Here is a 144179-nt window from a genome sequence, read left to right as displayed (position 1 = left end):
ACAATCCAGGTAAAGCAGTCCAGAAACAAGAAAACATACACAACATCCGAGAACCTCGACAAACCAGGGTGACATTCAACAAGGACTCCGTGACAATGACAGAACAACCGGGGTATTTATACACAAGGAAATGACAATGCTAACGGGGAATTGGCTGAGTGCAATGATTGATAACCACGGACAGCTGAGTGCAATGAGCAGTGATGAAACAGACAAGACTATGGGAAATGCAGTTCTAAAGTGGAGTGACGATAAGGGGAAGTGAGACCTCTAGTGGCCACCCAGGGAGACACAGAACAGACACCGTGACACTGCCCCCCCTCTAAGGAGCAGCTTCCAGATGCTCCTCAGAACAAAATAACCAAAAAAACAAAGAGACCAGGAGGGAGGTGGACTGGTGGAGGCAGAACAGGGGGAGGGATGGCGGGCCAGGCCCGTGTAGGGGACCTGGGACCGGCAGTGATGGATGGCTCCCCTGGTAGCCCCAGGTGGCTCGGTCAGATCAGGGGGCCATGGTGGACCCGAAAGTTCAGGGGACCACGAGGGACCAGGCAGTTCAGGTGGCCACGGTGGACCCGAAAGTTCAGGGGACCATGAGGGGCCAGGCAGTTCAGGTGGCCACGGTGGATCAGTCCATTCTCGTTGTGCAGACGGCCAGGGAGGAATTCGCCATTTGAGTGGCCCGAACGGAACCTGCCAATCGGGGAGCCAGTAAGGAGCAGGCTGTGGCGATGGCCAGGTCACGGCATTGGGAACGGCATCGGGAACGGCCTCAGACAAGGGCACCGCCTCGGGAACGGCCTTGGACACGGGTATCGCCTCCGGAACCATCTCGGGCCCCGCATCGGCCTCCGGAACAGCATCGGGCACCGCCTCGGGAATGGCATCGGACAAGGACACCACCTCGGGAACGACCTCGGCATCGGGCACCGCCTCGGGAACGGTCTCAGGAACGGCCTCAGGAATGGCCTCAGGGACGGCATTGGACAAGGACCCCGCCTCGGGAACGGCCTCGGCATCGGGCACCGCCTCGGGAACGGTCTCAGGAACGGCCTCAGGAACGGCATTGGACCCAGGACACCGCCTCGGGAACGGCCTCGGGCACGACCTCGGGCTCCGCCTCGGGGAACAGCCTCGGGCTCGACATCGGACAAGGACACCGCCTCGGGAACGACCTCGGCATCGGGCACCGCCTCGGGAACGGTCTCAGGAACGGCCTCAGGAATGGCCTCAGGAACGGCATTGGGCATGGGGCTCGACTTCGGAATGGGCTCGGCATCGGGCACCGCCTCGGGAATGGCCTCAGGAACGGCATCGGACAAGGACACCGCCTCGGGAACGGTCTCAGGAACGGCCTCAGGAATGGCCTCAGGAACGGCGTTGGACAAGGACCCCGCCTCGGGAACGACCTCGGCATCGGGCACCGCCTCGGGAATGGGATCGGACAAGGACACTGCCTCGGAATGGCCTCAGGAACGGCATCGGACAAGGACACCGCCTCGGGAACGACCTCGGCATCGGGCACCGCCTCGGGAATGGTCTCGGCATCGGGCACCGCCTCGGGAACCTTGGACACCTCCATCTGGACGACCGCGGCCTGCTCGGGAACGTCCTCCTGGACGGCAGCGGCCTGCTCGGGAACGTCCTCCTGGACGGCAGCGGCCTGCTCGGGAACGTCCTCCTGGACGGCAGCGGCCTGCTCGGGAACGTCCTCCTGGACGGCAGCGGCCTGCTCGGGAACGTCCTCCTGGATGGCAGCGGCCTGCTCGGGAACGTCCTCCGGGCTTTGAGGAACGGCTGACGCCTGTCTCCTCCTCCTGCGGCCTCTATGATGACGTGCCGGTGGCTCCTTGACGGAAGACTCAGGCGTTGAGTCAACCATCTTGTCTGCCAACACAGGTGTAGATTCGACCCTCCTGTGCAGTGGTGCTGGGCTGGTGGTCATCTCGTGCTGTGGTGCTGGGCTGGCGGCCATCTTGTGCTGTGGCGCTGGGCTGGCGGCCATCTTGTGCTGTGGCGCTGGGCTGGCGGCCATCTTGTGCTGTGGTGCTGAACTGGCGGCCATCTTGTGCTGTGGCGCCGGGCTGGCGGCCATCTTGTGCTGTGGCGCTGGGTTGGTGGCCATCTTGTGCTGTGGCGCTGGGCTGGCGGCCCTCTTCTCTGGAGACACAGGTGTGGTCGAAGTATCCCATTGAGCACGATGGCACAGGTAATGGGTAAACCCCCAAAAGTCTAGGATCTCCAGCCCCTTCATCTCCCATTGAGGTAAAGGGTCATCCAGACAGTTGTTAAAAAAGTCCTTCAGTGCTGCATCGTTATAACCCATCCCGACCGCCATGGTCCAAAACAATTGCGCCAGGCCACCCACCTCACTCCCCCTTTGACGAAGGGTGGTTAAGTTCCGGAATCTCCCCCTCCGTTCCTCCATGGTGGCTGGGGACCCGATTCGAAATCCCACACCGCTCGATCTAGGCATGACGGAGTCCTTCTGTCACGACACGCACACACAAACAGGTAGATCCAATTGCAGTATGTTTTATTAGGATAATCCAAATCTCATGGTCAGCCAGGCAAAGGTCACAATCCAGGTAAGCAGTCCAGAAACAAGAAACATACACAACATCCGAGAACCACGACAAACCAGGGTGACATTCAACAAGGACTCCGTGACAATGACAGAACAACCGGGGTATTTATACACAAGGAAATGACAATGCTAACGGGGAATTGGCTGAGTGCAATGATTGATAACCACGGACAGCTGAGTGCAATGAGCAGTGGTGAAACAGACAAGACTATGGGAAATGCAGTTCTAAAGTGGAGTGACGATAAGGGGAAGTGAGACCTCTAGTGGCCACCCAGGGAGACACAGAACAGACACCGTGACACTTTGAAAAGGTGAGGAATATGGGGATTTGTGTTTTAAAGTGAAAAATGCATGTTGTGGATGAAGATGACGTTTTTTACTTTTTATGCTCACTTATTAATTCTTAAGCTATTTTTTAATCATTTAATAAATTACATCACATATTATCATTGCATTACATATAACTAATAAAATAAGACTATGTTAGAGTGGAATTAATGCACACTAAAACTAAAACTCTTACTGGCCTAATGTCCAAATGAAGGCTAACATGTATTCTTCCCTCCTCTTGAAAGATTAAATGTTCTATATTTACAAAATATTAAAGTTTATTAAGAACTGATGACGATATGATAGTTATGGAGGAGGATTAGCTGCAAATATGCAAACAAAAATAGCTAGAATACCGTGAATACTTAAATTAAGATCACAAAAACGTCCAATTTAAAGAAGATTGTTCTCCAAACTGTACGTTTTGCTAAGAGAGAAATCAAGGAAACATTCTTCAATGTGATTTGAACATTTTTTTGACAAATCCTTCATCCTTCAAAGAGCAAGCTTGGGTATAAATTTTTCACACTTTAAAAAAATTTAATAAAGACATGCACAAAATACAGAATGTATAAAACTATACTGCTCATGCTATACAGGTTTGATTATCTGTTGTTACCACGCTACAAGAGACATAAGAGATGGTGTTTCCCCGTGTCCTTAAATGTACTCTGTTCCGAGAAAGCACGTGACATCATGATGAAATCCTCAACATGAAGGGTTTCGAATACTAATGTCTGCTCGGAGCGCCACCTAGTGGACATCAATATCTACTAGAAAGACTAAAACACGAGTTTTTATGTATATTCTAAGAGGTTCAAAATATTATGCTAGGTTTAATCTGCGCCAAACGACGACCAAGTATTTTCAAACTTGGTTAGATAGAAATTATGAATGTTTTTCTAATTAAATAGCGGATAGTGCTATATCAAAGACCAAAGAAAACATCCTCCCTACATTATTGCGTACCTCTGTGTGGAAATTCAAGATAAAAGGCCGTGCATTTTCTGGAATGTGTGCACACCTGAGGAAAACAGCAAGTTGAGACACATACAGTATTATATGGTACTCAAAGTCATTTTTCACAAAATCTTTAAGATTTCTCTGAAACAAAGCAAAGTAAAAAGTCAATTTTCAAAGAAAAACACCTTTTGTTGGTTTCTGGTAAAAAAATATTTCAACTGCTCAAACTAAACACTGTTTGTTTTGTTCATAACCATAATTTAAGTACGCCTGACAAACTGTCATCTCCTGTGAATCGTGCTGAAGCTCCAGGAGTGTCCAGCTGGAGTTTGAGCTTTTAATGTAACTGCTTTCTAAGCCATCAGAAAAACATACATACACTGCAATTATTTTCTCTTCATAACGGTTGCATCAGATGATAATTTCTGATCAAATTTAAGTAATAAAACTTTTACTCTGATTGCGTGTGTCAATGAAGTTGCCTTAAAAACTAATGATTAAATTAGAAAATGTATTGACCCCAAAAAAGTATTTGGGGTCTCTTACTTTTACAGGCATTTATAACAGGATCTTCCTTACTGAAGTAAACACTGAAGGAAAGTTCTAGGGCTCCTATAGATCCTAATCATATAATCTCTACAGAGTGCTAGAGAATTAGAAATGATAATTCATCTGCAGATTATTATCAACAAAGTTAATTCAAAGGATGTAATAAAGTGATATACAGGTGCTGGTCATATAATTAGAATATCATCAAAGAGTTGATTTATTTCACTAATTCCATTCAAAAAGTGAAAATTGTATATTATATTTATTCATTACACACCGACTGATATATTTCAAATGTTTATTTCTTTTAATTTTGATGTTTATAACTGACAACTAAGGAAAATCCCAAATTCAGTATCTCAGAAAATTAGAATATTGTGAAAAGGTTTGATATTGAAGACACCTGGTGCCACACTCTAATCAGTTAATTAACTCAAAACACCTGCAAAGCATTCAAATGGTCTCTCAGTCTAGTTCTGTAGGCTACACAATCATGGGGAAGACTGCTGACTTGACAGTTGTCCAAAAGACGACCATCGACACCTTGCACAAGGAGGGCAAGACACAAAGGTCATTGCAAAAGAGGCTGGCTGTTCACAGAGCTCTGTGTCCAAGCACATTAATAAAGAGGCGAAGGGAAGGAAAAGATGTGATAGAGAAAAAGTGTACAAGCAATAGGGATAACCGCACCCTGGAGAGGATTGTGAAACAAAAACCCATTCAAAAATGTGGGGGGAGATTCACAAAGTGTGGACTGCAGCTGGAGTTAGTGCTTCAAGAAGCACTACACACAGATGTATTCAAGACATGGGTTTTCAGCTGTCACATTCCTTGTGTCAAGCCTCTCTTGAACAACAGACAGCGTCATAAGCATCTCGCTTCAAAAAGGACTGGACTGCTGCTGAGTGGTCCAAAGTTATGTGCTCTGATGAAAGTAAAATTTGCATTTCCTTTGGATATCAGGGTCCCAGAGTCTGGAGGAAGAGAGGAGAGGCACACAATCCAAGTTGCTTGAGGTCCAGTGTAAAGTTTCCACAGTCAGTGATGGTTTGGGGTGCCATGTCATCTGCTGTTGTTGGTCCACTGTGTTTTCTAAGGTCCAAGATCAACGCAGCCGTATACCAGGAAGTTTTAGAGCACTTCATGCTTCCTGCTGCTGACCAACTCTATGGAGATGCAGATTTTATTTTCCAACAGGACTTGGCACCTGCTCACAGTGCCAAAGCTACCATTACCTGGTTTAAGGACCATGGTATCCCTGTTCTTAATTGGCCAGCAAACTCGCCTGACCTTAACCCCATAGAAAATCTGTGGGGTATTGTGAAGAGGAAGATGTGATATGCCAGACCCAAGAATGCAGAAGAGCTGAAGGCCACTATCAGATCAACCTGGGCTCTCATAACATCTGAGCAGTGCCACAGACTGATCAATTTTTTTTTTTTTTTTTTAAGAAATATCCTTACAATTAATTTCTGAAAAAGTTAATATTGAGTGCTGTACATGCTCATACTTTTAATTTTTATACTTTTTAGTTGGCCAAGATTTCTGAATACTGAATTTGGGATTTTCCTTAGTTGCCAGTTATAAACATCAAAATTAAAAGAAATAAACATTTGAAATATATCGGTCTGTGTGTAATGAATAAATATAATATACAAGTTTCACTTTTTGAATGGAATTAGTGAAATAAATCAAACTTTTTGATGATATTCTAATTATATGATCAGCACCTGTATATCAGGGTTGCTGCAGGATTTTTTAGCTCAAATTTACGTCTTTTTAAGACCTTTTTTAAGGCCTGCACAAATAAATATATCACCATATGAGCAGGGTAGGGCAATGTCTATGGTAAACTATTAAACTGTAAAATGACTGTAAAAAGCATGATTTATGGTTCAGATACAAGTTTTCACAAAACCAAAAAGTTTTATAAAATGATACAGTTCACATTTCAGCGCTTTTCAGCCACTTTTAAGAAAATGGATGAGTCAAAAGTATTATTATATTAATTTAAACAATTATTAATATTATTTAAATAACAAATAAACATTTTACTGTTTAGATTTTTATAACAAATTATCTTCTTATCAACCAACCAGTTTGAGTTGATTTTCACATTAGTCTGAACAAAAAAACAACCCAATGTTTCTGCAATACCGGAGGTTTCTGCAGTTCTAGGACCGCATTTCTAGGACCTGATTCAAACATCAAACAAACAGATGCAAAGACTAGATCTATGGAAACTATTAATTTTTTATCTTTCCATCTTATTTTTAATGTAAGAGCTAGCGTGAAACTTGAGTGTTCGAGGGGGTGTCAGCAATCTCCATTTAGTCTATTTAGCTGTGCAAAACCGTTCATTGTGCTGCTAGATGTTGTACATTAGTATTTGTATTCAAATTATTTTACATTTATTAAAGTACTAATAATCACACTAATTTATACAACTATTGTTTTACCGTTTACTGCACTTTAAGTGGGTCACACATCTTACGTGAAGTGCTGTGCTGTGGCTAATGAACTGACGTCTTGCTCAGAGTCTTTCTTTCCAAGAAAACTGAATTTAAAACTAGAATATATGTAGACTATATTGACATAAATTAGGTTAAATATTTCAGGAAGGTTGCCAATGGGTATGTTTAGGGTTAGGAGTTGGTTAGGACAATAATGAAGTGTATAAAATTAAACAAATACATAATTCCTTAATAATAATAATATACAGAATTTAATAGCAAGTACTATTAAATGAACCGCTTATGCATACAGTGCCTATAGAAAGCCTTCATACACCTTCATTTTTTTCACATTTTGTTATGTTGGGTTATGTTAAACTGCTTTAAATATTTATTTTCACATCAATCTACACCCCACTTACCGTAATGACAAAGCAAAACCCGGATTTAGCACTACTTTGCAAATTTATTAAAAAGGAAACACTGAAAAAATTACATTGCACAAGTTTTCTTAACCTTTGCTTTGTCACTTGAAATTTAGATCAGGAGCATTCCAGTTTCACTGAGATCTTTGAGATGTTTCTATACTCAGACTGGAGTTAACCTGTGGCAAATTCAGTTGATTGGACATGATTTGGAAAGGCATACACATCTGTCTATATAAAGTTTAACAGCTGAAATGGATGTCAGAGCAAAAACTAAGACATGAGGTCAGAGGAATGGTCCTGCAGAGCTGAGAGACAGGATTGTGTTGAGACAGATCTGGGGAAGAATACAAATAAATTCTGCTGTGTTGAAGGTTCACAGGAGCATTTTGCCCTCCATAATCCTTAATGAATGAAGTTTGAAACAATCAGGACTCTTCCTAGATCTAGCCTCCTGGCCAGTCGAAGGAGAAGGGTGAAGGATCTTGGTTAGAGAGGTGACCAAGACAGTGATGGACACTCTGGTTGAGCTCCATGATCTTATATGGAGATGGGAGAAACTCACAGAAGGACAAACATCACTGTGACACTCCACCACTCTGGGCTTGATGGCAAAGTGACCAAACTCAAGCTTCTCCTCAGTAAAGATACATGTGATGTGATGTGATGTGATGTGACGTGACATACAGCCAAGTATGGTGACCCATACTCAGAATTCGTGCTTAACTCATCCAGAGTGCTGCGGCGCCCGGGGAGCAGTTGGGAGTTCGGTGCCTTGCTCAAAGATCGGTTTCCCCGGTAACAGCAGAACACAAAGCAGCGCAGCACCGGACTTTGAATATTTATTTAAGAAAATTATAGCCTTTTGAAGTTTAATCGTCACATTAAGCTGTATCGCAATTCTGGTCTGCCCGAATTTAAGACCTCCTGAAATCATAATTAAGACTTTCTTGTACAATTTAAAACTTTTTAAAATTTAAGACCTCCTGAAATCATAATTAAGACTTTCTTGTACAATTTAAAACTTTTTAAGACTTTTTAAGACCTCCATAAAAAATATATTTTTGACTTTAGGTTTTCTGATTTATTTATTGATTAAACTAATTGTCATTTTCACTTTCAATCCTATACCTGAATACTTTCATTTGCAAGCTGTGTTTAAGGTCGTCTTCCAGGAGCTTTGCCTCCGTTTCTAGACGCTGTCCCCTAAAATGTGTCTAAACTACAATGAATCGCTGCCTTAATCAGACTTTTGATGACTGCAGCACCACACAGCAAGTTAGATTAATGATTCTGTTAAGCAAAGTTCGTCTCCCAGGCGCTTTGTCTCTAAGCGCAATGTACAGATCCCTATTCAGACTTTGATGACATTTGAATCACTAGCAGTAGCAATGTGACCATATTTCTAAGACCTTTCCATTTTTTTCTTTTTCTCCCAAATACTGCTTTCTGCAATTTAACTTTGTTGCTAAGAGGTAAGAGTTATAATTTGGCCAGACATTGATCATCCAATGCATTAGGGTCCTATATGAGGTCCTGGAACGGCATCCTCTCTGGTACAACTACTCGCTCAAATGACTATTTATTTAGTCGCCATGTTTTTTAGTACAGAGATCAGAATTTTTAGTAACATTTTGTGGTGAAGTGTAAATTATGCAGATCTAACGAACTAAAACTAAAGCTAAATTACATAAATGATGTGGATATCAAGACCTCTTTCAAATGACTTGGTTTGTGAGACTGAAGAATTTTTTTTTTAATCTGCAAATGTTTGATGATGTAGCTCTTGTTGATTGACATTATTAATAATTGATTTTAACTACTTCTAACCTTTTTGTACAAATCCTTCAGCTTTTGTTAGATTAGGTTTTGCTGTACAGTATTTTTGTAGTTTGGTGATTTTAGTGTATGTTCTAAGAGGTTACAATACCTTTAAATAAAAACATGTAACACCGCAACAGAGTGTTGCATTCAAATGGCACAAAGACATGCTGCATCCCAATTTGCCTACTTACTGTATACTATGCCCTAAAAGTATGTACTCTTTTTGTGAAGAGTATGTAGAAGAATAGTAGGCAAGCTTTGGGACATACTACTTCGTCATAGCTGCTTCTTTAATGGATGCTCTGTTGCTTAGTTACGTGCATTATGTCACTGTTTAAACTGCCCTGTCAATCATCTTGTCACAGTTAACATCATCCACATTTTGTTTAATTTGATTTCCTACCGTATTGGAGAGAAATTAAGAGGTACGTTGATCTGCTATTCACTGGTCTTTCATGCCGAGAACTCTGCTAATGTGTTTACATAATGATACATTTAAAAGTTAATGACCAAACGTATCATTATAAAAGTTCACGGTGTTGCAGCAGATGAAATATTACGTGGATAACATTAAATTAATATTTTTTCATCAGGTTAGACTAGACCATGGCTCACTAGGCCTCCGGCCTCTGCTCACTCAAGCCGGCCACGGCGTGTGACGCTGTGTGTTTGGTAGTGAAAGCAAAACTACTTTGTTTGGCCTTCCAAAAGAGGACTTGACTAGAAAATCATGTTTATATCACGTTTATAATGGGTTTTATGTTTATGTCTCGTCGCTCCAGCCGGACAGGGCATCACAATATGTTTGTAACATTTCTGTCACATGCTTGAGGCATTCGGCCAATCACAACGCGCTGGATAACTGGCCAATCAGAGCACACCTTGCATTTCAGAGCGATGAGCCTTGTGAAAATCAATGCATTTCAGAAGGCGGTGCATAGAGGAGAAACAATAAAGTACAGTATGTGGAAAATAATGTTTTTTTTCTTTTTTACCTTAAACTGCAAAAACACATTTCATTACACCAAATTTCTTTTTATCAGCATCATATGACCCCTTTAACATTTCAACAATATGAAATTCTTTGTTCAGACAACTGTGTTTGACTAGTTGGGGGCAACATTTGGGGTAATTGTGTTGGTCTGACATGGATTTTTATGTAGTTTCAAGAAAATAGCATGTTTTAGTATTTGAGACTCAAAGGGTTTCGTAAACTGTAAATTGAGCAGTTGCATTTAGTTGGATCAGAAAAAGGGAGAAGAAAAGGTAGGGGAGAGGAGTAAGAATGTGTGCTGGACTGTGCATTTTTATGTTTGTTGGTTTTTTTTCCCCGTACATATGTGAAACCTATGAAAATTTATTTCTGCCATGGAATATAAAGGGTAAAGGGTAATTGTTATTTTTTTTACCTCACAGTTCAGACTTTTTTCTTGCGATTGTGAATTTATCTTAAGTCTAAATTGTAAAATCTAAACTCGCAATTCCAAGAACAGAAGTCCAAATTGTGAGATAAAAAGGTCACAAGTGCCATTTTTACTTTTTTATTATGTGACGGAAACAAGGTTTGCATAGTAACCAAAAGCTATGTATGCTGTAATTTTTGTTGATATCTGGCATCAGCTAGCATGGCGTCACCATCCACATCCAACCCCCACCCACTGGAGAGCAATTTCAAATTGAATTTCTGCATAGAGGACCCTATTTTTTTTCTATTGTAAATCCTATAAGATCATCGCTGGTCGAACTGTGCGACATGGATCTAATAAACTTGGGTACGACATGCATGCATACTGTACGATGATGATACCTATTGACTTATAAGCTATGACGCACGTTTCTATAGAAGAATAAAATGTCATTCCCATGCACTAGTGGTGAACAAAAAGAGCATAATGAATCACACTTTGACAGTGGTAGTTTTTATGTGTGCTGAAAAAAGTGGAAGCGTCGTCGAAAGAGGAAGGAATAAGAGCTTGAGGTAAGCAGTTTTATGTTTTTGCGCCATGTCACGTTTTTTATTGGTTGGTCAGTAAACATGGGTCTTAACTGCAAACACACTGTGCGATGATCATGCTCTTATTTACATGAACTAAGATTAATAAATGCTGTGCAAGTATTGTAAATGTTAACTAATACAGTTAACTAATAAATGTTAACAAGGTATAACACGAGTAAGGTATACAAATATATAATATAATTTCATTATTTTGGTATTTGACAGTTCGAAATAGAGACCAAACTTATTGCTGTAGGTAGAGGCACTTTTTAGGTATTAACAGTCTGAATGTGACAGTGATATGGATAGTGTCCTTAAAAGAGACTCAGATGTGTGATTTAGGTCCATGAACATACACAAAACCTAGACACCATTACAATTATGGAAGCTCAGTTACCTTGGAACAACATGAATATTATGTCCTTTTTAAGTTACATCCTTAAATCAAGCATTATTAAAAAGTTTACTCTTATCTACATTTTTGTTTCACTTTAACAAAAAAATATGAAAATTTGTAAATGTAGAATGTGCCATACTTGTCCAATATTACTGAAGGCCTTTAGTTGCTTTAGGTAGAACTGAGTGAATCAAATCATTTGCTGTATTTGGTAACTAGAGAAAAACAGCAGATGGAAACCGTCTCAGTGTGAGCAGGAATGTTTGGGGGATTATCAATGAATTAGTGGTTTTAATAAAAGTACTAAGAATTTGACAATGGCAAGTCAGTAAATACAGCTAGATAAATTTATATAAATTACTATACATTAATTTATTTAATCTACAACAGCAAACAGCTATGGGTTTTTGTTTTCAAGTAAAAATAAAACTTGCTGTAATTTAGCGTTGTTTATTTTTTTTAAAGGCCATATCAGGAAATGGAGATTGTCATCTATCATTTTCTTTGGAATATACTTTCACAAAAGAGTGACCCTTAAGTGCTCTTTAAAGTGTTAAATTATATTTTTCTGGTGTCACATATCTGAGCAACTCTTCCGTCCGTCTTGTGTTCATTGTGAATATACATTTCACCAACAAAATTTCTACAAATTCTGCTGCATGCCTGCAGTGGTGAATATAGTCATTTTGATTCCGAATAATATTTCATATCAACTTTGGGAAGGAATCATGCATTTTAACATCATAGATCCGTGATTATAGAATATTCTGTTGAATTCGAAGCAAAAGTTAATTAATAGATTCTGATGAAATATGGATACTGTTTTGACAACAGAATGATAGACATTCACCACTTGCCCCTTTTTGTAAAGTTTGTTTATTTTTAAAGAATCAAAATAAGATTACAATGTTTTAAAGGCAATCAATATACAAAAATATTTACATAATTTAGATTAAGTAACCTCAAATCAAGGAAAATATCTATTGTTTACTGTACTGTCCAGAAGTTATTTTAAGTTCGCAGGAGATAGTTTTCCATGACTTGTTAGCCTTCCCCTGATTTATTTAATATTTTATTTCCTACAGAAATAGTCTCGCTAGAAACATCTCATACACACAAGAGATGACTGCTATACTATACTATGACTGACTGTACACACATTCAAAAGTGTCTCTTTTTTCACAATCAATACTGATATCACAAATCCTACAAATTAATCAAACTTGCAAATCAAGTATTTGTATTCTTGGCTTTCTCTGGTTTTGTCACCAAAGAGAAATATATACATTTTACAGTTAAGTTCTGAGATCAACATGTCGTCCTAAAATGAACAAGTTCATCCAGTTAAAGAAAAACAAAAGATGAACATAAAGTGTGATGAAACAAAAACTTTTGCAGATGTGATTAATATGGAACCATGATATAAACCAATCCTGTCACTGAAATCTATGATCCTGTGTGTGTGTGTGATAGAGAGAAAGTGTGTGTTTGTGTGTTATAAACAAGATGGACAGCAGGATGAGCTCATTTTTACTTCATCTCTTGCACTCATCTGGTCAACATCTCCTAAAATGCCAAAAACATATTATATTTAATTGATTTCACATGACTGAAACAGTTGCAATAATGAATAATAATTATAATACACTTACATCTTTATGTTTTTGTATCTGAACGAGCTGAGCTGTTTGAACCATCATCAGAGGCTAGAACAGAAAACACAAATTACAATATCATGACAGTACAGCTACATCACACAGCTGCACAATTTCTTTTTTATTAGATATATCTAAAGAAAAATATTGTGGAACTATGCATATATTTCAACTTACTCTTTGATTTTATATTACCAAAAACTTGTGAAAAATAAAATAAACATTACTATTAACCATATCATGATTGACAGAGCCCATTTGTTAAACATATCAGATGGAGAACATGAAAAACTTACCATTGACAGGTTTAAAGCCTGAAAAACAGAAATCCCCAAAGATGAAATATTAGCACACAAATGTGTAAAACATACAGTGTAGTCAATAGTCTGAGTTTCTCTCACCTTTCTTTTTCTGATAGACCTTATATCCAGCAACAGCAGTGACAATCAACAGGAGGACACCAGCAACAGCACCAAGAATGATGCCGATGGGGACAGAAGCTGAAGAATCTGATCAAATGAAAACATCAGCTTATTAAAGACTCTGATAATCTTAGAAACTGGTAAAGGTTTCAGATTTCAGCAGATACAAAAACAGCATCTATGATTGTGATATCTGCAGTACATTAGTGCAGACTAATCAGAGACTGGCAATAGCAAATGATTTCCATTAACATTTTTTTAGGTTCAAGATCTACTCAAGACAATCACGCTTACAATAGTGAATCCGTGAATCTTACCATCTGTCAGAATGCTTCTGATGGTTTTGCCCTGATGCTCCACCACACAGCTGAACTTGTTGTTCTTCCACTCCTCAGGTGAAACTCTGATGGTGCTCGTCCTCTGAAAGGTCCCGTCCTCATTGGGAAGAAGCTCACCAAGATCAACATCCTCATGATGCTCTTGTCCATTTTTCTGCCAGGAGATTGTTACTCCACTGGGGAAAAAACCTGTGGCATGACATTTGACTGAAGACGAGGAAGACTACTGCAGCAGAGACACCTGAGGAGAGACTGAGAGAGAGAGAGAGAGAAGAGAGAGGGAGAGAGAGAGAGAGATCTAAGAGGAGAGAGAGAGAGAGAGAGAGAGAGAGAGAGGGAGAGAGAGAGAGAGAAAGAGAGAGAGTGTGTGTGTGTGTGTGAGAGAGAGAGAGACAGAGAGAGACAGAGAGAGAGAGTGTTATCAAGGCAAAATGACAATTATACTCCTGTAGCTCCAGTGACATTCTAGCAGTTCTTTCTCCAGTCCTGATGCACTGCGCATGAGCTGAGCTGACGTTTGTTTGGATACATAGATGAACATTTAAATGAAAATGTCAATTGGACTGCAATTACTATATGATAAAAAATCCCTCACAAATACCAGATATGCATGTTAATATACAACAACATGTAACAATATGTATAATTATATCTTAAATATCAAAATGTGATTCGAACACCCTCTTGACATCCTGCATGCATTTACATCATGTTTTAGTTTTTAAGCAAGGGAATGCAGACCTGTTTTATTTCCTGGGTGAAAAGGTAAATGCTGTAACGATGAGTGCTCACTATGCAGTGATTATCAAAGCAACTGATATTCTTACCTTTTCTCTCCAGAGTGTCCTTCCCATATCTCACATACTTCTGCAGCCACTCAATGCATGTGTTCTCCAGATATCCTTTCCAGTATTCTGCAAACTGTCTTTCTTTAGTCTCCCATTTGTTCTTGGTAATGACAGCTTGAGGATTAGCAGCAGTCCAGGTGAGGGTGCTCTTATCCAGACTGAGGAAGTCCTCTCCATCATAACCATACTGATAGTATCCTCGTTGGGTGCCATCATCATCCAACTCACAGCCGTACATCAGCTGCCACGAGTGAACACCTGAGAAGAGAGAAACAACATGATAAATCATACTCACCATTTTTAATTTCTTCTAATATAATCTTAAGACTTGATAACTGAGCAGAATTTACACCAAACCAAACATCCACATAAAGATTACAGCAATTATAGTTAGTACTAAAATATACTAGTATTCAAAAGAAGTGAATAGATGAACATGATTACATATAATGTGCATGTATGCAGAGTTCACAGCATTAAAATATTTGACAGCGTAAGGTTATTCAGTTGAAGGTGAAAGTAAGACTCAACATGGGCTGTTTTTTGCATAAACAGTGTTCAGTGCTGCTGCTGATTAAACATATGAGCATAAGAAACATGTTTGAGAGAACATGGTTACAGATGTTATACTAAAAGAACACAGATCAAAGTTTGTTTCTAAATGTGTGCTAGGGTCGCACTTAGGAATTATGTCTGATGTCTAATATCTTTACAGCAACACATGTCAATACAATGATCGTGGTATTCATTTAATTATTTTTGTTTATTTCTGTTGATCTGTAAATAACTCCAGTGTAGAGGAGAGAACGGAGACAGTATTGCTTTATCTGAGTAATATGGAACACCACACAGAGACAGAGTGACGACGTGAAACGCTTAATATCATGAAGATCCTGTGATTCATAGAAAATGATTCTTTGAGAAATCAGCAGGACGTCCCGTCAGATCAATTAATCTCATCTAAAGCAGCTCTGCTCACACATTTCACTTTTTCTCATCTGCTCCTAAACCAGAACCTGTTCATTTCTAACAAAAGAAGAACTAGATTAAAAAAAATTTTATGTTGCTTTGAGAAAGCAGTTTTAAAAAGTGTGAAGTTTGAAGTAGTTTTAAATTTTAATTGCTTTAAAAGTTTGAACACCTGAAATGTAACTTATTTCTATTTTCACTAAAATCAATGTAATTTATTTTTGTTCAATAATATTTTTTATTTTCTATTTTGAGATAATTTCATGGTACTAATTCATATTTATGCAATAATTATCTTTTTTTTTTAACCATTGAAACAAAAACTATTTTTTTCTAATATTTATCTCATCTAAAGTGTCTCTGTTCACACATTTCACTTTTCCCCCTCTGTTTGCAAAGCAGAACCAGTTAATTTCTTACAAAATAAGAACTAGATTAAAAAAATTGTCAAGACAAACTTTATGTTGCAAAAAGCATGAAGTTTGAAGTAGATTTAAATTTGAATCTCTTGCTTGAAGTTTGAGCACCTGAAATGTAACGATTTTTATTTTCACTAAAATCAATGTAATATATTTTTGTTCAATAATATTTTTTATTTTGTATTTTGAGATAATTTCACAGCACTAGTTAATATTTATGCTAGAATTGTGATATTTTTTTCCCCATTGAAACAAAAAAATATATAACATTTTTATATTTCTTTTTAATTAAGGCAATATTTTATGTTAAAATAGAGACAGTGCTTTTAAAATCCAATATTTGAAGGCAGATTAATATCATCCGATCATATTCAAAATAGAAAAAGCATCTGCAACTCCATGTTTAGCTACTAAATTCTCATTAAAGCTCTATATAAAAAGGCTTACCAATTATCTAGTTGTTTTTAGACATAAATACTTATTTTTATTAAGTTTCATTGAAGATTTTATTTCCATTGAAGGTTTATTATAGATTTAATAGTTGATAAATCTGGAGCAGCTGCAGCGAGAGACTGATGTGTGTGTGTGTGTTTGTGTGTGTGTGTGTGTGTGTGTGTGTGTGTGTGTGTGTGTGGTTTATGAGAACACAAATTTGTATAATGACATGGGTATGACATAGGTATAATCACAGATATGTATTCGTAGATGCCTCATTAGCAACTGTTTCTATGGACCACTATATGATCCATATTCAAAAGGTCAACTTGACGTCTTTCACCATAACAGTAACAAGTTACCAATGTATCAAAACTCATAATATTGAGTTAAAACATCTAAAAATACAAACCAACACATTCTCACCTGTGAAAGGTTGTCCCGTTTCTTCGGGAATTTAAATCCCTGCGGTTTTTACAACCATCGGCTTTGCAGGATTGTGGCATCTTCAGATATTCATTGCTTATTATTGTGAATGACGTCAAGTTGACCGTTAAAGATGGCGGACGCGTCGACGTGCTTGGCGCAGTCGAATGGGGCATCTACCTGTACATATTTATGGGTATATGAGCCCAGCCCACCATCTCCCCACGGTACGGAGCATAAGTCTGAGCCCACCAATGACTGAGAGCCAGGAGCGCAACCTGTCAGACCAGGTGCGAGAGAGCCGACGACGACAGTGCCCACCACGAGGGAGCAAAGCCGTGGATGGGTGTGAGTGTGGAGTGGGAGCTCCGCCCCCGCGCCATCGCCAAACTGGGGGTTAGCAAAAAATATGGAGTGCCAAAAGGGCCAAAATGAGGAAGTAGATTTTATAGACTGGGACTCTGAAGTGGAGGATGACCTGCCCCCCTCTCCTCTCTCCATCTTCGCTGGTCCCATCCAGCCCTCCTTCTTCACCAGTGGTTTCCTCGTCCAGCCCTGAGGATGTGTCCTCCTCTGGCCGCTCCTCCAAAATGCCCGCCCTCCCTCCCGCTCCTGCCTCCTCCACCGCTGTCGTCTGGCAGCCCCTCTGCTCGCCCTCAGCCCACCATCACTGCAGTGTGAGCTCCACGGGACTGCCATCCTCCAGCATCAGTATGGCCGGAGTCTCCCTCACCTCCACCTTCAGCCTCTGAGGCCCTCGACTTGGACTCCACCTTGGCCCGTTGACCTGTCGGCTCCACTATGGTTCCTAGCTCCCTCCTCTCCACTGTGGCCCAGCAGTCCACAAGCTCTGCTTTGGCTCCCTTCGTCCCTCCGGCTCCGCCTTGGTCTGGCGTCGACCATCCTATGCATCGGGACTCCACTCCTCCTGGCTTTCGCCTCGGTCCCTCCGTCCCACTGGCTCCGTCAGGCTCCTTCATCCCCTCATCTTCATCTCAGTACACAGGCTCTGTTCCCTCTGGCTCCAGCTCCATGCCCTTCGTGATTCTGGTTTTGTCGTGGGTTGCCAGAGCCATCAGTTCTGCCAAGGACCTCCGGATCCTCCCCGTCACCCTGGCTCTTCGGCTCTCCGTCTCTGCCTTGGGCTCCTCCTCCACCTGCTCCGCCGCCATTGCTCGGCCCCCTGGAGTCGGCGGCCATACCTCCTCCATGGCTCCTCCCACCGTCGGCTCCACCTTGGGCTGTTATGGCTGTGGCCTAGGTCCTGCTGGGCTCCTCCTGCTCCAGGTCCCTCCTGTCTCCTCCCTGGCTCCTCCCTCCGTCGTCTCTGTCTGCTGGACCCCTCCAGGGAGTCCGTCCTCCACCGGAACCTCCTCCCAAGATCCCACCCACGCCTCCCTCTGTTGTTTATACGGTGCAAGGATGCACCTTCCGGGAGGGGGGAGTAATGTCACATCCCTGGACTCATTTAGTGTGTTTTTGCCCCTGTGACCCAGTTTCTGTCTCCCATGTTAGGTTTGATTAGTTCCCAGGTTTCTAGTTTCTTCCCCATGTGTTCCATTGTCCTTGTTAATTAGTCATTATTCCACTCACCTGTTTCCCCAATTATCCTGTCTTTAAAAGGTACATAGTCTGGTCAGTCTGTGTTTGTCGGGTCTACAAGTTACATACGTGTGTCTTCTCCTGTTTCCATGTTGGATTACCCCTGTGTTGGATTAATAAAGTCTTTATTTCGCTTATCCTCTGCTAAATGAACAGGCTGCTGCATGCAGTTTTTATTTATTTATTTTTTTCCGAAGAATCAGTTACCATACTGGTTAAAATCCCCAGACTGTTTACTTAAGTATTAAATTAAGGAAATTAGTTAAATAAAAGTAATCACTTTGGTAGTCTAAAATACTTTTCGGATGTAACTGTAATCTGATTACCCCTTATTTAAAATGTAATTATAACGAAAAATACAGTTACCCATATTTTGTATTTTAAATACATAATGCTGTTAAATGTATTTTGTTACTCCCCAGCCCTGAGCAGATGTCATGTGATTTTCATCTCGTCCAGTCAAACTGAAGCATGAGCTGTTTCTGTGTTGTGTGTAATTCAGGTTTGTGTGACTCAGATCAGTAAAGTTTCTGACTGGCTGTTAAAGACACACATTATGAAGAACATCCTCTTTGGTAGAAATAGCGCTGAAATAGTGTTACGTAGTATTACCAAAGACTACAGAATACCCAAGACATGTCACTCCTATAGTTCTGAATGGGGAAAAAATGCAACGCTCAATCACAGGAAGCAGTCACTAATCGGTAAAGTCAGCACGTCACTGCAGTTGCCATTAGAAGCATCCCGGTTGCTATAGAAACAGTCAGCATTCTGAGACGTGCTCTTAGGACTGCACATGTGCACTGGCTGATCTAGCCTGAATAATAAGCTTTTTATAAAGCTATTTGAGCAAAATAAACAACATTTATGACACAGTTGTTATCAGATTTCTTTGGTGATTTCAATCGCAAGCCTATGAGCAGTTTTGTAGAATTTGATGTTCCTCATTCAAAGAGATAGGAGTGCACTTTGGATCCCGAGAGCCATTTCAAAGATGGCCGCCAAGTGACAAGACTTGTCTTAAAGAGACTTAGATATTACTAGGATGTGTGTGACAATACGTATGTTTGGGTATCTGTGTGTGTGGTCTGCTGTTTTACCACCTTTTTGCCAAAACTGAAACATACAATGTTTGAGTCACAAATACGATTAAATTATAAAAGTGTCTCAATGTGAAATACTACAAATATCCCTATACAATGAAAAAGACAAAACTGAACATTTCTGTCCTTAGTGGATATTAGTGTTTATTTAGCAAACACCTCTTTAATACAGATAAAATAAAATAAAAGTAAAAGGTATTGTAAATGGTAGCTGTAATATGTCATTAGTATGCAAAATATTCAAAACTAGGACCCCCCCCCCCACTGTCAAGTTAAACTAATGGCTTCTACTGTGTGTAGGTGTTTGTGACTAACTTACCTGCTGACTGGTTGAAGTGTACCCTTATGTTCTGGATGTTGATTTTGAAGATCTGATGTGCTTTAATATCAATCTGAGCCTCTTTGTCCCAGTAATCTTCTCCCACATTCTGTCTGATCCACTCTGTCTTTGGCACAGCCTTTCTTGTGTTGCTGTCAAAGTACATAAACCTGCCTTCATCGACCAGGACCAACTGCAGTGAAACTCTGGGAAGTCAATGATTCCAGAAGACACACCCAGTGTAGAAGTATCTCAGAGAGTGCGTTCCTGTGGACAGAGACACAAACAGAGAGAATTTAAATTCATCATCTCAAATTAAAAATCACCACATAAAACCTGTGTTCAAAATCCACACTTTAAGAGTTACAGCAACACTGAATTCACAATTAGGCTACATTAAAATAATTTTTTTTAAAAAGAAGATAAAAAAGAAAAATGACACCCTGATATAGCCTACAAAAGGACTGTTTAATAATTATGTTCATTTTCCAGATCTTCCTTCCTAAGTTCCCTAAATTTACATTTGAGACCTTGTCAGTTATTATCAGAGGTGTCAAGTAACGAAGTACAAATACTTCGTTACCTTACTTAAGTAGAAATTTTGGGTATCTATACTTTACTGGAGTTATTATTTTTCAGCCTACTTTTTACTTCTACTCCTTACATTTTCACGCAATTTATCTGTACTTTCTTACTCCTTACATTTTAAAAATAGGTTCGTTACTGCTATTTCATTCTGCCTTGTTTTCATTCCGGCTTGTCATCATTTAAAAAAAAAAACCCTATCCAGATAAATCGCACCATCCGGATGAAGTGAATTTGATGTGGTTGGATGAAAAAGTATAAACATATACTATTCCGACACCTATTGGTTTGTACGCGATCCATCGCACCTGCACATGGACACAACATCACATCACACTCCAGCAAGGACATAGCCAGTGTTGGGTTCATCAAAAAATATATTCTTAAAAGAAAGTGTAGTATTCTCTCACTACTGGTCCTGATTTATCAAAAGGCGGAATCCGACTCTTCTAGTCTTCTTCCTGCCACGAAAAATAAAGTCCTAATGTACGGTAGTGCACGGTAGCGAGCCGTTGAGAATAAATTAGAGTTTGTGGGATTGACCAATGTGGTGATAAAGTAGGCATTATACCAACTTTGTACTCGTTTACCCCCACCCCAACCACTGGACATAGCAGGAAGTATGCTAGCGAATGACAGGAAGCATCAATCAAGAAGGACATTAGGATTATGAGTAATTTTTAATGCAGTATTTGATTAACACTCGGATAATCATTCATGCTCGACAGCCACAATGTTTTGTGTCCATAGACACCATAGAAGGGTAATTGTTTACTAAGCCTGCCCCTCGGATACCAATTCATGCCATTGCCCTCGCAGATTCTGCAGCTATGTTTGGGAGTACATTTACATTCCATTTAAAAGTGTTAATGATGACATACTCATGACTAGGGATGCATGATTTGTGACTTTTGCACCATTACAATACTTATAGGAAACTGTATCATAGCATCTAGTCTTTAATAGTATTGCATTACATATCTAAACGTCAAGTCAAGGGTCAAGTCAAGTCAGCACTTATTTATATATTGCTTTAAACAAAAAAGATTGCGTCAAAGCAACTGAACAACATTAATTAGAAAAAAACAGCGTGTCAATAATGCACGATGGAAGTTAAAGGCACTAAAGTGCTGCCTTTTCAAGAATGGGCCATATATGCGGTCTGAAAAGGTAGAACTAGTGATCCCAAATTTTTCAAAATGAATATTTTAATATAACATTATAGTCATTATAGCCTAGGCCTTTAGAAAAAAATTTTTCTGAAGGAGGTGGGGTAGTGCAAATAGGGCCCCTGTGGCGCGGACCTAATTTGGTTCTTCATGGCATTTGCTTTCCTTACATTACTGTTACTTTTTACTTAAGTAGTTTGAACCAGTACTTTTACTTGAGTCAAAAAGCTTGAGTTGATACTTCAACCCTTCTACAAAAGTCTTGTTTAAACCCTAGTATCTATACTCTACGTTGAGTAATGAATGTGAATAACTTTTGACACCAGGTGGGTTCCCATACTACAAAATATAGCAAGATGTGCTGAATTTTTAATTAAAACACTATTTACTCATAATCAGTTATATTGTCAAGTGTGCTTAAACACTAGAAGTCATTTGGGTCCAATTACTTCAAAAAAAAAGGATCCTAACACGGAAGACAGATAAAAAAGATGTGTATCTAGAAACAGAAAGGTTGGATATGGGATATTTACAGATATGAGCTTCAAGATCTCACATTCCGGCATTCACAATGTAAGGAAACAGGCAAATGTGATTTCTGGACCACAAAACTCAGTAAATTCTTTTGAAAGTTTGAGATTATACAACTGACTAAATAAGCTTTCTATTGATATAATGTTTGTTAGGTTCGGTTAATGGAATCTGAGCCTGTACATAAAAATTCGTTCATCGTATGAAAAGACTCCTATATACGGCATTCTGAAAAGACAGTCATAACAGTGCATATTCTAATCAAATTTTAAATATTTGATTATTACAGTAGCTAAAATTTACAAAATCATCGTCATGGAGCATGAATCTTACTTAATATCTAATGATTTTTAGCCATAAAAGAGGAATATGTTGGCTAACAAATAAACCCCAGGAACTAAGACGCTTTTGTGCTCCAGGCACGTCACCTACGGCTTGATTGAATATATTACTTGAATATGTCCAACAATTGACCCCAAAGAAATTAAATGTACAATAATTATTTTGGATTACATGCACTAGATTACATGAATGTTTATCCTATTATTAGTATAAAATAAATATGTCGAACCGATGCCGAGCCATAAGAAAAGGACTGAATGTAATATTTCTTGGCATTTTAGGGACCAGATTAGTGTGGAAATATGCAAGTATTAGAAAAAAATGGTGCTTATCCTGCTTGTTCATCACTTCTCTATCACACACAGCATCATAGATTTCAGTGAAGAGATTGATATATGTCTGTGTCTGAATGGTTGTTTTCCTTTTATCTTCCTGTCCAACTTTTACTACTTTGAACAATGGACTGAAGCTGTATAACGGCACTTCTCGTGTTTATGGTCTTATGGCAGTGTTGGAAAGTGAATAGTAACATGTAACAGGAATACAGAATTTAATTTCAAAATAAATATTCATCGTAATCAGTTACAGTTACTGAGCAAAAAATTTGTAAGTATATAAATTACAGTTTCTTATGAAAACGTTACCGATTACAAAGGGGATTACATCTATTTTTTTTTTTTTTTCGATTGTAATTGATCTGCCCTGTTGAATTACCTGATATAAAATATGTGACCATGGAGCACAAAAACAGTCTTATATCTGACCTGATATAAATGTGAATAAACAGTTGAAACAATTAGAAAATATAGAAAAGTATAAAAAAGTAAGGCACATGCAGCCTAATTAGTTACAAACACTTCATACTTTAATAAATAGATAAATCGACACTGAATTGTTACATACTGTATAGCTTTAGATAGGGTACTGTAAATTGGAATCGATAACCTATTACATTTCCAAAAGTAAACTCTCAACCATTTGCGTTAAGATGAATCGCATTGATGTGTAGTCAATGTTAAGTCGCTTTGGATAAAACGCGCATGCCATAGGAATAATGTCAAGTAAATGTTTCGTGGAATTGTAGTGTCATCTAGTGGCAAAAACAATGCAGTTAAGATTTTCCCAACATCAGAACGCTAACTAGTTGTTTCTTTCCAGTTGGTTCTTTGGGTCTTCCATTTCCATTGAGTTTATTCTGCTGTACTGGACCTTTTCCACACATGGTAGACAAACAGAAAGCTATGAGGTTGCTTCCTAGTTACGTAGTTCGTCATCTCGTATCTAGGCAGAAAACTCTTCAGGTCAGAAATAAAATGATCTTTACCAGAAAAACTAGCCATGCTCAAGAATTATGTTTTACATTTTCCAAACTAAAACCCATACATACATTGTTGCTACAGAGGCTGGGCGTATTTATGTATTTTAGTTATTTTATTACGCGCAACATGTTTTGGAATACACCGCAGGTCCTATTCTCCCGTTTTCTTCTCCGCATAAATTATACTATTATTGAATATTGTTTATTATTAAGATATCCTTATTTGTTATCATTATGAGTAGTAGTATATGTAAGTCAGGTTTGTTGAGCAAAGAATAAGATAAACAAAATATAACGTGTAGACAAACCCGAATTGGATACGTTTAAAGTATGATCTTTAGGATATTAAAACATTAAAATCTATGAAAAAGTGTTAGTAACACGAATATTTGAATTTAAGTGGGGTGTGTTCATGTAGGTCTGTTTCAGCGTAACAGAATAACTTTTCTTAAAAACAATCATACAACAAATGTTAAAAATTATAGCGTGGTAAATAAACTAATCTACTCACCCAGCATAGGCCAGATGAGCTTCCAAGGAGCAAAAGCAGTACATGCCGGCATTATTTCTTTTGACTGACAAATAATTCCTTTCAGAAACTAAGTGTACCGGACTCCGCGGTTGTCGCCTGTGAGCTGGTGAGCTGTGACCACGGACTGTTGGCTAAACGTCTGATCATATAGGACACCAAAAGAGGAAACACTTCAGAAGTGTCGAAGTAGTCATCGGATTGGTTGAATTAATTAGGATTTGCGTGAGACGAGTGTTTCGCGTTCTTTAATGTTATGCCTAGAAACAAAAATGACTTTTTTTGGCATGCGCGTGTAATCATGCACTTACGGTACGGATGCTGAGAGCAGTCAAAATGCATGTAAAGAAGCTGTCATACACACGTTTCCTTTATACTTTTGCTTATTTTGCTTATTTTAACTCATTTTAGTTTTTCAATACTTTATTTTTGTACATAAACGTTTGTATTGTACATTAATTATTATAAATCGTTTATTAATGTTTATAAATGTTAATATTAATTAATTTTCATTCATTGTTTTTATTTCATGTTTGTGTGTGTATATGCGTGCATATATATAATATATATATATAAATATATATATAGATATATATATGATATATATATATATATATATATATATATATTATGTGTGTGTGTGTGTATAACAAAATGCGTCCTAGCAACTGCACTGTGTCCCATTTTCCAACACACATAAAAAGTGTTCCTTTATAGGTTAGTTCTTTCTTTCAATGGATATGTATTCAGAGTGACCCTAACTATCACTGTATTCATTTCAAGGCATTTTACTGTATAGTTTTGGAGAAACCTAAAAGCAAAATCACAAACCATCAAACTCCTTTGTTGCACTTGGTTTATTTCCGTATATTTAAACACTCATAAAAAAGTTCCTTTATAGGTTAGCTCAGTTTTTCAATGGATATGTATTCAGAGTGACCCTGACTATCACTGTATTCATTTTCAAGGCATTTTACTGTATAGTTTTGGAGAAAACTAAAAGCAAAATCACCCCAAATAACAAAATGCATCCTAGCATTTGTACTGTGTTCCATTTTCCAACACTCATAAAAAGTGTTCCTTTATATTGACCCTGACTATCACTGTATTCATTTTCAGGTCATTTTACTGTATAGTGTTGGAGAAAACTAAAAGCAAAAAATCACAAAACATCAAACTCCTTTGTTGCACGTGACGTTGAACGAAACGAACTGTGATTGTTGTTTGACATGTCGGTCAAACGGCCTCATAGGCGGGCCTTAGCCAATGAAAGCGGCAATAGATTCTATGGCAAGCCGTTTTATCATTTAAAACTTTGTTTTGACTATCCATAAATATAATTTTGGATGGTCACAATTGTAATTCCAGATATCTATATTGCAATTATGACTCGTCGTAATTGGAATTAAGATATCTACAATGTGATTATGACTAGTAGTAATATGCATTAAAGATATCTACAATGTCATTTTGACTAGTTATTTTCGTTTTACGACTAGTCGTAATTCCAATTCAAGATATCTTTAAATATGATTTGCCTAGTTAAAATTCTAATGAGAGATATCTCAAATTACAATTTGACTAGTGATAATTCAATTAGAGATATCTTCAAATGAGTTTTGACTAGTCATAATCCCATTCAAGATATCTTTAAATAGATTTGATAGTCAAAATACAATTTAAGATATCTTTAATTCCAAATTTTTAAAGATATCCAAAATACATTTGTAGATATCTGCAATTTATTTATGACTAATCAAATTACAGTTGTATATCGCAAGCCGTTTTAGCATTTAAAACTTGTTTTTGACTATCAATTTCGGATAGTCACAACTGTTATTTGTATAGTCATAATTATAATTTGACTAGTCATAATGACAATTAGAGATATCTGCAATTATAATTGCACTAGTAAGAAATCGGATTAGAGATATCTCTAAATACTTTATAACTAGTCAAAACTCCATTTAAGATATCTGTAATTACTTTATAGATATCTTCAATAGACGCGTCATACATCCGCAGATGTAATTAGAGATATCTCTAATTCAATTTCGGCTAGTCACAATTATAGTTTAAGATATCTGAATTGCAATTGCTCCTAGTCGAAATGCTGGTGTGTGACATCAGAATAAATTTACTCAGCTCCTCCCCGCCTACTCTGCTAACTGCTAACAACATAATAAAAGTCTGCTTTTGTTGTCATGGAGAGAAAAGCTACCGGAAGAAGTGCTGCTTCATGGATTATTAAATAAATCTGGATGCAGCCTTGTGTGGTAAAAGGTCTCCAGCATGCATGTATGTATAGCACTGTGTTTTAACTGAATCATGTTGCAAAATGGACCAAATGCAGTGTAATGTTCAATAAAGGTAGAAAATCACAAACTGCTCGTCTGAATTTATTTATTATATATTTAGACAATGAAAAACAATGTTTTTTATTTATTTATTTATTTAAAGAAAGGTAGTGTAATTTGCAGTTTTTATCTTACCATTCATTCTGATTTTTTTTCTCAGAATTGCTATATATAGACAATGCGAGATATAAATTTTATAACTGTGAGATAAAAAGTTACTATTTCTTTATTAATTAATTATTTCTTTATTTAGTGGCGGAAACGAGCTTCCATATATAGCCCACAAGGTGGGAGTATTGTATTGTATTAAAGCAAGAGATCCATGATGATGATATTCTGCTGTGTTCAGTGATGAGCGCCAATGTATTCTTTTAGGCAGTGGCTATTTGCACTAGGTGTAAATAGCATATTTTCTTAGCGATAGATGATATTTACACTAAGTGCAAATAGCAATGGATTCTCTTTACACTAAGTGAAAATAGCAGTATTTTTTTTAATGATGTGCTATTTACACTAAGTGCAAATAGCTATAGATTATATTTACACTATGTTAACATAGCAAGATTTTCTGCTATTTATACTACTTATTTCAAATAGTGGCAATTATCTGCACCTTAGTATTATAGTACATTATGAAACAGTATGCAATAATAACGTAGTGAGTGTAAATGATAATTTTAATCAAATTTTTAAATGGATGCCACCTTACTGGGACAATAAAGCCCTCCCTACCCAACCCTACCCAATATTTATTTTCAACTTTTTAATTATTTCCTTAAATTTTACTGAAAATAAATGCCTTTCCGATACCATATGAGACTTAAAAAAGGAGAAACAATGTTTGGCAAAAGGCGGATGTGAACTCCAGTCGGTCGTGTCAAAAAGCACACACTTTACCCGCTAATCCACTGCAAGTGACGCTGACTTATCGTCGTTTATCATTGTTAACTATCCCAATTACATGTTGGTGGGCGATAGTGTAAGCAGTCTCTGACAACAAGGCAAGATTGCACTTAATGTAAATAGACACTGATTCTTTTAACATCATATCAAATGTTGCAACGGCTGACATGAAGCTTAGACATGTGTTCGTTTGTAAATAAAGGCTAACAAAATTTAATCCACAGAAAGGCTACGTCTCAACATTACGATATAAAACAGGACAAAAGCATATTTAAGTCCTCTCTGTATAGCCTACCACTTTTACACATGCTCCAGCTACATTTTTATTTCCATACATTTGAATTACTTCTGTATAAAACAGTTTAAAATCACCCAAAGATGCGGGACCTTTATTATACAACTCTTAGACAAAACTGTGAATGACAACAGTTTCCCAAGCTAGGATTGGTTAAATAAAATGTTTAGGGGTGGGGCTCAACAAAGGTGTATTTGCATGCACATTGTAGATATCTACAAACGTATTTTGACTAGTCAAATTGTTAATTCCAGATATCTACATTGCAATTACGCCTAGTCACAAAGCTAAATGCAGATATCTCTAAATCTAGTTCTTCCAAGTCAAAAATCTGATTGGGATATCCATAATTAAATTGCAGTTATATTTAAATGTGTTTTGACTAGTCATAATTCCAATTCAAGATATCTTTAAATATGATTTGCCTAGTCAAAATTCCAATTCAAGATATCTACAATTGTAATTTGGATATCTTTTAAAAATTTGGAATTAAAGATATCTTAAATTGTATTTTGACTAGTCAAAACTCATTTGAAGAGAAATTTATGTTATTTAATTTTCACTAGTCAAACTGTACAAACCCCATTCCAAAAAAGTTGGGACACTGTACAAATTGGTGAATATAAACAAAAACAGAATGCAATGAGGTGGAAGTTTCAAATTTCAATATTTTATATTCAGAATACAAACAAGTGGGGGGGGGGGGGGGGGGGGGGGGGGGGGGGGGGGGGGGGGGGGGGGGGGGGGTGGGGGGGGGGGGGGGGGGGGGGGGGGGGGGGGGGGGGGGGGGGGGGGGGGGGGGGGGGGGTGGGGGGGGGGGGGGGGGGGGGGGGGGGGGGGGGGGGGGGGGGGGGGGGGGGGGTTTTGGGGGGGGGGGGGGGGGGGGGGGGGGGGGGGGGGGGGGGGGGGGGGGGGGGGGGGGGGGGGGGGGGGGGGGGGGGGGGGGGGGGGGGGGGGGGGGGGGGGGGGGGTGGGGGGGGTGGGGGGGGGGGGGGGGGGGGGGGGGGGGGGGGGGGGGGGGGGGGGGGGGGGGGGGGGGGGGGGGGGTGGGGGGGGGGGGGGGGGGGGGGGGGGTAGATGGATTACATATCAAATGTTTAAACTGAGAAAATGTATCATTTTAAGGGAAAAATAAGTTGATTTTAAATTTCATGGCATCAACACATCTCAAAAAAGTTGGGACAAGGCCATGTTTACCACTGTGTTGCATGCCCTCTTCTTTTTAATACAGTCTGCAAACGTCTGGGGACTGAGGAGACAAGTTGCTCAAGTTTACGGAATAGGAATGTTGTTCCATTCTTGTCCGATACAGGCTCTAGTTTGCTCAACTGTCTAGGTCTTCTTTGTCGCATCTTCCTCTTTATGATGTGCCAAATTTTTCTCATGGGTGAAAGATCTGGGACTCCAGGCTGGCCATTTCAGTAACCGTATCCTTCTTCGTACACAGCCATGATGTTGTAATTGATGCAGTATGTGGTCTGGCATTGTCATGTTTGGAAAATGCAAGGTCTTACTTCCCTAAAGAGACGATGTCTGGATGGGAGCATAGGTGTGTTCTAGAAACTTGGATATACCTTTCAGCATTGGTGGTGCCTTTCCAGATGTGTAAGCTGCCCTGCCACACGCACTCATGCAGCAACCCCATACCATCAGAGATGCAGTCTTCTGAACAGAAGCGCTGATAACAACTTGGGTTTGTCCTTGTCCTCTTAGTCCGGATGACATGGCGTCCAGTTTTCCATAAAGCACTTCAAATTTTGATTCGTCTGACCACAGAACAGTTTTTCCACTTTGCCACTGTCCAATTTTAAATGAGCCTTGGCCCAGAGAAAATGCCTGCGCTTCTGGATCATGTTTATATATGGCTTCTTTTTTGACCTATAGATTTTTTTCACCGACAATGTTTTCTGGAAGTATTCCTGAGCCCATGTTGTGATTTCCATTTCAGTAGCATTCCTGTGTGAAAATCACGGGCATCCAGTATGGTTTTCCGGCCTTGACCCTTACGCACAGAGATTGTTCCAGATTCTCTGAATCTTTTGGATGATATTATGCACTGTAGATGATGATAACTTCAAACTCTTTGGCAATTTTTCTCGCTGAGAAACTCTTCTGATAATTGCTCCACTATTTTTTCGGCGCAGCATGGGGGAATTGGTGATCCTCTGCCCATCTTGACTTCTGAGAGACTGCCACTCTGAGAGGCTCTTTTTATACCCAATCATGTTGCCCAAATGACCTAATAAGTTGCAAATTGGTCCTCCAGCTTGTTCCTTAATATGTACATTTAACTTTTTCCGGCCTCTTATTGCTACCTGTCCCAACTTTTTTTGGAATGTGTACTCTCATGAAATCCAAAGGAGCCAATATTTGCTCATGACATTTCAAAATATCTCACTTTCAACATTTGATATGTTATCTATATTCTATCTCGAATAAAAATATAAGTTTATGAGATTTGTAAATTATTCCATTCTTTTTTTAACTCACAATTTGTACATTGTCCAACTTTTTTGGAATCGGGTTTGTAATTTGAGATATCTCTAATTAGAATTTTGACTAGGCAAATCATATTTAAAGATATCTTGAATTGGATTTACGATTAGTCAAAACTCAGTTGAAGATATCCAAAAATATTTTTTAATGGAAGTCAATGGAAGATTATGACTAGTCGTAATAGCATTGTAGATATCTTAATTCCAATTACGACAAGTCATAATTGCAGTAGAATATCTGGAATTACAATTGGTGACTATCCGAAATTATATTATGATAGTCAAAAAAAAGTTTTAAATGTTAAAACGGCTTGCCATACTGCTCAAACGCCTAATAAATTGGGTTCTGAAATTCTAGCAAATAGATTTTCTCGACAAGTCTGACGTCACGAGTTACTATGCGGTATTTCCTTCACTGGGTTGATCATAGACTTGATTAGTCTAAAAAATCATAAAAATAGTAATTAAATGATTTGGAATCATGTGAGACATATGCCTGTGGTTTAGAACTGAAATATTTTCTCATTGGTATATTTTTTCAACTTATGCTAATGGAACGCACTGAATGCTTGTCTACAAACATACTGCAAATCAAAAGTCATCTTTATGTGATTTACTGTATGGTTATATTAATAATGTAATTCTTACACTGTAGTTGTTGACAAAATGTTTGTAATTTCTGAGGATGCCACTGAGGAAGTTTACTGTAAAATAAAGAAAATTAATAATCTTGCTTTAGGGAGAGCGGCGATGGTTGTATACAGGACGAGTTGAGTTGTAACCATCAGTTTAACCCTCTAAGAGTTAAGTACCGGGATGAAATCCACTATCATAGACATGATCACCATCCTCTTGACATGACAACAAAAGCTGGAAGTCTCTTTACAGAAAACATAAACGGACTTATAGGACAAAAAAACTAATTTGTGTTATAAAAATTCACATTTCACTTCTGGATTATAATTTCATTTGCAATAAATGACAAGACTGGTGTCATATAAATTAGAAGATTCTCATGCTTAAACTGATATATATATATTTACTCAAAATCTTGAACCAAACCTTAAGGCTGATCAGATGAGGAGGTTGTGACATGACCCTTCTTGACACACACCAAGTCTGAACAAACTGAAATGGTGTAAAATGACTAACATGCACATGCTGTGTTATGTTTTTGTTTGTTTGTTTGTTTAACAAACTCTTATCCCATGTTTTATCTATTTGTTAAATCATTTTTCCCAACTGTTTCGCTGCTTTAGAATGATGTTCTTCCCCTTTTGAATAAAGTTTCTTTCTTTTTTCTTCATGTACATTTTTAAACTGATGTCCCTATTTAATAACAGCATAACAAAACCAACTGTTATTATTTTTTATTATATAATGATATTATGTTCGCTGTCCAATATGATATTGTTGTTGTTGTTGTTAAATTATACACACAGACTTTTTACTAACTTATATTTCTTGAGAAACAGGCAGATCTGTGCGTTAACCTGAAAAATGCATGTTGTGGATGAAGATGACGTGTTTTTTTCTTTTTATGCTACACTTATTAATTCTTAAGCTATTTTTTAATCAGTTAATAAATTACATCACATATTAATCATCCTTGCATTACATATAACTAATAAAATAAAAAACTAATGTTAGAGTGGAATTAATGCACACTAAAACTAAAAAAACTCTTACTGGCCGAATGTCCAAATGAAGGCTAACATGTTTTCTTCCCTCCTCTTGAAAGATAAAATGTTCTTTTATTTACAAAATATTAAAGTGTAATTTAAGAGCTGATGACGATATGATAGCTATGGAGGAGGATATAGCAAAAAAAAAGCTGCAAATATGCAAACAAAAATAGCTAGAATACCATGAATACTTTATTAAGATCACACAAAAACGTCCATTTTAAAGACAGATTGTTCTCCAAACTGTACGTTTTGCTAAGAAGAGAAATCAAGGAAACATTCTTCAATGTGATTTGAATATTTTTTGACAAATCCTTCATCCTTCAAAGAGCAAGTTTAGGTATACATTTTTCACACTTTAAAAAAAAAATGAATAAAGACATGCACAAAATACAGAATAAATATAATACTATACTGCTCATGCTATACAGGTTTGATTATCTGTTGTTACCACGCTACAAGAGACATAAGAGATGGTGTTTCCCCGTGTCCTTAAATGCACTCTGTTCCGAGAAAGCACGTGACATCATGATGAAAATCCTCAACATGAAGGTTTCGAATACTAATGTCTGCTCGGAGCGCCACCTAGTGGACCATCAATATCTACTACCTAACAGGATCTCCAACCCTGCTCCTGGAGAGCTACCATCCGGCAGACTTCAGTTCCAACCCTGCTCCAACACACCTGTTTTGTAATTATCAAGTAGCCCTGAACACCTTGATTAGCTTGCTTTCAGTGTCTTTTGATTCCGTATCAGTTTACAAAAATATTATTACTTACTTATAAGGGCCTTAATGGTTTAGCTCCTGCGTACCTAACTAGTCTTCTACCACGCTACAACCCATCACGCTCCCTAAGGTCACAAAACTCTAGACTTTTGATAGTACCTAGGACTGCAAAGTCCACTAAAGGAGGTAGAGCTTTTTCACATTTGGCTCCCAAACTCTGGAATAGCCTTCCTGATAATGTTCGGAGTTCAGACTCACTTTCTCTGTTTAAATCTAGATTAAAAACACACCTCTTTGGCCATGCATTCAAATAATGCATCTCATAATTTTGCACTGCAGTTATATCTGATCAAATGCGCATTATTCTTCTTTAGCTTGGGTTAAACTAATTAATTTTACTTGGCTGGAACAGCAGCTACGCTAATTATGTCTCTATTTGCTTCTCTGTTTTGCAAGATCTAGTGTGTGTTTTTTTGTAATTTTTTGTTGTGGAGTGTATTTTGTAGATCTAACGAACTAAAACTAAAGCTAAATTACATAAATGAAGTGGATATCAAGTCCTCTTTCAAATGACTTGGTTTGTGAGATTGAAGGATTTTTTTCTTTTTTTTTAACCTGCAAATGTTTGATGATGTAGCTCTTGTTGACTGACATTATTAATAAATGATTTGATCTACTTCTAACCCTTTAGTACAAATCCTTCAACTTTTGTTAGGTTAAGTTTTGCTGTACAGTCTTCACCATTTGTAAAAAACGATATGCAAATAAACAATGCATAATACTACACTTGGCTACACAGTTTGGATAGGACCTCTGTTGATTTCATCTCTCTGTTGGCCTTAACTAACTGCACTCTGTTCCGACAAACCACGTGATATCACGGCTTAGACTAAAACACATGGTTGGTTCAGAGCGCCATCTAGAAGAGACTAATAGCAGAGAATTTCTTAATATGGCGAGAAGTTTCACTCTCACTCACTTCCGGCTTCTGAACTGGTTGCAGTTCACTCTGATTCCATAGAGGGCGCGAACAGGACGAGTGCAGAAATGAATGGAGGTCAAATGGCGGTATAACCCTTCAAAATCCACTTTTCTCAGGATTAATTTTTTGTCTAGTAATTTGAAAATGTTGTATTCGAAAGGAGATGCAAATCATTCCAATTAACACTGCTGGGTGTTGATTTTTTAGAGTCACTTGTTTGCCTTTAAAAAGTCTTTTAAAAATGTCAATGACGTCATACGTTATAGTTCATTAGCAGAATGCTAGCGTGTTTATGGGCAACAACACCTCAACCTGTAAGAAATCGAAAAGGACATAAGTACTCGTTCATTCACTTTCAACCTATAACCCATGTTGAACCTTGCAAAAGCCTACAATCAGATCTGAGATTTCTCAACGGCAATCAGGTGAAAGGGACAAATTTAAGCCGTCCTACTAGCCCCATAGACTCCCATTCATTTTGCACTCCTGGCGATCGCCCCCAGTGGAACTCTGGTGGAAACTGCAACCAAAATTCGGTACAATAGGAGACTTAATAGGGAGTGGGAAGGGCTCTCCGTAGACGGGCTCTGCTAATAGCTTAAAAGCTAACATTTTTATGATGGAGAGAAAGCATATTTTTTGGTGCTTTTACTGTATGTTCTGGAAGGTTACAATACCTTTAAATAAACAAACGGTCACACGGCGACGGCGTATTGCATTCAAATGGCACAAAGACGGTGTTGGATTATGCATTAGCCCAAAAACAAAGCGGTGCGCATGCGCGATGTAAACGAAAGTAAAACTGACTGAGAGCTGCACGAATGTTTCGGGGAAAACCGACAGATCTTTAATACGCCAAACAGGCAGTTAAACAGAGAGTTATCATTTTAACACGAACAGCAACGATGCCTGAGATTTCGACCATTTATAAGATATCGGTCATCGCATTTACATTGTTTTTTGGGTGGTACGTTGTGCTGCATTTTAGTACTCAAAGCTACATCTTGTGTGTGTGTGTGGTGTTTGTGTGTGTGTGTGACCAAAGAACATGATTCTCATAATCTCTCTTATTTTTCAGCTTCCGGTTCTGGATGTCCGGTTCTGGAGTGCTGGTTTGTTCCAGGAGACAACCGGGTCATGGAGGGGGTTTTCTCAGTACCCCCTGAGTCAAGAGAAATCTCTAATGTTCATCAGAACTGAAGCCTACAGTGAAGAGAGCTTGTCTGCTCTTCATCCTCCTGCAGACATCAGCCCATCCAGGATTTACTATATGACTGGTCAGTGACAAAACAGCATGTGCCTCCTTTTAAAAAGACATGTATAATCTGTAAATAACAAGTCGAAGAGGATTTGTGTAATGTTGTGCTTACTTGGTGATCTGTATCTATGTTAATGTTTATGGTATGGTAGTATAATACTGTATTTGAATTCCCTTTTTATATCAATAAGATCCAGCCACACTGTCACAAAATGACACAGTATACTGTGTCCTGTTGTAAACAACAAAACTATTTGATGATAACTAATATTTAATGCACTGTCCTCCTCCAGATCCAGCTGGGACGTTCTGCAGCGCCGCTCTGAATCCACCCAAAGGCTCTGTGAACAAACCCAAGTGTGAGATTAACCCTTTCATGCCTCACGCCTCCATGGTCAGATGGGCGTCTGCTCTCACTGACTCCGCCCAGAGTCCAGTCTACCTGCAAGCTGATTGGTTCTCAGTGGCAGCACAAGGGCTTGACGAGCAGCTGCCGCTGTCTAATACTCATGCGAGCACCTCAGCTTCGAAAGACCACAAGGTAAAGAGTCCAGGTTCATTTACATTTAGTCATTCAGCAGACGCTTCTATCCAAAGTGACTTACAAATGAAGACAATAGAAGCAATCAAACCAACAATAGGGCAATAATATGGAAGTGCTGTGACAAGTCTCGGTTAGGTTTAAAACAAGTAGATAGAATAGAAAAAGAGTAGGGAACGCTAGTGTTAGAGGATCTTTTTTTCACAAAGCAAACAAGTAGTAAGAATAGAAAAAGAATAGAGAGTGCTAGAGTTTAGAGGGCCGGCCAAATGAAGACGGAAGAGATGTTTTTAGGTTTTTTGTTGAATGTTTCTTCCTATATTGCAGAAAAAAAATTAATAGCCTATACATTACTGCATATAATAATATATAGTATATATATATGCATAATTATATTTATAATAATAATAAATTATGTTAATTGTGTATAACATAATTTCAGTTTCTAAAGAACCAAAAGATAGACCCCAGGTATCGCAAATATTGCATAACGAAATTTGTTAATATATTGGGTAACTGCATAAAATAATATATGGGCAGATTATATAAAAAATTATAATTAATGCATATTATGTATTTTATAAAAATTATTGGTAGCAGTAGTATTAAACATGGTTATACATAATAGGTGGTTTTATATATATATTTTTATATTATATATACTTTTTTATTTTGAGTTGCATTCCAATTACATTTTGCAATCTATATAAGTTATGGTGTGATTTTGTATTTTAATTTTAATCAATTAAAAAAACTGATTTACATTCTAATAAGATTTTGCAAGCCATGTATCTTGGAATTTGAGTCCATTAAAGTAAAGTCTTACTTTGTTCACTTAATCTCACTTGTTTCCTCTCTTTCCTGAAGTCCATCCTCATGTCCTCCAGTAAGACTTCTGTGGTCCGCTCTAGACTGGGAGAACCGGTTCTGTTAGACTTGGGGTTCTGGGTTGATGCGTCTCTTCTCCGGTCACGGGCTCTGGATTCTCTGTCGAGTGGCGCTATCAGTTCCGCGGTGAAGGACGGCTGGTCCTCGCTTACGACGCAAGAACGATCGGTTTGCAGAGACATCAGAGACCGGAGCCGATATCCAACATCACAGGCCTCTATGAGAAAGGAAACGCATCTCTGATTCTGGAAGAATCTCCAGTGAGACACTCAGGGAACTTACATCTGCACAGTGTATCTTCCACACCTGCTGGCTCAGGTAGCTGTGGACCTGGAGATAGTTGGTGAGATGATTGCATATGCCTGAATTATTATGCATATGGTGCTGTAACCAACTAGTTTATCAACTATTAGATTTATAGATAGAATAGTAACCATCACTGCCTGTTTTCTTTCCAGAGCCTCCGTCTCTGTCCATCTACCCGTCTCTCCTCTTCCTCTGCTGGTTCCTGGGCAGGTGCTGGTTGTCCAGTGTGAGGCGTTCTGTTTTGCTCCTCACACTCTGGATCTGAGCTGGGAGTCAGTGATGCAGACGGGACGTCCCGGTCTCTGGGTCAGGGCAGTGTAACGGGTCACAGACAGGCGTCTGATGGCACCTTCAGTCAGAGCAGCCGTCTGGGAGCTGGACTCGGGAAGCTGGGACTCGGTCGTGGTGGAGAAGTCACCTGTGTGGCCAAATCACGACGGAGGAACACGACGAGCCGCTGCGACTCTCAGTGTGATCGGTGAGATACACTGTCATAGGAAGATGTTAACCTTTCACTAAAGATTTAAAAGTTTCAAGAACACAGATAGTTCAGGAACGAAACACCACTGTTGTGTTCTTCTATATTGTTTTTAGACTTCAGATGCATCTTCTATTTGCATTTTCTGAAGAATATTCTGTCCGTCAGAATGCTCGGTAAGTGTTGTTTTGTTGATTTCAGGTGTCCGTGCTCCTTCTATTGAGGACCTCGATGGCCATGCATGGTCGCTGTTGGCGACTTGTCTTTTATCGGCCTGATAAAGTCTTTCTTTCCTGGACACTCAGCTCTTCTGCGTGAGTCAGTTCAGTTTTTTTTTAGATGTATACATCACTGCGCTGAAAGGCTGAATAAATAAGCTTTCCATTGATGTATGGTTTGTTAGGACAATATAGGACAATATTTGGCCGAGATACAACTATTTGAAAATCTGGAATCTGAGGATGCAAAAAAATCAAAATACTGAGAAAATCGAGTTGTCTAAATTAATTCTTAACAATGCATATTTATAATCAAAAATTAAGTTTTGATATATTTACAGTAGGAAAATTGACAAAATATCTTCATTGAACAATGATCTTTACATCAATATCCTAATGATTTGTTGCATCAAAAGAAAATCTATACTTGTTTTGTACCCATACAATGTTTATTTGGCTATTGCTACAAATATAACCCCAGAGACTTAAGACTGGTTTTGTGCCCAGGGTCCCATATAGCATTGTTATATGCAAAATTGCCATATTGTAGTTTATATAGACTAAATCTGGTGTGTGGATGAGATGAAATGCTTGGAATGTTTTATTTATGATTTTTTTTTCATATAGACTCCAGTGAGACTGAATCAAAGGATAAGGTAAACACAATGTCTAACTTTTTGTCCAACTTCTAAATTTCTCAAAAGTTTTACAATGTCATTCATGCCCAGTCCTTTAGTTCTCCATGTATAACTGTCTGTTTATTTGATATCTCTGTCTGTTCTGCAGAAGGAGAAGTAATCCTGGACCTGGAGGTGATTTTAAAGGCTGAATAGTGTGCAGAGAAACTGGTCTTGTGAAGAATCCTTTCAGAATAGTTGTATGTACTGAGTTTCATTCTTTCTTTAAGATTTTTTAGACTGCTGGTTGTGTTTGGGTTGGTTACTCTGTGTAAAGTTTTTCTTTTTTTATTCAAAAAATGTGATGCTGGTTATAGAAAAGTCAGTTAAACATATCTGTAAATTTTGTCATGTAAAATGTAAATTAATTGTATTTTAAATACTACAGGAATGTGGCCATTATTGTTTTTTTCTTTGTATTACGAACAGTGAAGTATAAAGTCACCTTATGAATGTGAAGGGAATGTTCTAATCACACATTTGATTTCCCTTTTAAACATACTGTTTTATTATTTTATCTGAAATAGAAAAAAAAATTCACACCTCTCAAACTAAAGAAAGACTATTATTGCAGCTTCTTTGTAAATATTTTGATTGTATTTTCTGTAACTAGCTCAAAACAAAAACAAAACAAAACAAAAAGAACTTTATGGGTTTTAATGTCTTTATTTTGCAGGTCAATATGACCCCTGTATTTGAAAATTGCTTTATTGTGCAACAGTGGTACAAACATGATGAATACAGTTTATAAAACTGTATGAATGTCAGAACAATTATTTCATAAAATTATTATATAAAATAATTAATACTTACATCTTCCTTAAATTTTTTATAATGGAGGAAATGTCCAAGGGTCTTGAACAGAAAGTGCAGAGTTACAAAGAAATGCAGATTTCATTTTTGGACAAAAAACAAGATTAAGGATGATATTTCAATAGTGGCAAAATATAGATTATTTTTTTTTTTAATTAAATTGCAGCAAGAGAAATCTATCAAATAATGATCTGTTAGTATATAATCTAAAGTTTGGGTGAATGAACTAGTGCTTTTATTAGAAATACTCAGACTATGGCGGTGGCATGTCCTAATCACTAACCACATACAGATCAATAAACTACATTATTGCATTATTTTTATCTACAACAGCAAACCTATAATAGCTTTTGGAAGGACAAAACATAATGTTTATTTACATCCAGATTACCATATGCATCTTTTAATTTTCTGAAATTAATTTGCCAAACCAAGCAACGTGCAATGAAGCAACATACCATAACATCTTCATGAGGTAACATCTAAACCAACTGGTATTTAATATGTCTGAATCAACCTGACTAGATACACTTGTCATATTTCCAATGGTTTTGGTACTGATACTGATATCAGTACTGACATCCAAAGCAAATAAAACTTCCACAAATCCTATAAATCTGTCATTTGCATTCTTGTTTTTTTTGTTGTTGTTGTTTTTGTTGTCACTGAAGAGAAATGTTTACATTTAATATATACACTTTGTTGTTGTTTTTGTTTTTGAAGAGAAATGTTGTCCATGAATGAATGATCAAAAAGTGAACAAAAAGAAACTAAAACTTGAATATTCAATGATCTGTCAAATAGTTACATCTAAAAATGTAAGTTTTTGTTTATTCACATTTCTGCTCCCATCGCAGAAATCTCAAGTCCTGTGTTTTATGTGCAGTTGTGTAAGATGGACAGCAGAAGAAGCTGTCATAGTTGTCCGTCCTCACGTCTCTTCTTCTGATACACAATATATCCAGTGACACCAACAACAACCAACAGAACGACAGCAAAAACTATGATGCCAGAGAGAACAGAGTCTCCTGTGTGATCAGAAGAAACTTCAGATTAGTGTTCTGATAATGTGTACTAATGCAGTACTGGTGAACAAATCTAAAATATATTTGTATAGTATATTTGTATAATTTAATAGCATATTTAAAATGTGCAACCACATATGAACAGAATATGAAAAAGGTCTAAAAATATAGTTTACATGAGTAAAACAAACAATGTAACAACCAGACAGGTGATAATTATTTTGTGTTTGTTTGTTTATTATTTGTTTTTGATTGTTCTCTCTCTGGAGGCCAACCAGGTTTGTTAAATAAAGGAAGATGGTAGAAATTACAGTATCCCTGCATGCCCTAAAATATATTTAAAAATTCTTATTAACTCAGGCAGTGTGGTGACCACACACACACACACACACACACACACACACACGCCTTAGTTCCTCTGTTTTAAAAATAATTCAATTTAACCCTTTTTACTTCTTAATTTTTCAATAAATATCCATGTTAATAAATCAAAGGACTGTTTTCAATGAAACATAATTTTTTTTGGTCTGTCAAAAAACACCAAAAACATTTCTATGTGAGTCATATAACCACGGGATTCATATAGTTCCCCTATTTAAGTTCTCTCAGCCCTGTTTGTCCTGATCTCTTTCTCTGTCAGGATCTTTCTGATGTTTCACCACACAGCTGAACTGGTTCTTCTTCAGCTCATCAGGTGTAACTCTGATGGTGCTCGCTCTCTGAATGGTTCCGTCCTCATTGGGAAGAGTTTCACCAAGATCTACATTCGCACAATGTTCTTGTCCATTTTTCATCCAGGAGATTGTTACTCCGCTGGGGTAAAAACCTGTAGCATGACACCAGACTGAAGATGAGGGAGACTTCTGCCAGCAGAGACACCTGAGGAGAGAACTGAACCCGAAGAAGAGAGAGAGAGAGAGCGATCAAAGGGAATATAAATCACCCCCCCCCCCCCCCCCCCCCCCCCCCCCCCCCCCCTCCTCCCAGCTTTCCGCTGCTACCTACCCCCCCACAGAAATCAGACATGCTTGGTGTTCATTAAACACAAGTGGCTCCCCCCCTACAGTAACTGATACTTTCATCCAACATCATAACAGGGGTTAAGCAACTTCAGCCTAAGTCCAAAAAATTGTGATAATTAATGGTTTGCTGTGACCAGCTCTGAGCTGTAACCACTACAGCAAAACACTTTCTAAATGCAGTTTCTGCATGAGCTCCCACTTTTTCTAGCCCCGAAAAAAATAATGGTATTGCGCACTTATTATTTACAGTTCCTTTAGGATGAATTGTTATGCTGTAGAATTTCTAATTTCTAAGTCACTTTGGGAAAAAGGTTCTACTAAAATAATACAAAGAATTAATGAGTTCTGTTTCGCTTTGAATTTTAATATTTAATAAATATAAATAAAAAAAATAAATAAAGCTGGGGTTGGGATGCAGGATGATTGGTGCTTTATTAAAAAGTTCCATTATTAATTCCCACTAAAACCATATGATTGATAACGCTTAAAAATAATCCTAAAGGCCTAAAGTAACAGAATGTTAAATTAAATTTTTTTTTAATTTTTTAATTTTTTATTTTAAGCATGACCTCCAGAGAACAAGATTGTTTTAGGAAAATATGCCATTGCTCACAACTTGATAAGAACTGATGTACCTGTTTTCTCCAGGATGCTCTTTCTGTTCTCCACATATTTCTTCAGCTCTCAATTCACTCAGTGCTGCAGTAATGTTCTCTTCCCTCAAGATAAGCTCTGTTATTATCTCACTTGTTCTGGGTGCTGAATCCTTGCTGCACTGGTGAAATCCATCTCATCTCCTTCAAATCCAGAAAACATAAAGTCATCTCCCATCATAACCTTCCTGATGAACCCATCTGTACTCACAGCCGTACAGCCTGAAATGTGTGCACACCTGAGGAAGAGACGCAATGTATGTAATATCAAATCATACAGTTTACTTAAAAAACAGTCAGCTTTAAACCATTTACTCATGAGCACAGGTGAGAGTAACTTCACTGAGCAGAAGAACTATAGCCCGCATGATTGGACTTTGACTGATAAATTGTTATCATATGAAAATGTATCTTGTCTCAAGGTTGTAAATTCAGTAGATTTTTAGGCCAAGTGCAACATCACCAATCACTGAGGTTTTCTTAGACTGGACTGATGAAAGTGAAAACAAAATGACTTTAGACATATGAATGGAAAATGTTTAAAAAAAAATCTACAAATTTGTGCATGAATAATAATTTGAATAATTAAATTAGTAAAGGAAGGAATACATTTTTTTTAATTTTATATTTTTCTTTAATTGTTAAGTTATTTATTTATTTATTTATTTTTTGCTAATGAGAGGATTTCATCAGTCCGCTGAATTTATGACACAATTAGCCGGTCATGTGGAAGAAAGTCTTCTCTTTTTCAGAAGAATCTCAAGACAAGAAGTTCTAGATGCCAAAATCAGACTTTACTGGTCAAAACAACAAAGCTGAGATACCTACAGATCATCTATAGATGCCAAAATCAGACTTTACTTTTCAACCTCTATAACCAATGAGCATACAGTTGGGTGTTTCCAAAATTTTATTAAAAATTATCGCCAATTCTGAGCCACAATTATTTCCCACACTCTCTGGCTTCTCTTTAATGTCGGCATGCTGCCAACTGCACTAATAAAAAATAAATAAATCTTTAATTAAGAAAACATATTAAAACATACGTAGATCAAGAGAGCATGTTTAATATAATTTGACTGGTGCAGGTTTGTGCTCTGATTGTTTTCCTCATATTATAAAGTTTCTGATTTGACAAAAAGTTGCTGAAATGAAACATATTCCAGATTCCTACAGCTTCCAGATCTCATTAATTCTGTTTCCAGGCTGTTCTATATAACAGCAGTGTACTATAGCACAGTCACGGCTCACTGAAGTGAGATATCAACTTTAGATGGTTTAGAAAGATATACTGTATACCCTTGACTCATGAACACATGCTGGGAACCTGATGAGCATCAGATTTGTTTCTGGAGAAACAAAACACAAGCTGCACATCTGACAATATGAAGCACAATTCTGTTTAATGCCGCATCATTTTAATGTGTAAACCATAGAAACTGTATAAAAACGGTGTGAACTGAAGAAGCGCACGCTGAGTTTCTGGAGGGTCTCCTGTTCCCTGCACGGGGCTCGCGAGCATCCAAATTCCCTGCGTCGAAAACATACCGCAGAAGAACCACGCAGCGCTCAGCCAATGAGCGATCGGATTACTAGCCGACATCGAATCAGCGCGCCTCATGTTGAGCTGCACAAAGAACCAGCGCTGAGAGTTTCAGGATAAGATCGCGTAAGTTCTTTCTAAATGTATTTTTATTAATTAACCACTAACGAGGTTTAATCATACTGAAAATATTTTAGCGATGCGTTTGTAAAGCTTGTGAGGAACCTGATATGTAACGAAGTTTTACTTCAAGGTCGATGTTTTGAGGCTTTTAACAAGTTAACGGAATGAAGCTGTACTGAATGAGCGAATTAAAGAGCTAACTGTAGTCTCTACATTAGCAGGCGAGCTAAACTATAAATTAACCATTAATAAAATATCATGAAATTATTAGTATTACAATGTAAAGATGTCTTTGGCTTTATTCATCTACTAAATCGGCTTGCTTCCGAAGTAAATAAAAAAGGTAACGTTACCATGGTAAATATTTACCGCCAAAATGCTATAGTTGCTAGATATTATCGTAAATATCATTACTCATTATATATCTTCTGTCTTTTTTTTTCTTTTTAATTACAGTGCTGACAAATACCATCCAAAAACTATTTTAAAGAGCATTTTATTTTTATTTATTTATTAATAACAAACACACGTTTATAAGAATATTGAAATTATTTTCCAGTAATACTACATTTATTAAACACACAGTTGTCTCCTGCACGCAGAAGTATTACATTGATGAATATGTTGTTGTTCTCTAGGTACATCTCCGTTTGGACTTGGACTGTCTCGGCCGGTTCAATGCTGAGTGCTCAAGTACGTACAGAAACACTGAACAAAATTCTTATTATGTGTGTTGAGATATTAAAATGCACTTGAATATGCATGGCGATGTTAAATATAACTGAAGTTAGAACATAGACGGTCTGTTTTCTTGGTTATGACAGAGTAACTGGTGTGTTTCCAGGTGTTGGTGTAGTTGAAATGCAGGCCTGACGCCTCCACATTCGTTACTCCCCAGCAAGTCCTCTCTCCTTCCTTCCGGATGGCTGGAGCAGTGATGGACAGCATTGTGATCCTTGACGATGACGATGAAGAAGCTTCCACATCTGCGTCCTCTTCTCATGCTACGAACGGCCAGCCAAAAACGCCTGTGAAGATCCAGCCGCCGCCTCCAACACACATCACACAGTCTCCGTTCGCCTCCGCGAAGAAGGACGTGCATGTCCTGCAGAAGGAGAACGAGAAACTGTTCGCAGAGGTACGTTTGTTAACTATATTGATATAATTACTATACAGAAAAAGAGAATTTGTGCAGAATACACTGAATACACCAAAAATACAGGACAGCACTTTAGAAATGTTGTTATGTGACAGGGTTTTCAGGGTTTCTGCATGTTTTAATTCACTCTTCCGTATAAGAAGGACTTAAAAGGGTCTTAAATTGGAGGATACATTCATATCACTGCAAAAATAAATATACCCTCCTCCTCAATATTTGTGTTTTGTTTTCCAAAACAAACATCCTTAAATATTAAGACATGAAGTCTTGTTTTCTGAGAACATAGTTAAATGAGTTTATACTTGAAACAAGAACACATTTTTGTTGTTTTCTGAATTAAGTAGATTTTTCTAAACCCGCTGGCAGATATTTGTTCTTATTTTAATCATTAACTCACTTCATTTTGATCAGTTTCTCAGAATACAAGAGTTCTTATCTGATGTCATTGTACTTTTCAAGTAAATGTGTCTTGATTGAAGAATCTTCAGACATTTGCGCTGAAAAACAAAACAAAAAAAAATCACTTTTTTTTTTCTTGTGTGTGTAAAACTAAATGAAATGTAGATCTTTTGGAAGCTGTATTTTCAAAATTTGAAGCATTACTAATACAAGACATTTACATTTAGAGACCATATTTCTGTATTGTGTTCCATTCAATTTATTCCTTACATTATCTTTACCTGGTCTTAAAGGGATACTCCACACCAAAATGAAAATTTTGTCATTAATCACTTACCTCCATGTCGTTCCAAACCCGTATATTTTGGATGAAAACCTGGAGGCCCATAGATTACCAAATAAATAACAGTCAAGGTCCATAAAAGGTATGAAAGTCATCGTCAGAATACTCCATCTTGTAAAAGTTCCTATCATCTTCAGAACACAATTTAAGATATTTTGGATGAAAACAACAATATGCAAAAATAATGACTTTATTCAACAATTCCTTTGTCAACAGTCTCCTCTGTGTCTCTGTGTCTCTCCATATCACCGTATGCTCTTCTGTATCATCCGCGCCACAAGGATGCACTGTTTCTACGTGTATTTAGCTTTGATTTGAAATAAAACAACGCATCCTTGTGGCACGGATGATACAGAAGAGCATACGGTGATATGGAGAGACACAGAGGAGACTGTTGACAAAGGAATTGTTTGAATAAAGTCGTTATTTTTGTTTTCTAGCTTACAAAAAGTGTTCCTGTCGCTTCATATAACCCAGATTGTACGTCTGATGGCAGATGGAGTATACCTTTTCATACCTTTTATGGACCTTGACTGTTATTTATTTGGCAGTCTATGGGACAGTCACAAGCCTCCGGTTTTTTCATCCAAAATATCTTAAAATTGTGTCCGAAGACGAACAGAGCTTATACGGGTTTGGAACGACATGGGGGTAAGTGATTAATGTTTGTCATGTCGTTTTGTGGTGGATTATGTGTTTAATGTTTTATTTTTATAAGACCAGCAGAAACCCTGTTTTTCTGTTATTCTATTATTTCAGAAACCCTGTTTTTCTGATTTTATTTTTCCTCCTTGTTTGTTCCTCCCAATCCAACCCAATGCCGTCCCTTCATCCTGCTGCTCCAGTTTGTGGATCATTGCTCCAAACACTCGCAAGATCATCCGGAGGTCATGACCTACCTGCAGACCAGATACTCCAAGGCGCTGCCGACCTTCCTGACATCGGTGGAGTTTCGTAACACTCTGGGCCGCTGCCTCACTCGAGCCCAGGCCAACGCTGGCAAAACCTTCGTCTTCATTAACGAACTCTGCACCGTTCTTAAACAGCACACAGCTCGGAAAAGGAGCTCCATACAGGCTGTGCCTTCCCAAACAAAACCTGAGCAAAAGAGCAATGGGACAAATGTAACGGAGGATGTGCAGGTTAAAGGAGAAGAGGAAAAGCAAGAGGGCGATGAGGAAACGAAGAAAACGAAAAGGGCTTCAAGGAGACAGGTATCAGAGCATAGCTGAGAGATGCACTTATTTTATATATTGAGAAGGTTGATTTTTGTGGACTGACTTGGGATTTGTATTAACAACACTATTGGTTTTTCCAAAGCATTGATTCCATTAATAGAGATTTAAAAATTCTTGTTGAGTCGTGTTTTTATTTGTTGTGCATTCTGTGTTTCATTTAAAGTGGGATTTGGCAGATTCCTATTTGAAAGCAACAACGTCTTGACCATAAAAGAGTTTTACTGTAAGAACTGTGAAGTTTGACTTTGTGTCGTTTTGCTGCACTTTTTAGTGGAATACAGAATTTTTTTATTTTATATATTATTTTATGAGGGAATGCACTATTCATATAATAAAGCATGCAACCAAATGACGGTATTTTAAGTTTATTGCATAATATTCCAATACATGCCATTATACATTATAAAAAAAAAAAAAAAAAAAAAAAAAAATCACACACACAAAATATACTGGTAATTTTCTGCCAGGATGTTATCCAGTAGTTTTATGGACATTTCCATTAACCATTAAACACAATGCAAAGAAGTGCAAAATACAGACAAAACACCTGTAAAAAAAAAAAAAAAAATTAATACAGTACATTGTGCCCTATTTTTACATATTTTTTTACAGTGTTTAAGTAGGCTTCTACAGAATATATCAATACCTGTTCATGCTAGATCTGTACCAAAATGTTTATTTGTTGATATTAAAGATATTTTTTTATGTATAAAATTAATGGAATTTACTTGAAACCCTTTATACTCGTGGACATTGAAATGAGCTGAGAGCTCTTTTGACTTACGATATATATTCATGTGCATTGTAATCTGCCATGTTCTGTTTCAGATAGCGTATCTGGAAAACCTGTTGAAGGTGTATAATGAGGAGATCCGACGGCTTCAGGAGCGGGAGCTGAGCGTGGAGGATCTGGAGAAGGAGGACTCCAGTTATATTCAGGAGCACAAGCTCAAACGCAAGGCAAGTCTCTTCATTCCTGCTTTATCCTTCCTGATTTGGTTCAGTTAAATTGAAAGTTCAGGAGAAGTTGTCTTTGCAAAGTTATCAAATCAAACCATTTTAATGCAGTCTAATGACTTTGAAGTAATGAGATTTTATCGGGTCTTGTTCTGATCTTTAATGTTCTTTTTGTGCTCTCAGATGATGAAGATCTATGAGAACTGTGTGAGCTGAAGGACTGCAACATGCTGACGGGTCGAGTGATCGAGCAGAAGATTGCCTACAGTGGAACACGTTACCCAGAGATCAACAAAAAGGTTCTTCTTTTGCTTGTGAAATCACTGTAGATTCTCATTGCTCAAAATAATGCTTCCTAATTAACTGCACAGTGAGGAATGAGGAGTGAGAAAGTTTACAGAAGTGCTATTAGCGGCGTGTTTGCTTTTGAAAAACTTGACACAAGTAGAATTTCTCCTCCCCCCTTTATATCTCTCACAATCTGTCAACAGTCTGGGCATCTTGCATTATTAATACGTCTTATGAATTTCTGATTAAGGGCACTTGAGCTCAGCTGATGATGCTTTGAGTGATCAAGAATATTCCAGTATACAAAGAAATCTTTTTCTTAGATTGCGGCGTCCTCATATTTTTTCCCTTGAATCTTATCATTGGACCAGAGATCGACTGATTTGATTTATCAGATTGTTTGATTTGTTTATTAGCAGTCAGTGATCACATGATTGAAACACATGTTTGGTTGAAGAACCATTCTGTAAAGCTTTGAGCAGAAATAGATTGTAAACCTAAAATTAAATATCAGAAATTACCAGGGCTTATTTTTGACATCTGATGATTTTCTTAAATTAAAAAAAAAAAAAATGTTAAATGAAAAATACACCCTCATAAAGGTAAACATTGCATTGCATGAAATCAAATCCAGGGGGCAGATATTAAGAAAATAATGAATAATTAATCATTTTCCTTTGCTTTCATTTTTTGTCTTTACTGTCTTCTTTTTTCTTTGGTTTGTAGATTGAACGCTATATTAACAGTCCAGAAGCTCTTTATAATCCGCCGGACTACACGGATATCCTGAAGGTGGTTCAACGCGCCAACGAACGCTACAGTCTCCAGCTCACCCGCAAACAGATACCACAAATCGCTCAAGAAGCCTTCAGAGAGACGGGCAACAAACTACAGGAGAGACGCCATCTTGACATGGTCTACAACTTCGGCTCCCACCTCACAGATTCCTACAAACCTAGTAATTCAATTCAGTTACTCTCAATTCAGCTAGAGATCATAATCAAGTCATTGTATTAGTCTGATGCTTTACACGCACTAATGATTTCTTCACATTTCTGGATTGATGTAAACATTTAGTGGTTGTATGTTCAGCATGTGTGGTGAATTTCTCTGTGTTTCCTTCAGCGTTAGACCCTGCACTCACTGATCTAGCACTGCACCGCAAGCTCCGCTCAAACAGAGACGTGGCTCTCAGCAACCTGGAGGAGGTGATCACCAAATACGCCAATAAACAGGAAGACATGCAGGTAGAGGAAGTGAGGAAGAAACAAGAGAGAGACAGACAGAAAAAGGAGGTAAAAGAACAAAATGTATTCATGTTTTGTCTTTAAATCATTCATGCAGTGATTCTTTTCATTGGTTTGCATCAGATTCATGTGCAGTATTTTCTTTTAAGCCAAAAATCATTATTATATTAAGTAAAGATCATGTTCCATGGAGATATTTTGTAAATTTCTTACCGTAAATGTATCAAAACTTAATTTTTGATTAGTAATATGCATTGCTAAGGACAACTTTAAAGGTGATTTTCTCAGTATTTAGATTTTTTTGCACCCTCAAATTGTATCTCAGCCAAATATTGTCCTGTCATAACAAACCATACATCAATGCAAAGCTTATTTATTCAGCTTTCAGATCATGTATAAATCTCAATTTAAAGAAATGTACCGTTATGACTGGTTTTGTGGTCCTGGGTTACATATAACCACGTGGTGAACCTATGAGACTAACTCATGTTTAAACACGGTCTCCATGCTGTGTACACTTATCTGTCCTTACAATTACAATTTTGCCTGTATTATTTGTGTCCCCTTCAAAAAATTTAGAGTTTATTGTCCCCCCCCAACCTGCTGTTAGATGAAATTTACACCCTTGCTTCCGTCACACTTTCAGGCACTTAATGGGCATCAGAATGACAGCAAAGAAAAAGAGAGGGAGGGACAGGAAGAAAAAGAGGAGGAGGAGGAGGAAGATGAAGAAGAGGATGATTCCTCTGATCCTGACATTGAAGAGGAGATCCAAGCCAGTCAAGAACAAGCTGGTCCAGGTAAGAAGTGCATAAATCATCTTCATCTCCTTCCTTCATGTTGCTTGTATGTAATAAGCCCATTTCCTGGCGGGAAACCCCATTTCTCATTTTCTGACACGTTTCAGATGATGATGAGGAGGACGTTGAAGAGGAGCAGTTGAACACCAGTGACAATGATCAGCCGATCGACGTGAACTCTCCTCTGTCAATCAAATCATCCGTGCAGGACACAGAGGAGGATCAGGGCGATGACGACCAGCCGTCTCCAGCCAGCAGCTCACATGACGAGGGACCTGTGGAAACGAGCACAAACGGCAGACCTCCGTCCACAGAGAGCGTCAGTCAGTCAGAGACCATGGACTGGTTGCCTAACAGCAAAACAGAACTGATTTCCACTAATCACGTTAAATCTGTTTCTGAAAGCACCGCTAACTGCACTGAGACTCTCTCCACCGATCAGGACTCACCGTCAACCCCCATGAGATCAGCCAACTGCAGTCCTCTACCTCCAACAAGCCCTTTACTGATCGACGAGATGGGCAACTACAAGAAGAGGAAACGACCCTCGACTGAAAACTACAACGGGAATGGCACACAGGACAGGTAAAACTGAACAAATCACACCAACGTACCATGAGAAGTTGTGTAATTAATAACTTACTATTAAATTATAGGGACGTAACGATGCGAGCCGGTTGAAAACAATGTAGTCAGACACCACTACGTCACGTAACAGCAACAAAAACATGAACAAACACTGAACGATTGTCTTTTTATGAACTAACATTAACAAAGATTAATAAACGTATCGTTCCATGTTCGTTTGTATCCCGTGCGCAAGGTTTACGTGCATAGTCCAAGTCTTCTTCTTCATTTTTAGTGTATCTCTGTGGCAGAATTACAGTGCCACATACTGGTCTGGCATGTATACTGCATCATTTTGTGTCTGTTTTGTGGTTTCGTGTAAACGCACATATTTCTTGAGATGAAGAAAAAAACAGGTCGGATAGGGTAAGCTCTGGCTTCGTGTGGATGTAGTATGAGAGCTGTCTGACCCTGCATAGACCGCAACGCAACTGAAATGTTCCCAAGTTCAGAAACGTAGCAAGGAGATCTGTAAAATAATCCATGTGACATCAGTGGTTCATCCGCAGTTATACAAAGCTACGAGAATACTTTTTGTGCGAAAAAAAAAAAAAAAAAAAAAAAGACTCAACAGTTTGTCTTCTCCGCATCACCCTGGTGGCATTTTGGAGAATATTTGCTGGACGTATGCTGTTGTGTGTCAGCTGCGTCACGAGGATATTCTCCAAAATGACACCAGGGTGATGCGGGAGGATAATTGCGAATAAACCACTGATGTCACATGGATTATTTTACAGATCTCCTTGCTACGTTTCTGGACTTGGGAACATTTCAGCTGTGTTGTTGTCTATGGAGGGTCAGACAGCTCTCAGATTCCATCAAAAATATCTTAATTTGTGTTCTGAAGATGAACAAAGGTCTTACAGGGTTGAAACGACATGAGGGTGAGTAATTAATGACAGAATTTTCATTTTTGGGTGAACTAACCCTTTAATATAGTGTTTATAAGCGCTGCTTTGGTATTTGAGAAAACATATTTCTGCTGTTCCACAAGCGCCACCTGCTGTCAGAGAGTGAATTTGCATCTCATTCAGCCCTTCTGCTATTATTGTTTCATGTATAGTTTCACAAAAAATATATTTTTCACCATTAATATTTTTATCATGATTATGAATCTTAATCTTTGAATATTTATCTATTTTCTATGATTTTTTTGACCAAGCTTTGGCTATGCTGATAAGTATAGTGAAAATGTTTTAAGATAAAATCAAGGATGGTTTTCCATGGGTTTTTACTAAACATTTGAATTATTTTTGATTTACCTCTAGTCAGTCAGTCACTGACAGTCTTCATCTTCAGTGAGCCGTTGAACAGTGAGACTGTTTTTGTGAACCAGATCATCTGATTTTATTTAAAAGAACCAACTTTAAAGAATGATTTTTTTTTTCATGAATCACTCATTGGCGGATGTCAAGATTTTCAGTGAATACTGATTTTCTTCTTTTGTGTTCCTCTGGAGGATGAAGTCCATTCGGGTTTGGACCGACATGAGTGACATGAGTGAGAGCTTTCTTCATGCAGTGCTGTTTTTCTCATTCTCTCTATCTCAGTGATATTCCTCTGGATATGGGTGTGATCTGCTGCGCTGGGGAAGTAGACTTGAGCTGGACGATGGTCAGAAGCTCACGAGCCACTCCACCGCCTAAGAAAAATAAGGTGACTGTGTCTGCTTGGTTTTAGCATTGAAACCGTGCAGTAAAAGCATCTGAATCTCTGCTGAATCATGTTATTATTACACCATTCCTGTAGCAAAGAGTCAGATTTTAAGGAATCAGAAATATTTTAGCATTACTGTAATCCATTGCAACTTTCTCAGTCATCGCAATAAATTCACTGCAGTGTTTTCATTTTCATTAACGTCGTACTATATTATTTATAAATATTTTGAACAAGTTTTTATTTTATCTATTTTATTAAATTTTTTTTTTTCATTTTAATTTTAGTTTGTTATAGGAGTTTTAAAAATATTTTTAAATATGTGTATTTAGTAATTTTCAGTTTTTCTTTTAGTACTTAAACTTGAAAAATGAAAATGAAAAATGTTGGCGCGGCAACTTACTAAAATATTTCCTGGAATGATGGAGGTAGAGAAAATAAAGAAAAACAAGAGAGACAGTCAGAAAAAAAAAGTATATTATTGTTTTTGTCCTAAAAACTAAAAAAAAAAAAAAAAAAAAATAGAAGAATATCGCTGTAATTCACTCTTTAGGGAACAAGATTCATTGTTGCAGAAATGCCAGGCATCAGTTTGTTGTTGTTTCTATATAAATACTAGATAATAAATTAAATAATCAGATTTTAAATATGCTAAATAATTTGAATAATTATATTTATTAGTACTTAAAACATTTTAGCATAACTGTATTCCATTACAATTTTCTCAACCATCTTAATAAAATGACTGCAGTGTTATTTTAGTATCATGACTACAGTATTGTAGTATTTATTTATAATAGTTTTTATTTTTATATTTTCATTTTAATTTAAAGATTAGTCATTTTGTTGGTTTTATTAGTTGTTGTTTAATTTAAATAAATAGTTATTTTCAGAAATAACTGGCTTTGCACCAACATTTTTTTTCTATTTGATTTCAGTTAAGTTATATGTTTACAGTAACGCTGCGACCGAGCATTGCATACAGCGTTATAGGCCGATTAAAGCTCTAACTCCTGTCACTCATGTGTTCACAGGTGAACGTGGCGACTCAGTGTGACCCAGAGGAAGTGATCGTTCTGTCTGATTCAGATTGAGTTCTGCCGTCACAGGGTACTGGCTGGCATCTCAGTCAGTGTCCTGCTCCAATAGTGCCTGCCAATGTGAACAGAGAACAAAAAATCGTTTTATTTTGGACTGGTTCAATCAGGTTTTGAACCTCCACCACTGAGACGCAATGCCACCGTTTACTTTTTATAGAAGGGAAAATGGCGTGCCGTTATTCATTCAGGCTTTTTAGAGGTATTTTGATCAATTGTAAATGGGTTTTGCCTCTAAACAGTCTTACTTCAAGGGTTTGTTTTGTATTATATTTATGGTTTTAGTTTGAGGGTGTAGATGCAATCCTCATTTGTGCCTGGAGTCACCTCAATAAATGTGCACATTTTGTGTAGTGTTTGACTGAAATGTTGATAACTTTGTACAATGCACTGTGTTTTTTTTAAGCACCTCTAGAAATAAAGTTATGAGCTACTTGACATGCTCCAATTTACAAATGCTGGAAGTGTTGTGTTCAGATTACATATTAAAGAAATAGTTCACACTATTTAATTTTTTTTTGTGGAATACAGAAAAATATCAGTATATGGATTCACAAGGACATAAAATATAGACTGTGTTTTTATTTTTGGGTGAACTGTCCCTTTAACTGCACTTAGGTGACAAAGCACAAAACACTTGACGTTTGGTATTGAGATGATTGATTTATTAAATTGATCAACATTGTCATTTAAAATGGTTTTTAATTACTCTGCTAAACTAATTGAGGATTAAATTGGCATGAAAATGGACAAGGTACATCAAAAGAATGGTAACCATATTAAATTTGTTGTAATAAGCTTTTATATTAATAACCAGGTTTGTATTATATGTGCAAAACTTGCTTTGAATGTGAAATTTTATTGTTCTAAGGCCATTCATTTTTTATTCCATCAGTCTGGTGGATAAATAGCACCTTATTTTATAATAGTAATAATAGTTTGTTTACGCTGAGATATTTCACCCAAAAATAAAAATTCTGTGATCATTAATGTCATTCATGTTGTTCTAAACCTGTTTGACTTTATGATGATTCTGCAGAACACAAAAGAAGATCATTTCAAGAATTTATTTTGTCTATCCAATAAAAGTCAAGTCAAGTCCTCCAACATTCTTCCAAATATCTTTTTTTGTGTTCCACTGAAGAAAGTAAGTCATAAAGGTCTGGAGCAATGTGAGGGTCGGCAGATAATAGCAGAATTTCAGTTTTTGAGCGAACTATCACTTTAAAACAATCAGGCTAAACAGAAATATTAAAAACGATAAAAAGTAAAACATTCAACTCCTCAGTTCGACCCTGCAAACATAAGAAAAGAATGAGTCATAATTTGTGCACAGGGTACTTTATTTCTCTTTCATTTGAAGATCTTGAATCTCGTGAAACCACTGTCCACGTCAGGAAAATGCTTCGTCTCCTATCGCATATTTAGTTCAGATTCACCACAACAGTTGTAGACAGAACAAATACTTTTTATTTATCAGTACAAAATACAGATCTCGAACCAGATTACTCATCAAGCGAGCACTGAATCATGCTTTTACCTACTGGTTATTTTTTTATATTTCAAATAATTGTTCACACTTTGTCTGTGCTCACTAATCTGAAATACACACCACACGGGTTTGATTTAAAAGGAATAAGTATGTGTGGATATGTGATTCCTTTCAGCTCACACTCTTCAGATCCCGGTTTATTTCTTGTAATGTACTGAATAGTTGCGCAAATGTTTGAGGTATATGGTTTTTGTGGTGCATGTGTGGTACAAGGCAACTACTGAGCACTGCATTTACATATCCAGACATCCACTCAGGTGATTAAAACTCAAGTCTTGATCGATCTCAGTCAGGATCTATTGAGTGATCTTCATGTCTTCATTACTGTTCTTGGCAGTTGCAGACGTTCACGTTAATTTGGTGTGTCATTTGCCTACTTCATTCAAGCTTTTCATCCATTTCGCAAATCAGGTCTCGGCCTTCATGGAAGGCAAACATAGAAACTATTACTACTGGTACACTATAAGCTACATCTAAAACGCCGCAGGAGTTCGGTAGTTGGATGCTAGGTGCTTGACTGTTGACCAATATTGAAGAGGATGTGTCGCCCTCGGTGTTTATGGTGGTTTTATGGGTAAAAGGACATACAGTAAAGCCAAAATGCACTGCAAGTTGATTAATTTAGAGATCCAACTACCTACAAACCCCTGCACTTTCCTGCCTTTCAAGCAGTTAAGGCCTGTTCACACCTATATATATATATATATATATATATATATATATATATATATATATTTTTTTTTTTTTTTTTTTTTTTTTTTTTTTTGACGTCTGCCACTTTAAATGCTTGAGCTCTTTCTGATAGGCTGTCCACTTTTTTGTTGTTGTTGTTGTTGTTGTTGTTCATCAGCTAGAAAAAAAATGTTCCTCTGTGCTGTTATCATTAAAGTTGTGATGTGGACTGCTGTATTCTCATAGAACTAGAATGATTATTAAAATTATTTGAAGTAAGACCAGGATAAATGACCTTTCATGCAGTGTGTAACACAGCTCTAAGTGAATGAAAACATCCTGCAAAGTTTTAAATGTGAAAGTGCACTGTGTATAAAGTTACTGTCTCAAAAGAAAGAGTCGACTCTAAATCATTGAAATGAGTCGTTTTTAAATCGAATCCCAAGCGTTTCTTGTTGATGTCACTTGTTGGTCTTTTTGTGTTGGTCTGAATGAAAATGTAAAATCATTCTTTGCCACTAGGTGCGCTTTTGGAGCGGTAAAAATAGCAGTTTCCCCGGTAACGCTGTACACAAAGCAGAACTGCGCTCACAAACACAGCTTTATCAGACATTATAGTCATGATGTAATGCAAATAGGACCAATCACTGCAGGTTAGCGTCACGCAAAGGCGGGGTTCGGAAAAATTAATTGTTGAACGAATTGTTTGGGAGTCGATGAGCAAGTAAGGTAAAAATAAATGCATATTATAAGACAATTAAAGTGTTTTTTGACCTTGTAGGCACGTCAGCCTGTTGTTGGGGACTCCCAAAACCAAAATATGAACCTTTCATTACCCATATTAGGGGCACTTTAAAGTTTTAAGGCCTGTTCACACCAAGAACGCTAATTATAATGATGACTATATTACTGTCCACAACAAAGCATGATAACGTTCAGTTTGCTATAAGTGCACTGCAGCTGAAACTTTAGTTATTTTTACAGTTATTGTCTTTTGTGTGAATGGGCCTTTATCATTATCATTTATAGTTATCGTTATAGTTTTTTTTTTTTTTTTTTTTGTGAACAAGCCTTTATTGTTATAGTTACTGTCCTTTGTGTGAATGTACCTTTATAGTTATCATTATAGTTATCATTCTTTTTTGTGAACAAGCCTTTATAGTTATTGTTATAGTTACTGTCCTTTGTGTGAATGTACCTTTATAGTTATCATTATAGTTATTCTTTTTTGTGAATAAGCCTTTATAGTTATCGTCCTTTTTGCGAACAAGCCTTTAGAGTTATCGTTATAGTTATTTTCCATTGTGTGAATGGACATTTATAGTTATCATTATATTTATCATCCCTTTTTGGAAACAAGCTTTTATGATTATCGCCATTTTTACGAATTATAGTTATTGTTGTGAATCAGCCTTAAGACACCAAAGTGTAGAGCAAGTTATATTCTTGTCTCCTATTTAAGAAATTAAAACCTTTGAGAGTGAATATACTGTATATAGTTGGGTGACAGTACAATAAAACTTCACATCAAGAATAGACCAAATGAGAACTCTAGAACATAATATCGTACAACATAATAACAGAATGGCACTTCAGAGCAACAGTGAACGAGTCTTCTGTGCTAGTGAGGCAGCTTGAACCTGATGGCGAATAATCCATATTCCTGGCCAGGATACGGTTTCGACAGTCACCATCGACGTGAGCTAGCAATGGGCATTTGGTCATTGGTATTATTTTCGAACACAAATGGGACATCTTGTATGGCACACTCACTGACATGAGGTAAAGAATCAGACAGCTGTGCACATATTCCCTTAAAACCGAAGACAAGTGTTCTGGTTTTGCGGGACGGTGGTCTCAGAGTTAAACTTCTTATGTGACGCTGCTTTCATCAACGTTTCCCTCACAGACTTCTTCCACACACCCGCTACGATTGCCACCAATGCCCAGAACGCCAGAACCAAGGCCATGCGGACTGCTTTGAGAACTGATTCCTAGAAGAGGCCCAGAGGCGGCCATATTGAGACAAGAGACGCCATTGCTGCTCATGGAATGTTTCGGAGACAAAACGGGAATCCCGCTTCTGGCACCAATGCTACCTTGATTGGTCTCGTTGGCTGACGGGAGATTCATGTGATGTTGCGGCGAGATGACCGACCTTTCGGATCCCGATCTTCCATTGGCCCTGCCGCGCCTCTCGCAATGCGAGCGATGCCTCATGAAGCTGTCGCGCCACATGAACTTCTTCCCGCAGCCGTGGCAGTCGTAGGGTTTCAGGCCGGTGTGGGTCTTCATGTGCTCGGTGAGGTGATGCTTCATTTTGAACTTCTTGGCGCAGACGGGGCAGTGGAAGGGCCGCAGGTCCAGGTGCATGTTGATGTGCCGGTCCCGCATGCTCTTGTGTGTAAACGTCTTCCCACAATGACACATGAAGACCTTGCCTGAATTTCCAGCCGCGCCGCCGTCTAATCCTTCCATCCCGCTACCCAATGCACTATGGCCAGGTAAATGTACCGCTCCGTGTTCGATGCTCCCTTTTAGAGACACCCCGGACATGCCTCCTGTGAGCCCTAAAGGAGAAGTTGACTCTAGGGCGGCTTGATTATACAGGAGAATCTGGTTTCCCTGCATGTCCAGAGGGAAGAGCTGAGCTCTGGTGGCTGTCGACTGAACCGAGCCGAGCAGGGTGGACACGGCCCTACTGGTGCATTGAGCGGGATTCTCAGGAGGGTGATGAGAGGACGTCTGGTCGATCAAACCCCTCTCAAACTTGAGGTAGTCTTCCGAGGAATGGCAATAGTCAGCCTATTAGAAAAAAGACATTTGAGTAATTGAGGATGATAAGTTGTTGTTGGTGCACCTCACAAGTATACTTCTTTCCATCTCTTATTATAATCCAGTTTTATCTATGGGTATAATCTGTCACTGATTTGATGAGGTGATCTTTCAATTGTCTGTAGACTGTACCACAAAAATCCAAATTTTTGACAATATTTGATATACAGAAATATTTAGACACATATGCCGCAATTTCAAATGCAATAATAAATTGAAAATAATCAATGTGCTTGAATAATATAACAAAATTACAAAACAAGTTGCATTTTTTTTTTAAATAGGTGGCACAAGCACATTTTTTATCAGAATACTTCAAAAATGAGGTTTGTTTTTGGAGTATTTGGTTTCAAAATATGAAGCGGTATATATATCTGTTTAACATAAAGACAATGAGTCCTGGAAACTTTGGTTGTCAAACCATGTGGAGCATGTTTACTTGTTAATGTGATGAATTACACCGGTGGTTATTCTGTTAGGACACCTGTGTGACCTTAAGATGAACTGACTTCATACATCCGTGAGAAATTACCTTGAGGCCAGTTGGTTAAACAATAATGTAGGGAGTGGCTCACAAAGTGTAGTTAGTTCTGAGAAAAACTCTAGAGTCCTTTGTTTGCAGATGCTACTTGGTTTGATATTTTGTATTTAATGCAATGAAATTCAGACTTTTTTGTGTCTAAGTGTCTAAAGGTGTCTGAATATTTTTAGGTCCACTGTACATGTGTATTGGTCTTTTTTTATTGAATGTTGCAAGCAGGGCTGAGTGATATAGCCAAAATAGGAAAATCATAACTTAGCCTAAACAAAAAAACTGCTATGTATTATGAATTGCATTTTTTTATTTATTTTTTTTACAACCATTTAGTACCCTATTACTCTCAGTCTCATAAGGCAAGAACTTAATTCACTGCAAAACTAAATGCTATTCAAGTCATTTTCAAATTAAAATATCAAAAAATCCTTGACACTTAATAAAAGTACTTGAAAAGCAACAGTGGATGAGATATGAAGACTTTTTTGAGAATATACTTGTTTTAAGTGGAAAAATCTACCGGTACAGTTGTATTTGAACTAAAAAATATTTCAAATTATAACTAATTAAAAAACGATTTTTTTTTTCCCAGGGTTCAAACTTAACTGGAAAATAAAAGCATATTAAATTAATTGCAACATCTTAAATAATTAATAATTTTATATTGCAGGTAAAATTGTATGATCATTTGTGACCCTGGACCACAAAACCAGTCATAAGGGTAAATTTTTTTAAAACTGAAATTTATACATCATCTGAAAGTTGAATAAATAAGCTTTCCATTGATGTATGATTTTTTAGGATAGGACATATTTGGCTGAGATACAACTATTTGAAAATTTGGAATCTGAGGGTGCAAAAAAAAATCAAAATACTGAGAAAATCGCCTTTACAGTTGTCCAAATTAAGTACTTAGCAATGCATATTACTTATCAAAAATTAAGTTTTGATATATTTATGGTAGGAAATGTACAAAAATATCTTCATGGAACATGATTTTTACTTAATATCCGAATTATTCTTGGCATAAAAGAAAAATAGATTATTTTGACCCATACTATTTTTTTTTTGGCTATTGCTAAAAATATGCCCCAGCGACTTAAGACTGGTTTTGTGCTCCAGGGTCATATTTATCATCCAGCCCTAAAAAAAGAAAGTTAAGTTGATGCAAAACTGCTGACCTGTGCCTCCATTTCAGCATCTTCTCTAAGTCCAGAGAGGGTCCTAACATTTGATATGTTAAATGTCCTGTCCCTCACTCTGACCATCTCCATCTCTCGTTCCTCTTCATCCTCCCCTCCTTCCTCTCCTCCGGACACCACGATCAGATCGTCATCTCTCGAGTTCTCTGTCTTTACCACCACCCACTGTTTTCTTGGCATGATGCTGGGCTGACTGTACGGCGGCCGCTTCTGCGGTGGTGAGGAATCTCCATCTTGATACGACGAAACTCCAAAACTGTCGCTCACCCCAACCCCCTGATCGGATGCAGAGGCTGCGCACTTCTGCTTGCCTCTTTGATCTCTCTTCCTGTGAAACAAGAGCTCGTCGTCATCTTCTTCGTCTTCTTCAATCATGAAACCTTCCTCTCCGCCGGAGGGCATGCAGTAGGTCGGGGTGGAGTGTACGGCACCCTCTCCTACTGCTCCGGTGGTCACCATCGCGCCGCCAAAGTTTGCATCTCTAGGACTGAAGTAATTGGTGCTGCTCGGGGACTGGCTCTCGCTGAAGGAAGGTCGGCTGGGAGGTTGAGGAGTCGAAGGTGTGTCTCCTCCGTCCTCTTGGGTGACCTTGTTAGCGCCGCCGCTCTGCCCTGCACTTGTCTCCTTGTCTCTGGATCCCTGAGGTCCACTGGAACCTCCCCTGCCCTCTTTGAGGAGCTCAGTGCATTTGTCCACAATGTGCCACATTTGAAGCACACTGCCAACGGTGAGGTAGTTAACGATGTCTTCGCGAAGCATGCGCAGCTGGCCGGTGTACGCGCAACTGAGGACGCTCTCAAAGGCCAGGGGGTCCATGACGGCTGGGATGGAGACAGTGGACATGTTCTTCAGCAGCACCTGGAATGCAGAAATAAAAACTGTGGCTAATAAACACTGCACAGATGAATCTGATAGAAACTATTATGCTTTTTTTTAATTACTTTTAAATGACTGTGAAAAATATTTTGTCTGGGAAATCTTACAGAACATATTGTCTAACAAGATTTTGCAATTATCTAATATTCCAAATAGAACTCATAATATGGATAGATAGATAGATATATTGATATGTATATAGATATATATGGGTAGATTTTTATTTTTATATATAGATTTGGGTTTTTATTGTTAAATATTTTGTTTTATTTAAATTATAAATTTATTTTACATTTACTGAAATATAATATTAAAAAACTATTTATTTCAGCTAGTTGCCAAGGCAACATCTCATTTATAATTAAGTAAAATAACTGAAACTGAAATAAAAATTATTACTAATTATTACTAAATTACTAAAATAATAGCAATTAATATTTACTAAAACTTTAAAAGTAAAAACTAAATATTAGAAGATGATTTAAAACATTATTAAAAATAAAAAATCATGTCAGTTACACTAAAACACTTAATAACTATATTATTTTATTCATATATATTTCAAATTTTTATGGTTTTATTTATTTCTTCCATATATGCTCCATAAAACACATTCTTGTGTTCAAAGATAATTTGAATTATTTTTATTTTTAGGCTTTTCTCAGTTAATACTTACATATGCAATTAATTTCATTAATCAGAATTTCATGTAATTAATTTGATAAAAATTCTATCTTATTGTATAATCCATGCAACAAACGTTCTTATAGATAATCTGAACGATCTTGATTTTTAGGTAGAGTAAATACTCACATATGCAAGGAATTGTATTAATCAGAATATCATATAATTAATGTGATTCAAATGTTATGTAAGCTCTAACATAAACATGTCTGTATGGACAATAGAGATATTATTTAAATAACTCCTGCAGCAATTCACTCAGTTGGATTGCTTCTCTTTCAGTGTTTGTCAGCAACTAAAGTTGGATTTCCCTAGTTGGAGATCGCTTGTCAGACCTAGCAACAGTAACCAAGGGGGTGTGGCCATGCAGAATTTGAATGAACGCCAATACATGTTTTAAGAAATCTTTTAAAGCATCTAGGCCTCAAGGTAAAGATGTACCTGGTCATGGAAGTAAGGTGACGATGCAGCCAGCACACACCGATGGGCCTTGAAGACCTGGCCCTGAACGTGGATGGAGAGGTCGCAGAGATGGCCTTCTTCACGCTGCCGATTCAGGCTGTCCAGCACTGAGGCCTGCACACTGGGGAAGCACACCTGCACCTCTGAACCAGCGGCTGAACCTGCGGAGTCACCATAGCCTTGGTCCGCCGTGGCCGACTGCATTCCTGCAAGGGGTGAGCATCACAAAACATTGAACGCAGTTTACTGTGCATCCCAATTTGTGTACTTATGCACTATATTCTATGCTGTTTTGTAGTATAAATAATGTGATTTGTGTGTTCACAACTAGTTCCAAAAAAAAAGTACACTTCAAATGCCCAGATGATGTGCTTAATTAACGGAAAACACAAAGTGTGGAATGTTGGACACTTAATGAATTTAACTATCGCAGCTTTAAACACGTACTTAAAGAGGATGAGCTATGAAACTCCTTTGTTGGATAAAAAAAATAACCTTATATTATTCATACTCAAGACGATTGAGTACAGTGCACAGAACAAGTGCATAGTGCATCATTTGGTACATTACTTTGTTTGCATTCACACAGCAGAAGACTATAGCTGCGTCCCAAATGATGCACTATACACTAATACACTATGTACTTACGCACTATGTACTCAATCATGCAGTGTATGAATTATATAAGGTTATTTTGTCATTAATAATCAGAGTCTGATAGTTATAGTAATTAAAGCTGCGACACTTGAGTGCATGAAGTGTCCAACATTACACACTTCCCTTTTTTTTTGGTTAAGTGCATCATCCGGGTATTTAAAGTGCACTTTTTCTTTTTGGAAATTTCAGTGTGAACACACTACTAGCACTATTTATACTACAATAGTGCATAAATACGCGATTTGGGCGCATCTTATTATGGTTGTTAGTCCTGTTTTAAATTTCTGAATAGTTACGTTCACAAACAGTTCACTTATAAAATAGTGTGAGAACCGCATTAAATAATCAAACTGACTCCCAAACATTCTGGACTCACGCTGAATTCTATTTGCATAGAATTTAAATTTACTTTGAAAATGAAGGACTTCCAGTCGCACTGAGATGAAAAAATGCTGTATTTAATAATTATAAGCTATATATTTAAACATTAATGTTACATAAACACACGTTTATGTAACAAACGGCTGCTAAAAATAGGTATTTTGATTTTCCTCTGACATAACACAACTAATTTCGATCAAATATGCTTTATTTCGCTTTGTAACGTTACACAGCAAATTGTATTGCAGGTCCAAAGAACAAGGGGCACTGACCAGGCGCTACATGAACACTTTATTTATTCACTTCATTGGCTTGTTTAGTAGCCTTTCCGATTTTTAATAAAGACAAATATCATGAATATAGCTTCCTCGGATTCTGTTATAATAATGCCTCAGATGACGAATATTTCGCTATCCGTTAAAGTTGCATCGGTGTGTGATAAACAATCACTCCGTGGCTTTCGCGCGCGCGCTCAGCTAGGATTAATATAAAATTCGCCACGTAACGTTATAAACTCAGAGCCCCGTTTAAAAGTGTTCGCGTCAGAAACGGGGTTTATTTACATTAGCCAGCCGCTGCGAAACCAGCCCGTGTGGCCTTAAGAAGCACGGAAGCGGATCGCCTCATAAATCAGACTCTTTTTATCGAGCAAGATATCTTACCGATTGAAGTATCTCCGTCAGGCTCTCAAAAGAGGGATTTCCATTCCGGTAAATCGACGTTTCCCAGCGTTCGGGAATTCCGAGCGCAATGGTGGACTGACATCGGGCTTGTCTGGAGTCTGGTTTTACCTTTAATGAAATCCCAGACAGCTGCTCTAGACTCGGCCGACTAAAAAGGGAAGCAAACACTGGAGCCTGTTCTCTATTGTCATGGCAACAAGTGCTATTTTCGAGTAACAAACCATAGAAACCGTAACCATGTGCTGTCTTACTAAAACTGTTCTTCAACAGCAGAGCAGTTTATAAGGCAGTAGCTATGCTTCATCTACAACAATTTTACCCAGAAGTGCATTAAGTTTCCTTATATATTTTATTCTGATGGGTTTTAATATATATTTATCTATACATATATATTTCTTTTCTAATTTTAAGATTTAAAGGTAAAAAAAAATACAACCAAAAATTATGGAATATCTTCAAAAATAAAAATCAATGGTTAAAATCATCGACCAAAATTAATATATATATTTAGTACCTTATAGGAGTTTAATGCGAACATTTACTGTAACAACGGATTATAACTTTAATTATATTATGTAATAAACAAAGGATATCTATCGAACACTGAAAGAAGCTTTCAGTTCGTGAAATTTTATTTCTTATGACAACAGTGGCAAAGTTCAAGTTATCTTAGTTTTATTACAGTATTTTGACAAACTATAATTACCAGGATCATTTATTTGTAAGAGAAACAAATCTCATTTGCATTTCCATAACTATATCCACAATAACAAAACTGTCCAAACTTTGTCCACTTGGCATCATAATGAGGCTCATCACTGCATTACATGCCAAAATGGAAAATTTATTGATCCCCTTACAAGTTTAAGTACAATAAGCATTTGGTGGCTGTAAAACATTAATAAAAATTGTCTGCCAGTAATATTGAACATTAAAAAATGCATCATAGAAATATAATAAAAATGCAGAAGACAGGAGAGATGAGGCTAAAGATGAAATAAGGGAAGTTCAGATAGTTAAAAACATTTAAAAATGACCACAGAGGATGTTGGGAAATGACAGCTGAACTACTTCCGATTAGCGGAGGCTGTTCCGATGACACAGTCGTTCACCTGCAACACAGTAAACGCGAGTTAGTGAAGATGCCGTGTTAAAAAACCTGCCGTGTGATCGCAGGAGATCGCTCACCTTGCTGGCGAAGCGCAGAGAATTCAGCGACTCACTGAAGCTCTCCTCCTCAGGCGATATATTCACAAACATCAAACTGAACAGAGGAAAAGAAAGAAGATATTCCTTTAAAATACAGTAAATACATTCTGCAAACCCCTAAAAGGAAATAATGCCATATAATGCACGTACTTGAGCATTATACTTACGTTTTGCTGTTGCCTCCGAGGCAGTTCTGGAGGAGATAGGTGAGCTTTGAGTTACGGTAGGGAACAAAGCTGTCCTGTAGAGGTCGAGAAGGAAAATGAGTGTGTGAAGTTATTTCTTTTATATGAAAACATCATCTATGGCTTACTATTTTGAAAATCAAGTATGAGGATGAGAGCATTACATTCTCCAATAACTCCACATTGCTTCCATATATTCAGGTGAAAACGTACCTTGTTGGCCAAAGCGGCGATCACGATTCCCAGGTTGGTGAGGGAAGAGTTGATGGCGGTCATTTCCTTGAATCGATCTCCTTGAGACTGACTCTTCTGCACTCTCTCACTACCGGCCAAATCCACCAGACACAGCGTGGCTGAGAATAATTGTGGACAAATTCAAGATTACTTTTGAAGACTTCCCAAACTGGGCCTCTTTAAGAAGAGCAGTTTATCTATTAAATCTAGTTACTGTTGATGCAGGCAGTATGTGATTCTTACACTTGCACTTGGTGCCTCGATCAGAGTTCTGCCCCTCTATGTCCAGCTGGAACACAGAGTGAGAACGTGAAGAGTGATCGTTCATGCCTGTGCGGGCTGTGGACCGGTTCTGGTTTGCCAACATGATCAAGTTGTGCACCTGAGATATGAAGAAATAGGCACATTAATAAACTCCACAAGCATGTATGAACCAAGCGGCAACCTCCCGCTCTCTCTCGTGAAGCCAACAAGGAAGTGAGTGGTACATACTGGTAAAAAATAAAATGTTTTGTGTGTTTGCACTGTGGTTCGCTTTGGATGAAAGCATCTGCTAAATGCATAAATGTGAAATGTAAACTGTGTAGCCTGAGTGCACTGTAAGTCGCTTTGGATGAAAGCATCTGCTAAAATCCCATAGTTGTTAAAATGCCCAACTTTACAGCAGAAAAAAAAAAACGTTTACATCCTGGTACAAAAAAAAAGTAATGGTTTATAAATATTTTGAATTACTTTTTAATTTTTAGTTTTATTTTAGGTTTAAAGTTTTAGTAATTTTGTTGTGCATTTGACATTTTTATTAGTTTTAGTTTTTTTTTTCTCAAATGTCTATATAGTTTTTATTCACTTGTTTCAGTTTGAGTAGGGTTTGTGGTTAAATCATGTATAATAAACACTTTATCATTTCATGATGACTTTAAATAATAATAACAATAATAATGTTGATGATAATAATAACAAATGTAATTATACAATAAACCACAAAAACACAGCCTCACATTTCAAATCTTCAGGTTTTAGCAAGCAAGTCCATTATAATAATTAGGGCTGTCATGATTATGAAATTTGCCTGACGGTTAATCGTCTAAAAAATAGTCACGGTTATTGTGGTTAATTGTTTGTTTTAGGGCTTTGCCGATTATGCTGATTATCATGATTAATTGTCTTTTTTTTTTTATGGTTTTCATTATATAAGTGTGATTAATTTAAATAATTATGATGCTTTTTTAAAATCTTTTTATTAGTTATTATTTTGCAGTGTAAGATTAATTAGAGTATTCCAAATTCTAAGAAACGGCTAATAGCGATCCAACGCCGGCGCTATTTTTTTTTCTACACCACTACAGAATATCAATACTGTGTTTGTGGAACTAATGGTCACGCTTTTTTAAACCCTTTGTTAAACACACTCCACTAAATACTCACTTCCTCATTACAGAGAAAAACTATATTTGAATAAAAATATATAAGCTATGAAATTAACAATGTAAATATAATTCTGTCCCTCACATTAAGATATGCAATAGCTTCTGATGATACAGTGCATGAAAAGCAAACTGGTGCTCCTCTGTTTCTTTTGTTGTATGACTCCCCCTTGTGCTGTATAAAGCACAATAATCGATTAGATCATATAATCGCGATTAGACAGTTATTTAAATAATCGCGACAGGCCTAATAATAATTATCAGAAAGAAAAAAGGCACAGAAAAACTTTAAATGAGCAGTACCTCATCCTCATTGTTGACTTTTTGGTAGGTCAGGTTGGTAACTGTGATCTCATTGCCGGAGATCTTCCTGATCTCATGCTCCGGTCTCTTATTTGGCTTTCCTGTGTAGAGAAGATCTCGAAGAGTCTCATTGTAGATCTCCACAAAGCTGGCAGTGAAGGTGTACTAAAAATACCAACACAGAAACGGTCTATTAATAAACAAATCCATGAGGAGGCCATGGAAGGAAAAACAAAAACAAAAAAACACAACGTATTTAACTTCATTTGAACAACATATTTCATACAAAACATACACGCAGCCCTTACCTGCCATCCTTGCTCTTGGAGTGCTTTGGCAGACTTGAAGATTTGCTGGACAGCACGTGGAATGACTCCCCACAATTCCTCCAGATCGCTACCTTCCATAGTAAAGGTCTTCCCGCTGCCAGTTTGGCCATAAGCAAAGCACAAACGTTGTACCCATCCAGAGCAGACTGCACCCAGCAGGGAGATCTCTTCGAAAACCTCACGCTGAGCGGCACGCGGCCCAAACACACGGTCGAAGCTGAAGTTATAGCTCTTCTGAGTGTCAGCCGTGCGACCGGTGTGTGACTGGGGAAGAGAAGAGGAAATTAGAGAGGCTCTTGATGAAACGCTTACCAAACTTAATCTCAGCTGTACTGGTTGCATGCCGCTCTGTTATTGTAGGGACATCGACTCTACATTTTAATGCACTAAACATGGTACTGAACAAAAACTGTGATTGGCAGGTTTATATGTCAGTCAGACGTTCTATATCAAAAACTATGGCTGCATCGGAAATCTTTTAAGTTTTTGAACAAGTAATTACTTCGCGACCACAAAAACAGTTTGTTCTATTTTGCCACTGTCATGTGACCTACCAGCATCAGTTGTGTCATGTCACTACCATTCATAAATCCTCTCCAGTGGTCACATACTGTTTTTTTGCCTACTATATAGTAGGGAAGTATTTGATTTTAGATGATGTTTTTTGCCTACTATATAGTAGTGAGGTATTTGATTTTGGTTGGAGATGTTTACTTCTTTTATTTTGGCAAGCGTAAGAGCCTTGTTGTCATGGGCCGGCAGCTGGATGTGCAGAATATCAGATTGTTTGCCGGTCAACAGTGGGCGGACCCTACAAAAGACTCGGATGTTGCCCTGAAAATGGAGTGAAGATTCATTAATGCATATTTGAACATACCTGACTGAATACATAAGTGGGATTTTGGACAGTCTCAATTTGAGCAAAGTTACACAACACAATGTGACAAACATTAGTCATGGCCTAATGGTTAGAGGGTTTGACTCCTAACCCTAAGGTTGTGGGTTCGAGTTTTGGGCTGGCAATACCACGACTGAGGTGCCCTTGAGCAAGGCACTGAACCCCCAACTGCTCCCCGGGCACCGCAGCATAAATGGCTGCCCACTGCTCCGGGTGTGTGTTCACTGCTGTGTGTGTGTGTTCATGGTGTGTGTTCATTTTGGATGGGTTAAATGCAGAGCACGAATTCAGAGTATGGGTCACCATACTTGGCTGTATGTCACGTCACTTTTTTCTTTCTTTCTTAAATATCATATATGTATTTTTGCTCATTTCAGTCATAAATTGCTTTGATTTATCGCTTTATAGTGTCACACATACCAAGTAAACAACATAGTTTTATATTGCTCTCCAAAAATAACAAAATTCATGCATCCTCACTTTGAGCTCCTGAATGGTGTTGTGGAGTTTCCTTCGCTCCATTTCTCCAAGGTGGAGCTCTTCTCTTTGATGGGCCACTGTCTCCTCAAGGTTCCTGGCCAGTTCTTGGCTCTCCTTCAAACTGTCCTGACACCGGCCCAGTGCAGAGGTCTGAATGGCGAGCTGAGTCTGAGAAAGACACAGGAAGAGTTTGACAGAATCAGATTACATAAAACAGATGTTAATATGAGCTGTAAATGAGTCTGTGTAAATGTTTACCTGTATATTGCGTAGCTCAGACTCCAGATGGTCCCTGAGTCCTTCCAAAACCTTATGCTCCTCGGTTAGCTTGTTGAGGTCTTTCTTAAGACCATCTCTCTCTTTAGAGGTCTGCTCCAGGTCATCTTTCACAGTAGCCAGCTTTACCAGCTCCTCTTCACAATTCCTACAAAATAATCAAGACTATTATCAGACAAATAAATAAAAGACCATCAGGTTCTGATTCATTATGGAGTTATTTTTAACATGCTTACCTGAGACGCTTTTTGAGACCGCTGTTCTCCTCTTCGATTTCAGCCTTATGCTTCTGGGCTTTGGTTATGGATTCTTTTAAATATTCATTTTCCTGATTTGCAGATTTTATTTTTCCCTGGTAGCTCTGGACTTTGGTCTCCATGTCACTCACTTTGCCCTTCAGGTCCCATCCTGGCCTCCGTGACATACCTGGACCAACGGCAGCTAAAAGCGGATAAATAAGCCATTAGTCATCTACTGTATTATACTGTATCATAATATTACAGTAAAAAAAAAAAGGGAGAATATTTGATCCACACATATGCATGTATGTTCTACCTTTAGGGACTGCTGCAACTGGTTTTCTCTGGTCACCTTGATGCAAAAACAATGTTGATGTTGAGTTGACATTCACGTCTGATATTACTGCGGCTATAATATTAATGGGGCTCATTGAAATATTCAGCAGACTGAATATTTACAGATGGATAAATAAGAAAATATTTTAACCCACATTCTGTGCTAAAGACCTGGTTTTATTAGTGTTAAGTGAGGTTTTTGGTGTTTATGATTAGCTAAAGCACATGTTTTTGCAAGCCTATGTTTTGGGGGCAACGGCAACTGTTGCGGCTCCAGTTGGACGAAGAGGTTTGGCTGAAAGAAGAGAGACAACATGAAGACCCCCATCAGATATTTTAATCAAATGGGCCCCTCAAAATGAAAACATGATGTTAAATTTAAATATAACTTACCAGGAGCTTTGACTGCCACTGGACGTCTCGGGGGCGCGACACTAGCCGCGGATCTGAACCTCTGAGGCGGCTCTATCTCTACCTTGCGCATTTTCTTCTGTAGAAAATTGAGGATGTTTTTCCATTTAATACATTCAAAATAATCCAAAGATGAAAATGTGTGATGAAAGCAGGAGGAAGGGCAATCTGAATGGACTAAAAGCACACCTGTGCAGGCTGCTGTTGCTCTCCATCTGTGCTGCTGGTGTGAGCACGTTTCCCAGACATAACAGGGAGACGGGAAGTTGTATTCTGCAAAAGAACCAAGAAAATACCATGACCAGACTCTGAAAAGGTGCATATGACAGCAGAGCTATTTCTGAGATGTGCAATACAAAACAAAGCAGCTGTAGTCTAAAAATAATGCATTCAGCACTCAAACGTAAACTGCTGATGAGATGCATAACATTTTGTACTGTACTGAACTGTAATGATAAATAGCTTTGGCTGCATGTGGATATTAACTTGCATGTTAACTTCTAAATGTTTATAATCTTACCTCTTTGTTCATGGATCTTGTTCAGATCTTCAAGTCAAGCCGAAAAAAAAACATAACATTTAAAAAAAGTTAGTTCGCGCTGTTTAGTCAAATTATTTTGACTATCAAGTGCACATTTAAGTTAATAAACTCCAAATTACCAATAAACACATTTAGTGTATTAATGAAAACAAACAGTTGCTGGAAACCGTCGCAGCTTAGCCGACGTCATTCACGCAATTTAGCAAAATAACCGTACAAATCCATACGATCTGATTTATCTTTAAAAATATATATATGTAAATCATAAATGATCATACTCACGGTTGATGTGTGTAATTAAACACAAAACAACAAACCTTTTATACACGGGACTGAGAATAGCAGAAAACACAGCCCAGTAATAATCTCTTGTAGCCGTTTGGATTTCAAATCGAAAAGTCTGCGAGTAGTCGCTTTTCCCGCTGATCTCTCATTGGTCGGCTCGGGACCAATCAATACAAAACATTAGATAACCCCGCCCCAAATGGGCGGAGACACAACCCTTCAGCATCAACTGTCAAATACAATATCGAAAAGAGAACAGAGAAGCGTATATCTATGTTTTGTTTTCCATAACGGGCTTTATTAAAGTTGTTTTTTTTATTTATTTACCAAAATCTGCAAAAAGACAGCAGTACAATTAAATGCAAAGGAAATTCAAAAATACATTATATAAAGAATAAGTACTTACATAAGTAAAATAAAAGGTTGTAACATAAATATAAAGCTGTAAAATAAAAACAACTATTACATGTACAGTACAAGCATTGAAAATGCACTCATGTATCATATGGATTTCCATATAAAGTTGATGGAGGTGGCAATGTGTTCACATTTCTTATTTCCCAATTATATTTATTAATATGCATAATATGCACATACATCGTGATCCTTATAAAAGTTAAATTAGAAGCACACGAACGCATAATTTAAATTAACTTTTTTTTGCGGAAAATATGTGACCTCACATGGCGGAAGTGATTTTGGCGGTATGCTTGCTGTCATTTTGACCTCATTCACAGGAAGTGTAGTCGAGCGGAGTCGGGCAGCCCTTCGCGAGAGAAAAAAATAGAAAAAAATTAGGGGAAAAAAAATCGGTGAATCCAAGGGGTTCGGGCGGATTTGGACGAAGTTTCCGAACTGTCCCGGCCCGGAGGAGCCCTGGGGGTTGAAAGGGAATCGCCAGCACCGGTAATTAACACAGAGTTATCAGTCAATTGTGCATTATTTCTCCAAATTTGAGCAACTCACACGGGCGCTTCTCCCCCTGTCTCGCCAGCCGGAAGTCTGCATGAAGCTGCGTCTCTCTCGCATTAGCGTCGACGTTTTTTTTTTCTCTGTTTTTTTTTTTTTTTTATCCTCCAGGTTTTTTTTCTTTTTTATTTTCTCAGCGAGACTAACCGAGAGAGGCATGGAGGCATAGGGACGTTATTGTTTGCAAGCGGAAGTTTACATGTTGCATAGCTTTTGGATAGCGCTTCTTTCTTTGCGTGCATAACAAAAGCTGACATTTTAATGGAGGCTGGTTGAGGAAGTCCTGATATATCATGAATGGCTGGTTTTGTGACTTCCCAGCTAACTTTCCTTGTGCTTATGCTATTAACATTGTCCCACTCGATAGCAACATGCAAAGTGAGCTGTCATTGCAGCAAAACACGCATGCAACCATTACAACACGAAAAAAACGCGACGTTGTTTGCCTCTCTTGATTGTATTTAGGCGTGGAGACGAAATGAACGACTGTGTCAGATGTGCACAGAACCTGAGTAAGGTCTACACATTTTTTGGTTTTCTTTTTATCAGCAATCGCAGACAGGTTTGGCGCAGGATCGCGAAGCTTTTGTTTTGATATCTATTTATAGCGAGAGCCAATCTTCATGCAAGTTCTGCATCTGTCTGCAGCTAAACACTGTGCGCTGCTGTTGCATCAGACAACAAATTGTGTGTGCAAAAGAAAATCAAATATATATAAAAATTAAAGTGTTATGGTTTTATTTTGCCTTTTTTTTTTTTACAACTTTTTTTTCTTTTTCCAAATTTTACTATTTTATTTTTTCTTTTTCCAAATTTTACTAAAATGAAAAAAAAAAGCCTAAATCAGTGTAAACTGGTCCGCTGGATCCTCAGTCTCGTCAGGATGGTCTATTGTCTTATTTAAAGTCTGCATATATTTCCTAAATGCATCAGTCAGTTTTTATAGTATGCTTTGTTTTTTTATCCAAAACATCATCAATGATTGCTGCAAATAGTTGTTATTTTTTTTTTGTTTTTTTTTTTTTTTTTTAGTTATTATTGGTTTGGTTATTTCTTCAATGTAGAGTTTATTTTTTTTGAATTAACACAAATATCAGCTAATAAAAATTATAGACAATGACAACAACAAAATAAAAAAGAAAAAGGGCGTTTAATACATTACACACTGAAGAAGAAAAATAAATAAATAAATGAGACTTACATGTCATTACAGAGTTACAAATAAGCCTTTTTGTTCTTAGACAATTGGATCAATGAAAGTTGTTCATGAAATTCTTTCATGAAAACAAAAGAGAGGTGTGTAGTTTGGATATTTGCATCTGTGAATGTGGAGTTTTGCAAGCAGCAAAATCAGATTCACTACATAAAACTATTTTATTAGACTGTTCATACTTTGTAAAACCCAGCACTACGTCCCTCCAAAACAGGACATATTCTTTATAAATTCTAAATCCTAATGAAGCGTAAAACATCTTGCCAAAATTTCTTTGTAAATGCACCGTTCCAAAATAGATGATCAGCAGTTTCAACAGAAAGAGCCACTCTCTGGAGGAAATATCACTTTTGAATTCCTTCATGTAGTGATTTGCAGGATAGAACTTTATTTTGTAAGAAATGTCCTTTATTTTGTATGTAGTGCTGAAATTGACTAAAGCTGCATGTCTGTAGGGATTTCCTGGAACGTTCTGTTACATCTGTGAGACGTATTTGGAGTTTCTGCACGAGAATGAATGAAACATACATTGCATGAGTGCACTCACTTTCTGCACGAGAATGAATGTCACTAACGCTCACACCACCCTATTTTGGGTAAAAATAGGAAAAATAATACTTCTATATTAAGCATAGCCAAAGCCATAAGTTTTTCTCCAGTGTTTTATCACCTCAAGTTGTTTCTATTAATGTAAAAATAAACCTCATTGTCTTCGTCATGTTCTAGCCTTGTTATATTTATCTTTCAATTAAAATCTAAAATGTCATGCTCTTAAATGTTTGCCCATGGTGTCGATATCGTATAGAAGTTATAAATTCCCCCGGGGGAAGTGAGAAGTACAAATAGAGTGTAAGTCTGTGGGAAACACTGATGCATGTGTTAAATTTTATTGTGAACAATTATCATTGCATGTGTTTTTATTTTTTCCTTTTTTTTTTTTGACTTTGTAATGTTTAATCCAAATATAAACTGGACCTTCAAGTGGAAATGATGGAGTTTTCTCTGGTGACATTTGCAGGACTTGCACTTCAAAGGTGACGCAGAAGCGCTTCTGACGTGGCATTTGAGTGTCTTTATACACTGTTTAATGCTGCTCAGAGGAGGCATAAAAGCATTTACACTGCATTCACAAGTGTTTACTATAAAACTATGGGCTTAGGTGGGTCAGGGCTGCCGTAATTTAGTCTAACTTTTATATGACGTTGCATCTTTAAACTGGATTTTAAGCAGGTGCAGCCTTAACTCAGATGTGTAGAGACATTCGAAAATCATGAAAAAATTCTTGAAATTAAATAAAGACCAACTGGAATAAAAATATATATATAAAAAAGTTTCTGAGGTTAACATTTCTTGTTTTGGTTTAGTTTAAGTACTAAAACAAATAAAAATTAATAAATAATATACAAATTTAAAATAACCAAAACAAGTAAAAAATACAAAAACACCACAAAAATGCAAAAATTTTAAAGGGGTGGTTGATTGCGATTTCACTTTTTTAACGTTAGTTAGTGTGTATTGTTGCTGTTTGAGCATGAACAATATCTGCAAAGTAATGACGCTGAAAGTTCAATGCAAACAGATATCGTCTTTTAAAATTCTGGCAGTTTAATGCCTACAAAAATGGCTTGTAGGGACTACGAGTTACTTCCTGGGTTTGTGACATCACAAACCCTGATAAACCCCGCCCCCGGGAACACCAACAAAGGGGGGCGAGGCCATGTTGCGCTGCTTTAGAGAAAAGGAAGAGTTGTTGCCATGCTGTTAAAACTAGGGGTTCACGAAAACATCTATTTATATCACTATTCTGTCTTCTAACGATTCTAATGGATTCACAAGTTTCAAAATCAATGTTCTAAAGCAGCAGTTCTTAATACTGTTCCTCGCGTCGCCCTGCTCTGCATCTCTCTCTCTCTCTCTCTCTCTCTCTCTCTCTCATTCAGCTCATCAGCTCGTCAGCTCCATTAAACTGGTCCAATTATGCACTTTATGTGTATAGACAGACAGATATTTTTCACATAGCTATGAGAAGCGTTATACATGGATGCGCATGCGGTTGCCGAACTGTATTAAAGCTTTAATCAGGATACAACCGTATGTTTGTTGTTGTCTGATTCAGTTTAATTTACAAATAACAGCGTATCTAAAAGAATGAGACAACAACACACAAAAAACGTATCATTAAGAGCCGTGCTTGCTCAGGTTCTTCACGATACTCTTCACCAGTATTCTCTGCGTCTCAATCAGGATCAAATTGATAAGCAATAAAGACGACAGCATTGTTTACAATACAATCGGAGCACATGCCGCTGAGCTGAGGGGTGGGACGTTTAGACACGTACTAGACACGAATCTAGCAAATCTCAACCAATCTCAACCCATCGTGTATTTATGAGGGAGGGGCTTCATGAAACCAGGAAATGATCGGAGCGGCCGTTCATAGGAGAAGAGACAGTGCGGTGTAGAATAAAGGTAAATTATGGGAAAAAGAATGCATTTTTTTTTTTTTAAACGAAACATTAACATGTTAGCCTGCACCCCATAAACCACAATAAAGCCTAGAGAAAAAAAAGCAGTCAACCACCCCTTTAACAAAAATTAAAGTGAAAACAGGAAATCTAAAATAAAATCGAATTCAAAATATGAACAAAAACTAACTTAGTATATCAGTGATACTAAAATAACACTTATTCCAATGTGTGTTACAATACAGAAGAAAAGATTGGTCACTAATTCTGTTTCATTGCAACTTTAATAGGGGTTTTGTTTGGTCATTCTGCTGGACTAGTTGGCAGACAAGTTAAACCAGCCGAGCACCATCTTGGCTAGACTGAGAGACCCGCAATCCATCTTAGGCTGGTTCAGTCTGTTTTTCCAGGAGGGAGGTGTTGTGCGGGCTGAGCTGGCATGCATGTATTTTTATTTTATTCATGTCAGGTATGTTTTAACACTGGGTCGTGCATGCATCAGGATTCCTAACCCAACACGCCTCTTTGCCCAGCATCCACCAGAAAATTGCTTCTAAGTCTTTCGCCTAAAGAGAAATAAAGTCCTTATTGTCAAAAGGATAAAGATGCATGACATTTGGCAGATGTTCCAAAGAGAAAATTAAAGCCTTTTTTTACGTTATGCAAGATACTTGACTGCCAAAATGAATACGGTCTTGACCAAGTGAGTGAATAAACCTTCCGGCCACACGAGAAACATAAAGGCGAGGTGTCATTTCACAAGTGTTGCCAAAGGCAGAGTGGGTGTTTTACAAGTTATGTTGCTTTTCAATTGCAGAAATAATGGAAGATTCCCATTTCAACTCATCATACTTTTGGTCTCCCGTACCAACAGTACAAGGACAGGTAGACACCTTATTATTGGACTCTCTTGTACAGTAAATCCTCGTGTCTTTTAACAGACACGCCATGCTTTTAGAACACACAATCTAGTAAACCAAAAAAAAAAAAAAATGAAACATGCATACCAGTCCGGGATGGCTAACACCAGCCTCGCACTGATCCATGTCAAAGTAACACACTGGAAGCCCTGCAAAAGCATCCAGAAAAAGTAACCCCTCGCTGCTCTCTCCTTCTTCCCCTTCATCCTTCATCTGCATTTATCTCTCAATCCATCCTCCTTTTCTCTTTCCTCCTTCCCTTCTTTCCCTTGTTTTTTTTCCCATTCATTCCCCCCTGCGAGTTTAGATTGAGAACGCCATGTTTCTGAATAAGATGAAAGAGCAGCTGGGGCCGGACAAGGGTACTGCTTTTCCTCACTCATCCGCGGCGCATTACCCTACGGCGGTGCTGACGGTGCCGGGCTCGGTCGCCATGGACACAGGAACCATCGGGAGGTTGCCGAAGCAGGAAGGTGGAGGAGGAGCAGGTGGGACATCAGGGGCACAAATAGCTGGATTGGGATCACACCTGCACCCACCTCACACATCCCAAAACATCACGGTGTTGCCCGTCCCGTCTACGGGCATCATGACGGCAGGTGGGTGTTCAAAGTTTTGAAAAATCTATGGCATATATGAAGAGTTCAAATGCAAAAGCCTCTAAAAGCCATCTTGGTCAAAAATGAGATAACGATACTGAGTGAATGCTCTCCATACATAGTACATGTTCATCAAGTACTTTCACTTCAAATGCGCTAAATCCCAGCCTCAACCCATTCAGAAGTACCACTACTTACATAAGGGCCTTTCGCACCACAGGAACCTTTTCATAGAACCAGAACTCATTGTGGAACTACCCCTTTTGGGTGTTTTCGCACTGCAGGAACTGGGTGCGATTTTAGTACTGGACTGCCTTTTTCGAGAACCAAATTAGCTCTTACTCCAGAGAAGGGTCTAACCAGCACAACTGGTACTACCCGTGACGTAAGTAGACATTCATTGGCCAAACATGTTTGAAAACGCCCTCACCCGCCATGATTTAAAATGCTGTGTAACATACTGTAAACATTGTGTCAACTTATTTCACAAATATGACGAACAGCGATAAATATACGGATTCTGAAGTACATGCACTTGTAGCAAATGTAGCACTGCCAGTTGTCGTTGGAGATTCTTAGTCCTCCTTACCGTTCTTTCAATCGCTTTATGTATACGTCGACATTCCATGTCCATTATTGTGAAACTCGTGAGTCACAACAAAAACACAGCTCCGATCACAGCGTCCTCCATCCTCCTGTTGTTAACGTTGTTCTTCTTTGTTAATGAACGTTGTTGAACGCCGCACACAAATGACATCGACCGGCTTATGCCACTTACTAGTACACACTGTCGGTGCGAATGCAACCCTTTAAATGGTACTGGGAAACTTTAGTACTACTTTTGTTATTTTAATTTTGTTTTTGGAATTAAGTTTTTGCGAAAGGTCCTATAGAAACCTATGCATAGTAGCCAGAAAGAAATGATCATTTTAAAGAAAAAAAAGACGGACTTAGATGCTTTTGCATCTGAACTCTTCATATATATATATATATATATATATATATATATATATATATATATATATATATACAGTAGGGATATGGCGGTATCAAATTTTCATGTTGCGATTAATTGCTAATGCTTTTATCACGGTATACTGTATTATCACGGTATTGAAATTTATTTCAAAAAAAGTGGTCATAATACAGTATAACAGGTTTAATAACTTTTTTTCTTATAACAAAAATAACTGAATATTTAAATACAATAAAGCAATACAGAAAATATATAAAGTTAAACATTTTACACAGATTAAAGTGCAAAAGAACTAGACAGACCAATAGGTATCACTTTACAATAAGACCTCATTAGTTAACCATTAACATTCACAATGAGCAATAGCTACATTTGCTACAGAAGTTTTAGTTCATGTTAGCTCATTAAATAACACAGTTGCAACTTTTGATTTTAACAACGTGTTATTAAATATTGGAATACCTAAGATGAATGAATGTTCAGAAGAATTTTTCATTGTAAGTTTGTTAACTAATGAATTAACTAATGTTAACTAATGAAGCCCTAATGTAAAGGGTGAATGAACAATAAAAAATCAAAACTTTTTTAAACAATATCTAGGGCATGTTGTAGGCCAGATTAAAATGTAAAAAAAAAAGTTTGAAAATGAATAGCCTATTAAGTCAAAATATTTAAGTATTTGGTGCTGTGATGAACACCATAGCAAATACACAAATCTGAATGGCTATTTAAATACCTTTTAGAAAGTAGGGCAGGTGCTATATTTATGGGGTTTCCAGGGTAACGGCTGCATTTTCTGCTGTTTAGCGCCATCTGCTGTTAGAGAGTGAATGTGCTTTCATTCAGCGTGTTCTTCCATGTGCTTCTCATGCGTGCTTATTTACATCAGAGTGCACACACATCTTTCAAGCAGCATACAGCAGTGTTGTGCATTTTGACCAGTTGATGGGAAAAGTATTCTTAAAATACATCCCAAATTCTGAATAATTTGTAATGTATAATTATTCATGGTATTAAGAAGTGCCCACAATAACAATATCATGCATATTCATTGCCGTGATATATCGCATTACTGAATACCGGCACATGCCTAATACACACACACACATCAAATGCTGAAATCAAATGTTAATGTAATGAGGTTATCAGAGTTGGTCAAACTGATGTGTTTGTCCTCTGGCTCTCAGCGGGGTTGGTGATCACGACTCCTCAGGGGGCTCTGGTCACTCCTTCTGCCTCCTCTCAGTCTTTTGTTTCTGGACCGCCCACAACAACCATGATTGTGTCCGCTTTGCACCCAACAAACACAGGTAAAGATTTTCACTCTGTCTACACACAGGTACAAGACCATTCAAGAGTTTGTAAGATAAGGTTTTTGAACGAAGTCTCTTCTGCTCACCAATTCTGCATTTATTTGATCAAAAATACAGTAAAAAGAGTAACATTGTTTTTTATATGTTACATTTTGTTTTGTTTGTGAACATATTTTAAAATGTAATTTATTCCTGTGATCAAAGCCGAATTTTCAGCATCATTACTCAAGTCTTCAGTTTCACATGATCTTCAGAAATCATTCTAATTTACTGATTTGCTGCTCAAGAAATATTTATTATTATTATCAATGTTGAAAACAGGTGTGCTTCTTCATATTTTTGTGGAAACCTTGATACATTTTTCATGATTTCTTTGATGAATAGAAAGTTAAAAAACAGCATTTGTTTGACATAGAAATCTTTTGTAAGGTTATAAATGTCTTAACTGTGCTTTCTGATCAATTTAATGTGTCCTTGCTGAATAAAAGTGTAACATCCACTACAGCCAAAAAACATGCTTTGTTACAAATTCAGTTTTCTTGCACACAATTACTTATTTAATTCAAATCGATGTTCCTGCTATTATGCAAAAATCATAGCTCACCATTTTTCACAGTAAATATTAACCGTTATGTTAGCATTTCATAGTCACAAATGATTCATGATGTTCTTAATCATATTTAGAACATGTGCTTGATTGAGCATTTCCTTCTTATTTAATAACAGATAATATGCCACACATTCCATGATACTGATTAAATCTAATTGTTTTCATGTCACTTTTACTGTTTTAAGCACCAGACGCACACACATATGTTTGCTTACTCAGTCAGTCTGACAGCCAAATAAGCTGTAGGAAGTGAAAGTGAGAGTGACTGTGGGAGGTAGTGAGAAGGGATGGATGATGGATGAATAGAGAGAGGGACAGCGAGCTCTATATGTTGAGTATGTTCTGCTCTTTTCTGTCAGAGGCTGTCCGGCCCCCTTCCCTCTATCTCCACAGCCACTGTAAGTATAATAGCACGTGTACATCTCTACCAGAAACCTGCAGTCAATCACACTCACATCACTAAAGTGAAATAACACTTTATCAACTGCACAGATTAGAAATTTGGTGGCTGTTGACTTGAAAGAGCAGTAACACAACCTGCCAGCCACCACTTTTGCTTTGATTAGATTTTGGATATTTTTATAAATACAAATATCAAACGACATTATTTCATGTTATAGACACATTTGACTTCACAGTTGGGTCAGACATATAAGATTATTGGTTTGGGAAGCCACAATGGTTTGCCAAGATAGACCTATAAAGGTGCTGTATGTATTTATGTATTTAATCATTTATTGACTGTACAGAAGCATAAAAATACCTTAATATGTTATGTTATGTAGTATGTTTAATATGCATATATTTAAGAAACATGTCAAGATCACATACTATTTTCATAGAAAAACAATGTTGAAATGTGTGTTACCTGTTAAAATGACTGGTATTGTTTTGGTCTGTGTTATTTGGCCCACTGCCAACTTAACTAATAGTATTTCCACATCCTGGGTTGCCAGTTGACTGAAAACACAGCGTATTGCATCCATGGAAGCCAGCAAATGGCGTGGATCATAAATCACAGATTCCGATCTAAAAAACCTTGGCATTCATCTAAAAATCTCTTTGATCAGAGGCATGTTAAAACATGACAGATGATGAACACTATTAACAGCAGTTATATGATGCAATCAAACTTGTAGCAAAATGTGGTAGTTCTGTATGTTGTCTCTGGGTTAGCATCATCTGAGGTCCTCTGAGGGGGAGGGCTTCATCTCTTCTCAGGTGTTCTGGATCCAGACTGGAGCTTGTGTAAATCCTAGTTACCACGGGATGTAAATCCCGTGGCAAAGCAGAGAAACAAATAGAGACATAATTAGCGTAGCTGCTGTTCCAACCACGTTAAATTAATTAGTTTAACCCAAGCTAAAGAATAATAATGCGCATTTGATCAGATATAACTGCAGTCCAAAATTCTGAGATGCATTATTTGAATGCTTTGCCAAAGAGGTGTGTTTTTAATCTAGATTTAAACAGAGAAAGTGTGTCTGAACCCCGAACATTCTCAGGAAGGCTATTCCCGAGTTTGGGAACCAAATGTGAAAAAGTTAAAGCTCTACCTCCTTTATTTGATTTTATTGTTATTGGTAAAAGTCCAGAGTTTTGTGACCTTAGGGAGCGTGATGGATTGTAGCATGGTAGAAGACTAGTTAGGTATGCAGGAGCTAAACCATTAAGGGCCTTATAGGTGTGTAAAAATATTTTGTAACTGATACAGAACTTAATAGGTAGCCAGTGCAGAGACTGTAGTGTGTCATTCCTGTTGTGTGTCCTCAATCTGGCAACCCGCGTGAGTCTGAGGAGGAAAGGGCGGAATTTGGGCTGCAATGCCCATTTCAACCACTAGCTGTCAATACATACAGCACCTTTAAAACTGGGACATTACAACGTTACTAATACATGATTAGGTCTTAGTGCACGTTTATGTTCATTTAATTGAAATTCATAGGAAATGTTTACTAAATAATCGAGTTAATCAATATCAGTGTGAAGGATTTAATGTCAGACCTTTGAATTTCAGAGATTTCTTTGAAAATAACAGTAATGACCTTCACTGTCACAAGTTTAAAACTCACAAAAACACAAGCCTTTATCCTTAGTGCAGAATTGCTGGAAGAAATTATACAGATTATGTTTTATAATCTTTTTTTTCTTTCCCCCACTGACATGAACAGACAAGAAAGAGGATGGCAGTATTCCACCCGCTGTAGTCATGCCACTTCCTTCAAAGCGAGGCAGAAAGAAGAAGTCCATGATGCCGAGGGCAGGTCCCGTTTCAGCCCACGCACTTGCCACAGGAAGTGATGCGCTGATTCTTGCGCACCTGGCCACTGGGGGACAGGTGAGACATCATAATTTTACCTTCATGTACATAAGTTATTGTTTATATAACACCGTCCTGCATCAGATTTGCAGATTTGTACTTGTTTCTTAAAAGGGTCATATGATGGTGATAAAAAGAACATTATTTTGTGTATTTGGTGTAATGAAATGTTTATGCGGTTTAAGGTTAAAAAACACATTATTTTACACATACTGTACATTACTGTTTCTCCTCTATGCCCCGCCTTTCTGAAACGCGTCATTTTTTACAAAGCTCATTGATCTGAAAAGTAAGGTGTGCTCTGATTGGCCAGCTATCCAGTTTTTCGTGATTGGCCGAATACCTTAAGCGTGTGACGAAACACTTGTCATACTGTGATGTGTGTCCCTGTTAGAACACCGATGCTACAAGACAATAACAATAAATAAATGAGGCATTTGTTGCATCCAGTGGGGACATAATTACGGATTATAATGACTTATACTTTGTTTTTACATGTTGCGTTGCATCGCGCCACGTAAACATAAAACCATGTCTGCATTTGTGATCGGAGAAACAACAAACAACAAGCTCTACTCTACACCAGCGGTTCTCAATTCCAGTCCTCACGTCCCCCAGCTCTACATATTTTGCATATCTCTCTTTGTTTAACACACCTGATTCAGATTATCTGCTCGTTAGAAGTGAGCTCTGTGCATGAACTGTGTTCCTATTGACATGGTCCCTACACAGTGTTCATTGCTCCCTACTCCCTGAGCAGGGGAAATCTGTTGAAGTTTACCTCACTTCGGAACATTCATTCACGGATTTGAGCTGCGCAACCTCTTCACACACGGACAACTGTGACATCATATACCTCGACGAGGCTTAACTTTTATAAAAAATATCTCTTTGGGTTTGAGACTTTAGTCTTTGCAACTTTACAGATCTTCTCTATGCACCAAGAGCTTGTAACACTCCAAAGGAAAACTTGAAATCGCATCATATGACCCCTTTAATAATTTTGGGGTGCTTATTAAGTTCCTGAGTTTTGCTTGAGATCGTATCATTTTTTTTCTTTAATTTTGTTGATTTTCTTTGATTTTCAGCAATTGGCAACCATTTGTAAGGTGAAGAAGTCTTGTATTATCCATTAAGCAGCAGAAAAACTGCCACACAGACATGATTTCCATCTTCCTCTGAGCCAGATTACTTTTTTATGAAAGTCAGCCCATTTTCACATGTATGAATAATTCTGAAGACATTATTTTTATGGCTAACCCTGTTTTCAAGGTTAGAATTATGGCCAGTGACAGAAGAAAATGAAAACATGACCCAGATGTTTTCTGTGGGTGTTTTACTACATCCAAACCGCAGATATTCATAACTCAATGCTAAGGATTTTTTCTAATGGCCCAGTCGGGCCAGTGCTTAGAATTTTTACTTGCCCTGCCAACATTTTCACTGGCCCGGCCACAAAAAATAAAATAGTAGTAGTTGTTGTTGTTTTTGACACGTTATCTTGTATTCTATTAAATAAGCGTATATGATATCAACATTTTAAATACCAGTTCAATTTTACAATTCTCGATTCCTATTTCAATACCACAGCAAAAACTACTAGCCTAACAAATATAAAGTTCAAACACTATTAGAGATAAGCAAACATTCTGTAAATAAGAACAGATGAACAAATCACAAGCAATAGCACTAATAAATAAACAGAACAAATATAATAATTAATTTTTTTTTTTCAAAGACAGCAGTTGGTAAATTAGGTGCGGTAAAGTAGAGTCAGTGCATGGATCAAACATAATGATACACATTCGATTTCTTTCTCAACTCTTCACGTAAAGACATAATTCAACTGAATGTAGTTGTCTTTTGTGTTGTCTTGTGCTTGAATGCTTTAAAATTGCTTGATTGTTTACATTGGCAAGACTTTTACACACATGCAAATGATAAATCGTTGTGACGACACAGCAGTGGCACAGTCGCCCCAGTGATTTTTGCTTGATTGTTTACATTAACGTCTTTCACGCTGGTGCCGAGCCATCGGACAGTCCTAATTGTCAAGCCCTGATATTACAGATTTTGTGGGGGAAAAAAAATTCAAAAGCTTATTTATTCATAAACTTATGTTTATGTAAAGGTCATTGACAATAAATGGAGTATTTTTTTGTGTTTTTTTTTTGTTTTTGTGATTGTTTTTGAAATTATTTTTAAGATTGTGTGTTTGTGCATATTTTTCACAGTTACATTTTAAAAAATATGGATATTTTTCTTTAAAAAACGCATCGATTTGCTACAGGAGGACTTTGTTCACCCCCCGGAGCTGTGTGAGACACTTTTTACTATGGATGGGCGCTTTTTATTTCACTTCTTTTGGACTGATGCACTGCAACACCTGCTGAGTGCCATTAAACAGCTTGGAAGATCAAAGTCAATTTTAAATATAACTCCGACTAGATTTGTCTAAAGTCATATACACCTAGGATTCCTTGGGTGGGGGGGGTAATTTATGGGAAGATTTTCATTTTTGGGTGAACTAACCCTTTAAGTTGTCCACTGATGCATAAGTAAAAATTTACCAGTTTTTTTTTTCTCTTACAGCATAACACAAGTGACCCATACGACCTTTCCAATGATGAGGATGATCATCAAGGCAAAGATGGGAACAAGTCCTACAGGTGCCAATTATTGCTTAAGGACTCTTAATTTAAACAGAATTATAGAAATAATTAGTTATTTTCTTTCATATTTGCTATTTTCTTAAAGTTTTGTTGGTCTTTAGTGGTTTTAATTTAACACTTGATCATGAGATTTTTAGTGTGTATTAAGCACTGAAAAAAACACACTGACACTATTTGAACGGGTATTAGTGCTTTTATTTGAACTTTAAAGTCATGACATTTTGCTGCCACCTTACAAAATATCACTTTATTTTCCCTCAGCTTGATAAATGTGATACAAATGGAATTCATGAGCTACATTGTGATACATTTTTCAGTATAAGTTCTCAAAAGGCCATTTTAGTGTTTTTAAGATGATAATTTTGGGCATATTTCAAATGCACATGCTGATTTTTCTCTGTAGGTGCCGGATGTGTGCGGTGACGTTCTTCAACAAATCAGACATGCAGATTCACGCCAAGTCACACACGGAGGCGAAGCCACACAAGTGTCCTCACTGCTCCAAATCCTTCGCCAACTCCAGCTATCTGGCGCAGCACATCCGCATCCACAGCGGCGCCAAACCCTACACTTGTTCCTACTGCCAGAAAACCTTCAGACAGCTCAGCCACCTACAGCAGCATACACGGTACATATGTGTGTGTGACTTACTGAAGGATGCACTACTACACCTGCTAGAGGAAGAAGCCAGATCCTGCCAGGGATTTGTGTAGTTGGCCTAGTTGTGCTTTCGGTTAGAATAAGCATGTTTATCTTTCATTTTTTCCATTCTCTCTTTCTCTTGATACCTCCTTGTCTTTTCCACCCTGATGCGGGGACATTTGAGCTTATAAACTGGACAATATATTCCCTGCTGATAGAAGCAGGTGTATTTTTTTCTCATGCTAATCTCATCACTGATCTTTTTGTCTTATTTCACTCCACAATGTCTAACTTTCTTTTGTTTCATTTAATTCTTTTGGTGCCCTTTAGGTTTGTCAATGTCCTGTCGGCATTTCTGATAATTTTGCAAAGCATTATATTTAATGTTTTAAATCTGCTTTCTCTTGTGGACTGCGTAAAATCATTTAATTCTTTTGGTGCCTTTTAGGTCTGTCAATGTCAAAAATATTGTTTTTCCAATTAATCAATCTACGTTTTTTTCTTGTGATGCTGTGTTGATTTTTTTTATATATGATTGTTTTTTTTGTGTTATTGGTTACTTTTCTACATGAAATCTTTTGATTTATCCATATAAAAATGTTTTATAGACACATGCGAAGCTTTTCTATACTTATCATATTGGGGGTGGGCGTTATGACCAAAATCACAATATGAGTAATTTAGTTTCACAGTAATGATAAATATTTCACAATATAGCCTAGTTATTTTTCCTTTAAATAAGGTTTTTATGATGTCAAAAGTTTGGATACCATAGAAATGTAATAATTTTTGTCTGTCAGTATCCGAAAAAAAAAAAAAAAAATACTAGCTTTAATAAGAAACTAATTAGACAACAGGACAAAAAAACTACAGTAGAACAAATAAATAAGAAATGCTACATACATCAAATGTATAAAAAAAACACTGCATCTTCTTATTGAAGTTACAAAAGTGATTTAGTCAAGAGCAGTGAGAGATCTTGTTTTTGTTGTTTGATTAACATGAATGGCAGACAGCAGAAATATTAGACTGCTGTCACTTTAAGAGCTTCCCGATCCAATATTCTGTTTATAATGTTTTATTTGTTTTGTTTTTGATCTCACTTAAGAACTGAATTACTGTGTTTATGAGGATGCTTGCAAAGATGGGCATTTTCACACATACAAGTGTGTATTTAACCGTTTGAGGCCTATAATTAACCGTATACACGTGCATGCGCCTCCATGACAGCGCTCAGAAACAGTCTCTCAGACAGCGCAACCATACATCAGAATGAGTTTTCTTTCACTGCTCATTGAGTTTCAACGGCTTAAAATCACTTGTTTTTAAACCGCAGGGCTTAAAAACATGTGCAAACGATAAGTTGTCGTGACCACGTAGCAAAGCAACATCACATGAGCGTGTAACTGCGATAAAGATGATAGTCTAAAATCTCTACCGGTTGACAAATTTCTACTGGTATCGCCCAACCCTATATCATATATATATTATATAAAACAGAAAAACTATATATGCATGTTTTTGTGTGTGTTTATATACATCTATATTGTTGTGGTCGAACGTTTACATAGATAGACCATGCAGAGTCTGACAAATTCATACAAAACGCATGTTGTTTTTTTAATTAGTACTGTCCTGAATAAGAATATTTTACTTAAAAGATATATAGTCCACAAGACAAAATAATAGCTGAATTTATGAAAATTGTACATTTGTGTCAATACCCACCCCTATTTCTTGTTTAGCTACTTGACATCATGTAATTTAATATTCTATGTTATTTTTCAACTACAGTTTATGAACATCATCTGTGATGATAATAATTACCACTGACTCATCCCTTAGTTTGTATAAACTAACAGTAACCGTATTTACAGAAAATACACTTTATTTAATGGAAGCCTAGCAGGCTGGAAGGCTTAAAAGCATGTCTTTTTGTCTCCATTTGCTTCTGTATTATCTGTGTTTCTTCTTTGCATTATCTGGTTTGTGGCATGACCTCTTCCTCTGCTTTCCATGTCATTTTTATGCTATTGGACAAGAATGAGTCTTTAATTGAATTCCGTCTCACTCTGTTTATCTTCATCATGTCTGGTTTAAAGGCTCTGGGATAGTTTGATATAACCTGATAGTTAGGGAGGGGAAAGGAAGCCGGTGAGAGAGAGAATGAGAGAGAGAGGATAAGATGAAGTGCCTTATGTTTTTGTGTGCTGTGTTTCGTAACTCAGACCCCACAAAGAGCACCGTCACATTGTTAAAAGCATGAAACATATGACATGTTTTCTGATACAATCATGATTTGATCCAAGTAGGACTCGTTTAATGATTCATTGTTAAATCTCTCTCTGTTTTTTCTCTCTTTTCATCCCCTTCCCTTCATCCCTTGTTAGAAACCACACAGAGGGCAAACCGCACAAGTGTCCTCACTGCTCCAAATCCTTCGCCAACTCCAGCTACCTGTCCCAGCACATCCGCATCCACAACGGCGCCAAACCCTACACCTGCTCCTACTGCCAGAAAACCTTCAGGCAGCTCAGTCACTTACAGCAGCATAACAGGTAACAGACAGGGCCAGACAGAATCAGTAATGAAGCATATACAGCAGCAGTCCTGCTCTTCTCCTTGCACCCTTTTCCCTCTTTGCTTCATCTTCCTTCTTTCATCATCTTTCATGCTATATTTGGGAGGATTGTGTAGGCTTCCTGGAAGCATATTTTAGACCCTGCAGAATGTGTTCTCATGTGATTTTGAAATTTAGATCAAGCATTCTAATGAGAAAAACTTCTGTTTTGTTTTGAGATTCATACTGGCGATCGGCCATACAAGTGTTCCCATCCCGGCTGTGAGAAGGCTTTTACCCAACTATCCAACCTCCAGGTAACCATCTTCAGCTGATTTCACACATTTCAGCTTTCTACAGAAGTGATTGAAACTCTGTGGTTCAGGAAAATTGCATCCGAGTTTGTTTTTTGTAAAATACTGTAACAAAATGTTTTTTTTATGACCTTTGGTTTCATTGCAGACTGAACACTGTACTAAAATACACAATTACTATTCAAGATGGCCAAATGCAAATGCAAGTCCAGTTCAATTCAGTCTGGAAATGAATGACTCTTTGGTTAATTTTAGTGAATCAAAAAACTTTAGAATTTTTTTAACTGATTTACTGAACTGTACATTAAATATCATGTGGCTTGTGAGACTTAAATTAGTGTAGTAGCTAGATGTTCATATGATATTTTGTCTAAATAAATTGTTTCATTCAATTATTATATTTAGTATTTTTATTTAATATATGCACTATTCAAAAATTTGGGGTCGGTAAGATGTGTTAATGTTTTTGAAAGAAGTCTCTTATGCTCACCAAGGCTGCATTTATATGATCAAAAAACAGTCAAAACTAATATTGCGAAATATTACTAAAATTTAAAATGTTCTGTTTTAATGTATTGCATGTGATATATTCCATGTCATTTATTTCTGTGATGCAATCCTTAATTTTCAGCATCATTAGCCCAGTCTTCAGTGTCACATGATCCTTCAGAAATCATTCTAATATGCTGATTTGTTGAAAACAGTCGTGCTGTTTATATTTTTGTGGAAACTGTGATATATTTTTTTTTTTTAGAGTGTTTTTTTTTTTTTTTAAGTTTTTTTTTTCTGTTTTATTAGATTTATTTAAATTTCAAAAGAACTATTTTGCTGTCACTTTTGGTCAATTTAATGCATCCTTGTTGAATAAAAGTATTATTTTCTTTCAAAACTTCTGAAAAGAAGCTGAAAAGAAAAAAGACCCCAAACTTTTGAACAGTTGTGACCAAATATTAGACTGAATTTATGCCATTAAAAAGTCTGTAAACATACATTTTGCAAAAATGTAAAATCTGAAATTATCTTATAATTTGGCCACAAATTATGTAATTGCATTACAGTCCTTATGATGCCCATCCAAAACTGACACTTTGTTGTACTGTAATTGCATAAATCATAGCCAAATAAACTTTTTTTTGTTATTTCTAAGTGTTATTAATTAATTCAGACCAGTATACATATTTTACAAATATGTAGCTGTAACTGTCTCCATAAATCTGCTTGTGAATTTCATGTTAACATTAACATCAGAGCCGCCCTCATGACATTTATTTGTTTTTGTTTTTCAGTCTCATCGAAGACAGCACAACAAGGACAAGCCATACAAATGTCACAATTGTAACCGCGGCTACACAGATGCGCCCAGCTTGGAGGTTCACTTGTCGACACATACGGTGAAACACGCCAAACTCTTCTCCTGTGGCCTCTGCAACCGCGCCTACACATCTGTAAGATCCCACCCACGATACCTCAGTCCTGGATCCTCTGTCTTGTCATTGTTCTTATTCACCTTAAATTATAGATACGAGTTTATTTGTAGGGATGTAGCGATTTACTCAACTCGCGATTAGATTCGATTCACGGTTTTGATTTCACGATTCGATTCACAATTTTTTTCTTTTTTACAAAATGATATTTAAGACAAATTATAAATTAAATGTGTACTTTTATTATTGCTTGGAGAAAATTCTGCACGTTTCTTCGTGAAATTTAGATATAACACTATAATAATATACTAATATAGCACTTGCATATTATGCTCTTTTGTTAGTTTTGATTGCTTCTATTGTCCTCAATTTGTAAGTCGATTAGGATAAAAGCATCTGCTAAATAACAAAGTTAAAATGTAATGTAAATGTAAATTACAAAACTAAATTAAAATTTTAAAACAAGCCCCAAATCAAATAAATAACACACATAAAAGAAATCTCTTCAAAGAAGTCTCTGCTCTTTCCATTTTAAATTAGAGGCAACCACTGCATTTTAATCCTGATCCAAAGATGCTGCATACATACAACATGAGCAGTTTTTAATCTTAATTATATTGTATAATTTCATAATTTGATGCAAAACCAGAATAGTTTGACTTCAGTTTTGTGAAACTATACAGAAAAAAATATCTGCATGAAACAGAAACAGCAGACGAGCTGAACGAGACGCAGATTCACTCTCTTGCCAGCAGGTGGAGCTTAAAGTGTTTTCTTGTTTTATGATGTGGAGATTGAGGCGCTGCACTTATGAACTTTAATATGCATTATACAGAGGCAAGATGAAAAGAAAAAATACCATCTAAACTTTTCTAAAGATAGTAAGTTTCCCTCAGACATACATTCATATAAACTCCTCCCCTCCTTCTGAATCGCGATTTGTTTAGCATCTCAACCGATTTGAATCGATTTTCAACCGGATCGCGGTTAATCGTTACATCCCTATTTATTTGTAATTTCATCAGAATTATCGCAGTCGATTTTGCTTAAAAAAATCGAGAGAAGTCGCCATTAAAATACGATTCATCGGGCAGCCCTACTTTTGACACATTTTTCTGTTTGTGTTACTTTTCTAGGAGACGTACCTGATGAAACACATGAGAAAACACAACCCAGACCCTCTGACGGTGGCAGCTGCTGTGGCTGCCCAGCAATCCCAGCAGGGCCACAATCCGGCTCAGCCCTCGGGCACGGGAAGCGGCAGGGGTCGCGGGCGAGGCAGGGGTGGCGGAGCTGCAGCGGCACAAGCGCAGAACCAGCCCAACCCCGCCCCGCCAACCAGTTACTCTGTTACAGAGGGAATACCCTGCCCTTTCGACCTGCATCAGTACAAGACCGTGTCGGCTGGAGAGATCCAGTACAAACCGGTCACCGTGGCCGACCTGACGGCCCACAAAGACCTCTGCCTCACCGTCTCCACCTCTGCCATCCAGGTGGAGCACATGAACTCGTAGAGGAACTTGAGGAGAATGAGAGCGAGGAGGTGGGGTGAGGAGAAATGGACCATGAATTGGGAAGGAAATAAAACACTGCCTTGGGACAGAGGAGGACTTCCAAATACAAACTGGCAGGAGGGGAGGGCAGGTTTGCAAATTAAAGAGAAAAGGAGAGATGAAGGAGGAGCGCATGAGTTGTCTTTCTTTAGACTTACTCTGCAGTGTCACAAAAAAGGCCTTAAACTGTCATAGTGGCCATTTTCAGTTAGCAGCTATTGAAATGTACAATTCCCAGCCCCAGCTGCAACTATAGAGTGCACCAGTCGGGTTACGGAAGTAAAAATCCCATTCGTGTCCTTCATAGCAGAATTGATTTTTGATAAATACTTACAAACCATTGAAGACAGATCAACTGTGAGCTACAAGGTTGTTAAAGGGATAGTTCACCCAAAAATGAAACTTCTGTCATCGTTTATTCTCCCTCAAGTTGTTCCAAACCTTTTTGTTGAACACCAAAGAAGATATTTTGAAGAATGTCACCAGACAGTTGCCAGTAGCCGTTGACTTACATACTATTTTTTCCCTATACTATGGAAGTCAGTGGTTACCATCAACTGTTTGGTCACCATGAATACAATTGATAGTAATAGTAATTGATTTGCATGATATTTTTTAATGATTCGATTTCAGAATGACAGAGAAATTAATAGAGCACTGTCAGTGGAGAAAGGATAACTGAGCAAATTTATTTTACATTAGTGATCTTTTTTTTTTCTTTACATGGCACATTTTTCCATCCAAAAACAAAAGTTAATTTTGTTGCAGGGATTGTGCAAGATTAACTGAAAAGGACACTAGCTTTATTAATGGGTGATGAAGGTTACGAATGCCAGCTAACAAAGACTAGCACATGCTTTGAAAACCAGCAAGTTGACATTTTTTTCTAATTGATAAATGTTACAAATGCCGGTAAACAAGAAAATATGAACAAACTCCACCAAATGAATTGTACAGAACTGCAACAAGTTAACATTACAAAGTATTTCACAGAAAGAGACACACATCTGTAGCATTTGAGCAGGTTTATAGTAATAGTTCACCCAAATCAAGTTAAATTACTGATCTGCATGACTTTCTAAGCTCTTATGAAGTTTTAAAGCCTTTTATGACACTGCTTTGCAGGCCTGCTGATTGACATTTCAAGCAAACGTGCAACTGGTTTGTCACTATCAGCCGAGACATGTTGGAAAGAGCTAAGACTGCACTAAAGGGGAGAAGGATAAACAGAAGCTAATGGTTTATGGGAGATGGCACTTAAATGAACTTTTTTATTCATTGTTTCTGTTTTCGTCATTACATTTTAGCCATTTATCATATGTATTTTTCTATTGTCTTTGTGTATGTATGTTTGTATGTGTTTGAGTGTACGAAGGGTTGGTTGAAAGAGCATGTAAGAGAACATTTAAAGGAGATGAATGTGTGAAAACATCTATAAAGTTGTCTTTTTTTTTTTTTTTTTAAGAGTTTAGTCATTTTATATTTTCTTGACCCTCCCCACAAAGAGAGTTTTTTCCAGAGAGGAGGTGAGGGAAAAAATATGTAGACGACAATTTGGTTACAAGGTACTATTTAGTAGTGTTTTTTTTAAAACCTTTAATACCAGTTATTATATTAACTTTGTTTTTTATGCAGTTATTATCATCATTATCCATTGGGAGTTACTCTGTGTGTGTGTGTGTATATATATATATAGAGAGAGAGAGAGAGAGAGAGATGACATGTTCATTCAAAAAGGGAAGGATTGTCTTTCTGGTCCAGCTGAAATGTGATTTTTAAAAAATGTATTAAAGGCAACATTAGAGATCAGAGAATGGGATGTTAACATATTGCTAAACCATCTGATCCCTGACCTACATGATGCCATCTGTCTCCTGTAAGCAGCCAAGTGATTGGCTGATCCTCCACGTATAACCTTGTTGTATCCATATATGTCTTTGGAAAATAACACGGTTCTCAATATTATTATTAATGTTACTTCTGTCGCTCTTAATACTTATTATTAACTACTCTTTAAGATGACTTTGCTGTATAGATCAACACTCATTCATCTTGACGTAACTGTTTCTCCTAATATGAACAATAAAAAACGATAAACACATTTTATCTGGAATAGTCGTGTTATTGTCCAGTGCAATTTGAATAATCACAATTTGCGGTTTGACTTTTATTTTGGAAATTTTAGGAGAATCTGAGGTTAGAAATATCTTTTTGAATGCATTTCTTTTTATAGTATATTTTCCCTCTGAAAAAGTCCTGATGGAAAGGCCTGATTTAATGTAATTGCAGTTTTTTGAGCTTAAACTTTAACATTGTTAATTTTCATACAGTTTGTATAAACCAGTATTTAGGTTAGAACTTGTGTGGGTGTCATGGTCTTGTCATGATCCTGTCTCTATCTCTCTCTTTTTCTCTCTCTGTCTCCCCTTTGGGTAGTTGGAAAGCTCAAAACCCCCGCTCTTCGCATCTGTGTCACAGCTGACTTCACTTCTCATTAAGATAATTTCCCCTCCACCTGCTTCTCATATTGCCTTGTTATCTGGGCTACTTCTACCCTCTCGTTCTCGTGTCTCTTTGTCAGATTGTTATCTCCTAATGAAGCTGTTGCCGTCTGCACAAGAGATTAGTCTTGTCCTGTCCTGTCCGGTCTAATCGGGGTTAGGTTAGTCTTCTGCTATCCCTGCCCGTTCGTCTCTGTGCTCACCCCTTTGCACCCCACAGAACCTTACCTGCTGTCCAACGCCGCGGCCTCCCCGCTCTGCGAGCTCCGATCCCCGGATTTCCCCTGAGCCCGGTCAAGCCTCCGCCTCGCCAGCCTGCTGGTTGTTCCAGCCACAGAGGTCTCCTGTGTTACTTATACCCAGCCTGCGGGTCTGCCTTGGTTTTCACCTTTTGTACTCCTTATTTGGATTTTCCTGTGGCTTTTCCTTTGTTTGATTAAAGACTGTCATTTTGCCCTCGCATTTGAGTCCTCTCCCTTCAATACCCATCACAGAACAATCTGACCAATATGATGGACTCAGCGAGTGGCAGCCCGTTCCAGACCGCCGTTGAGGGCACCAGGGCGTCCTCCTCGGGAAGCATGAGGAGGACATCTCCGCTACCCGACACGCCGTCGGTTCTTTGGCCGCCCAGATGTCCGAGCTGTCCAGCCAGGTTCACAACCTCCGTCTCCAGCCGTCCGCCTCTCAGTGTCCTCCTGTTCAGACGGAGCCTCGGATAAATAATCCTCCGGCCTATTCGGGTGAGCCAACACAGTGCCGCGCCTTCCTTACTCAGTGCGAGGTGGTCTTTCTCGCTCCAGCCCTTCACATATGCTAAGGAGAGAGCCAAGGTTGCTTTTGTTCTTTCACTCCTCCACGGGCGAGCTCGCGAGTGGGGAACGGCCAACTGGGAGACTGAGGCGGAGTGCATCTCAAGCTTTGAGCGTTTTTAAGGAAGAGATGATCCGGGTCTTCGACCGCTCCGCCTATGGAGAGGAGGCTTCCCGTCGGCTTTCCACACTTCGGCAGGGGAGACGATCCGTGCCGGATTTCTCCATTGAATTCCGGACCCTCGCTACCACCTGCGGGTGGAACCAACCTGCCCTGACCGCTCGCTTCCTGGAGGGCTTGTCTCCTGAGGTGCGGGACGAGGTCCTCGTCCGTGAGATCCCTACCCGGCTCGACGATCTAATCGACCTGGCCATCCGTGTGGAGAGACGGTTTGACCAACGCCGTCGTGCTCATCGCCTGGAGGAGAGTCTTTTTCTCGTCGCCTCGTGTCAGCCCCTCCCACTCTGAACCTGAACCTATGCAGCTGGGTGGCCTGCGTATTTCTTCTAAGGAGCGTCAGAGGAGGATTCAGAACCGCCTCTGTATGTACTGTGCTAGTGCCTCTCACTTTGTGTCTTCCTGTCCGGTAAAAGCCAACGCTCGCCAGTAGGAGGAGGGTTACTGGCGAGCGCTACCACTAACACTATCCCCTTCCACTTCCTGCACGACACTTCCAGCGCATCTCCAGTGGGCGGGGTCGTCAGCCTCCTGTGCGGCCTTGATCGATTCTGGGGCCGAGGGAAACTTTGTGGATGAGAAGTGGGCGCTCCAACAAGGTATTCCGCTCACACCGCTAAGAGACTCCACCCTTTTATTTGCCCTTGATGGCAGCACCCTACCTAGGGTACAGAAACAGACGATCTCATCAACTCTGACCATCTCTGGCAACCATAAAGAGACAATTTCCTTTTTTATTTTTCAGTCTCCTTTTACTCCTTTAGTACTGGGGCACCCTTGGTTAGAACTTCACAATCCACACATTGACTGGGCTAAGGGGTCTGTTTTGTCCTGGAAGTTGTCATGTCATGTTAAGTGTTTAGCCTCGGCTGTTCCCCCCGTGTCTTCTGTTTCTGTGTTGCAGGAGGAGACGGGAGATCTGACTGGGGTACCGGAGGAGTATCACGATTTGCGGGGGGTTTTCAGCCGTTCTCGAGCCATGTCTCTTCCGCCCCATCGCCCGTATGACTGCGCTATTGATCTCCGCCCGGGGACCACGCCCCCTCGGGGTAGGCTCTACTCCCTTTCCCTTCCCGCTCCCGAACGGCAGGCTTTAGAGAATTATTTATCTGAGTCCCTCAGTGCCGGCACAATCGTACCTTCCTCGTCGCCTGCCGGCACCGGATTCTTTTTTGTTAAGAAGAGAGACGGCTCTTTGCGCCCATGCATAGATTATCGGGGGCTGAACGACATCACTGTTAAGAATCGTTACCCACTGCCGCTGATGTTCTCAGCCTTTGAGATCCTGCAGGGGGCAAAAGTCTTTACCAAGCTCGACCTACGCAACGCTTACCATCTCGTACGCATTCGGGAGGGGGACGAGTGGAAGACCGCCTTTAACACGCCCCTCGGCCACTTCGAGTATAGAGTCCTTCCCTTCGGATTGGTTAACGCGCCCCCGCCGTCTTTCAAGCTCTGATCAATGACGTCCTTCGGGATATGCTCAATTTATTCGTTTTTGTCTATCTCGATGACATTTTGATTTTTTTTTTCGCCCTCTCTCCAGATTCATGTGCAGCACGTTCGCCGCGTTCTCCAACGATTGCTCGAGAATCGACTCTTTGTTAAGGCCGAGAAGTGCTCCTTTCATGCTTCGTCTATAACGTTTCTAGGCTCCGTTATCTCAGCAGAGGGGATCAGTATGGACCCTGCCAAGGTCCAGGCCGTGCTCGATTGGCCCGTCCCGGATTCTCGTGTCTCGCTACAGCGCTTTTCTCGGTTTTGATAATTTCTATCGCCGCTTTATACGCAACTTCAGCCAGGTGGCCGCGCCACTCACCGCCCTCACTTCGGTTAAGTCTCGTTTCGGTTGGTCCGGTCCTGCGCAGGAGGCATTTGACCGGCTAAAGACCCTTTTTACGTCCGCACCCATCCTCCTCACTCCAGATAGCTCAAGACAGTTTTATCGTTGAGGTCGACGCCTCCGAGGTAGGGGTGGGAGCCGTTCTTTCCCAGCGGTCAGCGTCGGATAATAAGATACACCCCTGCGCGTACTTCTCACACCGCCTTTCCCCCCTTTCCCCCGCGGAACGTAATTACGATGTCGGGAATCGTGAGCTCCTCGCCATCCGCTTGGCATTGGGTGAGTGGCGGCAGTGGTTAGAGGGTTCCTCTGTCCCTTTCATCGTTTTGACTGATCATCGCAATTTAGAATACATTCGCTCCGCCAAGAGATTGAACTCGCGTCAGGCTCGTTGGGCCCTTTTCTTTACGCGTTTTGATTTTGTCATTTCATACCGTCCGGGCTCTAAGAACGGTAAGCCGGACGCGTTGTCTCGACTTTTCGACCCCTCGATCGGCCGCACCCCCCAAGAGGCGATTATTTCTCCCGGTCGGGTGGTGGGGGCTACGGTCTGGGGAATCGAGAAACAGGTTAAGCGCGCACTCTCTCACGTCGCTACTCCCCGTAACTGCCCTAGGGGCAGCCTCTTTGTCCCGGTTCCCACACGATTGGCAGTTCTACAATGGGCTCATTCCTCTAGACTAGCGGTTCATCCCGGTGTTCGAGGTACTATCGCATTTATCCGCCAGCGTTTCTGGTGGCCCTCTTTAGAACGTGATGCGCGCCGTTTTTATCGCCGCCTGCTCTATTTGTGCCCAGACCAAGGCGGGCAATTCCCCACCTGCTGGTCTCCTCCGGCCGCTACCTGTTCCCTCTCGCCCGTGGTCCCATATCGCTCTCGACTTTATCACCGGTCTTCCGCCCTCGGCCGGTTAAGACGGTCATCCTGACGGTAGTCGACCGCTTTTCTAAATCGGCGCACTTCATTCCCCTTACCAAACTGCCCTCTGCTAAGGAAACGGCCCAGATTATGATTGATAATGTGTTTAAGTTTCATGGCTTGCCCACCGACGTCGTGTCCGATAGGGGCCCGCAATTCGCCTCGCAGTTCTGGAGAGAATTTTGCCGTCTCATAGGTGCCACTGCTAGCCTTTCCTCGGGTTTTCACCCACACAGACTAATGGCCAGGCCGAGCGAGCCAATCAGATTGTTGCCCGCATGCTCCGCAGTCTAGCCTTTCGCAATCCCTCGTCTTGGGCTGAACAGCTATCCTGGGCTGAGTATGCTCATAATTCCCTTCCTTCCTCGGCCTCTGGTATCTCTCCCTTTCAATGTTGCCTCGGCTATCAACCACCCTTATTTTCATCCCAAGAGACCGACTCTTACTGCCCGTCCGTTCAGACCTTTATCAGTCGCTGTAAGCGAACCTGGAAGAGGGTGAGATCTGCACTATGTCGTTCAAAGAGACGCATGTGCGTGGCTGCTAATAGATCGCGTGTCAAAAGTCCTCGCTATGTCGCGGGTCAGAAGGTTTGGCTATCTACATCTAATTTACCCCTCCAGTCTGACTCCCGTAAACTAGCCCCCCGCTTCATCGGACCGTTCCGCATTATCAAGATCGTTAACCCTGTCGCTGTCAAACTCCGGTTGCCGCAAAATCTTCGTCGTGTTCACCCGGTGTTTCACGTCTCCTGCATTAAAAACCGGTCTCCCGCTCCCCCCCCCCACTTCTTTCTCTGCCGTTCGTATCGAAGACTCCCCGGTCTACACCGTCCGCAGGATCATAGATAGGCGGCGTCGGGGTCGTGGTCACCAATACTTAGTCGATTGGGAGGGGTATGGTCCTGAGGAGAGGAGTTGGGTCTCCCCTAAGGATATCCTGGACCCCTCGCTCATTGATGATTTCCTCCAGTCTCGCCAGCATTTCCCCGCTGGAGCGCCGGGAGGCGCTCTTTGAGGAGAGGGTACTGTCATGGTCTTGTCATGATCCTGTCTCTATCTCTCTCTTTTTCTCTCTCTGTCTCCCCCTGCTGGTTTCTCCCCTCCTGTCTCCCCCGCTCTTCGCGTCTGTGTCACAGCTGACTTCACTTCTCATTAAGATAATTTCCCCTCCACCTGCTTCTTTCATATTGCCTTGTTATCTGGGCTACTTCTACCCTCTCGTTCTCGTGTCTCTTTGTCAGATTGTTATTTCCTAATGAAGCTGTTGCCGTCTGCACAAGAGATTAGTCTTTGTCCTGTCCTGTCCAGTCTAGTCGGGGTTAGGTTAGTCTTCTGCTATCCCTACCCGTTCGTCTCTGTGCTCACCCCTTTGCACCCCACAGAACCTTACCTGCTGTCCAACGCCGCGGCCTCCCCGCTCTGCGAGCTCCGATCCCCGGATCTCCCCTGAGCCCGGTCAAGCCTCCGCCTCGCCAGCCTGCTGGTTGTTCCAGCCACAGAGGTCTCCTGTGTTACTTATTCCCCAGCCTGCGGGTCTGCCTTGGTTTTCACCTTTTGTACTCCTTATTTGGATTTTCCTGTGGCTTTCCTTTGTTTGATTAAAGACTGTCATTTTGCCCTCGCATTTGAGTCCTCTCCCTTCAATACCCATCACAATACAGTTTCTATAAACCAGTATTTAGGTTAGAATTTGTGTGGGTAGTTGGAAAGCTCAAAATTAAGATTTTTGCCTTTTTAAATAACTTATTTTTATTCATTATGTATTGTTAATTCAGGGGATGAAGGGTTTTGAATCTCTAACAGTAATCAGTGCTGAGTACTACTGTAAGTTTAACCCTGCCTGCTTTAAATGTTTCAAAATGATTAACAGTTGAAAACATTTGTTAGAAAGGTAGATGACAGATTGTGAAGCAGCTGGTATGTCAAAGCACTTTACCGTGTTTACTTTTCCAAGGAGTTGGCATTCTCCTGCAGGGAATGTGTGTTGAGATGATTTTAACTAATTTAGACTGAACACATAATTTAGTTAAATGTTTATTTTAGTAGGGAGGTTACTTAAGGCATCATAAGTACAGACAGACAATACAGTGGTTTGGTTTGTTAGTCTTTGCATGCATGCTCAAACAGATAAAATTCTAACAGTTAAAATATGTGATCAGTTTAACATAATTGTAGATACTTTGTATAGAATAGAAAAAGCATCTATGGACAAATACAGCTTTTCTTTCATAGCAGCCCTAGCCTACACAGAATATCAGCAGGTCTACCTAATGCCCCAGCATACTAAATCAATCCAAACATTACTGCATAGGCTTAACTAACATCTGCCCACCAATAATAATAAAAAAAATTAGCCTTCAAGGGATGCATCCCACTTCACTTGTATTAGTCATAAATCATTAAATATGAAGATTTTTAAAAACAAATACAAAAGTGACATAAATGTGTAGTTAGTTCAGTCTGCATTACACACAACATCTATAAAGTACCGTAACATTGTTCTGTCAACATATCATTAGTCATGTTATTAATGATAAAATTAGTGAGAAATTATGTAATTAGTGCTTATGAATTATGCATGCTTATGTATCTAATGACATTTAATCATTTGAAAAGAAAATGTTTATAATGCAATCAAAGAACAATGTAGTATAACCAGTATTAAATACTGTATAATTATGACCAAAATATATTTTAGAACTCCTTAAAATCCCCCGTTTTTATGACAACTTTGAAATTCAGCTTCTGTCTCATTTAATGAATAGAACGGTCTAAAGATGGAACAAATAAGTTCCATCCTAGGCATAGTAATGATCATGTTCAACATCTGCTTTAGGACAAAACAGTACAGATATATATATATATATATATATATATATATATATATATATATATATATATATATATATATATATATATAATCGCACACTTCAATCGTGCATGAAAACACTTCAAACTATACAAAAAAACCTTCAAATGATATTTGTGTAATAAATAAGTTACTAATAGAATAATTACTGACCTATAATTCTGCATAACACATATAGACATCTGACTGTTGACTTGAGTAAACATTTAAACACAGATAATGAAGATCTGACATTATTGGCAGTATCTTCAGATTTCAGAGCACAGTACCATTTGAAGCTGATAACTGCAATAAATCCTACACGATTACGTCTAACTAATATAGTGAAAATACACTTTTGAGGTAAAGTGAATGTATATCCTATTCAAGACGTCAGCATCAGTCCTTATAAATCCCGTCATGTTACTTTGGCTTCCAAAAGGTTACTAACGGAGAGCTCAAATATAACGAAATGCTCATAGTGCACTACCAGCATTAAAAAGTACTCTAGAAGAAAAACTAAAGGTGTAACATTTCAAAATGTCAAAAGTGTCGGTGTGTAATGGCGTTCGACAGATCCTTGGACTTCACTGTCTTCTTATGATTGCATTAAAGATATAAAGTACAGCATTCTTCCCTGGAGTTTTAGATTAAAATGCACTTTGGGTTTTGGCAGCAAGGCAAGACAGACAGGAAGTGTACGTCGAGAGAGAAAGAAGGGAAAACAAAAGAGATGCCGTGTGGAAGATACAGTAAAAGGAAAATAAATGAACTGTCACAGATGGAGGAGAGAGAGTGTCGGAGAATTTCTTCAACCAGTACGGGCCACCTACAGAGGAAGAGACATTCTGTCAGTTGTATCAATTATGCATGTGAGAATATGCACACAAAATAAATTCATGATCATGTGAATGACGACATTTTCTGCATTCACTTGAAATACAAAAATAGATTGTTTGAAATACTGTTTTTACCTGGGAAATGCTGACCCCAGTTAGTTTCTCAATGGTTTCGGGCAGTCTGGTCATGATGTCAAGCACTTCACCTGTCAGCTTGGCTGCACCAATCTCTGAACCTCCACTGGAAACCATGGTGACCTTATTGGCAGCTGACAGGGGCTTACTGATCTCCTCTGCCATCTAATGGATAGAAAGAACACAATATACCATCAATATTGGACTTCAACTTAAACTGCTTTTTCTCTATGCAGGATCATCTCTTGCAAGATGATTACTATTTTTGCAGTACAATGCAATATTTTATTATTTTAATTTTTTTTTTACTTATTTTTGTTTATGCAGGATCATCTCTTGCAAGATGACAAACACACTTGGCATGCTAATCAATGTCCAGGGGCAAGCTAGGTGATTTGAGGGGAACCCTGGCCTACACATTGAGGAACCCTGGCCTACACATTAAAAGAAAAAAAATACAAATAACTGTCTCACCAGCGGCAGTTTCTCCAGCAGCATGTCCACCATCGCTCCTTCCTTGTAGTTCTGGAAGGCCTCGGCCTTCTTAGCCATCTGCTCGGCTTCGGCACGACCTCTAGCCTCCACAGCGTATGCTTCGGCCTCTCCTCTCATCTGCAGAGACACAGTATGTATAACACAAACTATTTTGTTTAAGAAGATGGCTGATCACTTACTTTGATAGATTCGGCCTCAGCTTCTGCCTCCATGATTAGCTGAAGACTGTTGGAGAGCACAAAATGACCAGATGGTGTCAGAGAGAACTCTTTACAGTCAAAACCTAATTATTAACATATATGAACAACTATTGATTTAAAAATATTAATACAAGCGGAGCCATTTTTGCAATTCCGTATGGTGACATTAGTGTGGAAATTACACGCTTCACTTTAAGACAAAATCAACTGGTGAATATTTGTGGAGTATAACCTTCATGTTTTATGGGATTTTAAAACCAACAGGGATCTCACCGTTCAGCTTCCGCCAGTTTCTCCAGCCGGTATCGCTCGGCATCGGCTGGTTTCTTGACTTTGGCCTCCAGCTCTTTCTCCTTGCGTGTGATCTCCTGTTCTTGAAGCATGATCTGCTGCGAGCGCTCCACCACCATCACCTGCATCTTCTCCTCCTCGATCTGCTGCTTTGTCTTCGCTACCTAATGCAACAGTTACACAGGAGGATGAAGATTAACTGAATGAATGTAAGTAAATTTAAATTCTTTTTTACCCACAAAATTATGGCACAGATATGTTTCTAAAATAGGTATAACAACTAAAGGGACAGATCATACAAGTATGTATTTTCTTTATTCTGCTGAACACAATAGAATATATTTGTGTGGGTTGTGTTTGTAGTAATTGTCAAAAATACATTGTATGGGTTAAAATTATAGATTTTTCTTTTATGCCAAAAATCATTAAGATATTAAGTAAAGTTTATGTTCCATGAAGATATTTTGTGAATTTCCTACTGTAAGTATATTACAACCTAATTTTTGATTAGTAATATGCATTGTTCTGAACTTCATTTGGTGAATTTTAAAGGTGTTTTTTTCAGTATTTAGATTTTTTGCACCCTCAGATTCCAGATTTTCAAATAGTTGTATCTCAGCCAAATATTGTCAGATCCTAACAAACCATACATCAATGGAAAACTATTTATTCAGCTTTCAGATGATGTATAAATCAACTTCTCAATCTCAAGTTTTGTGGTCCAGGGTCACATTTCAGATTGATAACCATGGTGATTTCATGGTACTTTTTGTCCATACAGTGGTAATCAATATGAACCAAAACCGTTCCACAGAATAAAGAAAGTCTTACAGGTTGGAACAACAACATAGGGGACTAAATGATGACAGAATAGACATTTTTGATTGGAATTTTGACTATGAATGAATGATCTTCTTTCTGATCCCTTTTGACATGGGAATTTAAATTTTGATTGAAAATGTTTCGTGTTTTACCATGGAGCAATAAAATAAAATGAATGAATGAATGAATGAAAATGAAGTCTTTCACAATGCTGAAGGTCACAAAAAGGTTTGGTTGTAGTTTTACCTGGAGCTGATAGGCCATTTCAGACTCTGCTTTTTTGGTGAAGACCTCAATGTCGTAGACAGCCTTCTTCAGCTCGTAGTCTCTCTGAGCCTTAGCCATCTCGATCTCATTCATGTACTGAGCAGATACCTTCTCCTGTATAGCATTGGCCTCCTACAGAGAGAAAAAAGAGAGAAATGAGAGAGAGACGTTAACAGGAATGCTCAGTGAGATTTAAAAAACAGGTTGTATTTGGAACAGAGTTCAGGAAAGGCTCACCCTGATCACTGCATCTCTTTTGTTCTTGGCTTCTCCAATCCGTGCATCCTTCTGCACTTGTGCCGTACGGGCCTTTCCCAAAGAGTGCAGGTAATCCTGAAAGAAAAAACCTTGATTCACCGCTCTCACAGATCCTTTCTTATATATTTAAAGCATTTTAAATTATTAAAGGACAGATTTACTAACAGCTCGATCCAACACTAACCCTCTTTTACACTACTGTCAGGATTTACTAAAGAGACGCAATGAAAAGGACACGCTATTTTTTGCTTACCTTACTGTAGGAGGAGAATATTTAAATGAATCATGCTATGTGATTTACTAAGGTCTGTGGTAGTCAGTTTACTAGTAATTGCACCCAGAAAAAATCCTTAACCCATTTTGCACCTGTGTTGTTTGTAGATTAGATGCACATGATTATCATCGGCTCCACATGTTTGCAACCCTATGCTTTTTTGTGCTGCTCTTGGTAGATTGCAGCGGTCATTATGAAGACTGCATTGTCAGGAAATCATCTGCAGAACCTTCTTCTTCCATCTGTGCTTTTATGGGATTGTGTTCTCATGCTAATTTGCCTTGTTTAATAAGTCGATAAACACAACACCACAAATGGGCCTGACAGACCTGGTCATCGTGAACATCTTTGAGTGTGTAGCTGACCACACTGATGCCCATGTTGACGAGGTCGGATGAAGCCACCTTGAACACCTGCTCGGAGAACTTCTTGCGGTCTTTGTAGATCTCCTAAAGAACAAAGACAAAACCCACTTGCTTAGTTCCTTATTTGTAAAGAAATATCAAAGTCCCCATGCTCAGTGAAGTCAGGAAGATTTTAAATACTATATCTAGTTTTACTGCTGTTTGTGATGTTGCAGAGTGTAGTACATTTGAGAGGTGAGCATTATCTGTGCCTTTAACTATGTCTATTTACCTCCACGGTCAGGTGAGCAATAATGGCTCTCTGGTGACCCTCCAGTGTTTCCAAGGCGATGTGCGCAATCTCATTCTCTGACTTTCCCAGAAACATCTGACATGCTGCAGCCAACATCTGCTTATTCTGCCCTTGAATCTTCATCTGTTGGAGAGAGTTCAGGTTCAGTTTAATCACATGACAATCAATTATTATTATTTTTTTTATAGAAAAGTTGTTAAAAACAGCACAATAATCTAGGACAAAAATTTGTTTTATTAAAACAGCACAATAATATGACAAAAAAGACAGTTCTGATTTCTGAAACCCTGTGGAATCTTGTTTACTGCATATATTAGAGTCTGTGAGACAGTTAACCTGTGCGATTCCAGTGACAGAGATGGGCACTCCATGACGTGTGTAGACTTTATCACTCTTTACATTCAGCGTCAGTGTGTTTAAAGAGATCCTGTGGGGGAAGAGAGAGAAAAGGCTGAGATTTGTTAATGCAAACCATGCACACACATATACACAAACACAGAGACTGGATGATACCTTTGTATCTGCTGAACGCATGGAATAACAAACACTCTCCCGCCAGAGATCATGACGGGTGGAGAGCGGCCGAAACCTGAGACAGGAGTCACATCACACAATTGAACATGATTTCATGATTTCTACTGAAAATATCTCCCTAACGTATTTCTGAGATGTTTAGTCTTACCCGACACCACCATTGCTTCATTGGGGCCGCAAGTGTAAAACATTTTCACACTATGGAGAAACCAGAGGAATGGAAGAAGCAGAACACTATTAAAATCACTTGAGAACCATATGCGCAGGGAAAAAAGCAATCAGTATGGATTAATTTTTTCACATAACAACAACTGTATTATTATATGTGTGTGTGTGTGTGTGTGTGTGTGTGTTTGTGTGTGTGCATGTTTTTCTATACTGATGGGGACTTAAACCTGAATACACACCAACTCATGAGGATTGTGTCCCCATGGAAGCTTCTAAATAATACAGGATGTATTTTTTTTTTTTTTTTTTGAGATTGTAAAAATGCAAAAAGTTTTCTGTGAGGCGTAGGTTTAGGTGTAGGGATGGTGTACAGTTTGTACAGTATAAAAACAATTAGGCCTATGAGAGTACCCCCCACAAGGATAGTGAACCAGACGTGTGTGTGTGTGTGTGTGTGTGTGTGTGTGTACTTACAAAACATGCTGAAACGCAGAAAGTGAAAATATCTTATTTATATATGGGTCAAATAACTCAAATAAATTAAGGATAATAAAATAAATCTATTCAAAACGACTTGAAATCGAATTCTGTTAAAGTATGTATTTACAGTGTATACAGAAAGGCACAATATCTTACAATCTGCATCATAAACCCAGTAATGCCTTTAAGTAGTATCGATTGATTGATGCGTGTTCGCTTCTGGGAAACGGTGGGCTTGTGGTAGCTTATTAAATACACATTTACTGATACATTTCTGGAGAAAAAGCATCCAAGTCTATTAACTTATTAAATTGTAGTCTAAGTGTGACAGATGGTAAAATAAAAGCACCTCTCCCGTTGTTATTCATAAATAGTTTTGATTTAAATACATATTAGCCTACATACATTACTATTTTTTTTTAATAGGCTATTGGATTTGTTTTTTTATTTATTAATTTTGGACGGTGGAGATGTCTAAGCGCGCAGCGTGCATTAGGAGGTGCCCTATAATGTCATTAGTATAATAACATTAAAACCAAGTACATTTTGCCTACTGAAGCAACATCATCATCAGACTGCACTGTTCTAAAGTCAGAACGGGAGAAATAACAGATAAAAACAATAACATCGCCTTCAAATTCGCAACATTGTATCGGGCAGTGTTTACATGCAGCACGACAACCTAAAAGCTATTGGAACGCGCTGCACAGGAACATAATGGTCAGAAAAACTCTTACCGTTGGATGAATGGATAGAAAATATTAATCGAGTAGATAACAGCACGATATCTGGGTGCTTTTCACAAATGCGTAAAGGCGCAGTAATCCAGCAGGCTGTGACTATAGCAGTGGGTGATGGTGAGGATGATGATGATGATGATGATGGAGCCCCGCCCGGACACGCAGCCGGACTGGCGCCATCTCATGGAGCACTTCTTCCCAGTGTGTGGAGCTCGCGTCGCAGGAGGTCTGTGTGTGGCACTATAGCCTATAGGCCAAATACATTGAAATCAGTTTCAGATGACGTTTGCGGTATTGGGAGCACAGGAACGCGATAATCGATGAATCCCATCACCACCTCAAATTGAGAATCCAATCAAACATCATATTTTGTTGAAATAGGGTCTGTTCACACATAAGTAATTTTTTTTTTCGCATTTCACTTTTATAGGTAAACATGCTCTACCGTCTTTGACAGTTGCTCTTTTTTATTTATTGCATTTATATAATTCAATACAAAGGAAACAAATAATACAGAACACATGAGGCAATACAGAGGAGAGAGGAAAAAACTAATTACAATTTACTAATTAACCGTAAATGTCTACAGAGCTTTTTTATTATAAGAGACTTTTTGAAGTGATGACAATAATAAATGTAGATCAGGAGCAATTATTTTGCAGCTGTGTTTAAATTTAAGGTATAGCTTTGTGGATATGGTATTTACCAATCATACAAATAAAGTTTAAGACGTCATCTAACTCCTTATTATCAGAAATATCAGAATGGAAAAGAGCCTTACTGATGGAAATACTACAGAGCTGGTGGAACATTAGAAATAGGGACGCTTTATTGAAGCCAGAATTGGAACAGAAATAAAATAAATGTGAAATAGATTCCTTTCCTCTTGGCAGAAAGAGCAGAGTGGAGAAATATGGTTAAACTGACTTCGATACTTATTACAAGGGTGATAATGATGAATGATTTTAAAGACTGTTGCTCCTGTGTCTTTTGCAGCTTGTCGTGCATTAAGTTTAACTATTTAAAAAAACCTGTACATCATCCTTCAATTTAAATACAGCTGTCATAATGACATTTAAACACTGCTGAACACAAGTATGGATTTGAATACAGTACATTTGTGAATTGTATAGGCCTGTCTATGTGGCTTTTGCTACATATTTTAATAGACTTTTCTCCTCTGTGGAGGACATTATATTTTAGTGAATTTCTCTGAGACCCTGTTTGGAGGTTTGATCATAATATTCAGAAGTTGTACAAGTAAAATCATTATTACTTTCATTGAAATAATACATATATCAAAATAATTGAACTTGAATATATTGTTTTCCTAATGAAAATGACAGGATACCCTTTTGGCGTAAATGGAAACCCAAATTTATCCAAATATTCACTTTAAAAATATAAAATAATAAATCAACATTTGAATTTAAAAGTTGTTTAACTAATGTTATTTTTATAGCCTACTTACTTTTAAAGAAGAGAGATTTTTTTATGTTAAAAAAAGATAATATACTTATTTGGGGGAAAGCCAATAAAGCTTGTTTGTGAAATTTAGCTACTGTAATTTAGCTAACAGACGGCTGAGCAACAAATCAGCATATTAGAATGAATTCTGAAAATGATTATATATATAACATTCACAGCTGAGAGAAGATGAAACCATTAATACTGATATTTTTGTATTTAGACACTGAATCACAATTAAAATATTACACAGAATTATTCATACTTTTGTTTCCAAGTGTGTAGCTGAAAAAAGGCAGCATCCTCATAGGTTTGTCAATGCATTTAAAAAACTGTTTTTCTTCTTCTAGACTGTGCACTAGAGACTGTGGTGAAATATGAAGACACATATCATATCCCGATCAACACTTCGATTGGTCTGTACTCCCTTGAGTTCAGGCCTGAAGCTCAAACTGCATTTTACCAGACCACAGAAGAGCCGCCTGGGCTGGTTCTCAACCAGACCGGCATCCCCATGCAAGAGCACCACCTCACGGTGGGCGAGAAGTGGGTCAACCTCCATTTGGTTACCGGAGCTGACGTGGGCAGCTACGCCATCGTGGACAGTGATGAAAAAGTCTGAATGAGGGCCTGCCTCAACGTTGAAAGGTGAAAAAAATCAGTGTTTGTGAGTGCATTATATGAGGAGACTGTTTCAGCAGGCCTAGATGACTAATGTGCCAAAGTCTTGAAATAGTGTAAAAGTACAAAGAAGGAAGTGAAAGAGGAAGTGAAGAAGGAAAGACAGAAAATAAAAGATCAAAAATAGGACAAGCGTCTAAGTAGACTCACATTGTCAGACTTTAATCTATCAGTATTGATTTTGGTCCACATTGCAGCTTATTGCCAAGAACAGTCTACTTAGAAAAAGGACCATCTGACCAAATAAAGTGAAAAGCACAATTTTATGTGACATTTTGGCAGGATAAATCTAAAATCAGCCCTAAAACAAAGCTGAACATACAGATTTCGGGTACTGGCACAAAGATGGGGATATCAGTATTGACAATAATACATAATAAATGCTTATTATTACCAATAATAATAATAATAATAACAAAATACATTTATTATATTATAACATTAATAATACTTATACTAATAATAATTATTATTATAGTTATAATTACTATTGTTAACAAAACTAACAATAAAAAGTGTTATAATTCATTATTTTTGTCTGTTGGGTGTTTCTACATAGGAATTTGGTATATATTATTATTTATTATATATAATATAATATTATTAATTCTAAATATATATGTTATATTATATATTAATTTTATATAATATTAATTATAATTTATATAATTATATTATAACATAATATTATATGATTTATTATTATTATTATTAACAATCAGTCAGTTGTGCCAACTAGTATATTTTTTAATATATATATTTATTAGGATTACTGTTAGTTGTTTGCAGGTACAATAATGCAACATTCAGTATCCTTGTATATTCTTTTAATTATTGTTTTTTTCCCCCCATATAACAGACCACCAGATCTTTGAGCACTTGAATTGTGGTGAAACCTTGAAGATCATGCTTGGTGGTGTAGGTTGTGATTATACATACATACATATATATGGGTCAAAGACGTTAAGATGTCCGCATCAAAAGAAATGTACAAAAGTGATTTTGTGTCCATATAAAGCACATTAAATGTAAGTAAAATGTCTACCTTTAAGGTTTCAAATAAGTTTTTTGTAGAATAGAATGTCAAAATTTGGTTGAAATAATGTTACATTGTCATTCAGTGTAACACAATATTTATGCAAAAATTCAAACAACATGCTTATTCTGACGTGTACATATTAAAATATCTAAAAGAATAATGGAGCATAATAAATTTTATTGTGTTTTAAATTAGTAAAAAATTCTTACTGACAAATGGGCGAAACCTAGGATAGTGGCAAATGTTAAAAATTTAAAATTACAACTCATTAGTATTTGGGGTGAAAGTAATTAGTCTTTTAATATGTCATAAATTGATTTTTTTTGTAAATATGCTTGACAAGTTTGTCACACTGAATGACATTTTACTGGGTGTCTTCTGTAAATCAGGGGAAAATGTATGATATTTATTTTTTGCTCAGAAAAACAAAAACAAAATTGCAATTAAGTTAAACAGAAAACTTTTTCATTTTTTTTAGGGAAAAACAACAATTTAAAGCAATATTACACTTATTTTTTTTTATGCTTAAACACTTTTTCGTCTTTGACCCATATATATATATATATTTTTATATTATTTGTATTTTTTTATATTTTATGTTTTTTAATATATAATGCAAACTGTGTGTTTACGTCTCGTCTTTGTTCATTTTTCTTGCACCTTCTTGCATACATACTGATGAACCCCTTTTAATTATTTATATTTAATTATTTATTATATATATATATATATATATTATATATAGATATATATATATATATATATATATATATATATATATATATATATATATAATAAATAATTAAATATAAATAATATATATATATATATATAAAATTATTATTATTATTATTATTATTATTATTATTATTGAACTATTCCTGGGTAATTTAGTCAGTTTTTACCCTCTTTATACCTTATGAGAGAAAACGTCTTGTAGCATACTGCTGAAGCCTCAAGAAAACATTCCCTTTGTTTGAAAACCTTGCAAATTCATCCCTTTTCCAACAGCAAAGCAGTCCAGTCTTGCCAGTTACCTATTATCAGCCATCAGTCAATACAAATATAATCTGGCTGTTTGTGTTGGAGTGTAAAGTGAGGTTGAATGAGTGTATTCATTGAGTTTCACACAAACACATTTGTTTGAAAGAGGTTTTGTGATGGTTAGCTTAACACTTCATCTGCGTTGCATTTCTCCCTCCTAAAGGATCGTCAGACGGAGTCCCTGCTGGGTGAGAGAGCTTTGCATTCTGGTGTCGTATTTTCCCATCGTGCTAAACTGATGAATCTGTATTGGTGTTGTAATAGCACAACAGGGGACCAAAGTCTTTCTGTCACTCTTAGTGACTGTGTATCTGTCCGTTATTCCCTTCATTTTCCTCTCAGACCTCCTGAGATGAGAAGCTTCAGGTGTATTGCACTGATCTAGTTTGAACTCTTAATATGAATAGGTATAAAGGTACATACACCTGTGCATTAAAGCTTCTGCCGTGCTTAAACACACATGCAATATATATGGAGAGGTGAATATAATTCTGTGTGTATGTGTGCTGTTTGTATGCTGCTGTGTGAATGTGTACATGTGGTTGGCAGTAATTAATAGAGTCAGTTCTTCGCTCATAATGTGTTTATATTTTAATGAGGTCCTGTTTATATACAATTACTTTCTTTCATGTTACATTGTAAATTAGATATAGATTAGATGCAAGGTTATGTTTGGAAAGGAATACAAGCATACTGCATATGTAGTATATACTTTCTTTTTTTAATATTTAAATATTTAAACAGCACAATGAACAATGACCAGTTGTATATTACATTGCTGTCACATGATATCATATCAGAAATAAAATGTTTACTTTGTGTTTTCGAATCAATTTTATGTATAAAAGACAAACAATAAATATAACAATATTTTTTGAGATAATTTTTTTGGGGTGCAGTGGGTTTGGGTTGTTGAAAATTTTAGTTTTGTTAAGTGTTGATTTGTCGTTAATCTCAATGTCATAATTTTCATTTATGCCAGAATAACGGTAATTGCGCTGGTTGGATGCTAGGTGGTGCAATAAGATAATTTTTGTTGCACAAAAAAAACCCTGCATAATAACGCAAGCTTGATTTCAAACTTGCTATGTATTAATTTATTTATTATATATATATATATATATATATATATATTATATATATATATATATATAAATTTTACACTGAAAATAAATAACGTTCAATCAGGTTAAATTGTGTGTTGTTCACCAAAGCGTTTTAAGCGTTCGCTCATTCTGATAAAGGTCTTACTTTGCTTTATTAATATTTTACACACCTAATATGTTTGTTGTGTAACCAGATTGTGATCTGCTGACTTTTGTGCTGCGACTGCTGCCCCTCACACAATTGTTTCTGTCAGCGCTCATGCCTGTGTAATTTTGATACCATCTGTAAAAATATTTGGCTTTCAGTGCATTCATTTAATTCAACATTAATCCCAGGCTTATCATTAAGTGACAATTGCTGTCATTAAATCAGTTTCATTCATAACATTTTCCCATTTTACCTGATATAAAATTTCATGCCTGCATCTTCCTCTGTACCACAGCAAGCCAACTGCACACTAGACAAAATACTATAGTAAAGGTAGTATGCTATATACTATTGTGAATGTAGTCACTAGACTCTAGCAATTAATCATTTGCCAACCCAGTGAAATTCATGTTGTCCATGTGTTTGTCTGTGACGTCACTGTTTACTCTCAAAGCCTTATAAGCGTGCCTCTGGGTTATGTACTCGTACTGTACATGTTTTGTGGCACTGTGAAGGACCAGACAGACATTGACAAGCAGCGTTATTGTGTTTTACACAAACAACAATATGCTGACTTCATCAGAATTATTCAGATATATTGCCCTTTGCATCATCCAGTTTCCACAATGTTACAGTATACAGTATATTCCATTTCCAACAACCCTAATGTATGTGCAGCATATTTATTCTGGATCTGCTGATTTCTCAGGCTGTTTTTACACTTGGTTTGTTTGGTTGGTTTGAACCTGAATTCATTTCGCTCTACATTGCAAAATTACATTATTTGGTTCCAAACGGTGTTTTTTTTGGTACACCAGCAGCAGATGTCTGCCGCTGGCGCTATAACAGCTCAGAAGGAGAAGGAGCCAAAGTGGGAACTATTATTCACCTCATTTGCTGTAGTCATATTTTAGTCCCTATGATTTTCACTGGCTGATTTTCAGGCATACAGGAATGGCTGATGCATTATAAGGTAAATGCAACTCAATAGGGCCACTTTTTTCATATTGAGATAATTGCCAAAAAGTGAAAATTGATCTGAAATCACTCTATTATCAATAGCGGGTCACTCTGCAGACATATGCCACATAAAACATACATCAGACTCAAATTTTACATTTTTCCCATTTTTCGATTCATGCACGATTTCTAAAACAGATTTCACATTTAAAATAGGCATTAAAGTGCACTATCCAAACTTAAATTGTTGTATTTTATGAACACTTTGGAATATAGACCTAAGGTTGGTCTCCTTTTTAAAGAAGAAAATTAGCAGATTTTGGCAAAAGTGGAATTGTTTCAAAAAATTAAAGTATCAAAAAAGTTATAGAAGTTTAAATGTACTGTAAATAAAATGCCCTATATTATTTTTATTTTATTTTATTTATTATAAATATTTTACACAACAGGTTTTACTCTAAAATCGGCATAAAATTAAAGCCTTGTGTCTAAATAAGTTATGTTCCAAATTTGAAGTTGATATGAAAAAAATGGAGGTTTCTGTGAGATTTTGTTTAGGGCGTCATACCACAAACAGCCACCGGGAGCCCATCAAAACTCCTTTGAATTTTGTTTTAATGAATTTTTCCCTAGATTTCTCTGTCAATTTTACTTCAATACTCAAAATAACCACCCAAATATGAAATCCTGAGACTCAGACCTTTCCAATGATATGTTTGTTGCCAAGATTATAAAAAGTTTTGATTCTAAAAGACCGTAATGCATTTTGTAATATGACACTTGACACTGCCCACTAAGGGGGAGGAGACCGCCATAAGATTTTAAAGTACCATTTCCATGGTAACACAATGTCCGATTTGAAAATGGTTTTCACAGGATGAATCTTGGGCTTCTAAGCTTTCAAATGATATATAATTTATGATGATTACTAAAAGATTTTATAGAGAAAAAGGACAACAACAAAAAAAAGAGCGCCAAGCGTCCCACAGGTGGGACGGTGACAGTTAAGGGGTTAAAACAAACTCGTCACATGGACTCAAACACACAAGCTTTAGGTGTGAAAAAGCCCTTGCTATGATTTTTATTTTATTATGAGACCCCCCACAGCACAGTATGCTGATTCACATGTGTGTGATGATGTTTTTTTCAGGTGGTTCATGAAGCTTATACTAGATTCACAGAGGATCCCACCATACAGTCCACATGGGAGAACAACACCAAAAACACAGAGGCTTGGATTAGATTAAGTGATTTTGTTTTTCTTTGGAAGTTAGTTAGTCTGCCAACATGATTTTTAAAATTATAGTTCACCTAAAAATTGCGACAAACTAAAATCACCCTCATGTGATTCCAAATCAAGGCTATTCTTATTAACTAAAAATAAACATTTTGTTAATTGAAAACGCTAAAATGAAATTAAATGTATAAGTATTAGATGAAGAACTTAAATGAGAATGAAATGAAAATTAGAAATATTGCCTTAAAAAAGTTTAAGTACTGACTGGAAATAAAAAATAAAACTGAAATCAATCAGATTAAACCTAAATAGTAATATTTAAGAAGAACTAATTAAAATGACAAAATATAATAATACTAATATAATAACTGAATATATATACAGAAAAAAAAGATGATACAAAACATTAATAAAAACTTTAATAGTATGTAAATAATGCTAAAATAACAAACCTGTAGGCTGTTATTATTCTATGGAACACAATATTTAAAATACATAAAAAATGTGAAAATTTAATTAAATTAATTTTCATATTTGGTTCTAATATCAGTTAAAATCTAAAGCAAAATATGTGATACTTTATTATACATCAATATTTTTAATTCTGTAATATTCTTTAATATTTAAAGAATTGTTATGCATCTTATGCAACAACTGTTCATAGTTCAAACCAAAATTACAAAATTAAATTTAAAACGGCAACATAAGGATAAATAAATAATGACCAAATTTTTGGGTGAACATTATTTGTATTTTTTTTTATTTTATTTTTTTTATATTTATATATATTTTTTTTGTATTTAGTATTTGTATAGTTCATCTTACAATTTTTGGTTCTGATTTAATTCTTAGGGTCTTGAGGTATCAAAACCAGGTCAGTACCAGGCCCTCCAATCTGAGAAAAACTCAGGACATGAATGACTCAGGCGTGGAGTTCAGCTCGTGTGCACTCCCTCTGGACAGTGACACAGACGGACCCAACAATTTCGCCTCTCACAAGATCCTGACAGTCTCACTGGCGTCCCGCCGGCCATTTCTGAGGAAATGGCAAAAGCAAATGAGTTGGATGCAAAGATGAGCAAAGATGCTTCACCACATTCTGAGCGTTGGATCCAAGTAATGGAACCACAGCCTGAGCACTTTAAAGTAAACTGAGTCACACTAACCAGTGTGGCCACTTTTCATTCGTAACATCTCACCGTTTGACGTCTAAAATGACACTTCATCTTGCTGGGCTCATCTGATGCTTAACAAATAGTTTGTCGAACAAGCAGAAACACTGATTCTAGAAGAACAAAAGAACAAATCCAAGAGAAGTCAACAAAATTCACAAAGAAATAACTTGCCTTTGAATTACTGAGGAGTTTAAAGACTGGTTTAAAGCCAAGGGCTTGATTAGAGTGACCATGTAGTGCATGTGAAGAAGAAAAGCACATCTTAAGACACACATGTAAGACTTAATACTTTTTTAATTTTACTAAGCAATGAACTTTTATGAGAGAGTCCAAATGCCTGAAACTCCACGGATTCTACAAACAACACCTGAAGCAGATTGCAGTGGATCTTACATCTACAAAATAACAAAAGAAGATTTTGAGAATTCCAAATCAAGATAGATTTATTTCAAAATCAGCCTGGCAAACGTGCTTTCCCAGCGCTACACCTGGTGCGAATGTTTCCTTTTGACCGTCTGCAGTTACCGCCGGCTTTGTAGTGCTTTACTGCTAATCCTTGCCAACACCTTGATGAATCAGGTCCGTATGGAAGACAGGTATCTGATACGGGGCTTACCACTGTAAATAGGATCAGCTGTGATGGAGGGTTTTGGCCCTGGCTCAGAGGAACACCTCTGAAGGAACGGCTTGTCTCAGCAGTTTCAGGTGCTGATTCTGCCGGGGTGTCTCCCCAGTCTGGGCCTTTCCGGTGATCTCCTTTCTAGCGCTTCTCATGCGATCCTTTATTCTCGCTCATTTGAATATATTTTAGCAGGTTTGGATTGTGTAAGGCTTGCAGAAAATTGCTTATTGGAAATCTCAGACATTGACATTTATTCATGAGAAATGATTTGCAATAAGACCCAACTTCTATAGTGCAGAAACATTCTATATTCATATTCAAAATATTTAATACGGTTTCATTATGTAGGTTTGAATCATTTGTGTTTGACTCATTTCTACGAGTCAGGATAAAACACATCTATATTTCCAACTGTAACATGCTCAAACATTTTGCTTCTGCAGTCTTACTGAAAACATTTAGAAATTATTCAGATTTAATAATTACAAAGGATCATCTTCATACCATACACTCTTAAAAATAATGGCTCTTTGTTGGCATCCATGTTTCCATGAGGAACCTTTTACATTCATGCACTTTTAATTGCCTTCTGTGGTTCCATGAAGATCCTTTTATGTGCCTGAAACCTTTTCATTTCACAAAAAAATCTTTATTGTGGAAAAAGGTTCCTTAGATTATTAAAATATTCTTCAAAAATTGTTCCACGTTGGTTCCTTTTGGAACCTTTATTTTTAAGAGTGTATAGTTATAATATCTCTTTTAATGTTCTCACAGCACTTGATTTTTAAGTTAACACTACTCGTTACTAATACAACTCATTGTAAGCATCCTGGACATTTAGAGAACATAGTGATGAATTGCATTCCTTCAATATATTTCTTATATTCTTTACTTAGTCTTACAATAGCCTTAAATTTACCTTTACAAAACCTGCAGAAACCCTTCTGAATCTTTGCACTTCACTGAGACTATATTATTGCTAATTAAACTCTATATGTGTGCTGATGTTTTAGATCTACTATATACACAATTAAAAGCGTTGCAGAAGCATGCTGAACTAGAGGTTGCCTATAAGAAATAAGATTTCATTGCATTACTTTGTCTTTATTAAGTTTATTAAGTCTACAGTATACTGTCCTGCACATTTTTTCTATAAGCATCTTATTTTATTCTTATTTTTTATCTTACTTTTTCCATGTCATATTTTTTGGTATAATTTTCTTGTGTTTGTGTTCTTTAATAATTGCACTGTCCATGGAGTGGACCTGACTTACATTTCACTGCTGGTCATATGCTCTTCATATAACCATGTACAGTATGTGACAATTACAAATCTTGAATCTTGAATCCCTGATGAGAAGTATTCTTAACGTCAGTGTTATTTTAACAGCTAATATCGAAATGTTTTCTAATTTGATTTATATTTTGGTAAAAATGGATGTCAGATTTTATGATTATGCAATTTACAATCATGGACAGAAAACAGTTTTTGAGTGGTGCACACATTTCCAATCCTCAGGGTATAACTGAGCACAATCACAACTGGTGAGCTGGTCATTTAGAGGAAATGGATATGTTTTTCTTTTTCTTACTAGGACAGAAATTATGTCTACAGACAGTTGTATATAGAGTTTAAGCTTGATTATACTTGAACAAATGCGTTCACCCCTCAGTTAAGTGTGATTCAGATTTACAAAGGATATTGCTTTTAAATGTGTTGAAATGTGAGGTGAACTTTACCCTGATTAGTTTGAGTTGGATAAATTATAATTCTGCATTCGAATATGCACTTTTCACACTGAAAAGTTACTGAAAAGACGTTTTTCGATGGTATAGGAAGCGTGGCAATACAAGTCCATCCTGTAAGTCTGCTCAGGTTTGAGCAGTGGTTTACACACACATTAAATGAGTTCAGGAGTGTGTGCTTTCTTCATCCATTTATGGAGATTTCATTGTTCAGTTGATCTTTTGTCAGCTTACATGTAAGAATTCTCAGGAGACAAGTTTCTCAAAGTGCTTTATTCATCTTAGCTATCTTGGAACATTTGTGATTTTGAAGATGATTTGTAACATTATAGCATTTTTCCTTTTTCAGATGAGCACTGAAAACCATCTCTCACGCAGATATATTAACAGATGAATAACAGACTTGCATAAAACCAAGAATATTAACTATACTTCACATTCATGCTCAAAGTACAATGCAGAGGATCTTGTTGTCAGCTGCTTTGTTAATTTAGTACTATGTACATGGGGCTTTATAGTTTTACTTCAAGCACAGCTTCGATTTTCTCTCTTGACTGAAAGAGGAAAACAAAACGATGACTTTAAAAATCTCATGGTTGGTGTTCTTGTCTTTTTTTCTCTCTGTTTTAAAATGAATGAATTTTTAAACCCTTTTTATAAGTGTGTTGCATCTGTTTTCAAATTGTAATTCCAATTAAAAAATATATTGAATAATCCATCAGTGCGTGACGGTTACGAAATAATTGCAATAATTATGTTAAGAAAAAAAAAACTGAATATGGTAAAAACTCTGCTTTGTCATTATTGACGGTCTCTTTGACAACACGGACGGAAGTGGAAGTGGAAATTTCGCGCAAGGAAACTCGTTCTTCTCCTGGCGCGCCAAATTTCAAAGCACTTCCTGGGGAGAGGAGGAGATAAGAGTTACCACGGAGCACAAATAAAAGACTTATGTAGCGTTTCGCAAAACATATACCTTGATATTGCGGGTATGTCACGCTTTTGTAAGTGTTTTATCATCGAAATGTTCGACGGAATGAAGTGGTTGCGTTTGTAATGCAGCTGTTTGCAGGTCGCTTTGTGTGACTGTGTTTTTATGTGCTCGCGATCACTGCTCTGCCTGCACGCGACTAATTTCCTTTAGCGACGAGCGAAATATCTATAACAAACAAACGAACGACTGCTATGCTAAATGCTTTACACTTTTGGAAACTGATTTGACACGCTTTTTAAACTAGCATTTGTATCGGAAGGAAATCTTTAAGCTACAATGCAGTGTACATCAGAGGCGTTGGTAGACGAATGCACAACTGTATCTTTGGTATTTGGGCATGCATAAGTGTCAATGTAAAGAAATCTATGTATTGTTGGAGAAAAACCATGTTCCAGTTTGTGCGCGCGCACACACACACACCAAGTCTTTGTATATATTTTGTGTATGTATGTGTGTGTGTGTGTATATATATATATATGCACACACACATATACATATGGGTATTTAATGCAATAAATGTATTTCTTACATGCCTTTTATTATATTTTGTATTAATCTGTATAAAGAGTAATGCATAATATTAAAATGTTTATATATTATACTGTAATATGCACTTTTAATAAAATAAATGCAATTTAAAAAACAACTATTGTTGATATTGATAGTGCCTCTAAAGCCCTGTATTGTTCTGTTTTCCAGAATGAAGACCAGCAATTGAGCATCTGGCGGGGCTGCTACATATCCACTTTTAATATTTCGTCTACCTAGATATTTAGTGCTGAAATATCTGTGCTGCAGTGTTTTAGTTTGTCCTCCAAATATTTTAATAATTTGTTTTTAGCATGTCAGATTTTATTTACTGGGCATAATAAGCATTCATAAGGGTCATATTCGAAAGTCTTTGTAACTGGAGGATCTTCGATGGAGGACGTTTAGCCCAGTGTTATGTGAGAGGCTCTGCGGTTTGCCGGGTGTGTTGCAGTTTTTCCTGCACATTTATTTGTGGGATGTCAGAATGTCGTTAGGAGTCCAGCCGTGTTTTCAGCTGTTGAGGATTGGGTTGTCTGACACAAACAATAGCAACGCTCATGGAAACGAGTGCCCAGACTCCGTCCGTGACCTGTACACTTTCCGGCCCGCACTGACCCAGTGTGTGTTCCGTTTGGGACGGGCCCCAGAGTTGTGTGACGTCACTCTGGAGTCCATGATCGTGTCCCGTATCCATGCAGAGCTCCATGTGGAAAGAGAAACTGATGTCTCTGGAGAAGAAAGCTGGAAAGTTCAAGTGAAGGACCGCAGCAGCTATGGTGTGTTAGGAACGCATATCATATACAATATATTTATTATATTGATTATTTTTATAATTACAAATATATATATATATATATATATATATATATATATATATATCCATTATAAGTAGTTTCATAGTATAAATATGTATGTGTGTATGTATAGATTTTACCATTTTAAGAATGATTTCAATATATAAAAAAACAATTATATATTTTTATTTTCTCTATATTGTATATTGAAATTATTATAAATGGTTAGAAATCTTTTATCAGTTTATATTTGTAATTACATATATAATGTGTTTACATATATTAATACATATATAAAGTGAAGTGAAATTGAGTGAAAATATCAGTTTTATATTTATAATTGTATATATACTGTATGTACTGATGTTTAGATACATCTATTTTAATGATGATTTCAGTATTTATATGTAAATATAATTTATTTTTAATTTATTAAATCATTAATAGGTGTAGATATAGTTGATATAACTAGTTTATTGATGATTTCAATATATATAAAAAATATTACAAATGCAGTATTGCTGAAACGAGTGTTTGGTTTGTTTCAGAATATTCTGCTGTAGTCTAATGGTATTTTTATGTGAGCATGACCTACACATTTGCATTCTGGGACACGTGTATTATTTTATTATGAGTCCTGATGAAGACAATAAAATCTCTTCTAAAGGTTTCTCTCTGTTCCTCAGGCACATGGGTAAATGAGATGCGCCTCCAACAAGGGGTCTTAAAGGAAATCTTTGATGGCGACACGCTCACCATTGGTGGCCAATCAGGACGGGCTAGTCCAGAATTCTACTTCCTCTTCCAGAAAGTACGGGTTCATCCGCTGGACTTTGATGCCATCACTGTGCCCAAAGCGGGTTCCTTCTCATCGGACATAAAGAACCGGATCAGAACGTGCTCGGACCGTAAACCAGACCCCGGCGTGGACATTTCAAAGCTGTCCATCAACAGAGCCACGGTCATCCTCAACTCCATCGGCAGCCTGAGCAAGATGAACGGCAGCTGCTGGACCTTTAAAAAGAGCCAGAAAGCGAGCACCTTAAATACGCCGGTGTTCAGCGCTTTGGCCCCACCCACCACTCCGCCTCCTTTCCAGGCCGCTGGCGAGATTTCGTCCAAGTCTGTCCCGCCGTCCTCAAAGAGCCGACGCAAGTCTGCCCACACGGTTCTGCTGGAGGACGACAGTTCGGACGATCCCGCGAACCGCAGAGACCTGGAGGACGGACGCAGGGGACAAGCCAAGAAAAGACGCCGGCTTTACAAATCAGAGTCAGAGGTGTTTCAGCCCCCTCTACCCAAACTGGAGCAGAACTGCCGGTCACAGTACGATGTGAGCAAACCCACCGGCGGCAGCATTTTCAATATGCCACCAAACAGGCAGTTCAATCATATTGTGAACATATCGAGTCACACCAGAGGCAACGGCATCAGTTTGACTCCTCTCCGCCAGCAGAAGCCCTGCATGTCTGGTCCTGGAAGGAGGCCAAGGGCAAACAGCTCTCCGATATACACAACCCTCGGGATGGGAAGTGAGAATTACAACCTGACCTCCCCGTCAGCGAGGATGCCCAAGACAGAGAAAGCAAGGGGCATCGTTTCTCGCTTTCAGGCCTCAACTGGGTGAGTAATAATTGATAGTTACACACGGGATTGTCACAGTCATGAAGAACCTAGGAAAAAACAGGATTTTGTGATTCTGTGGCATCTCCATTCAAAAAAAAAAAAAAAAAAGTTACAAAAAATGTAAATTAATATTTCTAACAGTATCTCTTAACTACATTTATTAAAATTAAATATCGTGTAATTTGTGGTTTCCAAGTCTTGGGAATTTATGGAAAGTGATATAATCTTTATTCTAAAATGTATTCTATTCTGAATATTATAAAAATTATACAATAAATAGTGAGTGTACTTTTCTATAACCCTAATTCTAGAAAAGTTGGGACGTTTTGTAAAATGTAATAAAATCAAGAATCTGTTATTTGTTAATTCTCGTTAACCTTTATTTATTTTGACAAAAGTACAAAGAAAAGATTTTCAATGTTTCTCTGACAAACTTAATTGTATTTTGTTTTTATGTATGTATATTTTTTTTTTTATTTTATTTTTTGTTTTGAGCTTCAGAATCACAATACATTTGGTTTGGAGGCATAATAAAAGTGAAAAGATTCTAGAATATCCATGTTAAACTGTTTTGAAAAAGTTTGCAAAAAGCAGGTGAATTGGTAAAAGGTGATTGGGTGTAAAAGCAGGATCTCAGTCTTTGCCAGGAAAGCTGGATCATAGCTTGTTACTTTGTGCCAAATTTCATGACAGAATTTTCAGAAAATCAAAAAACACATTTCTCAATGCAAAATTGCAAAGAATTTAGGTCTTTCACCAACTGCCATGCATAATATTGTGAAAAGATTCAGGGAATCCAGAGAAATCTCAGTCTGTGGGGTGAGGCAGGAAACCTCAGCTGAATGTGTGTGACCTTTGACCATCAGATGGCACTGCATAAGAAACCGTCGTGCTAAATATAGCCACATGGGCTCAGGAGTACCTCAGAAAACAGCTGCATCAAGAAATGCAACTTGAATCTCTATTTACACACAAGGAGAAATCTATACATCAATTCTAGGCAGGGATGTCAGCAAGTTCATCTTAGGTGGACCAAAAGACAGTGGAAATGTGTGCTGTCTTCAGATGAGTCCATGTTTCAGCTTGTTTTGGGGGAAAACAAACATCACATTTTCAGTGGTAAAGACAAAAGGGACCATATTAGCAACAAGTGCAAGAGCAAACGTCTATGGGGGTTTATCAGTGCAAACAGCATGGGTGACTGGCATGTGTGTGAAGGGATCATTGAGGTGGAGGCATATACTAACGAAGACTAAGTACTGATGAGCAGCTGAAGTCTTGTATCAAGTGAGATTGGGGAAGACGATTAAAATGTGTAATTAAAAGGGAAGTTGATGTGACCGTGTTAAACATGCCTCTGTCCCAACTTTTTGGAGTGTGTTATAGCTATCAAAATTATTCATATTTACAAAATATATTTAAGTTGGCCAGTGAAGTCATTGGAAATCTGTTCTTTGTACTTTTATCAGTTAAATAAAGAGAATGAACAAATCACATATTCTTGATTTTTGGAATTGGGGTTGTAGTTAATTCCATTCATTTATATAAAATATTAGGGAATTTGTGATTTCAAGGCATGAAAAATATATGGAATGAATAAGAAAAAAATCTATATAGAAGTACATATATTTTTAGTCATTAATATTTAACTTAGACATTAGAATATGAATGAATATGTTTATATATTATGTGTTTAAGTCATTAATAGTTCTAATATGAATATGTAAAAAAAAAAAAAAAGTATATATTAATATAAAATATGAAGGAATTTGTGATTTCCAAGTCTGGGCAATTTATGTAAATTAATCATAAAAATTGTTTTAATTTTTTTTTTATTAATTTAAAAATAAAGATATATATATATATCTCGGGATCTGTGATTCTAAGCCTGAAAAATGTATGGAAATTAAAATATTTTTCTTAAAGATTAAAATGTATAATATAATTATTTATTAAATAAAAAGTACAATAAATAAATATAAGTAAAACATATTTTAGAAAAATAAATCCATTAAAAAAATTTTATCAATAGTTTATTTTATGAATTAATTGCATTTGTTAATTTTTTCTTGGCAGGCGTCGACGTGGAAGGCCTAGAAAACACCCGCTACCACAGCCTTCCCTGCCGTCTCCCTCTTCATCATCTTCCTCTAGCTCCAGCTCTTCCTCCTCTTCTTCATCATCATCCTCTGAAGAAGACGATGAGGAGATGGCTGTGGCTCAGGGCGTTGAACCCTGTGCAGCGGCTCACTGTCGTCTCCCGCAGCAGGACACCGTGCAGTGGATCCAGTGTGACGACTGCGATGCCTGGTATCACCTCGACTGCTTACCGCACAACCACAACCGAGACTCGCTGCTGTTCGACCCTAATGCAGACTTCCACTGCGGCTGCCACCGCGCTAGAAACCGCTGAGTCCAGCAATCAGTCAGGACCGGCCTGGCTTCCTCTCTTGTTTGAGGTTCTTTAATAAACCAAATGCTCTCAAACATTGTTGTTATTACTGTCAAATTCAAATTGGCGTTCACCGTGCAGATCTCTGCGATGATGGCGAGTTCATGTTTTCTTGCTGTGGTGCTAACTGCTCTGAATGGTGATTTAAACTGATTTGGATGAAATGAGGGTGTTGGATTTTCACAGCAGCTTCAAGAGCATTCAAACACACTTCATCCCATTACAACTCAACTCTCGATGCTTTCTAACAGTTTATGATATATGTATTCAATATACGCAAGAATGAAATCTTCAAAAAATTAAAAATCAAAAATAAGTATGAATGTTTTGAATGGGAGTTTATATTTTTAGAAGGATGGATGAATTCAAATATTGAGGAGGATTTCGCTAAGCTTTGTTTACTACATACTGGTTGTTAAACATGCTTTATCAACATATTAGCTGGTATATAACATGTTATCATTAAATACTGTATGAGGTGTTTTAAATGGGCAATGAGGATATATGATGTGCTATCTTATTCGAGGGTTTCATAAGCATTACTTTTAATGTCATTTAAGAACATTTAATAACAGCTAATCGTAAATCACCCCTGAAGCTTTGATTGATTCAGAAGTGAGGTGCAAACATTTCTATGGTCATTTTTAAAGGAATAGTTCACCCAAAAATGAAAATTTGCTGAAAATGTACTCACCCCTCAGAACATCCAAGATATAGACTAGTTTGTTTCTTCATGGGAATAGATTTGGAGAAATGTAGCATTACATCACTTGCTCAACAATGGATCCGCTGCAGTGAATGGGTGCCGTCAGAATGAGAGTTCAAACATCTGATAAAAATCCTTGTGGATTATTGTGATGTTTTTATCAGCTGTTTGGACTTTTCAGTAAATTTTTGTTTTTGAATGAACTATTCCTTTAAGTGTGATATTTCATTGCACACACTATTGTCAGTTGTAATGTTGTAATGTAGTCTGTTATTAACATAAGCTTTCTGATCTCGACTAACCCTGTGTAGATGTATCTATCTATAAGAATAGAATTTCTGTGGTATGAATGTTAAAAGATCCTTTCACTGTCATCACTTTAACTCAACATTCTAGAAATGACAAATGACTCCTGTCACAATGTTTGTCATGTTGGGAATCAAGGGCTGAATAAAGAAGATAATAATAAGATAATATGTCAAGCATTATTCAGTTTTGCAGCCTTGCGTGATCTATGATTTGAACAAAAGCGAGAAGATGTATTAATTTTTCAGCTGCATTTAGTACATTTAAATATCGTTTATTAACATTTATTTTAAATAGTTCTTTTAAATTTTAAAATTCCATGTTTTTAACATTTTAAAATGTCAAGTTTTAAAATTTAAAACCTTTCTTTTAAAATGTAAAATTCGATGATTATAATATATATATTTTTTATTTATTCCTTTTTTTCCCTCATTGCTGGTCCTGCAATCTTGCTCCAGCCCACCTGGCTGTAATTTTCAAGTAAACCTAAAGACCTTGATTAACTGATTCAGGTGCATTTCATTAGAGTTGGAATTACATTCTGCAGGAAAGATGTTCTCCTGGACCTGCATGAGCGACCCTGATTTAATGCACTAAAAAGGTAAAAGGCCTATAATTTTGTTATATGAACTATAAACTAACATACAATAAAGTAGCATGAAAAGTAGTTAGTTTAAATACTAATTTCCCCCTTAAAATTGATATTCATTTCATGAATTAAAATCATACAAATCTTGAGTTGATATTTAGTTAGTTGTAAAACACTAACATTTTTAATTAATTGTAATTACCTATTTAATGCTGTCCCATAGTGCAACCCTTTTATTGCTATATATATATATATATATATATATATATAAAGAAAATAATACAAGCAAATACACACACACACACACACACACACACACACACACACACACACACACATATATATATATATATATATATATATATATATATATATATATATATATATATATATAAATAAAAATACATTTATTTGTTTTATAAATTATTTGTTTTATCTGTTTATTGCTATAAAAATAAAAAAAAGCACAAATATTTTAAACCTTCAACTTTGGTAACAGGTTTGCAAAAATTACAAATACAATATTAGTACTTGTACACTGAATTACTTTTAAATGAACAGCAAAAATGCTTAAAGATGAATAAATACCTAAAACCTTACATGCAAATTAATCAAATCCCAATATTCAAAATGAAAAAAGCATGTTTTGTTGCATCGGCGGCACAGCTGAACAGGAGCATGTTATTGCTGTTATTCTGCTGTTATAAATCTGTTCAGCTGGATGGATTGTCAGGTGGAATCCAGTACAATTGCTCGGACCTTTATGAAGTCTGTGACCTAAAAGTCTGAATCACCTATTGTCACATCACATCCCGTCACATCTGTCTATTCCCTGAACATGGCTGTGGGTCTGGGAGGCATTTGTAACACCGTGTGGTTTTGAGGTCAGTGGAGACTCATACCTGAGTCTGTGTCTCTGATGGATGGCTTGTATTAACTCTTCTCTGCTCAGATAGCGTCAAACACGTCTAGTGCTGTGAAATCTCAATAACGCTGCCTATTTTGGGCGTCTGTAGCTGTGCATCTGTGGGACTGAGGGCGTGTGAGTTTGTATCATCAATATATTAAATATATATTACATTTTAAACTCCATATCATATTTTATATATACGTACACTATATCATATACTTTGTTATTCTACATTACATATTAATTGTATGTATATTGCAGTTTGATTTGGTGTCATCAATATATTCTCTATATTAAATATAGTCTATATTAAATATATATTAAATTCAATATCATAGATGGATAGATAGATAGATAATAATAAGAAAAAAATCCCTTAGACAATTAAATACTTTATTAAATACTTAATTTTATGTGTCACCATTGTGACAGATCTTTCCATTTATTTTTCAATGTAAAATTTATTATTAGCCTTTTTTTTTTAAGAAGGTGAATCGGTCTTTATTGAAAGTATGCTTATATATATATATATATATATATATATATATATATATATATATATATATATATATATATATATATATTTATATATATATATATATATATATATCTAAAAGTCTATAAAATATCTATTAATATATATGAAACTCTATTAATATACATTTTGCTAGTCTAAATTACATATTGATTATATGTGTACATGTAAGTGGGTATAAATATTTAAATGTTTTTATATATATATATATATATATATATATATATATATATATAATGTTTATATATATATATATATATATATATATATATATATATATATGACACACATTAAATATCAAATGTATTTTCTAAATTATGTTAATTGTGCGTGAGTGTGTGTGTGTGTGTGTGTATGTGTGTGTTCCCTTTTTTGGAACTTCAACCTGAGCATAATTAACAAATTAATTTGTCTTTGAAGGGAATAATGATCATTTTCAACAACATTTAATATTTAATGCAAATTAATACAGTCAGTAATAATTATATTTATCAATTGATAATGAACTAGTTTAAAAATAACCTGCATAATACATTTGCACTGCAGAATAATCTATTATTAATGTTATTTATGTCTCCGGCATTGAGCACGGAAAAATATGTCTAAAGTCCATACTGCTCTAGTGAACGTATCAATTGACCTGTCCGCTGGGGTTGCCATGTCAACCTGACATCTGTGTAGGTTATGAAGCAGAGATAAAACAGAGGTGTGACATCTTTTCAGGTTCTTCCTAATGAGGGCAATGGATTGCAGTCTGTCCGTGTTGCCATGGCGATGCAGTTTGCAGTCAATGGAAGTGTGTGGCAGTCAGACTGAAGCAGCAGCAGGGCGCGAGACAGACAGAGACTAATGCTGGAAACAAATCAAACCGAGCGCTGAAAACTGCTGCGATACTCAAAGCGCTACTCATTCTGATTAAGCAAGGATGAAGCCAAATATACTGGTCTACAGAGGAAGATTAATCCACGTGTGTGTGAGTGTGTGAGTGTGTTGCTCTGGCCAGTAGACGGCAGTCTTGTCCCGTTATCTATCTATCGTTCGATTTTTCTATATAAAAATATTTGTACTCGGTATTTAATGTAATTTTTTTTATATAAAATAAATAGCTATACGTAACATATGTATAGAAAAATGTTATACATAATTTCATATTTGTAAATAAAATATAATGAATGTGTATATATAGCTGAATTTTCTTTTTTTCGGTAAAATATAATATTATATATATTTATATATATATATATATATATATATATATATATATATATATAATATATATCTATATATATATATATATATATATATATAAATATATAATAAAAATATAAAACAAAATAGTTATGTTTTATATGAAGAAAATACAAATAAAAAAAAATGACTATATGTTTTATTACATATAAGTATTGTATATAGCTGCATTGTGTATAGGTAAACCCCCAATATCCTTTTTTATCTCAAATAAAACATAATGAATGTGTATATATAGCTGAATTTTCTTTTTTTTCGGTATAATAGAAATATGTATGTGAAAACTAAAAGCATTGAAAAACTCACTTCTCAGTATATTGTCTATAAGTTGACTTGATGTTATTTCGCAGAATCTTACATTATTCGGTTATATTCATTATTGATTAATATGGACGGCAGAAGTTCTAGACCATAGTGCTGCTTAAACATGCAATATAATGTATAATGTAGATTTGAACGCAGTTTAAAGCATGTTGGACTGCAGCCAGATGGTTGGGTTATCTGAACACGGCTCTGCTTCAGATCATCTGGGTGATTGACAGGGATCTAATGGGATCGTAGTGCATGAAGATGCTTGAAAAGTCATCCATTTTCTGCTGAACCTGAGTGGGTGGGCTGCCAGCACAGAAAACTCCAGAAACAAATTCACTCGGCCCCAACCTCCAGGCAAAACTTTATAGTGCACAGCCTATCTGCACCAGTCAGGCCCTGAATGAAACATTAGTTTGGCTATTGTTATAAACAATGCAGGTGAACAAATTTGGGGCTGTGCTACCTGCGCTAGAGCATTTCCCCCCACTAAAATCTACAGGCCTAACAGTACAGATAATGCATTTTAAAAACACATTTTTCATAGTTTTTATTTTATTAAAACTTGATTTAACAATCCCCTAGAAACTGAAAAACAGTTTGTCAATCTCACCATTGTGCTAGATCTTTTCATTTCTTATTAATTTAAAATAATGTATTTTTTTTCAGAGGTGAATCTGTCTTCATAAAGAGCATGCTTGAGAACAATCTTAAGATAACTAAAATTAAGGTAAATATCACTTTTTTTTTCCTTTATTGCCTATTTTCAATCGAGCTGTAATTTTGTGTTAAAGTGAAAGTTATTAGTTTAGCTTATACAAAATATGTAAACAAAAATACTGAAAGCACTAATTTGAAATCCACTACATTTTGCAACGCGAAAATAAGCAATTTTCTCATTGTTAGCATCAATAGGTAAATAACTATAATATAATAAAGTGCAGTAAACAGTAAAACTAATTGCACTACAAACCAGTGTGTATATTTATAATTATAATACATTAAAATAATATGCTAAGACATACCCGGGCTGTTTCCAATATCAAGCAGCATGACAGACTGTTTTTACAGCTACAATTTTGAGGTCTTTAAAATCACACGGAAAGAAAGCATATCCCGCTACAAAAAGTCTCTGAAAGCAGCCAGGGATGAACATTTTTGCAAAGTCATAGAAAATAACCAAAACAATCCAAGGTATTTATTTAATACAGTCTCTAGACCAGGGATGAACATTTTTGCAAAGTCATAGAAAATAACACTGCAGAGTTTAGCTCCAACCCTAATTAAACACACCTGAACAAGCCAATTAGTGTTTTTAGGATTACTAGATAGATACAGGCAGGTGAGTTTTTATGAGGGCTGAAGCCAAACTCTGTAGGATAGTGGCCCTCCAGGACCGGAGTTGCCTATCCCTGCTCTAGACTAACAAATAAACAGACATCACCTGACCATAACTGGACAATAAGAACTAAATAAGCTAATCATTACATCTAAATCAACATGTTTATTAGACCCCATTCCCACTGAATTATTGAAAGAGTTGTTACCTGTGGCAGAGGAACCACTTCTTAATATGATTAATACATCTCTATCACTAGGTCAGGTTACAAAATTGTTTAAGTTGGCAGTTAAGTCTCTCATATAGAAACCACAACTAGATCCAAATGAATTTGGCAAATTAAAGACCGATTTCAAATCTTCTGTTTATGTCTCAAGTACTGGAAAAAAAGTTGTATCAAACTCAATTGTGCTCCTTCCTGCAAAACAATTTCAGTCAGGATTCAGGCTCCATCATAGCACACAAAAACTGTGCTCGTTAAAATTACAAATGACTTACTTCTAGCTTCTGACAAATGATGGGTGTCAATACTAGTTTTATTTATCTTACCCCATTCCCACTGAATTATTGAAATGACATACTCTTAGATTGACTGCAAAATTATACTGGTATTCAGGGACAGGCATTATGTTAGTTTAGATCGTACTTAGCAGATCATTGCCATTTTGTCTTCTGAAATGGTGAAAAACCCATGTTAACATTAGTAAACTATTGGGGTGCCACAAGGATCTGTGTTAGACCCTCTGTTATTTTCAATATATATGCTGCCACTTGGCAACATTATTAGAAAAAATGGAATCAGTTCAGACTGCTATGCCAATGATACTCCGTTATATATTTCATTATAACAAGATGAAATCTTTAAATTATCCAAGTTGACAGAATGTTAAAGATATAAAATATTGGATGAACAGTCATTTCCTTTCATTAAATTCGGACAAGACTGAGGTATTACTTATTGGACCAAAAACCTGAACACAGAATCTCTTAGAATACCTCGGTCCGAAAAAAACTTAAGTTGACCAACTTAAGTTAGTAGGTGGTAAAGAGCTGTACGAGCTGGCTCCTTTGTTGTGGACTGATGACCCGACAATTCTTCCATGTCTTATCCCGACATAAGCTGCATTTCCGTTACCCTTTAAACTGCGCAAATTTAAAATTGAAAATACGGCCACTGGAAATGTCAACTTTGCAAAAGCGATATCGCAAAAAGTTTTTTACACTTGCATGAGGTGGTTTTTCAGAAAATTCGAAAAAGGAATATTCCACATAACTGCAATGGAAATAGTTTTGTCACATTTAGAGGTCACCTGGTGTATGTAAAAGCCACATGATATTTCTTTAATGTACTATAACCAAGAAACACCTTATATGACCCCGATTTCAAGTATAAGGGGCTTTCCTTGTCGTTGATGTTTGGATAACCCCTTATTTACACTGCACTCGTCTGCAGTGCATTATGGCCCCAACATGGCCACTTTAGTCAATGCTTGTGTTTATAGCAGCCACGCTGAGGCACGTTTCAGAAACGGCTCTCCGCACTGCTTCGCTAAAGATACACATCTACGTCTCCTTTGATTAAAAATAATGGTTAGTGCGATGGTTGTGATATAGCAAACCTACCAACATGGTTTACCACTAAATTAGTAAATGTCCCCATTTTTAATTTCAGAAATCTGGTCTTCTTAGCACATCAATATGCTATAAACCCTTTAAATACCTTAGCAACCGCATTGCAACACCCTGGCAACCACTTCGTTGAGTTTTGCATGGGAAGCACCACTCAGGGGTGCATTTTCCAAAAGCATCTTTAGCTAACTGTGGTTATGAGTTCCATTGAACTCTATTGGTCACAATGGAACTTGCGACAATAGTTGCTTTTGCGAAACGCATCCCAGAATTTCTTCTGGAAAAATAAAAGTCCTGTTAAAGATTTGTTACTCAACAAGAGAGAACAATCAAACTAATTTACCAATTAGACTTTTCGCACAGCACAGTGCATTTATTTGAGAAATCAAATCAAATTAAGCAAACCTGATGGAATTCATTTGCTTTATTGATTGTGTTATTGATACAGTTCTGCTGGTAGTGGTGGTTTGATAGCACGTGCTCATGGTTGGTGGGATCAGGACACAGGTGTCCTTGTCTTGTGCTTCTGCAAATATCTCTCTCCTCCTCCAGTCATGGCAGGGCTGATGTGAGTGGATGGCTGATAGCACGGCCGTGGAGATGGTTGAGTGGGTTCGATATCTGCCACATTACTCTTACTCATGCCTAAATTTCAGATCAGTGAGCAGGAATCTAAAGGTTTTATGTCTATTGCACTGGCTTACACAAACCAAACTCTCTGGAGAATTTATGACAGGTAGCCACTCATTTCCCTCAAAGCATAAATAAAAGTGTACAGGGTCTTTTTCTATTCAAAATGAGAGCAATCTTTTGCTTACATTGTTTTTTACAGGGTTATTATAATAAAGTAAAACTAAAAATGAGACTAAACCCATTAAAAAAAAACATTTTCTTTACTTGAAATAAACATTAAAAATAAACTCAATAACAAACTCAAATTAATTTGACCATTTCAACTTCATTTCAGTTATATGAGATTCGGCTCATTATTTAAGGCAGTTTAATATCATTAAAGTTGAAATGAGCAGCAACTGAACTTATGTGTTTTGAAGTACAGGTAGGTGGGAATTTTTACAGTGTAGAAAACTACTAAAAAAAAAAAAAATACTAAAAATGACATGCACAACAACAATTACTAATATTGTGTAAATTGAAAATGTAAAATTTAAAAATGATTAAAGATTCTGATTTAAAAACTTAAATATTATCTCATTTATACAATTTCTTACACTTTCATGCCTTCATATATAATGCCTTTTTAAATGTGAAATTGATCCAAAAACATCTCCCAATAATTTTTTTTTTTTTTTTTTCAGAAGTTGGTGAATCTGTTCATTAGTGTTCACACACCTGTGTCCATGAAGAGCATATCTTCAGAAGAAATGATCTGTCAAGGATACAAAGAAAAATCAAGGTAAATAACCCTTTTTTAATTTTTTTTTTTACATTTCTAGTAAAGCTGTAATTTTGTCAGATGTAAAAAGAAAAAAAAAAATCTCACATATTGTCACTGTTAGACATAATTGGTGTACAAATTAAACTAGATCGTATGAAAGTGTTTTTAATATTGCTTATTTTTCAAAAGTCATGGCCATATGTGATGAAACACCTGTGTTTTTCAAGACATCTGGGTTTATCTCTGATTATTAATGTGTTGCTTACAACAGGTAAATCTGAAATTGTTTCCAGAAAATTTGCACTATAAGAAAAAGACCTCAGTAATTTCGCACGTGTCTCCTCCAGAGATTCAGAAGAGCTCAGTGTCACAAAAATGAGCTTAGAAGTTTGCAATCAAAAGTCAAAGTTCTCAATGTGACCTCAGTTATTTCCTACCAAAATCTTCCAAGACCAAATACTCTGAGCTCTGCTAGCCACATACAGCTAATAGCTCTTTACTCTTGTATGTCGACTATTGTCTGATTTGTGCGTATTTGTATTTCTCCTAGGGATTTTTCTCCTGAGCTACGAGAGAGCAACCTATAAGCAATGAAGGTGTCCTTTGTGTAATTTCCAGCAATATGAAATGCTGTGACACATTATAGAGCGTGAAGCTGAGCTGAAGAACTCTTTGTTGTATTGGATGGTGTTCACACTAAATTAAACTGCTGTCGATGCAGAACTCAATGTTAAATTTGGCTCATCGCAGCTCATCACAGATATAATAGCCCTCTGTATGCCAGTATGTAACTCTTAAATGCATGCTTCATTCAAAAATGAAAATTGTCATCTATTTACTCACCATAATGTTGGTCTTAACCTGTACGATTTGCTTTCTTCTGTGGAACATAAGAGATGTTGGGCATGAATGTTTAAGCTGTTGATTTGCACAATACAGAAGTTAATGAGAACTTTAAAGCTCCAAAAATACAAAGTTCTCAAATCTCACACCTGTATGCAATTCTAACTAAATTAAATCTGACAACGAATCTGTAATATGGTTTCTTATAAATAACACATAAAAAAAAAAAACAGCACAAATATTAAGCTCTCTCTGAAGTATTGCCCGTATCTCAGAACACAAGCAAATATTAAGCTCTCTCTTAAGTATTGTGTTTGAATGGACAAATTCACACAAAAATTATGTCAAAATCTTGGTAAGTATCCTATAGCAGACATAGCCGGCTGAACGTACTGTAGCAGTGCATTCTCTTGAAGAGACAGTCTTAATATTAATCGAACAGCAACAACAAATAAATCATTTATTGCTTTTGATTGGATAGCTTTTGTGACTTGGATAAAGATTAATATTTAATTTATACAGTCAAATATGCAATGCTGTATTACATTTTGATTACTTTATTCAATTTCTGTACCTAAAAAACTAATGTTAGACCTACCTAAAAAAAAAAAAAAAAAAAAAAAAATATTTTTACTCTTTTGTATTTATTTGTGCTGTTGCTTGTAGTAAGATAGAATATTCTTATTTTCTTTATTTTGTATTCAAAAGTATAGTTTTTCCATAAACACAGCACATACCGAACCACACCGAAACAGTGACTCTAAAAACCATGATACAAACCGAACCATGATAAAGTTAAACCGTTCCACCCCTAGTGTATAACTATATAATATAATTTTAAACAGAAATAATAAAATTAAATTATTAACATACAATAAATATACATGTAAAATGTATAGATGTCTTAAATACAATTAAATTATACATTAATGAAATATATAGAAAATAAATATTTAAAACTATAAAATATCTAACAATAATAATGAAAGAAGTACTGCTACTAACTAAATATGAATGTTTAAATATAGTTCATACTACATTTGTATAGAAAATATATTTAAAGAATAAATTAAATATAATAATAGAAATTCATAATAATAATAATAACTAAATATAAGTGTTTAAATATTATAAATTATTTATAAAAAAAATTGTATTGAAAAATATCCATTATATTGATACATGACACATCTTAATGGGCCGTCACTGAATATGCTTCATTTCCCTAGAATCCCAGAATTTACCCCCAAACTCATCAAAATGGACCCAAATGAAACTGCTTACAAGATGGAAACTTACACAAAATGCCTTAGTTACATCTGTTCTTGTACATGTCTGAGTTTCATTGAATTGCACTTCATTAAAATCCCCTTTTGAAATTCCAGTTCCACATCCTGTGACGTGACCGATTCAAATTCCCACTGGAGAACTAAAAAAGAGGAAATTCAGGGTATGTTCCTCAAAGCTACCAAATGACTTCATAACTTTCAAAATATAATGCACGAGTCTCACAAACTTCTTTCAGGCTTTTGTATTCAAACGGTGATTTCATGTGCACAAATCACATTGCTTCAATAAATCATGCACAGAATGACAGTGAGCCCATCACTGACAAGAGCGACATGACCTCTGATTCCTCTCCATCACACACACTCCAGCGGAAGCCGACGTTTGTTTGTGCACACACACACACTCAGACCATTCTAAGCAGATCACGGTTGACAAGTAGACGTCCCACAGCTCTGTTATGACAAAATCCCTCCATCTCATTCCCATTCTCATCTGCGTCAGAGTCTGCCTGCGCGCTGCAGATAAAGACTGCAGGGCTGTAATCAAACCGCTCCTTCCCATCGGCTCTACACAGCGCTTTATGTTATTTACCAACAACTACGTGCTGCTCAGACTGCAAGAACACATCAGGACGCCAGACACAATGTATGTGGACATGAGAAATGAGCTACACGTAACGCAAAGACGGCTGATATGCTAGATATTTGTTTTTCGTGCGTGCATAAGACAAATAGCTGTTTGGTTCTACAGAAAAAAGGAAACGAAATTACATCAAAAGCAAAAAAGGAAGCAGAATGTTTTATATAGACAAGGCCTCAGGAAATGTTTCCACACTTGCAAAAGGCAATTACATTTTTTTCCATCACACAAATGATGCCTCATTCTGACTTTGTGAGCCATTTTTGAATATTGATTTTAAATTTAAAACACAAATCTCATTACATTAGCATTCAGAACTGCGTAGGACAGCAGTGATTACAGCTTCCAGTCCTTTTGGCTCGCTTTCCGAATAATCTCTCAGTTTGTGAAGTTTGTTTTTCCTGCTTGAGCTTTGTCAGATATTATGGATGTGGATCTGTAAATGCAATCTCCGTTGCAATTCTACGCCAGTCTTTGGTTAGTTAAACGTATTTACTGTAGAAACACGTCTCTGGAGCATGGTCTCGGCTGTTTATTTTGGATTGTTTTGATGCTCTAAGTCTATTTTTGAAGCTTTTCTGAGGCTGTGTGCACTCTAGGCTTTATTTCCTTCAAATACCTGTCTGCATTAGCTTCATTTGACTTGCTCTCAATGCTCAAGTGACTTTTGTATATGTCTACTCTACCATACAGACCTGATGGATGGAGTCCCGCAGAGATGGTTGCCCTTTTGACAGGTTCGTCCATCTCTTTATTGTTAGAATTCACTCGTAAAAATAGTTTCCTGTTAAAACTTTTATAATCTGATGAAATACAGGAGAACTCGATGTATCATTTAAGGAACATTCTCAGATGTTTTGCTTAGGAAAAATAAGACACAAAAAAGGCATTTTTGACACAGAGCTGTAAGATGAATGTGGATAGCAGATCTGGACTGAATTTGATGAGAAATTCATACTGAGATCTCTGATTTTGATGTTTTTTGAGAAACTGATATCTCTTTTGAAAGTCTAAAGAAACCCATGTGAGATTATTAAGATCTTTTTCTGAAGAAAAATAATCAGAGATGCAGGAACTTCAAATTAATTTGTAGTACAAAAATTATAGTTACATATTTTACATACTTTACTCCAAATCTTGGACAGATGCAATATTTCCTGGAAATTCAATGGATTTTAAATATATTTAGAAAACGTATCCCAGTATATAAATACACTGGAAAAAAAATGTGTAGAAACAATTTGCAGTTACAAAAAAAAAAAAAAAAAAAAAAAAATTAAATTTATTTTAAATATATTTAGAAAATTTAATTAAACATTAAATTTTGAAGTAGAAAAGACTGAAATTGTATAAACAATTTGCAATAAAAAAAATAAAAAAAAAATATTCTTGTAGAAAACGTGCAATATTACCAGCAAATTAAATGGATTTTATTTTATATTTGCATAATGTATAACAAAGTGTGCAAGAAAACTGGTGTAGAAGCAAGTTTCACTCAGAAATTGCAGATAAATTGCACAAATAATTACAAAGAAACAAACATGAATTAAACATGAAATTTTGTAGAAAGACTGAAATTGTACTTTCTTCTAAAATGTTCTTCAATAACCCTTGTTTTATTTACAGCTTTGACAAATCATTTGTCTTAAAAAGAAGAGAGAACGGTCCTACTGGAAGCCAAAACTCAGCTATTACAGCTATTTTTCTCACTCTATCACCCTTTTAATCCTTTTTTCCAAATGTTTTTTGTATCCCCGAGGCGGAGGTTTTTCTATATATGGAGGGGTGTTGAGAGGATGTGAGCCGATCACAGTGAGTCAGTCATTGTGTGCGTATCTGAGTACATTGTGGCCTGAGAAGAAGGCCACACAATCAACACACACACACACACACACACACACACACACACACACACACACACACACACAGAGCAAACAGATGTGTCTTGAAAAGATGTGAATGGGCGAATTCATTGAAATGTGTGAAAAGCACATATATGCAACACCTTTTTTTATGCAGTAAGCAAATCCTTTAAAATCTAGAGCTAAATTGAGATATTTATTATTATAGACACAAGATTTCTGTTTGCCTGTCTTGCTATTTTTCCTTGCTTTCACCCCCCCCACACACATGCCTTAAAACTCATATTTTAAACAAATCCACAGTGAAGAAGATCTACTGAAAAGAACCACAAACCAGCAGCAAAACAAAGTGCTTGATATCACCGTAATCAAGAGCTGAATAAGCAGAATTGAGATAAATGGAGCGAGAGAACACTAAAAAGGAACATAGTAACTGATGAAAGTAGTCTTAAAGGAATAGTTACCCTAAAATTCTGCAATTTACTTGTCATTCCAAACCCCATGACTTTCTTTTCCATGCAATCACAGTGAATGGGGCGCTGAAGCTTTCAAGCTTATATAAAAAAAAGAAGCAAAAAGCAATCAAGGCATATTAAAAGTGGCCCAGATGACTTGTGTGCTATATTCCACTTTATTCAGCGTCTTTGAGTGAGAAATGGATTGAAATTTTTTGCAGAGACTGGATCAGTGAGTCAGTGAGTCAACTCCAGAACCGAATCAGTGCAATTTGTGATTGAATCAATCAGATCGATAGGGTTTTATGAACTGAATCAACTTCTCATCAAACAGTTTTGACTCAAACTATCGTTTCTTTTTATAGTCATACATCTGTTTAACTCTCATAAAGAGTTTCTTTGAGTAACAATTTTGCAATATAACAATATACAAGATTTGTAGGAATATAGCATTGTATCACTTGATCACCAATGGATCCTCTGCAGTGAATGGATGCCGTCAGAATGAGATAAAAAAAAAAATGAGGCTTTCTCCAGTGAAAAGTTTGTCTCTGAATAAGGAGAGAAATCTGCACCGATCAAGCACAGTTTGGAAGTGAAAACCATTCAAAAGGGTTCTAAACAAATATGTCTGTGGATTTTGATGTGAGAGGACAACAGTGCATGGACTTTTCACTGGAGGAAGCTTTATTATGGATTGTGGACTCATATTGTGGCAAGATGCAACCATTAAAATGTCTTTGCTTCACACAATATGCTAATTGATGGACTGGAGAGGTGTGGATTATTGTGATGTTTTATCAGCTGTTTGGACTCTCATTCTGACGGCACCCATTCTGCAGAGCATTCATTACTGATCAAGTGATGGAATGCTAAATTTCTCCGAATCTGTTCTGATGAAGAAACAAACTCATCTAAATCTCAGACAGCCTGAGGATGAGTACATTTTCAGCATTTTTGGGGGGGAACCATTCCTTTAAAAGCTTCATATTCATTGAAAGTGCACATAAAATAGAAACAAGCATACTGAAGAAAGAAAGTCATACAGGTTTGGAACATGAGGATGAGCAAACAGTAGCACAATTTTCATTTTTGGGTCAACTATCCCTTTAAGAAAAACCTATGACATTTGAGGCAAATGAACCAAGACATTTATAGTGTGTGTGTGTGTGTGTGTGTGTGTGTGTGTGTGTGTGTGTACGCAGAATGTACAAGAACCCTGCTGTGGGGTGGTAGCCTGCTCGGCCCTTTAATGTGTTTAATCATAGCGTATTATCAGAAGCCCCTCGGAGCGCCGTTAGCAGAGCAACATTTAGCTGGGCCGGTTTAATTGAGTCTTAAGATATACTATAATAATGAAGGGCAGAAAGCAACCGGATCGAGACCTGAGGAGAATAGAAAAATAAGGCAACTATAAGGAAGTGGGATGGACATTTCAGTGTATTAATCAGTCTTTCAGGGCCGGGTAAAGGTGTCGACAGGCAACTGATACATGATCACATTAAAGCAGCCACTGAGCTTAATCAATCTGAGCCCGCCGGCCTGAGCTAGGGGACAATCTCTCAAAAAGCACAGACGGAGGGCTAAGTATGCGAGTGTGAAGGAGGTTTCAGGCCATTTTTTAAAAGGGTTGTCAGATTTTGCCATCCTATTGGACCTCTGGTCAGGACAGTGTGTTGGAGACAATGACATTGAATGCTTGAAAATGTATCATTAGTACCAAACTGTCAGCGGTCATTAGAAGCGACTGGCCTGGTGAGTGGCAATTCAAGCTATTTTTTGGCCCAGATGAGATACACATCGTCAAGCGCAATTGAACACCCAGCACCAAGTGGGGAAATACAGACAGATTCTAATAGGATTCAATTGCTCTTTTTCCTATGTGCCGTCTGGCCGTGACTCAGCTATATTAAGGATGCATCTGCTAGAGAGGGGGTGACATCATAATCAGGAATCTTACTGAATGTTCTGTGGGGTGGTTAAAATAGTGCAAGTTGAGGTCATGCATTTATAGGCTACTCCCACTGACAATACATGTCCTTCTCAGTTCACAGGCTTTTAATAACCCAGCAGTTACATTTGACCTAAAGGCACATTCAGTATATGGACCCTACTAGAAACGCTACTAATGGCATCCCTGAGGATTTTAATATCAGTAATTTCCAGAAGAAAATGATTATTTGTGTTGAGATGTAGAATTGAGATATAATTGCAAGAGTAGCTCTACCATAATTATACATCTACTTATAAGAATTTTTAATGTTGTTTTTAATGGTCCATTTTAATGCAGTTTTGTGTGGTTCCTCAAAAACCTTTGAATGCCCCTGTGACAGCCGTTGCACTAGACTTACCTTTGAATTACCTTTGGCCTTGATGGCCAAGATATGATGCCACACTCTAGGGTCCGATAAATCACAAATAACAAATATTATTACATTCAAAATGCAATGTTTTCTGAACCCTGTTGGAATTCTCCAACACCTTGAATTTTTTTTCCAATCAAATGCTCTCTAAAATTAGGAAGATTCAACAGGAAATACATCAGTGTAGAAAAGGGAAAAACCGTGCTTTTCAAGGATTTCTTTGGGTATTAAAATATTCAAAGTGCACACGGCCTAAGCAACCTTCAAACTTTGCAGCTTTTTAAGCTTTATTTAAACTGTCAGGCAAAACTTTGTCAGCCAACAACAAAGTTTTCCTTGTCTAGCTAAATTATATAAAACTATAAATGTATATGCATAACACATAAATGTAGACTTTGAGCATGCATAACTACCTTTGACTCAACAATGAATATGCATGCTCTAGGGCTCCTGGAATAAATCACAAATAAAAAAAAAATTTACATTCAAAATAACACCCCCCACCCCCCATTTATCTTACCAGCACTTAAAAATAAGCAACATGCCATCACTTTAGTCGCCATCTTGGAAACGTTGTCAAATCACACCTTTCACTAGCTAAATTTACGTGAACCAGCATAATACATATAATCGGACTGATGGGACAATAGGACTGAAAAGCCTTCACGCAAACACCTCAATCCATCTGAATGAAATTTCAATCAGATTGAAAGTGGTGATGCAGACCAGAAATAATCCAATCAACAACAAACAATCAAAAAGAAAAAAGTAATCATATTGAAAATATACAAAAACGCTTTACCATGATGCGTAGCTATGTTTATTTACATCTGGTCAGTGGAGGAGACTTAATATTTAACTAAATATTTGTTAAAAAGGCTCTTTTGACATATATAGGCCTATATTTTAGACTTGGAAAAACTAAATGAAATGTATTCTTCTGGTAGCACCAGTGACATTATCCCACGGTGGCTTTCTCTGGTTTCACTGTGTGACTTTTGTCTGATTTTGAGTCGAATTCTGACTCGTGCGACTCATTTTTTTATTTATTTTTGAGTCAGGGCGAATTTTAGCTTTGTCATGCAGTGTACAAGGGGAACCGAGACCGAGAGATGATTAACCTCTCCTGACCAGCAGTCGCATGAATTACTGACATGTCAGAAATTTTGGTCACCACTCATGAGGGTATCACACAGTTGATAAAGAGCTACGAATCGACTGCTCTAAACTTTCCCTCACTACGCCAGTGTGAAGACACAAACGAAACCATGGTGTGTTGCTTAGACAGAATGAATGGAAGCTTCACATTTACAGCTTTGGGGCCCCTTTCTCATGTATAGTGTGAGCAGTGAAGTTGCAGCTCGACGATTGAACGGTACAGTGTGAGCACATAAGTCCTGAGCTTTGGCTTGACATTGCATGTGATTTATTTGTACAGTGAGAGTCGGTAGGATATTTAACAAAAATGTTGCTGAAATCGCACAGTGTGCCCGGCTTAATAAACATGCTGACTGTCCACTGTGCATGGGCTTACATTTAGTCTCGAATACATGTACGCATATGTAATGCATATGTAAACGAACATCTGAATCGGATTGCAACATTTAGGTTTCACATGATGAGATCTTTCTTAATTTAAAATTGCATTGGATGTATTTGAGACTGAAAAAATAATAATTGGTTCATGTACCCTGAACATATACCTACTGGAGTCAAGTTCCGGTGGGTTATGGTAGTCATGGAGATGGAAGAATTCCAAGTTTGAGTTGTCTGGAATGGAGCATCAGGTCCAACTCTATTCAAACACCTGCAGCAGCTAATCAAGGTCTTTGGGTTTACTTAAAAAATTACAGCAGGTGTGCTGGAACTGAGCTCTTTAGAAGGATTAGATCTCCAGGTAGGCTACACGTAGGATTGAGCACTGCAGATATATTTGGCAATGGACTTTCTATTAAAATTATTCTTGCTTTTTAGTTCTTAAAAGATTATCTTCACTCAAAATGTTGCGGCTTTTAGTCCACGTCTATATGCTAATGAACACTTAGTAAAATAAACCTTTAGCAGATATATATGCACTTAAAATTGCAGTCTCTCTGGGAAATCAAAGGTATTGATGAATCGTGTTGCACTACACATATCTTTGTCCAATCAAATGCTCTCTAAAATAACATTTGGACAGAAAAGAAAACGCTGTATTTCATTTGACAGAGATCCCTCGCGCTCCGCATGCTAATGAACGTGAGCGCGTAATTGCGCAGATCAGTCAATAGATGGCAGAGCGAGGTCACTGATTAGTATGCAGGCCATTCCCAGAGGAGAAGAGCACTGAATTCATCAACCCTGTCCTTCATACCTCCTTATTTGAATAAATCGCATTGTTTTGACAGTCGATCAACTGTAGTTATGGGCGTCTGTGTTCCAAGTATGAAGCAAGTCAGGCAATAAGCGTTTAAAATAGATGAACGTACAAGTTCAGATTCAGAAAAAACGACCAGAACATGCACAAAGCTAAGTCTTCTGATTTATATTGTCTGACAGTTTTGCCAGTGTGGAAAATTAACTTTTTGTTTATTGTTTAATATAACAGTCCCTCCTCGGAATTGAATTTCAGAGGCATTTACCATTCACCATTTATGAGGGCATATTTTTGAACCACATATAAACAGTGTGGCGTCCATTTATGTTATTAAGATGATGCAATTAATTGAAATAAATTCTCAACTGGAACCATGATGGCAGGAAAACCCTCTGCTATAATGTACTTTACATAATAATCGGTCGTTCTCCGTTAGATCATACAGTTGTTTACTGTCGCAATAGGCTGTAATATCGAATTCGATTCACTGAAATAGTGAATCTAAATAGACATTGAAGTCTTTTGTGACATCAGACATCAAACGTACTGTCACAATATACTCAAACATCTAATTAGATTCACGGAATTAGTTAATCTAATTAGATTTTAAAGTATATTGTGTCAGTTTTGATTCAAAATAGTGCTACAGAATGCCACATTATAGTACAGCCATAACAGACTATACTCTCTAAATATGAACTATTTTGAGGCGGCACGTATAATTGTACTGTTTATTTAATACAGAATGTTACATATTTTTAATACAGAATGTTATATATTAGGCTACACAGCATCAAACGTTAGGTAAAAACCAGGGGAATTTACCACGGGGCATTTTGTCCAAATCCCCAGTTAATTTCGCATGATTGATTACAATCTCGCACAAAGTGTAAGTGTGTATCGCGGCAGACCATTCCACAAGTTTCTAAACTTCACTGGCGTTC

General features: G+C 37.2%; 7 protein-coding genes, 1 long non-coding RNA gene and 1 pseudogene across 10 annotated transcripts; 5 read left to right on the top strand and 4 right to left on the bottom strand.

Moving 5' to 3' along the window:
• Positions 1–13015: 13015 nt before the first annotated feature.
• Positions 13016–24560, bottom strand: LOC109049157 (BOLA class I histocompatibility antigen, alpha chain BL3-7). The gene is given in 11 exon segments (XM_042754456.1): positions 13016–13090; positions 13177–13230; positions 13476–13493; positions 13581–13688; positions 13919–14191; positions 14767–15045; positions 20061–20259; positions 20262–20294; positions 20296–20327; positions 20940–20953; positions 24517–24560. Coding segments are annotated over 10 exon segments (1050 nt in total). The 3' UTR covers positions 13016–13090; positions 13177–13180.
• A 10138-nt stretch (positions 24561–34698) lies between these two features.
• Positions 34699–37769, top strand: LOC109112487 (annotated as a pseudogene).
• A 5852-nt stretch (positions 37770–43621) lies between these two features.
• Positions 43622–53792, top strand: LOC109104691 (death domain-associated protein 6-like). The gene is given in 13 exon segments (XM_042754451.1): positions 43622–43868; positions 44164–44218; positions 44424–44663; positions 46272–46640; positions 47493–47624; positions 47805–47820; positions 47823–47920; positions 48636–48867; positions 49035–49204; positions 49803–49956; positions 50064–50541; positions 52134–52239; positions 53274–53792. Coding segments are annotated over 12 exon segments (2070 nt in total). The 5' UTR covers positions 43622–43868; positions 44164–44203; the 3' UTR covers positions 53334–53792.
• Positions 53793–56588: 2796 nt separating this feature from the next.
• LOC109082807 (zinc finger and BTB domain-containing protein 22-like) lies at positions 56589–64165 on the bottom strand. The gene is made up of 4 exons (XM_019097642.2): positions 63855–64165; positions 62134–62360; positions 60112–60990; positions 56589–58365 (listed from the first exon to the last, which is right to left on the bottom strand). Exons 2-4 carry the CDS (start codon positions 62356–62358, stop codon positions 57433–57435), a joined length of 2037 nt encoding a protein of 678 aa, XP_018953187.1. The 5' UTR covers positions 62359–62360; positions 63855–64165; the 3' UTR covers positions 56589–57432.
• A 490-nt stretch (positions 64166–64655) lies between these two features.
• On the bottom strand, positions 64656–71186 carry LOC122143852 (carboxy-terminal kinesin 2-like). Its single transcript, XM_042754458.1, is given in 19 exon segments — positions 64656–64987; positions 65064–65139; positions 65252–65325; positions 65483–65622; positions 65747–65885; positions 67231–67395; positions 67539–67681; positions 67684–67711; positions 67713–67823; positions 68274–68393; positions 68938–69105; positions 69196–69361; positions 69450–69654; positions 69769–69807; positions 70033–70083; positions 70182–70278; positions 70389–70472; positions 70720–70746; positions 71058–71186. Coding segments are annotated over 18 exon segments (1863 nt in total). The 5' UTR covers positions 70732–70746; positions 71058–71186; the 3' UTR covers positions 64656–64942.
• Positions 71187–71670: 484 nt separating this feature from the next.
• On the top strand, positions 71671–93676 carry LOC109082804 (zinc finger protein 384-like). The gene is made up of 11 exons (XM_042754459.1): positions 71671–71931; positions 76490–76557; positions 76900–77191; positions 79355–79477; positions 82262–82428; positions 85003–85079; positions 85486–85710; positions 88115–88282; positions 88523–88601; positions 89885–90043; positions 91159–93676. Exons 2-11 carry the CDS (start codon positions 76495–76497, stop codon positions 91534–91536), a joined length of 1731 nt encoding a protein of 576 aa, XP_042610393.1. The 5' UTR covers positions 71671–71931; positions 76490–76494; the 3' UTR covers positions 91537–93676.
• A 7579-nt stretch (positions 93677–101255) lies between these two features.
• Positions 101256–106989, bottom strand: LOC109055854 (flotillin-1). The gene is made up of 13 exons (XM_042754453.1): positions 106836–106989; positions 105599–105648; positions 105430–105505; positions 105253–105343; positions 104896–105039; positions 104589–104708; positions 103965–104060; positions 103707–103859; positions 102621–102802; positions 102327–102372; positions 102127–102264; positions 101653–101817; positions 101256–101507 (listed from the first exon to the last, which is right to left on the bottom strand). The coding sequence occupies exons 2-13, from the start codon at positions 105639–105641 to the stop codon at positions 101490–101492; spliced, it is 1272 nt and encodes a 423-aa protein (XP_042610387.1). The 5' UTR covers positions 105642–105648; positions 106836–106989; the 3' UTR covers positions 101256–101489.
• An 11905-nt stretch (positions 106990–118894) lies between these two features.
• tcf19l (transcription factor 19 (SC1), like) lies at positions 118895–124495 on the top strand. Of its 2 annotated transcripts, none has more exons than XM_042754454.1 (4): positions 118895–119052; positions 119757–120364; positions 121069–122005; positions 124085–124495. In XM_042754454.1, exons 2-4 carry the CDS (start codon positions 120073–120075, stop codon positions 124419–124421), a joined length of 1566 nt encoding a protein of 521 aa, XP_042610388.1. In that variant the 5' UTR covers positions 118895–119052; positions 119757–120072; the 3' UTR covers positions 124422–124495. The 2 variants fall into 2 exon arrangements, with proteins under 2 accessions (XP_042610388.1, XP_042610389.1); XM_042754455.1 differs by having other exon boundaries at positions 118908–119067.
• A 1439-nt stretch (positions 124496–125934) lies between these two features.
• Positions 125935–134480, top strand: LOC122143851. 2 transcript variants are annotated; one of them, XR_006159401.1, is made up of 4 exons: positions 126006–126073; positions 128230–128479; positions 133348–133445; positions 133978–134480. It is a non-coding gene; the product is annotated as an uncharacterized LOC122143851 (long non-coding RNA). The 2 variants fall into 2 exon arrangements; XR_006159400.1 differs by lacking the exon at positions 128230–128479 and having other exon boundaries at positions 125935–126073; positions 133978–134474.
• Positions 134481–144179: the final 9699 nt, after the last annotated feature.

Source organism: Cyprinus carpio, unplaced genomic scaffold (genome assembly GCF_018340385.1).
Source record: "Cyprinus carpio isolate SPL01 unplaced genomic scaffold, ASM1834038v1 S000006516, whole genome shotgun sequence".
NCBI lineage: Eukaryota > Metazoa > Chordata > Actinopteri > Cypriniformes > Cyprinidae > Cyprinus > Cyprinus carpio.
The sequence above is the reverse complement of the archived record's forward strand: the minus strand, read 5'-3'. Positions and strand labels throughout refer to the sequence as shown.

Bases quoted from the DNA above. Each gene is read 5' to 3' on its own strand.
- LOC109082804 (XM_042754459.1), top strand. From the start codon at position 76,495: ATGGAAGATTCCCATTTCAACTCATCATACTTTTGGTCTCCCGTACCA. The intron at 77,192-79,354 runs GTGGGTGTTCAA...TCTGGCTCTCAG, and splicing joins TACGGGCATCATGACGGCAG to CGGGGTTGGTGATCACGACT. The intron at 79,478-82,261 runs GTAAAGATTTTC...TGACATGAACAG, and splicing joins TTTGCACCCAACAAACACAG to ACAAGAAAGAGGATGGCAGT.
- LOC109055854 (XM_042754453.1), bottom strand. From the start codon at position 105,641: ATGTTTTACACTTGCGGCCCCAATGAAGCAATGGTGGTGTCGG. The intron at 105,344-105,429 runs GTATCATCCAGT...CTTCCCCCACAG, and splicing joins TGCGTTCAGCAGATACAAAG to GATCTCTTTAAACACACTGA. The intron at 104,061-104,588 runs GTCTGTCAGGCC...TTTTTCTTTCAG, and splicing joins AAGATGTTCACGATGACCAG to GATTACCTGCACTCTTTGGG.
- LOC109082807 (XM_019097642.2), bottom strand. From the start codon at position 62,358: ATGCAGTCGGCCACGGCGGACCAAGGCTATGGTGACTCCGCAGGTTCA. The intron at 60,991-62,133 runs GTACATCTTTAC...TCTGCATTCCAG, and splicing joins CACCTTACTTCCATGACCAG to GTGCTGCTGAAGAACATGTC. The intron at 58,366-60,111 runs GTCAGCAGTTTT...TTTTTCTAATAG, and splicing joins ATGCTGAAATGGAGGCACAG to GCTGACTATTGCCATTCCTC.
- tcf19l (XM_042754454.1), top strand. From the start codon at position 120,073: ATGTCGTTAGGAGTCCAGCCGTGTTTTCAGCTGTTGAGGATTGGGTTG. The intron at 120,365-121,068 runs GTGTGTTAGGAA...TCTGTTCCTCAG, and splicing joins GAAGGACCGCAGCAGCTATG to GCACATGGGTAAATGAGATG. The intron at 122,006-124,084 runs GTGAGTAATAAT...TTTTCTTGGCAG, and splicing joins CGCTTTCAGGCCTCAACTGG to GCGTCGACGTGGAAGGCCTA.